At 38.0% G+C, this 144,179-nt stretch overlaps 2 protein-coding genes and 1 non-coding gene across 5 annotated transcripts; 1 reads left to right on the top strand and 2 right to left on the bottom strand.

Moving 5' to 3' along the window:
* Nucleotides 1-55,525: 55,525 nt before the first annotated feature.
* On the bottom strand, nt 55,526-55,963 carry LOC126249466 (uncharacterized). Its single transcript, XM_049951121.1, has one exon. The coding sequence runs from the start codon at nt 55,961-55,963 to the stop codon at nt 55,526-55,528; it is 438 nt and encodes a 145-aa protein (XP_049807078.1).
* Nucleotides 55,964-68,810: 12,847 nt separating this feature from the next.
* Nucleotides 68,811-140,920, bottom strand: LOC126248938 (dihydrolipoyl dehydrogenase, mitochondrial-like). 3 transcript variants are annotated; one of them, XM_049950451.1, is made up of 13 exons: nt 140,875-140,920; nt 140,665-140,740; nt 127,539-127,694; nt 117,644-117,782; nt 108,513-108,613; nt 108,256-108,399; nt 90,283-90,384; nt 89,982-90,206; nt 85,816-85,952; nt 85,420-85,609; nt 84,883-85,020; nt 84,668-84,757; nt 68,811-70,715 (listed from the first exon to the last, which is right to left on the bottom strand). In XM_049950451.1, the coding sequence occupies exons 2-13, from the start codon at nt 140,701-140,703 to the stop codon at nt 70,650-70,652; spliced, it is 1,527 nt and encodes a 508-aa protein (XP_049806408.1). In that variant the 5' UTR covers nt 140,704-140,740; nt 140,875-140,920; the 3' UTR covers nt 68,811-70,649. The 3 variants fall into 3 exon arrangements, with proteins under 3 accessions (XP_049806408.1, XP_049806407.1, XP_049806409.1); XM_049950450.1 differs by having other exon boundaries at nt 140,848-140,894; XM_049950452.1 differs by having other exon boundaries at nt 140,858-140,879.
* Trnas-uga (transfer RNA serine (anticodon UGA)) lies at nt 79,459-79,533 on the top strand. Its single transcript has one exon. It is a non-coding gene; the product is annotated as a tRNA-Ser (tRNA).
* Nucleotides 140,921-144,179: the final 3,259 nt, after the last annotated feature.

Genomic DNA, 144,179 nt, shown 5'->3' with positions numbered 1-144,179 from the left:
TCAGTCTCATTACTTTATTGTCGCATCTCGTATATTACTATCGGTAAGATAGATGCTGTCTACAGGAGAATTAAAGAGACCTTTGGAGTGAAACATCATAGATTAAGGGTCGACCTGCGACAGCAATCGCACAACTTGCGTATGGGCCGCTAGACGCCGCCGCGAGCGCTAAGAATGCATTGCGATCGCAGGCGCACGTGTTGCGTACAGGCCGCGAGGTGCTGGCACGAGCGCAACCGTATATAAGTGCAGACGGAGTTGGGCCAGCTCTCATTTTGTTGGCATCTTATTTTTGCCTATTCTCTTATTTGCTTAGCTCTTATTCGTTTATGGCTCATGTTATTGTGCTCTCTTTCAGCCATTCTGATTGTATTGATTTACTCCCAATTGAGAAGTGCTCATTTTGGCATTTCACTTTTGCATATTTCTCATTTTTCTAATAATATGCTCCTTACCTTTTTACAGTTGAATTGATTAACATAGTCTCATGTACTGTATGTTCATTTCAGCCTGTTCATATTTTGATGTTCTTTAAACACTGTAATAATTTTCGGAAGCATTTCTTCCCTTAAACTTGTGTTAAGTATTCTCGATGTAGGATTTGTTCTGTGACACAGGTGCAGGGTTTTGAATATAAATTATATACGAAACTGTGCATTAAAAGGAATTTTTTTTCATTTTGTACTACATCAGACGACAATTTTGTGATATGAGGGAGAAATTTGAGGGGCGAACCCATGGAAATAGTCTTAAGTGATCCCCTTTAAAAATAAAAATTTGTGTGACACTGAAAGACGTGACACTGTAGGCCTGAAAATTTATATATATAAAAGCATATGTCACAGGAGGAAAGAGAACAACCTGTGTGAATATCCAGAGCGTAGATGGAAAACCAGCAGCTCTAAGCAAATAAGGGAAAACAGAAAGGTGGAAGCAGTATATAGAGGGTCTATACAAGGGCTATGTACTTGAGGACAATATTATGGAAATAGAAGCTGACGTAGATCAAGACGAGATGGGAGATTTGATACTGCATAAAGAATTTGACAAACCACTGAAAGACCTAGTTTGTAACAAGGCCCCAGGAGCATACAATATTCCATTAGAACTACTGATAGCCTTGGGAGAGCTAGCAATGACATACTCTTCCATCTGGTGTGCAAGATGTATGAGATAGGCGAAATACACGCAGACTTCAAGAAGAATATATTAATTAGAATTCCAAAGAAAGCAGGTGCTGCCAGGTGTGAAAATTACCGAAATATCAGTTTAATAAGTCACGGTTGCAAAATACTAACACGAATTCTTTACTGGTGAATGGAAAAACTGGTAGAAACCGACCTTGGGGAAGATCAGTTTGGATTCCGTAAAAATGTAAGAACACGTGAAGCAATACTGACACTGCGACTTGTCTTACAAGATAGGTTAAGGAATGGCAAACCTACGTTTCTAGCAATTGTAGACTTACAGAAAGCTTTTCTCATTGGTGGTTCTCTGCCTGGAGGCTGGATGTTTGTGTTGTCCTCATCATTTCATCATCAAATGTTGTTCAAATGTGCGTGAAATCTTATGGGACTTAACTGCTAAGGTCATCAGTCCCTAAGCTTACACACTACTTACCCTAAATTATCCTGAGGACAAACACACACACACCCATGCCCGAGGGAAGACTCGAACCTCTGCCGGGACCAGCCGCATTTCATCAACAGTCGTGACAGTGGGTAGGTTGGACTGTGTACAAATTGGGACTTCGTACAGGCGCTGATGACCGCGCAGTTGAGTGCCCCACAAACCAAAACATCATCACGATCGGTGGTGATCAAATTCTAAAGGTGGTAGGGGTCAAATACAGGGAGCGAAAGGCAATTTACAATTTGTACAGAAACAAGATGGCTGTTATAAGAGTCGAGGGGCACGACATGGAAGCAGTGGTTGAGAATGGACTGAGAATCAGTTGTAGCCTATCCCTGACGTTGTTCATTCTGTATATTGAGCAAGCAGTAAAGGAAACAAAAGAAAGCTTTGGAGTAGAAATTAAATTTCAGGAAGAAGAAATAAAAACCTTGAGATTTGCCAATGATACTTTAATTCTGTCAGAGACAGCACGGGACTTGGAAGAGCAGTTGAACGGAATGGACAGTGTCTTGAAAGCAATATATAAGATGAACATCAACAAGAGCAAAACGATGATAATGGAATGTAGTCGAATTAAATCAGGTGATGCTGAGAGAATTACAGTAGGAAATAGAGACTTTTTAGAGAGGGTATGAAATGTAGAGTGGCGATGGCAAGGAAAGCGTTTCTGAAGAAGAGAAAATTGTTAACATCGACTGTAGATTTAAGAGTCAGGAAGTTCTTTCTGAAAGTATCTGTATGGAGTATAGCCATCAATGGAACTGAAACGTGGACGATAAACAGTTTAAACAAAAAGAGAATAGGAGCTTCTCAGATGTGGTGCTGCAGAAGAATGCTAAAGATTTGATGGGTAGATCACATATCTATCGAGAAGGTACTGAATAGAATTGGGGAGAAGAGGAAGTTGTGGTACTAGAAGAAGAGATCGGTTTGTAGGACACATTCTGATGCACCAAGGGATCACGAATTTAGTACTGGAGGGAAGTGTGGAGGGTAAAAATCAAAGAGGGAGAGCAAGAGATGAATACAGTAAGCAGATTCAGAAGGATGTAAGTTGCACTGTGGTTACTCAGAAATGAAGAGTCTTACACAGGATAGAGTAGCATGGAAAGCTGCATCAAACCAGGCTTTGGACTGAAGAGCATAAGAACAGTGTATGAAGTATATGTTGTATTAAACAACATTACTTTCACATCAGATGGATTTACCTCAATACATGAAAAAGCGAAAATGTGTTACTCATATAGTTTTTTACGGCCACATTCTACCCCAGTTATTATCACGAATATCTACATGAAGGCTGCATTGCTGGTACACGTTTTGAGATGTTAACCCTTTGAGAGCTCTTACTCGCCTGGGAGGACACTTTTTTCAGCCCATGCTAAAAAGTATCATTCGTAGCAATGTATGCCAATTTAAAACAGAAACAAAAATTCTGTGGTATTTGCTTTTGGGTATAAAGGAAGTCAGTTGATCGTTTGGTCATCACATATATTGTTGAAAATGAACAAAGTCATGAGACTTGATCCTAGACCTGATAAATGCAGAGCGACAGTTTTAATTGTTAATTTTAGTGGGGACAGCGAAAGTATACTTCAAGTTCTGAACACTCAAGTATCTGCCTGTACATTGAACATATCCATTAACTCACTGATAAAGGAGAATGGTGACTGCATGCGCGGGTGTTTTCAAGGGATCTACTAAGTCTAGACTTCCTGAGGGTTCTGTAACTAATAACTACTGGAGGTGCTGTGATTCTGCAGCTAGAGGTCTATTGATTCGATGTGAAGGAAGAGGAAGGTGTTGACGCCTACTTCTTGAATCTAAAAATGTGTGTAAAGTGCTTCTTGGAATTTATAGGAAACTTACAGAAATCTGTCAAAGTTTAAATACAATTGACTATTATTTGTTTCCTAAACGGCTGATACTATTATTATGTGACATTCCTTGCAGCTTTCAGTGACTACCTCAAGTGTTTCAGAATGATAAGCTTATTTCTAAGTGTCAACCTTGTTATAAAGATTATAATTTAAATCCACTATGTCAAATTAATTGACCTCATCCTATTAAAATGCATTGTGAGGGCTGTAAAAAGGAACAAATAAATTATATATACAGGGTGGAGAGAAATTGTGCCACGAAATTTTAACTCTGGATAGCTGATGCCAGTAGGAATCAAAATTACTAATGTTGTATAGGTCGACAACGCAAAATTTTCAAACTATGGAAACTTGGTGCCATGCGCTGCGATTGCCCGCAGAATTGCCCTGTTGCCACATGCTCTGCATAATATATGACCGAAAATGCTTTGTCTGTCAGAGATCGTGATCAAGGCGGCCTGCACACTCGGTGGTAGCGTGCCAAACCTCCACTCTGGAGGCCCAGGGGCGAATCGGCTAGGGTCCCGACACATCCATTGTAGTTTCATAATAAGACGTACTGGAAACAAACCCATTAACAGCTGTTAGTTAGTGTACAGAAAGTCTTTTACAAATTATGTCGGCCCTGTAAAGCGCCCCTTTTTGTAGCTATGACATTATTTATTTAAAGCAGGTGCTCAAACTGTCGACCTTCTGATGCTACACAAGCTTAGTAATGTCGAATGGTGTTTTGCCAAACTCTTTCAAAGATTTCTGGCATTGCCATGATGTGGTTGGTGGCATGTTGAATGCGATCCAGTAATCCCTCTTCGTTTCTAGGTGGTTCATGTCTGGGTGGGTGAACTAGAACCTTGGAGAATCCCCACAGGAAAAAATCTGGTGGCGTGAGGTCTGATGAATGTGGGGGCCATGTCCTAGGAGCACCTCTGCCAATTACCCATGTGTCGAAGAGTACATTTAAATATCTGCGCACAGCACGACTGTCATGTGCGGGTGCCCCATCATGCTGAACCACATGCGTAGCTGTATGTCCAGGGGAACATCTCCCAGTCGTCCAGGTAAAGTTTCTTGCAAAAAGTGAAGGTAATTTGCACTGCTAAGTCGAGGATGTAGATGGACCTGCCCAATCAGATGGTCACCCACAATGCCTGCCCAAAGGTTGAGCGAAAATCGTCCCTGGTGTCCGTGGACGTACATGACGTGAGGATCTCCTGTTGCCCAGTAATGAACGTTTTGAGTGTGGTAAAGGCCATCCCAATGGAAGGTGCACTCGCCGGTAAACAACACAATGGCGGGGGCGTCGGGATCTCGAGCAACATGTCGCAGAAACCACGGGAAAAACCCTAGCCTGCCTTCATAGTCCACCTCAGGATTTAGGTATTGGACAGGGTGGAAATTAAATGGATGCTGGCTGTCCCTTGAAACCTCCCAGACTAACTGATGAGTGATCCCCATGTCATGTCCAACCGCTTGAGTACTTGTCATAGGTGCTTCCTCGAAGTGCTTGAGAACAGTCTCTTCAAATGTAACATCCCGTCGTCTTCGAGGTCTTCCAGCATCACCATGATACCCTGCTAACGATCCTGTTTCGCCAAGTCACTGGTGAATTGCTGTAAACGTTTGTGGGCGTGGGTGGCATCTTGCTGGGTACCGTTCCTTACACAACCGTCGAGCTTCATGCACATTACCATCAGCTAGTCCATAAACAAAAACCATATCCCGTTCTTCAAACGAATACTGTGCCGCCATGCTTACTGTATGACTAAATCGCAGATGACATGTGAGTACTCCGAAGTGAAGCTTACGAGTGAATGCCTCTGACCTGAGGTGGAGGCAAACAGCAAGACCTATTCGACATGTGTGGGTATCGCGTTGGCGCAGTGATGGAGCGAGGTACGTTTGTATGTGTGAACCGACAACCACAGCACTGCACGTCAACTGCTGAATTGCCATTCGGAGCGTGTGGCGCCAAGTTTTCGTAGTTTGGAGATTGTGCGTTGTCGACCTACATAAAGTTAGTAATTTTGGTTCCTATTGCCATCAGCTATGCAGGGTTAGAATTTCATGACAAAGTTTTTCTCCATCCTGTGTGTGTGTGTGTATAAACTGCCTTAAAAGGATCAAAATTTACTCAGCCAATCTTGCCGTAGAAGTACTCAGATTAATAAAACTTAGCAATCAGTAAATGAACCCTATAATCTTTAGTAAAAGAACTGAGGCATAAGTGCCAACACTTTTTGAAACAAAAGTAAAATTCTTTATCAGGAAAATCCTAAGAAAGCTTTCTTTAAAACAGATCTTAAAATAATAAGTTTAAACAAATGTAAAAATTATGAGTTCTTATCCTCGGCTTATAATAATCAGCCGATCGAACCAATGAGAATTTACAGCCTAGCTAGAATCTTTTGCTAACACCTACTTCAAAATACAATCGTGAAGAAGCAATTTAATTCTCACTGTGCTGAGCGGCAGTTATAGAAAAATTATCGCTACTAGAATAAGTGAGCCAGCATTCGAACAGTTTAAAATAATACACTAAACAAACCACAGAATGATACACAAAGTAGTTTATCAGCCATTAAAAAAAACTGACAAAATTCCTAAGCACGCAGGTGCCTTCTACCTGCTGAATATACAAAACTTGAAGGCACAGTCACACACGGCAATATCAAGGAAAAAAGTGAGCCATTTCTCATAGCGTGAGCCAAAATGTTTACATGCGTCATAAAGCTCACCATTTCATGGACTGAAATATTACTCATTCACCACCAAAAAAATCTGTCAGTCTTGTATTGGGAAGCATCCACAATCTGCAACTAGTAGAGGCAGCGCCTGTCAGCTCTGTCTGATCTGCCTGATCGCGCAGAATAACATGTCTATTCTATTGAAGGGTCTTATTCACCAAGCATACACCACAGCTACTGTGCGCGATAACTTTCAAGGTGAACTGTGTCGACCATCAAGTAAAAACTATGTGTCCATCAGCTAGACCGATGCTGCACAGCCTGTATTAGTTCTTCCCTCAAACAGAGACAATAACAACTGACTAACGAGAGAAGGCACTGTCAGCTAAGACCCTCATAGGCAAAACACTCATGGATGGGGCACTCTGAGATTTCTCATTCAGCTGGGCCACATGCGATCCTTTATCCCAACTAATGTGAGTCAGCTGCCTACTAGCAAGGCACTGAGGTTGTCGAACCACAGATCTTTACCTATCGAGAGCAGACTAACTCAAATGCTGTACATCTCTTGATGAAGTAAAAGATGAGTCAGTGAACTATTTTTAATATCATGGTTTACAAACCCCATGATTAATAAATATTATTTTGTCACATTTTTAAAATTCTTTTTCCCATTCTTCTCATTCAAATGTGAGTTAAAAGTTCATAAAAATATACAGCCATTATAGCTCAGTGAGTAAGGTATCTGAATGGTTTTATATGAAAAATAGAATAGCCCCCTACCATCCCCCCACCAAACTGGCTAAGCTACAGAAAAAAGATGAATAAGTATTTTATTTGTTCCTTTTTACAGTTCTCACATTGCTTTGAGAATATATATATATATATATATGTATATATATATATATATATGTGTGTGTGTGTGTATATATTGTATTTGTAATTTATTGTTAAATAAATATGTGCAATTTATTTGTGTTTTCACTGGGTTTGTGTCCACAGTCCTTCCATGTCTGAACTGAGCATAGTTGGTAATTTAGTTCAAAGGTATTAAGGGGCTCCGGAACGCCCTATACTTGCAATGTTAAAATAACGCTTATAAATTACGTCTTTCCTCACAAAGTATTTGAGGTAGGAAGTTGAACTTTTTACAGATTATTTATTGGAATATGGGCTACAACTTAACACAGGGATTTTACAAAATTTTAGTTCAGTTATTAAAGATGATTTTTTTCAATTGTAATGAAAATTCACAACATTTTTTTGCAATTTTTTATTTATATATTCAAAAATGTACAGTTTTTTGGAAAAAGGCTATGTTAAATTATGCAAAAGGTACTGTGTAACATTTACTGAAAGTTTGAAACAAATATGTTTGGAAGATCCTTAAAAAACATGTAATTAGTATGAGAAAATAAAAGTTTTGGGAATCGAGCGACAAAGCTTGGATTAACTTTTTAGTGCATTCCAGGTCCATAGGATGGATTATCTTCATCCTCTGCAATCTCCTCCTCCAGCTTCCTCTTGTTCCTCCTCCTGTTTACTCTTGCTTGTATTTCTAGACTCTTTACAGCCCTGTCTGCAGCCCGAAGGCGTTCCTTGTCTAAAGCAAGCATCGCTCGTACCATGTTAGAACCTATCTTCATTCCCATATTTCTAAATACCTTACACCTTACAATGTTGCCATCATTGAAAGTCGCAACAGCATCATACACACCAAAGTGAAGTGTTTCTGTTCCAACAAATACAGCCTTGGGGATTCTCGACCATATAACACTATTTACACTTTCATTAGGGTTTTGAGTTTTTCCGTGAATACACTTTTTCAACAGTTCAGGTGCTGCTAAGTCTCTGAAAATAGGTTTTATCACCTCCATTATTGCATGAGGCAGACTATGCTTATGAGTGTACACTTCACCAGTTAGCAATCCTTTGTTATATTTACACCAACTGTCTTCTTCTTTGGAACACAAGCTATGTTGGGGATTTTCATCGTCTTTATTGTTTACAGTAATAACACATACCTTTGGCTTTGCAACATTTCTCCTTTTCTTAAAAGCCTTCAGAGGATTTCTAATAACTTTACTTTTACTCATTATTATACTTCAACAAAACAGAGACTCAAGAAACAGAATTAATTACGAATATTTTCGAGATAACGACAGAGTAAATAAACATGAAACAATCGACAATCACTCCAGCGATATATATTGAACCATCACAGGTTAGCCACAACACATACTTTATCTCACATCACTAAAATGTACCTGATGAACACGGACGTTAATAATAACACCATTTGAGAGCAGTTTAACAGCGCCACAGTGGGTCACGCCCATGTAGAACACATTTCAAAAAAAATTTAAAAATAGTTGTAGTCTTCGGAATTGAATAAATTATATATCTATTAAAAGGTAATAGTCTGCAGATTCAGAAAACGCAAAAAAGTAAAAATTGAACTTTTCATGATTTTGAGCCTTTCCGGAGCCCCTTAAATCAACAGCTCAGCATTTTTCAAATAATTGTATGGTCATGTTTGGCGTTCAGACACGTAAGAGCAACAGAAAAAATTTACATTCAATCTGAAAATTTGCCTTTTGTGGACTTGACACTTATGGAGGCGACAGAAGTTGACTTTGACAGTGTGAGGACATATGAACTCATACAGTATTGTAAATCATACACATGTAGAGTGTGCTCACACAGGTAACACACAACATCATTGAATACAGCTTTACATATGACTGCTAACAACTCATTCTGTGTAACACAATCCATAATGCTCTCCATAGGTCACGTTATTTGATAACACTTGAGTGATGTAAATAAATGGAAGAGCCTCCAAATGTCACCTTAAGTGCTGCATTCCCATGCAGCTGTATGATGGACAGCTTGAAACCAAAGAAGCCGATATCTCGATGAGAAAGTGATGGGTAATACTTCATAGTCATCTGATCATCGATGTATGGCATTGCAGGACATAGCTCGTACCTGTCCATCTCTGTAAATTAAACATTAACACCACATCTGACATTCTCGACTTCTGTTACTATGTAACAGTCATTGGCTGCTTGTATACATATATTTTTGTTACAACCCAGTACCATGGTCGCATCGTAATCAGGAAGTTGAGCGAAGTATGAGGTTCAGTCGTTCAGTGCACGCCAGAGACGTCAGTGTGACACAGTGTTCTCTGTAACACATTTATTATCAAGCAAAATTTACAAAAGATTTAGCTTCATCTGAGCCACAACTGCAGCCAGGAATGAACCACACATGCCATGAAGGAATGCTGATGCCTCGCCACCACAACATGACATTGCTGCCACAGACCAATCCCTTGAGCATATGTAGAGTGGGTATCAGCAGTGGATGCAGCTGGTGTAGCCCGCTGGACATGCAGTGGCGACCCTGTACAGCTCCCACCTCAGTGCTCTCGATAAACACCTTTCCAACATTCAGGTGTAATCTGCTGATGGTGGTCCAGGATGCTGCCTGCGCAGAAAGGCCTTGGTCATCCACCATGGATAGACCAAGACTTCAGCAGGTGTTCATGAGTTGCCCAGGAGGTTGTGTGGATACACCTTGACTGCTTGGTACTACAATGGCAGCTTGTAGATCACCTGCTATGACCCAGTGGAGGAAGAGAGCTGGCCGTTCATCAGTCTTTTCATCCATGATGACCCAGCAGGCAGCAGCAACAGTCAATGGATGTGGTATGCATTAGGTTTGACTGCCCCAACATTGAAGTTAGCAAGCAGGTAGTAGGCTGACCATCTTCGAACTGCATGTTGTGGTTTTGCTAAAACTTAGGCTGTCATTCTTTCTGGTTCTTCAACATGGACAGTATGGCAGCATGGCAGATTGTGCCTTGTGCTCCAAAAGCTGCGTTATTTATAAGTAATGATGATAATGTTTGGTTTGTGGGGCACTCAACTGCATGGTTATCAGCACCCGCACAAATTCCCAATCTTTGCTCAGTCCAGTCTCGCCACTTTCATGAATGATGATGAAATGATGAGGACAACACAAACATCGAGCCATCTCAAGGCAGTTTATAATTGATGATCCTTTACATATGATGCAATGGCTTAAAGTACATGACCGTATTTGTCCCCAATCATTGGCAGTAAACCATGTTGACACAAAAATCGACACATCAGTTCAGCTCAGCCTACTCTGTAACAAGTTCACCTGATGGAACTTTAATAAACAAATTAAGCCCATGCAATAAAGTTATTCTGCCGTTCAGCATTCCTCTGTCATTTCAAAAAATTCTTTCCAAATTTTGCATCTGCTGAACTTCTACACTGTGTCGTACATTTAATTAAATAAATGTGCCTGGTGGAAACTCTACTTCATTAGATGGCTAGGTACATAGATTGGTTCCTTATTCTACATCATCGTTCCAAAGTTTGAACCTTTTTCTACAGTTGTGCCTGATTACTGTTATTTACAATTCTGTTACTCTATGTTGCGGTTTGTGTTAGTTAACCAATTGTAGGTATCTAATGAGTTGGTAAGTCTGGCGGGTGTACAGTCTTATGCCTATGAGAAAAGTAAAGTATGCAAATTGCTATCAGTGACATGGCAAAGCTAGTGGTTGTAGCACTTATGGTTACTGTATTTTGTTGTCACTTCTGGCGGCATTGAATATATTCCAACATTTGTCCAATGGAAAGTTTGCCCTGGCGAAATGTTATCAGTGTGTCTACAGAATGTATGAGATTGGGATTCAGAGTGTTATTAAACTCTCTGCCCGAACAGGTCTCAGAAGATCCTAATGCTACCGACCGACCTTTATTACCTTTATTACCAATTCTATGTCATTCACCAGCCACAGCTGGACAGACAGCATCAAGATGCAACATTATCACAATACGTGAATGCAACTCTACTGCCGGCCGGAGTGGCCAAGTGGTTCTAGGCGCTTCAGACTGGAACCGCGCAACCGCTACGGTCGCAGGTTCGTATCCTGCCTCAGGCATGGATGTGTGTGATGTCCTTAGGTTAGTTAGGTTTAAGTAGTTCTAAGTTCTAGGCGACTGGTGACCACAGCAATTAAGTCCCATAGTGCTCAGAGCCATTTGAACCATTTTGAACAACTCTACTATGACAGTAATTTAATACTGTAAGACATATTTAAGTTATAAATTAGATTACAATATTATAACAACTATAAAATAGATAAAGTATATAATGAAATTAAATATAACGGTTGCTGTTGGAGTCATGGAACTGAGCTGCAGCTCAAGTAAACACTGTGCTATTACTAGAGAAGAATTCTTCAGTATTGTAGAAGGGTTGCTCTTTTAGCTTGCCCAAAATAGTAGTTTTAAACTGCTCCCATGATAAAGACTGCATGTGATCAGGAAGAGCATTAAACAATTTTAGGGTCACCATTGGGAAGCTGTTTTGTGTCTTTGCTAATCGGCACCTTGGCATGTCGATACTGTCTTTGTTGCGAGTGCTGTATTTGTGGACTTCATTTCTCTTTCTGTAAATATCATGGTTTCTCTTTATGTGGAAGAGGCAGTTCAATATATACTGGCTGTAAACAGTCAGAACTCCTAACCTGGTGAAAATTGGTTTACAATGGTCTGTTTTTTGCTTGAAGTAATGATCCTCATTGCTTTCTTTTGCAGTAAAAGCACATTCTTGCAGCCTGCAAAATTGCCTCACAACAACAGCCTATAACTGATGTGGCTGTGGACCATTGCATAGTACACAGTTAGAAGGTACTGTTCTGGTACTATACTTTTCAGTTTCCTCAAGAGGTACAGGACCCTTGAAAGTTTAGAACATACATGTTTGGTGTGCTGTTGCCAGCTTAATTTGGTATCAATGAGAAAGATCAGAAGTTTAACATCTGCTGCGTTACCCAGTGCTCCAGTATTGCTGAGGCTGCACATCATTCTCTGAGTTTTTTCTTTATTAGTTTTCATTTTGTTCATGATAAACCAGGCCTTAGCTTCGTTGAACAAGACTTCTGCTTGTTGGACTGCCTGTTCGACATTCTTTCCTTTTGAGAACAAGGTTGTATCATCCTCAAACTGCAAGGTATGCCCATTGGAGCCTATGTCATTTACGAAGATAAGGAACAGCAGGGACCCTATTACCAATCCCTGTGGCACACAACGCTGTAGCTTCTTCTCACCTGAATTAGCTCCTTGCACGGAGACAATCTGTCATCTGTTTCTCAGGTAGGATTCAAGAGTTTGCAGGACACATCCCCCTATGCCATATGTTTTTAGCTTTCTGAGCAGGGCCTTATGTGGGATGCAGTCCAAAGTCTAACTAAGGTCACAAGGTACTAGTGCTGTAGACCCTTTGTCCTCAAAACTATGACTTTATGTTTGTAACTAAGTCAAGTACAGCTGTTGTTGCTGACCTGCCCTTCTGAAAGGAAGAGACTATTTCCTTCAAAGTAACTTAATAGTTGTCCTTTCATTATCGATTCCATCACCTTCGCTAGTACTGGTATTATAGATATGGGCCTCTAGCTTGACACTTAATGTGGATTGCCTTTTTTGTAAACAGGCACTGTGTGTACTACTTTCAGGAAGTCTGGAAATTCCCCTGCATGGAGGCTTTCATTTATTACTACTGCTAATGGCTGTGCAATTTCACTGATTATAGTTTTTAACAAAGTACAGAACATGCCATAAATATCAGGGCTCCCTGAAGATTTGTAGCTTTTTACAATTTTTATTATTTCTTTTGGATACACTCTCTTCCACATAACCATGCTGCATTTATTCTCAGATTTCACAGCAGCTGCAGGATCTATTCCAAAGTCAGGAATTTCATCTACTGTGTTTTCAAATATTTTTATAAAATAGTCATTAAACTTCTATGGACTCCAAGGATTAGAGCAAGAGGTGGGCTTTTTCCTTTGCTCATTAACCAGATCCCATGCTGCTTTACAAGGATTGTGAGCTTCTTCAATAAATCTGGCACTGCTTTCCTTTTTTGATTTTTCTACTTCCTTTCTGTAGATCCTTATGGTCTGTAAATAACTAGAGTACAGTCTATCCTTAGTATCTATATCTTTAGCAGCTTTGACCCTGTCATTTAGTATTTGGACAACACATTTTATTTTTGCTAGTCTAGGAGTATACCACCTCTTTACTTTGTTTGTTTTTGTCTACATTTTGATTTAGAATTTGAATATCTCTTGGGTTTTAATGGGAAATGTTCATCAGATTTCACTTTAAGGGTCTGGAACATGTGATTGAATGCAGAATTTGGTTGCAATTCATCAATTATTTGGTGCCAATCTATAGAAGACACTGTAGTTTTGAAATCATCTAAGCTTTTCTTTGTAATAACTCTATTTCTGAATACATAATTTAAATGCCAGCTGGGAATTTTCTCTGTACTTACTTAGTTTGTCCATAACTTCATGATTACTGCATGGTGATCTGCTAGTATAGGGTCCACCACACTTACTTTGTAGTCTCAACTATTTAGGTTTGTCACAATTGTGTCAAGACAAATAGCGCCTCTTGTTGGTAGAGAGTTTCCTACAAATAGCCCATAGCTGCTTACTAAGTTCTTGAAAGCTCTTTCCTTATCATTACCTTCTCCAATATTAATCTTCAAGTCTCCACATAAAGCAATTTTTGTCCCTAAGTGCACTAGGTGACATAGACAGCTTTCCAACTGGTTGAGGAAATTTTCAAAATTTCCATCTGTGGAACAGTAGACAGAAACAACAATTCAGTTGGAATCTGACAGTCCCAAAGCATCTAATTCTAGGTCTAGATCTACACAAAATTTACTTAACTCAATTTTATTGGCACTGTGTTTACTATTTACATACACAGCCACACCACCATGTACAGTAGTGTCTCTACACCATACATTCACCATTTCTAAATATTCAATGTTTCTGTAGTATTCTGTTTGTGGTTGGGCTACCCAGTGCTCACATTTACAGAATACATTGGGTATCAATTGGTCAACAAACAGTGATAATGTATCAAGTTATGTTCTGAGGCACTGCACATTTACAATAGCTATATTTAAGACAGCATTTTCTTCAATGATATCATTTCCATTTTTACTGGAATGTTCTTGGTCTTGGGAGTTAAACACTGGGCATCCTGTGGAATAAAAAACGTTTTATCACAATGTTCTTTGGCCATATACTATTGTCAATTATTTTATCTTTTAGGTAGAAATTAGCACCAATTTTGAAGCTATTATTTATTCCCTTTGTTTCTGGTTTTGCAACTGTAAAATTGATGTGGTTTGGGAAAGTGTTCTGTAAGAAGTTAGTTACAGTTTCAGCTAGTTTGCTTGGGTGGAATCAGGCTGTTTTGTCACCATAGAATATTCCTTTTTCATCGTCAATACCTATTATGGGTTTATTTCTGTTTTTAGTACTGGCATTCACAAACGTTTGTATAGTGGGCCTTAAACACTGTTCACCAGATTTTCCATTTTGTAGCACACTCTTGTAAGATGTTTTGTTTTCTTTTCCAGTGTCTTCAGTGGTTTTGGCCAGTTAATTTTCTTGTTTCGCTACAGTCATATTTCTTCTACCTCCTCGATTGTTTTTCACTTCTTGCCAGTCTGTATTGATGCCTTCCAAAGAGTTTTCATCCATCATATTGTTTACGTCTGTATTTTGTTTGTTTTTAATGTGGGGTTGAGTTTCACTGACACACACATTGCTTACATTTGAACTAGATGCCACTCTAGCAATGTTTGGGTCTTCCACGTTATTTCTCATTGGAAAATTACCACGTGATGAATTTGCATGCTTTTTGCTGCTGTTCTGGTTGGTGATGTCATCCTCAGCCGACAGGTGTCATTGGATAGGGATATGGAAGGGTGTGTGGCTAGCACACCACTCTCCCAGTTGTTGTAATTTTTCGCGACTGAAGCCGCTACTTCTCAATCAAGTAGCTCCTCAATTTGATCACAAGGGCTGAGGGCACCTGACTTGCGAACGGTGCTTGGCAGTATGAACAGTCACTTATCCAAGAGCTAGCCAAACCTGACAGCGTTTAACCTCGGTGATCCGATGGGAACCGGTGTTAGCACTGGCCAAGGCTGTTGGCAGGGTGTTATTGAGTCAGATTCTGTACTGGCCGTTGTGGCCGAGCAGTCCTAGGCGCTTCGGTCTGGAACCATGCTGCTGCCATGGTTGCAGTTTCGAATCCTGCCACGTGCTTCGATGTGTGTGATGTCCTTAGGTTAGTAAAGTTTAAGTAGTTCTAAGTATAGGGGACTGATAAGCACAGATGTTAAATTCCGTAGTGATTAGAGCAATTTGAACCAATTGAACCAACTGATTTTGGGTTGGCAGTACCCTTGCATGGCCAATACAATGCAGAATGAGTGAACTAGAGTAGTGTCATACATGTGAGTGTAGCTGGGAGGTGGCAGTTAGTCCTGTTTATCTCACATGTCTTACTGTTCTCCAAGATACCACCATCAAATAACTCGAAGTTTACAATGCCCTGAGATTTCCCCACCTTGCAATAGCTCATAATTACACTTTCTGGCGCAAAAATTAAGTCAAAGCATTTCTTTCTTCTGGAAATTTGGTAGTGGGGCTGCTACTTCTTCATGGCAATCAATTGCCCTAGTACTCCCTCGTAACAGTTGATTCTCGCTTCTCTGTTCGTCAGACTGCACTTACGTGGTCCCTCACAGACTCTTGTAGGTCACTCAGTTTTGTGAGATTGTCAGCTTCTCCAAGCAACAAAACCATTAATACTTCCCACGTTTTTACCTGAACCCATTTCTGTATCACTCCCAATCTTACCAGAGAAAGGTGCACCATGTAACACCAACACTGTCCATTCATCTCTACCACTGGTAGTCAAACCAACATGTGATTCCCACCTCTCTTCAACCACACATCAAACACTTCCGTATGTCCTACACTATCTGCAAACTAGATTCCAATAACACCATTGTTTCTCCTCTTACCACCAACCCTGGTATGTTGCCACACCTTTATAAACAAATACCAACATCCATACAACTGCACACACTCCATATTAGTAGTATCCTTTTGTATGTTCTAGCTCACAAGCTTAATTTTATAAAAAATAAAAAAATTGTTTGTTAACACTCACAATTTTTTATTTTTCCATAAAATTGACCTAATTACCCAGATCATACAAAAGAATACCACTTTATTTACTAAGCACTTTACTAAGTAGAATCATTTTAGTAAGGTACTAAAAACTCATATTTCTATTGGTGAATGTAATGTAATTAAATATAATAAATATATAATAAATTAAACGTATAAAATTATTTACTTTCTGCTTTTAAAGAAAACAAAATTAATGAGAAAAATAATTTTACATTGTATATGTAAGTAAATTAATTAAAATGTATTTGTTAACAAAGTACATTATTTTAAAAAATTTCACATTGTGAAAGTAAGTATATTAATTAAAATGTATTAGATAACAAAGTACATTATTTAAAAAATTTCACTTTGTGAAAGTAAGTAAATTAATTAATATATAGTAATTAACAAAAGTAAAATATTTGTAAAATTTCACATTGTGACTCTATATCACGAAATTCATTATTTCTATCTTTACGTTTCTTCACTCCTTTGAATTTCAGTTTCATTTGTCCTTTTTTAATTGTTTCAAAATCAAAATCATCAATTAATTTAGGTAATTTATATGGTAAAGTAATCTTAAAATTATTATTGGGTTCTAGACAAAGTTGTTCTCCATATCTAGTATTTAAATATTCACAGTCCATAATATTATATAAAACATTTATCTGTAGCTCACTTATTTTTTCAATCTCTTTTGAGATGCTTACAATTTTGAGATTCTTGATTAAAGTAGTGTCCTTTTATATAAAAAAATTTTATACATAAAAAAATTTTATTACATTTTCAATAACCTATAATGACCATATGATAATGTATCTATTTTATTTTCCAAGACATACCTTTTACCGTCATGAAAATTCAAAGCTTTTTTGTTTACTTGAATTGTATAGATTTCATGGATTTCAATTTTAATTAAATAAATTTTTCTCTGTTGTTCTATATTGTCAACAAATAAACTTTGTGTTCTTCTAAACTTATTTTGTTTTTAACAGATTTTTTCTACAATGTCACCAACTTTGCTTTTAAACCACAAAATTCTTCAATTATTTTTCCATTACATTCATCTTTCTTTTTAGATACAACTTTCTTTTTTACTTGTGGAACAGAATATACACTATTTGTTGGAAAATCATTTGTATGAAAATAATCGATCATTGATTTCTTATCTTGATAGAAATCTTCATTCTGTGAACCCATAAATATAACTATCTGTACCTTGCTAACATAGTTCAATACTATCTCCGTATTTAGGGTTCATAACTCTGTAGTGAAAATCATACATCAATTCTTTAGACAGATCAAGTATACTACTTCCTATATAAATAGGTTTATCAAATGTAATATTAGTATTATACATATGGATAGCAGCAAGATTTTCATTAAATATAGTTCTGCATTTAAAGTTTAGTTTAAATTTATGTTTATCACATACTTTACTATTTGAAACTAATTTTATATCTTGTCTGTATCTTATATTTTCCATTGCTTTACCAAATACAGAATTATTCATTAATTTATAGAAATCTATTTTCAAAATCATTTGTAGCTTTACTTCATAACTGCATGTTTAGATCTATATACTTCTTTAACCAATTAGTTTGTTTAAATATTAGAATTTTATTTATATTTGTAAGCTGCATTCCTAGAGATAGATATTGTTCAAGATTTCAATAATGTATTACATAATTATGCTATTTATCTAAAGTAGTTATTAATTTATTTTCATTTGTCCTGGAACAAGATTTGCTTCAGGAGTTAATGAAAATCTATATGTCAATCATGTAATTCTTTTGGATTTCTTCAAATATATAACAATTTTCACAGTTGTTTCACATTTCACTTATTTTTGTACAATTAAAGTTATTTAGTTGATCCTATTGAAATCCACCATATGGTAAATATTGGCTCATAGCATAACCATATAAGTTATTTGCATCTAGATATGTTATACAATTTGATATTTCTTTATTATTAAAATCGTTTAAATATTTATTATTTGGTTTTACAACACTGTGCTATACCTCCTCTTATTCCTTTTTCAACGATTAGAAGCATATCATAATCATGTAATAATTCAAGTTGTTGTTCAGTCATCATCTACATTGAATGTCAAGATAAACCAGGTGCTGTAAAATACCAAGGATCTAGATCATATGCTTGTATACATGTTTTTCAAAAATTTTGAAATATATCAGCTAACAGAACTACATCAGTTTTAAGATACAAATCATGATATTCACCAAGATTTTTCACATTGAATTTTTCCCAAACTAATTTTGCGTGTTTGCAATCTTCATTACTTATGTTGCAATCATTCAATTTCTTGTAAAATTCTTTTTTTCATGGTAACTGTGTTTCTTCAAATTTTCCCAAGGATCCATATAATCATATGGGTAAATACCTTTTCTAATTACTAAATTAAATAACTTTGGAGAAAAATACTTTTCAACATTTTTTAATTGATTTTTCTTTAAATTTGTTGAAAGTTTGTCAAGTGAAGATGGCAAAATCTAAATGTATCAACAAATCTCATTTTTAATTTTTTTGTATATTTACTAAAACTAAGGTATTTATTTTCATTACATGGTATTTATTCTACTTCTTCTTTATCATAACCAAGTTCTTTTACAAAAAGATGTGAGTCATATCCAGATAACTTATGTAAATAAATAGGTACAAAATCTGGTTGTTGTAGTTTTAAATTACAATTATTGAACAATGGAGCAATGTATTTACCAGTTAGATGACAATGATGATGAACCTTTCTTATTACTTTTTGTAGAATGATATTTTTCCCTAATGTACAAACTTTTGAATTATTACATATTTGTTTTCTTCAAATGTAAGTGGTTTCATTTCTTCAATTTCAGAATAGATTCTTCCAATTTCTTCAACTTGTTGCTTTATACATTCAATAAATTTTTAATGACAATTTGGTCCTCTATAAACAACATTATCTCCATAATTTCCATATATGTATTTGATGCAGCAGCAAAATCCACTTGGTTCATGCTTCTGATATTTCATCATATACGAGCTTTCAGGATTTGGCTGATAGTAGTTCATCTATAAAAGTAAACTTTCAAAATCAGCATAAATTTCTGTGCATATTATTAATTTAAAAAAATGTACACATCTTTGTTCACCTGGCATTTTAACTTTTAGTGTATTTAGTTAAACAATTTGGTGTATGATTATCTAATTTGTCTTTACTATTGAAATGTAGTAAACATAAATCACAAATAAATTTTACTTCAGTATGTTTGGTCATTTGACTTGATAAAGTCTAGATAAATTTTTTATGTAACAAGAGTGTGAATTACCATCTTTCTTGAAATATAGTAGATTTACATGTTTTTCCTTCTTAATTTTGTAATTTTTAATGGATGCACTTGATATTCTTCATCATCACATGAATAAAAATTTATAGATACATTAATTAAAATCGTCTATTTTTGGAATATGATCAACTACTATAGTAAACTCAATATTTTCAAGTTTTTGATCAAGATGAAGACAACATCTGTATTACTCTTTCATCATTTTTATCTACATGAAACAAAGCTTCTTCTATAACCCCACAGAAAACACTTTTGATTATTATTTTTTACATTAATAGAACCTTTGTTGTTTTTTTTTTACTTCAGGTAATTCATTGTATGACGATCCTCTTAGTGGAACATATTTGTTAATTCCTAGTTGTAAAACAATAATTCTATTTAATCTCCAGCCTGATCCTATTGCTTGAAAATTACATATTTTTTAAAAAAATCTCACTTTCCTAGTTCAAATTTTTTACTAAAACCTTTACTATCAAAATAGCATAGTTTTGTGTTTGTTACCAAATTCTTGAACTTTATCATTTGTTTCATTTGTTTGTAGTTTATATTCACAAAACAAATGAAAATTTATCTTTAAACCAGGATGTACTTTCAAACAGTGTTTAACAATTTACAGAATTTTTTTTTAAATGCTGTTAAGAAATTATTAGGATCAAGTATATCAATAATATTTTCAAAAACTATAGTTTCTAATCTGTCTGCAAATGCTTTTTCAACTACGTAATCTATAACTGTATTTCTATCTCATGGTTTCTCAAATAAATCATTATAAAAAAGAAATAACATTTTTTTAATGGTTGTAGTTTTCGGTTTTTCAAATACATCTGTAGCAAATGGATATATTCTTTTTAATGGCTTATCTTCTTCTTTCAAAAACCCATCTTTAGAAAATGGTAATATTGTTTTTAATGGTTGTTCTTCATTAGTTAGGAAAAATGTTCATTTTCAATATTATAATAGGGTAAATGTTTCCAAAGATTGTCACTTAACTGTGCGACATCAGATTTATGTTCAGCAACAGCTGAAACAGTCTCAGACCTGTGATCAGCGGCAGCTGAAACAGTTTCAGAACTGCATTCAGGAGTGTAATTTCCTACAATAATTGGACGATTTCTTATAATAAATGTAATTAAATCAGGTTTATGTAACCTTGAATATGCTTGTAAATTAATTATTCTACAAAATTCACGAAGTGTAGCAACAGTGAATTGCTCTAGTACAGTAGCAATGTATCTTTCCATTTTGCTCTTTTATTACAAATAAAATTCATTATATTTGTAAAAAATATTTTTTAACAAAATGATAATTATTTAATAGACAGATAATTATTATTATTTAATAGGTAATAAATCAAAAAGAGAATTAGTTTATTATTAAGTTTAACAATTTGTTTTAAATATTAGTCAATCATAGTTAATTATATAAAGAATTAGCTTACTATTTCATTTAACAATTAATTAGTTTTTAAGGAACTAGTTTTAATGATTTATTTAATTGATCAAGTAATATGATTATTTAATAAATAATAAATCATAAGGTCATAGCTTTCTTATTCTTAATATATTCTAAAGTACACTTCTTACATTTATTATTATGTTTATCTTTATGTGAAGGATTTATGTAAAAACAATTTAAATCTTTGCTCTCTTGACAACTTTTAAATTTCTTTGTAAATGTGGATTTTTCTTCGTTGTTCATTATAGATGTAGATGTTTCTTCGCTCTGAAGAGCTGAGTGCAAAGCATGATCAGTTACAAGTTCTTCGTTATTCATTCTTAATAATATTTTCGAATGTTCTTCACTTGGATTTCGTCGTAAGTGTTCCTTGAAATACTATTTAAGAACACTTTTTCCACATACACACGGAATTCCATTTTATATTGTAATCTTTAAAATGATATTTATTTATACATGGACTACATATAGTTCTATAACCACCTTTTGTGTATTTCTGTAAAGTAATTGACTTCTCCATATTACAATATTTACAAAATTTAGATTTTACAGAAGACTTGCTCCACTTATAAATACAAAATTTATTACACTTGTGAAACAGTAAATTTTTAATTTTTTTTAAATTTAAATTATAAATTAAAAATAATCATCATAATCATCATAATCACGATAATATGCTGCTTCATAAAGAGCATTCATCAAAGCATATATGTCAATTATAACTGTTTCTGATACTTTATCTTTAATAATCGTTTTTCCAAATGCACAATTTTCTTTTTCCTTTATCCGTTAAACAATACATTCTTTATGAAAAATATACTTGCAGCATGTTTTGACAAATTGATTATTATTTTCATTACTTAAACAAATAGGACAATCAATGTCTTCAGTTTGCTCAGTTAGGTCATAAGAGTCTTTTGCTTTAGCTTGCACTTCATTTAGGTAATTCAGTTATAAGAAATAATTTTTATTAGATTTATAAAAATAATAAAGAACAATTTTTACAACATCATTTTGTTATAAGTTCAAAAGAATGTGTTGAATACAATATACAAATTTATTTTTGTAAAATAAAAACTTTTTCTTATTAACTTTTTAGAAAGAACAATTAAAACAAAGAGTGTTGGTTACAAAAAAGACAAACATTGAATGAAATAAACGATAAAAAAACTAAAATATAAGATGAAAGAAAAAGATGATCACATTCAATATTTGAGAGAAGTAGTTGATACTTTTTCAGAAGTAATAAAGAAAAATCTAATTGTTTAATAACCAATTGATTGTTAAACTAATTGATTGTTAAACTAAATAGTAAACTAATTCTCCATAAAATTACTTTAAGTTTATTTATCTATCTCTTGTGTGAATTATTAAAACCTAGCGATTTAACACAAACTTTATCTCCTATCTTTCTTAAACTAAGTATACATCGGGATATTTCGTTTTCTGTAGTTCTTGTTCACAAAAATTTCCTTTTATATTTTTTAATTTATATGTAATTGGATTAGAATGAATGACATCTTCAATTTCAAAGATTTCTGTTGACCAATTAGCTGTATATCTTTTACCAAAAAGACCTTAAAGTTTACTAATTTGTAGTTTATCACTTATTTAAATTTCGCTATTTCATTAGAAACAATGTTACTTATTTTTAAATATTTTTCAGTAACTTCTATTGGTTTCATTCTTATTGTAGAATGTTTTGTCTTATTGTATTTATCAATTAGATCTTTAACTAAATTTAACCATTTATAATTTCTTTGTAAAGCAAATTTCTCCAGGATTTTTTCTTTACGTGTTCTGTTAAGTCGTTCAACAACAGATGCTTTTAATTCTGAAAAAGTTGAATAATGATTAATGTTATATTTCTTCATTAATTCTTTAAATTCATTGTTATATAACTCTTTACCATTATCTGTTTGTAAATTTTTTGGCTTTCTAATTATAAATTTTTTTTGAAAAGCGTCAATTACATTCTTACTTGTTCTATTTTTAATAGTAACAGCAAATGCATATTTTGAAAAAACGTCAATTATTGTTAATAAATATTTATAACCTTTATTTATCTTAGAAATTCCTTCTAAATTACCTGTTTCCTTCTCTACTAGATCAGCTTCCGACAAATCATCTATGCCAAGAGAAACAACACGTCTTCTTTTAAAATTCTCTTCTAATTGGTTTATGTAATTCCTTAATTATATTTTCATAAGTATTATTTAACGACAGCAAAGCAGTCTTAGACCGCATCAAACCTTCAACATCGACTGCTGCAGCAATCTTAAAACTTTGAAAGGGTACAGTACCGCCCGACATTGAAAATAGGTACAACATACTTCATTATTCTTGTCAGAACAACACATTTTGTTTTGTAAAACTAACTCAATTTCAATTAATACAGCGAAGCCGGATACCAGTGTGGGAAAGAATGGCAATTTATTTATTTAATTGATCACATGTGCACTCCCACAAAATAAATCCCTACATCCAGTTTGGTGAGATCTGTGAAATGAATGAATGTATGGTCGTCTGGTAACTGCAGATAGTGAATGTGAATATATGATCATCTTTGAGTCGATCCTTTGGCCACCTTTGGTGGGACCAAAGAGATGAAATTTACCAGAGCTTTAAGCGCCTGAAATGTGGCTGACCAATACGATAGCAAGGTGCTTCCCCCACCTCCACAGAGATGGGAGATGACCTAGAGAACGGCCATATTTCAGCACTCTGCCGCTGGATCTTGTGCTGTTAAGACCTGTTTTAGTTGTGCTCCGTAATGACGAAAGAGTGGAGACATGAATTGCATGTGGAATATTTAAGAGTAGTTTGAAATAATAATTTCTCTATCTCAGGAACTTTTGTGGGGAGAATTAAATGTCAGGCAGGTAATATTAAGGGGATTGTAGTAATCTTCGGAAGTGACCAACGGTCACAATGAAACCACGTGTAGCTATAAGTTGAAATACTTCCGTGTGCTTAAGTTAAGCTGAACTACTAGCGTGTGTACAATAAGTTGAAATATTTAAGAAATAGCGTGTGTACCAAAAGTCGAAATATTTAAGAAATGGCGTGTGCAGGGCTTGAAATTAGAGACGAGTACTTCCACGTGGTGAGTAGTGTGTGAGTCTCAATCTGTGTATGAGACAAAGGATAAAGAGAAGTACTCGTCCATGGTATCAGTTGAGGACTCGCGTGTGTGATGATTATGTTCTTAATGTTAAACTGCGTGATATGATTCCGTGTGACGCTAGATTTAAACTCTGAGAGAGAATCAAGGTGAGTCGGCCGTCTATCCAGCAACGCCACTTGGCTCGCATTGCACAGGAAGACGTGCATATATCTCCAGAGTTCACAGTAGGAAAGTTGAATTACAAAATGGGGCAGTGTCGTGTGAAACTGGGATAAATATTAATTGAAGTGGGAAGGCTGAAAGTGATAACGTTGTAACCATTCTCTGTGTAGTATTTCTTACTGCAGTGTGATGTGTGTCATGTAATTTGGGTATGTGTGGTTTGCATGGGAGAGTAGCAAGATAGTTTCAAAAGATTTGTGGGTTATGCTTGTTCCTTCAGTATCGCTCGATCTGGAGGAAAGTTTCGTGATGATGATTGTGAGAGTCGAAGCGTGAGATATAATAAAAGATCCACCATCCTATCCAGAAAATGCACTGTAGAGTTAAATAATAACGAGACCATAATATAGAGATTCACCATTGTAAAGCCATGCCCACTGCGCGGAATTTCTCATGTGTTATTGTTGTAGGTTGTAGAATTTGTGTGTTTAGGTTAGAGAATTTATCAGAATAAATAAGATAGTGAAAAGAAAAAAATTGGTGGACTATTCCTTCGAATTGTATGTTGTTATAATGTCCCGAATTTATAATGTGTGCGCCATTCATATTCAGTGCGGTGGCCACGTGTTGACAAAAGCCGTTAAATAAAAGACAAATCCTAAATGTGGTATTACCAGTGCGTAGTGTACAGTCAGAGTTCTGTAAATTACTGATAGTCAGATGTGTGTTTCCGTTGTGTATTATTCATACAGGAGGATACTTTACAACTAAATAGTAAGATACGAGAGTTCATGTTACTCGATAAATTAAGAATGAATCCACTCGCTTGGCAGACCACTCATCTTGCACGCCTGACTGCTTGATGCCACAGTATGAGCAAGGCATGTGGGTGCCTCTCAACTTAAATTTTTTTGACCTTTCTCTTTTTAGATTTACAAATTGTACAAATAGCTTCAACTCTTTGTCTTCCATTTTTAGTTGTTATTCTATGTGGATTATGTGTTTCAGTAAACTTTTTACACTTTAAACAATAAATGTGATCGTCTTTAAGAACTAAATGTAAATTATGATTCCTCTGAAAAGCTGAGTGCAAAGCTCGATTTTCCATTTATATAGATATAAAATATATATAGATAAAAATTTATATAGTTACAGTATTTCACCAAATACAATTACTTTTACATCTACAGGAACAACTTTAACAGAATCTTTCAAAGTTACAGTTATAAGATTTAATTTGTGTATCTTTATTGATTCATTATTATTTATTTGATACAGCTTATCAGCTACAGTTACTGTTATACCAAAATCATCAAAGTATAAATCTCTATTTATATTTTTACCACCAACAATAATCCTTTTAAGTAGGAAACCATATTGAAAATTGTACATTTTTTGTCCACCACCTGTTATAAAAGTAAATTCAATTATTTGTTATCATATATTTTATCTTTAAGATTACTTAACTCATTTAAGTAATGAGTTAAATCTGTTTTTGAGAAATAATCTGAAAAAACATTGACTACTTCTTTTTTGGTAAAATAAATATTGAACTGCATTACAATGCTTGTTTATTCAGGTTTTGTAACATATTCATTTTCTAAGTATTGTTTGGTAACAGCATCCCTTGCATCAAGTGGATCATTCAGTTTAGCAAGTCTTTTTCCCTTAAAACTAATAATTAGTTATTTTAAAAACAGCATTAAATTCTTTATGAAATTGTTTAATTACATTGGTTGTCTTTGGATCTATTGATGATTGAAGCTGCTTAATATATTTTGAATTTTTTTAAATTGAATGAGTGTGTACTAAGTTCTTCAGAACTATGTTCAGTTTGTTTAGTTAGATGTATCTTATTTCCAAAAATGTCCATTTATTAAATCCAAATTATCATTAAAATTATAATTCTAGCGAAGCAATTTTAAAATAAATAAACATAAATGACCACATATTACTTCATCAAAATTTTGTGTTCTTTCTGTATTTTAGTATAGTTCACATTTTCGTAAATTGTTTACTAGTTGTTTTGGTAAATTTATAGGTGCAGTCTGAAGACTGCTTTAGTTGTCGCTCATTATTTTTATAGTAACAAATCCACTGATTACCAGGATTATTAGATGTATCTAAATTTACTATACCACATTCAATTTTAAATGGTATATTTGGCAACTCATCAATTATGTATACACCACGAAAGCATTTAATTTTTATTTGTTTAATAAGTTCTTCTATATCAAAATTACTTAAGGCATAAGGATATTTATCAATTACTTTTTGAAATATTTTTGCTTTCTGTAGTCCAGTTCCTGCTTTTTTCTCCATTGTTTGATTATGTCTTTTTTGTTTTTCGTGTTCATTATCAGCTTTCTTCTTAATATAACTGCATTTCCAAATGCTGCAGATCCTTCACCTAGTCATCCAATTGTTGCTAAATATGGTAATGGAGCTAATAATAATGGACGAAATCCACCTTCATGTTGTGTTAGTCCTTGACCTTCTTTCTCTTTTGTTAAATTTTCAATAATTTTTTTCCACCAGGAATACGTAACGCTGAAGTAAATTTCCACGAACTTCCTTTTCTTTATTTCTTTCTTCTTTGAGCATCTGTAACAAATGTTTCAATTGCATTTAATCGTCCATTATTCAACTTTAATTTAATTGATTTTGGTTAGTTTTGCCTCTAGGTAGCAAAGTATAATCAATTGTAAAGTTCTTCATTTGTATAGTTTAAATTTAATATAATTTTTATATAGTTAAACGTTTATAAAGATTTTTTATATAGATTAAAATTTATAAAGATTTTTATTTAGTTTAAACATTTAGAAAGTTTTTTATAGTCCCCATCCATTTTCATCAAGACCCATACCTAATTTTCGATTTCCATACATTATTCCTCTAACAGCTGGTGCTGTTACTTTTTAACAAATGAAGTATCACTTTCATATATTCTTTCATTTACAGTTAACTGAAGTTATTTATCTGCTTCATGTCTTTTTTATAAATCTTTGTTATCTCTGTACACAATATGACGTTGTTTACAAGCTTCATCTAACGGATTTTCACCTTGTTCTCCTCTAGCTAATCTTTCTTCTAATTTTGTCCCCGGACCACAAAATCTATAAGCTGGAAGATGTATTTCAAATGGTAATTTGTTAATTAAAGTGTTTACTAATCCTTTTCCATATTTATCACTTTTCCAGAATGTATGTGGAAGATTATTCAAAAATATAATTAAATACGGAATTCCTTTTGAATTGTCAATTATAAAATCACTAAGTTTTGTGCAATACTAACTTCTTCATTATGATAATTCTCATTTCCAGCTAGTTCTTCAACATGACTTACTGCTACTCTATCAATTAGTTATCAAACATCATTCCTCCTAACATTCTCAGTTGCTTTATCTGTATATTTTTAATTAAACCTTCACCTATTATTTGTGGTTCCAGAAAACTTAGTTCTGAATCATCTGTAATTGATCTTCTTAAGTTTGAAAAATACTCATCAACAATTGGTATTATTAAATATTTATACATTTTACCTTTACTTGATCTTATTTTATTTGGATTATTATCAGAATACAATGCTCATGAATTATATAATATATCTACATAATTTAATAAATCTTCACCGTCGAATTTTTCATTCATATCATCTATAGTAATTTGTTTTTCAGTTAAAAGTCTCATTAATTCATCTGTTCCTTCATATGTTTTTTTTACCAATTGTTAGTTTATCACCATTGAAATCAACAGATAAATTACAAACATATTTAAACATAGCAACAGGTTTTAAACCAAATACTTTATCTTCATTATGATTAATATTCTTTTAACATTCTTTCACAAACATTTATCTTTTTAGTTTCTTTTTGCCGACTACTTAATTCTTTTTCTTCTCATATTTATTCAGTGCATCTCGAACTTCTGATTCACTGAATGTAAAGTCATATTTACCAATCATGTAATTGTTTAATTGCTGATAAGTCTCCAAAATCTTCTATATGATGATGGTATGGAATCGTATGTTTTTCAACTTCTCTGTTTTCTTCAATTGCTTTTAAAACATTATCACATAAACCTTCAATACCTAGTTTTACTTTTTCAATAGCATGAGTAACAAGTTGATCTTCCTTTCTATATTTCTCATATTCTGTTCTTGGCTGCTTTTTCCAAAGCTTGAATTGTTCTTTTAATTCTTTAGTTTTTTTCTGTTTTGTTTAGCTTGTTTAACAACTATTTCATCATACTTTGCAAACATTTATTAATGAAGAAAAAACATTAAATTATGTTTATGTAAAATGTTTAATGTTTTTGTTTAATGTTTATGTTTTTGTTTTAAAGTTTAATGTGTATGTCTAATGTTTATGTTTATCTGAATGTTTATGTTTAATGTTTAATATTTATGTTTATGTTTATCTTTATGATTATGCTGTTAAGAAATGTTGTATATTATTTCTAAGCTTACCTTCATTTAGTTTTCTAGGCATATCTATTGTGAAAAATCCAAAGTCATCATTCCAACATTTACTACACATTTCTTTAAACTTATGAAACTTTAAATCTCCACCAACAAACTCATGGTAAATATGATTTAGATTTGTAACATCTTATCAAAAAATATTTAAAAAATTTTAATTGTCTCTAACTTATTGTTTTGGTATTTTTGAATAAGTTTGAGCTAAGTAAACCTTTGTGTCTTGCTCTAGTAAAATAATCTCTAACAATATCTTGATTTTCTAGAATGAAGTCATCAAATACAACTGAATTTTCTTTACGTTCATCTAATGTAATAATTTCTTCGTTATTTTCAATAAAATTAACCTTATTTTTATTAATTTCATGTTCAATTTTCTTACATTGTGAACTGTGGATTTACTTTCAAATACTTTTCTTAAGAATTTACTTTATTTACTGGCGATTTATCAAGAACATTAACACATTTAATCACACTATGTGAACGTGGAAGTAGATGCCAATGAGTAACTGATGAAAACAAATCAATTTTCTTTCAACAAATCAAAATTTGATTTCTAAAAGCATTCTTTTTTAATTTGCATTAGAAACAGATTTAAAATTATAATCAGAAAGCACCCTCTAAATATTAAGTTACAATTTATTCAGAGGCAGAAAGAACAAATTTTTGACGGTATGAGCTTTCGGATGGAGAACCTTGCTGCTCCCTTTTGACACGGCCGTAGTCACGACCACTCACAACAACCTCTGAAAGACTACACTGGTGCAAATCTGCAACACACCAGATTACTTTAAACTAAAGATTTTAACAACTCACACAAGCACATAAACTATTCACCCTGTAGGAGGGATGGAAATGGTACCAGAAACTAACATTAAAAGATTAACTTGCCACCGAAGGTGCAACTGATTAAAACAAAAACTCTTATGGTGGCAGGGTGGCAACCTTATATACTAAAATTACCATTTAAATAAAAACTCATGAAATGCAGTCTTACATAAAATATACAAGGTTGGCCCAAACATGCTCTACATTACACATATACCGCCTCTCAAGGTGACAGGCAAGATAAAATCATATTTCAGGAATTTGGCCATTACACTTCGAGCAATAAATTCATTAACATTGAATCCGACAAAAATGACAGAGGCAGCTATTAATGTACGACAGACTGACAGACAGACACTAACTGCCTAACAAATGCAACGAGGGACAGACGAGCAAGCTGGGAATGAGAGACTGACCAAGAAAACAAGTAGAATTTAACAAGTAAATGAAACAACATATCTCGAATCACTTAACCTCTAATAAACTGCGATGGCTGGTGAAGACCTGGGTTAGCAGCCCCAAAACGCTCTCCCAAATGGTCCACTGCCAGCTGCTACAACGGTCACAGGAATGTGCTCCGATCCTCCGTCTCTCGCCATCGCAGCTCTCACCAGCCAGACCAATGTTGTGGGTTGGCTCCTGTTGCTCTCGTGTCGGCCGCGAAACCACTAGCCCTCGCTATACGGCGCGGCCCACTGGACTAACGTGGCGACCTCACATGCACCAACACTCAAGATGGAAAGGTCATCTTGTGTCCCAGTGTGCGACCGACCAAGCAATCCATCCAACCGCAAATAACCCATGGCCTGAACAAACTCGAGCTGACTGGCTACCTAGCACATACTAGCACTCTGGACAAGAGGCAGACACTGACTGCCCCACACTAGCCCAGCTGACCAACTGACCAGACTCGCCCTAGTGAGCTCATAACGCCCCTTAAATGCACGTCAAAAGGGTAGCTTTCCCCTTTCACACCAGACAGAGACACCAAAGCTACGTTTGCCACAGCGGCGCCACCACCAGAAACGAAAGGCGACTGCTTTACACTACGTGCTGCGGCATGCTCTTCAAAACAGCAGATTTTACCACAGCTCACACTGTTTTATAAGTTCTTGATATTTTGGTTGATATAAACTTTTCGAATAAATATGCAAATCTTCACTTAAAACTTCCGGGCTGATAGGCCGTGGTCGAAGTATAAAACTGTCTCCTAACGTTTCGTCTCCGACTGCGGGAGACATCATCGGAGGTAAAGCGGCGAACTGCGAAGAGGACTCGAGGAGGCGTTGATTATATAGGCACTACAGAGGGCGCCACTGTCGATCACGTGGCGTCGGCTATGAGATTGTCTCTGGTAATGCCAACATTCACGATTGAAAGTAATCGATCGTCACGCTTGCGGTGCAACGCTGACATCCAAATTTTATCCAGTTTAACACCTTCGTCTTTCCTGTTAAAATTATTACGATGTTTAACAATCTCGATAGCCTCTCTATACAAGCTTGTATAGAGAGGCTATCGAGATTGTTAAACATCGTAATAATTTTAACAGGAAAGACGAAGGTGTTAAACTGGATAAAATTTGGATGTCAGCGTTGCACCGCAAGCGTGACGATCGATTACTTTCAATCGTGAATGTTGGCATTACCAGAGACAATCTCATAGCCGACGCCACGTGATCGACAGTGGCGCCCTCTGTAGTGCCTATATAATCAACGCCTCCTCGAGTCCTCTTCGCAGTTCGCCGCTTTAGCTCCGATGATGTCTCCCGCAGTCGGAGACGAAACGTTAGGAGACAGTTTTATACTTCGACCACGGCCTATCAGCCCGGAAGTTTTAAGTGAAGTCAATACCGGCCGTGAAAGTTTACATTGTATGATCAAATATGCAAATGTTTAATTTTATTCCAATTCAATCATACTTGAGCTAAAATACAATTATCAATCATTAATGTTGTTTTACCCCAGCCACTTGGTCCCATTATTGCACATCATAAAATTTTGTAGAAGTTTATCACTTTCGTTTTTTAACGTTTTTCTGGAATTCTTACTTTAGATTCCCAATCTGTTTTGGTCATTTATTAATAATTTTCTTCATTTATTAATAATTTGTTCAGTAGTAAATGAGCTGCCTGATGCTGTCGAAAGACAGCTTTGACTTTCGCCTATTTCCACTTAGTGATAAATCATCTTTACTTAGAAAACGTTTAACTGTTCCAATACATGATAGTTATACTAATTTTTCATTAGTTAGTTTTTATTCAACATTCCTAACACCAAATATTACAGCAAAAAATAATAAACTTTATTGTGATGAAGAAACAATAGAAATTCCTGTAGGTCAATATGGTTTGAAACATTTAAAACATTTATACATTTGAGGAAAACCAATAAACACATTAAAGCAGATGAAATTTTAATCAGAGTAACTATTGAAAGTGATGTAAAATTGTACATGGAAATAGCAGATAGTATTGGAAGTTTACTTGGTTTTAGTAATCAAGTTGTTCAGGCTAATGAAAAAGCTGTACCTAAAGATGTTCCTAAAATAATTCCTTTTGAATTAATCTATATAAATTTCAATCTTGCTGATAGAATGTATGTAAAACATAATGATAATTTTCATAAAGAAACTAATATTACTGCTTCATTCAAAAATAATGCAGAGTTTGTTGGACCAATAATTTATGAACCAAATTATCCTGTAAATGTTCCTATTTTTAATGCAATTCAAGATTTAGAAGTTACTACAACTGATTAAAATGATAATTTAATTGACTTCAATGGTGCTAGTGTAACAGTTATTATAGAAATATGGGAATAGATTTCTTCCATAATAAATAAACAATAGCTTTAGCAATCTTAGACTGCATTATGAATAAAATTGAAAGTTATCAGTTTTGCTCATTCCCTGTTAATGAAAGAACTAAAAATAATTTAAGTGTTCCTAACAAAGATACAGAAATTGAAATAAATTTTGGTGATGCTTGGCTTGATCCAAATCATGCACAATTGTACATGAATTTTAGTATTATTGGAAATGATGGTACAGATTATCCAACTTATGATGGAAAATCCAATAAAAATTAATTGATAATTATGTAGCAAAACTGTTTGACTTTGTAACGATAAAGAAAGGAAATAATATATTATCTACAATTGAACATCCTTTTATTTCATCAACAGTTTTACTACAACTACCTTCATGTGTTACTGACAAAATAATTTTAGAAGGATGTATTCCTAATACTGCAAACATAAATAGTAAGAGAAATGAAGTACTTTATCCATTGTCAATGCTTGGTGGATTTTTTAAAGATTATAAAGAAATTATGTTTGAAGGAGACTTAACGGTAGGTTTTACACGTAGTTCATCTTCTGGAGATGTAATTCTTCGTTGGTCTGATACAAATGATGCTGGTGTTGAAATAAAAGATACACTTCGTAAAGATGGTAAAATAGTTATAGAATCTACAGAAATACATGTACCAGTTGTTAAATATGAACGAAATTACGAACGTGAACATCGTGAAAATATTTTTAAAAAATCCTAATATTCCCATTTCTTTCTATGAACTCCAAATAGAAGAAGTTGCTGAATTATACGGTAAAATAGGTTTTGAACTAGTTATAAGAAATTACTATAACTCTACAGAATTTGATATGCCATATTTTGTTTTTGTTGCATTTCATACAAATCGTAAAGATAATCAATTAGTTGAGTCAGCATTATTTGATAATGATAAACTACAAAGTCTACATTCGAAAAATGGAAGAAATGAGATTTTTCCTCAAGAAATGTGGAATATTAATCCACCAAACAATTTTCTTAAAGCATATGATGCATTTATAACTTTTAAAAGAATTACTTTACTAAAATCAGATATTGATATTAGTCCATTTAGTTTTATAACTAATTATCCAATTTATGTAATCAATATGCCATGTAGAATGAATCTTGTAATTACACAAAAAACAACAATGAGACTTTGTGCAACTTTTAATGATAAAATTCCAAATAATACACTTATTTATGTAATTATGTATGGTAAAAAGAATCTTACATATGATGAGGAACAGAGTATTTACCGAAAATTTTTAATTATTAATATTTGCTTCTATATAAATGAATGAAAAACTTAGAAATTTTATAAAAGTGTTAACTTCATGCTTATATACATTTCTGAAACATTTTAAGATAGAAAAAATAAAAACTGAAAATTTTAATATAATTTACTTTTGTTACCTAATACATTTTAATTAATTTACTTACATTCACAATGTAAAATTATTTTTTCTCATTAATTTCATTTTCTTTAAATGGACAACACTAAGCCACAGTTACAACAGTGTAGTGGATGTATGATTGAAAAAAATATTGAAGAATTTCATAAAGATAAATATCGAACAGGTGGACATAATATATGTGTAAAGAATGCTGCAAAGAACGTCAGAAAATTAAAGTTACTTGTGAATGTGGTAGAACTGTAAATAAGTCTTATCTCAAAAAACATTTACAAACAAGAAATCATAATAATCGTATGGCTGCTAAAGCAGAAAGTAGATAAATTTATATATTTAAGTTATTATATATTTATTATATTTAATTACATTACATTCACCAATGGAAAATGTATTTAAAATAAGTGATTTTTTTACCACTTTACTAAAATGATTCTACTTAGTAAAGTAGTTAGTAAATAAAGTAGTATCCTTTTGTATGTTCTGGGTAATGAGGTCAATTTTATGGAAAATAAAAAAATTGTGAGTGTTAACAAGCAATTTTTTTATTTTTTTATAAAATTGAGCTAGTGAGCCAGGACATACAAAAGGATACTACTATCCCAGTGCGACTTCAACCAACTCCCTCTCCCAAACAACGAAATATTCTCCAATATTCATACAGCCTACCAGCTATAGCTTTTTCCACCTATTTCCCTTCCACAGCAGGGCTTCTCCATCTCCCCTCCCTCTCGATTTTGTCCCTCCCTTCCTCTCCTAACATCATGGCCCCACCCTCATCCCAAACTCATCCTTCCTTTCCATCTTTCGCAATGCAATGCACACATTATTATCTATACTCTATCTACAGGTATGACCCAACAGCTTATGAATTTATGTTCAAAACATCCAAACGTTTAATATCCCCACAAGTTCTTCGCCCAGCACCGGCGCTTCAGCTTGTTATTGAAAGTGCAGTATTTCTATTTAACAAACATTATCATGGCACCACTCTAAATGCAACCATTTGTGTTGCAATGTTAATGGCAGCCTACACACAGGATGGTAATCTCCTAGTGTCATTACTTCTAGTTAAACATCACTGATCAGTGGTGCAGAATGATACAGAATTTTGCAGGGAGCCCATTACTTGTTCTTGAATGGCAGGTGCAAATGAAGGGGTTGCATGTCTTAGGTGCACAATATAGCGACCCTCAAGTTGCCATGGTACCCAGCAGTGGGACACTCTCACATCTGAATGCTCCACAAATCCGAATACTCCACAATTTGACCAGCCAGTCAAATGGAGACTCACAATGAGGCCCTTTTCAAACTCTGTCAGGAGCTTATAACGCTGTCTCACATGATTATGCAGCATCTCCATGTCGTTCACAGTGATCATTCAATATCTGTTGCTGTTAACACCCCTACATACCCTACCACATCTGTTAACAATACTAAACACGTAGAGCACTAATGCATTCTAGTGCATATTCTATCTGTCACAGACAACTGCAGATGTAACCATTTTCATATCTGCTGATGGTTTGTACATGTACGAAGTTACATTGATATCTGACCACGTCTTAGAAGTGCTTCACCTCTTTTTTTTGTGGACAGAGCAGGTAATGCCAAATTTAGGTGACATTGCTGGTATAATGAGACACGATCAAGGGAGTCTTGTACATACACGAAAAGGGCATAAGTAAGTATTTTCTGTGCATCCAGAGGAAATCAAAGGTTTCAGCATTTCAGGGAAAAGTTGCAGGTGAAACCATATATTAGCTTTTCATACAAAACCCTTTCCCACATCACTGGATAAGCACAATGCTGTAGAAAGGGAAGTTACCAAAAAGAAAGGACAATGTGCCTACGACTGGATACCAGGAAAATGGACAAATTGGTTTGATCTAACAGATATGTTGTTCCAGCAGCTTAGTGGTGTTAAAACTATAGCGATTTTAGATATTGTAGCTGAGCACTGTTGCCAATTCACTGCCTTCCTGTGCACCAGAAGAGATACCAATTCAATTGGTTGCTCTTTGGCCTAAATGTCTCAACCTCAATTTTAGTGCAAGACCTGGGTCATGTGCTGGGTCAAGGCTTTGTAAAGCAGGTCACAATTTACGTACATTGATCATTTGCTTCTGGGCAGAACGTTCTCAAATGAGCACAATGAAACATAAACCAAACTGTTAAAAGCGTTTTCAGTGATTGTTATCTTGAGATAGTTGGTGTTTGGCCGAGCATTAGGTTTCCACGGCATGTAATCAGCTGTGATGGGATTTAGCCTGGTCCAGGAAACTCAAGGTGATACAAGATGCACAGAACTATAGACTGTCAGGTAAGTATATGGGTTCATAGAAATAGCTGGGTTCGGTTGTAAATTTTCAAGGAATCAAGAATTGAATGCCTGGCACTTATTAGCATTTGCAAGAAGTAACTCCTTCTGGCAATGGGATTAGTAGCAAAATTACTGACTATCAGATTTCATTTGACACTGAGTTGAATGAGTTGCAACTACAGTGGTTGGATAAAAATATGGAAACACCTTGAGGACTGAATGCTTGATCATAAATGTATATGACAGTCAGGCTTTCAGGTTGCATTGATATGTTTGACAGTGAATGGCACTTGTGCAATGTCCTCAGTATGTTGCAACTGTCAGTCATGGTCAGAACAGTGTTCTGTGTAGTCATGAGTGCATTATGTGGGAGCTAAGTGAATTATAATGTGGGGAAATTTTGATACTGGACAGTTATACCACATTTAGTGAATGTGACAGATGTCAACAAAGAGAACTGTGAGAATGATAACTGCAAGAGTCACTGAAGGACTGAATGTCACATTCACGAACCTTGTCAGCGCCATAACATGAGGAAGTTCCACAAGCAGAGAACTGTAGGATGAGCTGGAATTCCAGAATCACTCTTCACTGACGCAAATGCCCTTCACAGGGGAAAACGTGGTGCTGAAGCCATAAAGCCTTGGCTATGGAAGAAAGCCATTTAGCTGGATGAGTGTTGTTGCACAATTTTTCAAACTTCTGGCCAAGTTCATGCCCCAAGCGCGAAACATGCCATAGGTTTCGAGATGATTTGGTAAGCCATATCATGGTATTCCTTGGGCACCAAAGATAACTCTGTGAGGTCACATTACTAACAAGGATTATGTGGCCATTGTGCCATGGTACAATGCTTGTTCCCCAATGGTGATGCTGTGCTCCCAATCGACGGGGTCAATGTTCTCACAACTCGCATCATCCAGGATTGGTTTTGTGAGCACAAAAGTAAATTTTAGCACCTCCCCTGGCCACCACAATCACCACACCTCAGCATTATTAGGCCTTTGTGGTCTGCTTTGGCGAGAAGGGTGTCTGATAATGAGGAGAGTATGTATCAAAACACAATAAATGCAACAGATACAGTTTTTCATAAATCGAGTTTTTCTATGTTCACCTAAATACATAAGAGAGCACTGAAATTTTTACATGATTACCAGACCTCACTAACATAAATAAAATGTTGTAGTGAAATATATGAAGTTTAAACTTTTTTGACAGTATATTAATGTGTTTTTGCAGTATTTTTCAAAATTCGATAAATGCTTATAATTATTGCTGGTATCAGTTATGTTCCCTTCTTTAATTCCACATATTTTTTCCACAACTAATTTCTTATGTGCTGTAGCATTTATTATATACCTGCATTGTTGTAAAATTCATACTTTCGCATATGTTATTTCATATACCATTTTTAATGTATAGTTTGTGACTTGAGAAGACAGACAATAATAATATAAATACAGTAGCATACTACAACAATGACACTGATAATTGTTTTAACATAATTGTTTGTCTTCTATCATTATTATCAATACTACATGAAGCGTAAAACGAATAACACGAAATGTATTGTATTTTACAGTCATATTGTTATTGTCAGGTTATCCCTCTTACATCTATATATTCGTTTGGGACTTCTTTGTAACTCCTTTGCCTCATCAGGAATTTCAAAATACTTCAGCAAGGCAGACACATCTTTCAAAAAAATGGTTCAAATGGCACTGAGCACTATGGGACTTAACGTCTGAGGTCATCAGTCCCCTAGAACTTAGAACTACTTGAACCTAACTAACCTAAGGACATCACACACATCCATGCCTGAGGCAGGATTCGAACCTGCGACCATAGCGGTCGCACGGTTCCAGACTGAAGCGCCTAGAACTGATCAGCCACAATGGCCAGCAGACACATCTTTCTTCTCTTCTTTGCTTACCATATTTTCTTTTGGAAAAAGGGTGGATGTTATTACTATTGGATGGCATGGTTCCTTTCGTCTCAGGACGTCAACTTGTACTGGATCTCCAGAGTATGTATCACTTACTGACACATTAAAAAGTTTCTTTGCTTTCTTGTATGAGGTGATACAATGGTTGTTCATTTTGAATGGTAACTTGGATTTTAGCACTTTCAGTGCACTACCTTTTAGATTTCTAACAGTCCAGTCAGTGATTAGCTTTGAAAGTACCATGCTCTTCTAAAATATCATACCATTCTTTAGGAGACAAGATGCTTTCCTTTTTCCTGTAAAACTTCTCAGTTCACCAAACACTCAGGCTGAAGGCATGTATCTATGGCCATGAACGGGAGAGAAGTGACAAATATTATTGAATTTTGCGCTCTTTTCCAAGAACGCTGTAAGCATTGCTGTCATGCAACTGTTTTTATTTTGGCTGTTGCAAGAATCTGAGAATATATGTGTAGTATTGGTGCCATTATTTGGTTGTTTTTTTACCGAAGTCAGAAAGAAAGTCCAGCAAAGCTGAAGCAACTTGACTGCATCCTTTCGAAGATTCTGTCTACAACCAGGTTTAGAAAATACTTTCTTTTTTTTGGTCCTTAGTATACATCATGATGCAACGATTGTGTAACTGTACTAGTCTAGATAGAAAATCTCACTGGCTGATGGCTTTGGAATAGGCTGGTTTTGATGCCTGTCAAAGTAAATCTTAATGACAGTTGGATTATCTTCCTCCAGTCTATAATAAAACTGCTTTGCACAAATGTTTTGTAATCCATGTGTATTTTGTAGTTCATTCTTCTTCTGCAGACACATTTCTGCTTTTATTTACATTGAATCAGTACTTGAAGGTGCAATGGATGGGCATCACTGTTGTGTCCTGGCCATGCGAATCCGACGAACGTCCAGCACGTCTAGTCTGATGATCGGCCCACACCAGTGACCAGTCCAGTTACTGCTCACACTGAGGTTGACCACTCACCTGTGGTCGAGTAGGAGGTTGCCTCGGGGTGTGGTAGGAAGACTTCCCAAGAGGCCACACTTAAGGTTAGGGTGACAAAAAGCCCGCATCTCGTGGTCGTGCGGTAGCGTTCTCGCTTCCCACGCCCGGGTTCCCGGGTTCGATTCCCGGCGGGGTCAGGGATTTTCTCTGCCTCGTGATGGCTGGGTGTTCTGTGATGTCCTTAGGTTAGTTAGGTTTAAGTAGTTCTAAGTTCTAGGGGACTGATGACCATAGATGTTAAGTCCCATAGTGCTCAGAGCCATTTGAACCATTTTTTGTGACAAAAAGAGTCCAGCTGCTGTATGTGGCTGACACTGACCCTTAGCCAGATGCCGTTACTTGTTCTGTTTCAGAGGCAACCTCTCAGCCTGCACCATCTGGGCAGTTACAGAGGGTGGGATTATTGGTATTGATAACTCCAATCTTAGACGCATTATGGGGCCCTATAAGGACGTGGCTGCCAAGGAGAGGAAGAAAGGCAATGTGCACTTCATGTGCACACCGGGTGGACGCATTTCAGACGTGAAAAGTAGCCTTCCGGATGCCAAGAACAGCACAGGGTGCAGCCAACTGTGGTGGTGGCTCATGTCGGTGCTAGTGATATGTGTCACTTTGGATCAGGAGACATTTTCTTTGGTTTCAACTGGCTAAGAGAAATGGTAAAGGCTGCCAGTCTTGCTTATGAGATGAACGCAGAGCTCACCATTTGCAGCGTAGTCAATAGGACCGATTGTGGACCTTTGGTAAAGAGCTGAGTGGAGGATCTGAATCAGAGGCTCAGACGGTTTGTAACAATGTAGGCTGCGGATTCCTCGACTTGCGCCACAGGATGGTTGGGTCTTGGGTTCTGCTGAATAGGTCAGGAGGCCACTACACACAGCAGGCAGCTACATGTGTCACAGGGGCTGTGTGGCACGTACTGGGCGGTTTTTTGGGTTAGAAGGTCTCAGATAAATACAAAAAGGGCTTCGGTCTCAAAGGGTGCAGGTCGAACATAGGAAGATTGTATATACAGTTGTAAATTGCAATAGTTGTGTTGGGAAAGTCCCAGAACTCCAAACGCTAATAGAAATCACTGAAGCTCAAATCATTATACTCACTGAAAGCTGACTGAAGCCAGAGATAAGTTCAGCCGAAACTATTTCGAAGAACCTAACGGTGGTCCGAGAGGATACTCTACGCCAACCACAGTTGGTGGTGGCGTGTTTTTTGCTGTTGGAAGTAGTTGATCCTGTAGCGAAATTGAAGTAGATAGTTCCTGTGAGTTAGTATGGATAAAGATCATTCTCAGCACCTGGAATAAAATAATAATTGGATCCTTTTACCGACCTTGCAACACACATGACAAGATTACTGAAAGGTTCAAAGAAAACGTGAGTTTAATTTCAAACACATACCGGTCTCATACAATTATACACTCATGCTCATAAATTAAGGATAATGCTGATACATGCTGAAACAAAGCTTTGGTGGGCGGTTTGCGGGTTTAAATCACCTCGGGGTATGACCATGTGGTGCATTTGACCTGCAGTCGTCGCACGGTGGCGCTGGCAGCAGTCTACATACGCAGAAGTGTGTTGGTGCATGTCAGAGTATGGTGCAACGATGTGTGCAGACGTTTTCAGACGTGCTAATGGTGACTGTGTGTTAAAAATGGCTCCAAGTACACATATTGATGACGTTATGAGCGGTAGAAGAATACTAGGGCGACTGGAAGCTGGTCAAACACAGCAGGTCGTAGCACGGGCCCTCCGTGTGCCAAGAAGTGTGATATCACGATTGTGGCAACGATTCCAGAAGAGAAGAAACGTGTCCAGGCGCTACAGTACGGGACGTCCACAGTGCACAACACCACAAGAAGACCGATATCTCACCATCAGTGCTCACAGACGGCCACGGAGTACTGCAGGTAGCCTTGCTCGGGACCTTACCGCAGCCGCTGGTGCATGTACACCCCTGCATGTCTTTGACAGAGGAACTGTAACAGGTAAGGTGTATCGGGACAGACACACAGTCTACAGACGACTGAACAGACATGGTTTATTCGCCCGGAGACCTGCAAGGTCCATTCCACTGACCCCTGGTCACAGGAGAGCCCATAAAGCCTGGTGCTAAGAACACAGCACATGGTCACTGGAACAGTGGTCCCAGGTTATGTTCACGGACGAGTCCAGGTATAGTCTGAACAGTGATTCTCATCGGGTTTTCATCTGGCGTGAACCAGAATCAGACACCAACTCCTTAATGTCCTTGAAAGGGACCTGTGTGGAGGTCGTGGTTTGATGGTGTGGGGTGGAATTATGATTGGTGCATGTACACCCATGCATGTCTTTGACAGAGGAACTGTAACAGGTAAGGTGTATCGGGACATCATTTTGCACCAGTATGTCGGCCTTTTCAGGGGTGCAGTGGGTCCCACCTTCCGCCTGATGGATCATAGCACACGATCCCACCAAGCTGCCATTGTGGAGGAGTACCACGAAACAGAAGATATCAGGCGAATGGAGTGACCTGCCTGTTCTCCAGACTGTAACCCCATCGAGCACGTCTGGGATGCTCTCGATTGACGTATCGCTGCACGTCTTCAAACCCCTACGACATTTCAGGAGCTCCGACAGGCACTTGTGCAAGAATGGGAGGCTATACCACAGCAGCTGCTCGACCACCTGATCCAGAGTATGCCAACCCGTTGTGCGGCCTGTGTACATGTGCTTGGTGATCATATCCCATATTGATGTCAGGGTACATACGCAGCAAACAGTAGCGTTTTGTAGCACATGTGTTTCGGGACGGTTTGCTCAACTTATCACCTATACCGTGGACTTACAGATCTGTGTCGTGTGTGTTCCCTATGTGCCTATGCTACTAGCGCCAGTTTTGTGTAGTGCCACGTTGTGTGGCACCACATTCTGCAATTATCCTTAATTTATGAGCATGAGTGTAGTTGGTGGTGACTTTAATTTAACTTCAATATGTTGGCGAAAATACATGTTTACACGGAGGTACACAAAAAACACCATCCGAAATTGTAGTAAACGCATTCTCTGATAATTATTTCGAGTAGTTAGTTCATGAGCCCACGCGAATAGTAAACGGTTGTAAACACACACTTGACCTCTTAGCAACAAATAATCCTAAGCTAATAACGAGCATCGAAACGAATACGGGGGCCAGTGAACACAGGATTGTCGTAGCGAGACTGAATATTTTAACCCCCAAATCCTCCAAAAATAAACGAAAAATATACCTATTCAAAAATGCAGATAAAAATTCACTTGACGCCTTTCTGAGAGACAATCTCCACTCCTTCGAAATTTACAATGTAAGTGTAGACCAGATGTGGCTTGAATTCAGAGAAATAGTATCGACAGCAATTCAGAGATTTATACCAAATAAATTAACAAGCGACGGAGCTGATCCCCCTTGGTACACAAAGGGGATCAGAACACTGTTGCATAAACAAAGAAAAAAGCATGCCAAATTTAAAAGCGCGCAAAATTTCCAAGGTTGCCGATCTTTTACAGAAGCTCGAAATTTAGCGCAGACATCAATGCGAGATGCTTATAACAGATTCCACAACGAAAATTTATCTCGAAACCTGGCAGAGAATCGAAAGAGTGCCTGGTCGTATGTAAACTATGCTATCGGCAAGACACAATTAATGTCTTCTCTGCGCGATAGCAATGGAAATACTATCTATGATACTGCTGCCACTGCCAAAGCAGAGTTGCCAAACACAGCCTTTCGAAATTCCTTCACCAAAGAAGACGAAGTAAGTATTCCAGAATTCGTACCAAGAACAGCTGCCCACATCAGTAACTTAGAAGTAGATATCCTCGGAATAGTGAAGCAACTTAAATGACTTAATAAAAGCAAGTCTTCTGGTCCCGACTGTATACCAATTACGTTCCTTTCAGAGTATAACACATATATTGTGTTCGAACATTATGAATTACCTCGAAGAAAACGGTCTATTGACACACAGTCAACACGGATATAGAAAACATCGTTCTTGTGAGACACAACTAGATCTTTACACACATGAAGTGTTGAATGCCATTGACAAGGGATTTCAAATTGATTCCTTATCGCTAGGTTTCCAAAAGGCTTTTGACACTGTACCACACTTGCAGCTTATAGTGAAATTGCGAGCTTATGGAATATCGTCTCAGTTATGTGACTGGATTCATGATTTCCTGTCAGAGAGGTCACAGTTCGTAGTAAAAGTCATCGAGTAAAACAGAAGTGATTTCTGGCGTTCCCTGAGGTAGTTCCTTATCTATCTACACGATTTAGGAGACAATCTGAGCAGCTGTCTTAGGTTGTTTGCAGATGTTGCTGTTGCTTATTGTCTAGTAAAGTCATCAGAAGATCAAAACAAATTGCAAAACGATTTAGAAAGGATATCTGAATGGTGCGAAAATTGGCAGTTGACCCTAACTAATGGAAAGTGTGAGGTCACCCACACAAGTGCTAGAAGGAATCCGTTTAACTTCGGTTACACGGTAAATCAGTCAGATCTAAAGGTTATAAATTCAGCTACGTATCTAGGAATTACAATTACGAGCAATTTAAATTGGGAAGAACACACAGAAAATGTTGTAAGGAAGGCAAATCAAACACTGCGGCTTAGTGGCGGAATACTTAGAAAATGTAGCAGATCTACTAGAGAGACCTGCCTACACTATGCTTGTCCGTCCCCTTATGGAATACTGCTGCGTGGAGTGGGATCAGATAGGTTTGACAAAGTACATTGATTGAGTTCAAAGAAGAACAGCACGTTTTGTATTATCGCGAAATTGGGAAGAGAGAGCGTCACAGACATTATACGCGATTTGGGATGGACACCATTAATACAAAGGCGTTTTGCCTTGCGCCGGGATCTTCTCACAAAATTTCAATCATCAACTTTCTTCTATGAAGGCGAAAATATTTTGCTGACGACGACCTCCATAGGGAGAAACGATCATTATAATAAAATAAAGGAAATCAAATCTTGCACAGAAAGATATACGTGTTCATCTTTTCCGTATGCTAATACAGAATTATTGTACAGATGCTAATACAGAATTATTGTGAAGGTGGTTCGCTGAACCCTCTGCCAGGCACGGAAGGGTGATTTGCAGAGTAATCATGTAGCTGTAGATATAGAGGGAGGTGTGTGTGTGTGTGTGTGTTTATCCTAAGGGACCAAACTGCTGTGGTCATCGGTCCCTATACTTACACACTACTTAAACTGACTTAAACTAACTTATGCTGAGAACACCACACACACCTGAGGAAGGACTCGAATCTCCGGCGGGAGAGGCCGCGCAGTGCGTGACATGGCGCCTCAAATCACGCGGCCACTCCGGGCGGCAATATAGATGGAGGAGCATTGTTACAGCCCTAAAGTTTTACTTTCTTCACAGAATCTCTTGAACATTTTATTTACTGTGAGATCTGTAGGCAAATAACCTCTCGTAGACTTTCCGCTTCCGTGGTGGCTCTATCTGCATTTATATTTTTCTTATATCATTCCTAGTGGCAGTAGTTAGCGCCTCATGATCCTTTCCTGTTCCATCGCGTCCTTTCATTTGGCAACCTTCCGCCTTCATGAAGCCTGCTTGCTATATAGGATAACTTATCCTTTATCCGCAGCTCGTGGTCGTGCGGTAGCGTTCTCGCTTCCCGCGCCCGGGTTCGATTACCGGTGGGGGGGGGGGGGGGTCAGGGATTTGCTCTGCCTCGTGATGACTGGGTGTTGTATGACATCCTTAGGTTAGTTATGTTTAAGTAGTTCTAAGTTCTAGGTGACTGATGACCATAGCCGTTAAGTCCCATAGTGCTCAGAGCCATTTGAACCATTTTTTTTAACTTATCCTTTGACATGCCAGACACTCCTTGGGAAGTAGAAGCACGAACAGGCACAACTTCACTGTTCCTGTTTCTAATGGTATCCATCACTGTCACTGGTTTCTTCCTTTTTGCATGCTCGGTCCATTACTCTACGCCAGTGGTCGTCAAACTGCGGCCCGCGGGCCGCATGCGGCCCAGATAATGTTTTCGTGCAGCCCGCGACCCTCCTCGGCTTCGCACGGGTAGCATTAGTTATCTACTTGTCTGGCGTAGCGACATTTTGTTTACGGAAACTGCGTAGAATTGTGATTAAAGTCGGGGAAGTAATTAGGTAACTAAAAACCATCCACCACATTCATTTAACGCGCCACTTGCCGGTGTTCGGCAGCGCTAAAGGCGTGAGCGGCCTGCTAACCAACAATGTACCGCAGCCAACAATGTACCGCAGCTTTGTCGTGTCAGTGTGTCAGTGGTAAACTAAGTTTTGGTGCCCCTGATGTCCTTAGGTTAGTTAGGTTTAAGTAGTTCTAACAAGGGAACCTCCCCATCGCACCCCCCTCAGATTTAGTTATAAATTGGCACAGTGGATAGGCCTTGAAAAACTGAACAAAGATCACTCGAGAAAACAAGAAGAAGTTGTATGGAACTATGAAAAAAATAAGCAAAATATACAAACTGAGTAGTCCATGTGGATGATAGGCAACATCAAGGATAGTGTCAGCTCAAGAGCGCCGTGGTCTCGTGGTTGGCGTGAGCAGCTGCGGAACGAGAGGTCCTTGGTCCTAGTCTTCCCTCGAGTAAAATATTTTATTTTCAGACAATTATTTTGCGAAGCTGCACAGGTACACAGAGCAGTATTGTTTACGTGATCGTGTGTCAATTACCAAAGTTCAGGCACTCGCACATAATCAACTTCGCTCTCCAAAATTCCAGGACATGTTCAGATTTGCTTGGACATATGCAGAATTTGACGGTCTACACAGGGAAAAATTTGAAAAAGTTAAAAACATATCTTTTGGCTGAGCACAGGGAAAACTGTGCGACTGTGAAACTGTTGCATTCAGTTGTTGCAGTTTATGTGACAAACTCTTATGTTTTTATCACTTTTTTGGGAGTGATTATCACATACACAACAAAACCTAAATCGGGTAAGGTAGATGAATCTTTTTACCCATTCGCCAAGTGTACAAGTTAGGTGGGTCGAAAACATATTCCTGTCATGTGACGCACATGCCGTCACCAGTGTCGTATAGAATATACACTCCTGGAAATTGAAATAAGAAACCGTGAATTCATTGTCCCAGGAAGGGGAAACTTTATTGACACATTCCTGGGGTCAGATACATCACATGATCACACTGACAGAACCACAGGCACATAGACACAGGCAACAGAGCATGCACAATGTCGGCACTAGTACAGTGTATATCCACCTTTCGCAGCAATGCAGGCTGCTATCCTCCCATGGAGACGATCGTAGAGATGCTGGATGTAGTCCTGTGGAACGGCTTGCCATGCCATTTCCACCTGGCGCCTCAGTTGGACCAGCGTTCGTGCTGGACGTGCAGACCGCGTGAGACGACGCTTCATCCAGTCCCAAACATGCTCAATGGGGGACAGATCCGGAGATCTTGCTGGCCAGGGTAGTTGACTTACACCTTCTAGAGCACGTTGGGTGGCACGGGATACATGCGGACGTGCATTGTCCTGTTGGAACAGCAAGTTCCCTTGCCGGTCTAGGAATGGTAGAACGATGGGTTCGATGACGGTTTGGATGTACCGTGCACTATTCAGTGTCCCCTCGACGATCACCAGTGGTGTACGGCCAGTGTAGGAGATCGCTCCCCACACCATGATGCCGGGTGTTGGCCCTGTGTGCCTCGGTCGTATGCAGTCCTGATTGTGGCGCTCACCTGCATGGCGCCAAACACGCATACGACCATCATTGGCACCAAGGCAGAAGCGACTCTCATCGCTGAAGACGACACGTCTCCATTCGTCCCTCCATTCACGCCTGTCGCGACACCACTGGAGGCGGGCTGCACGATGTTGGGGCGTGAGCGGAAGATGGCCTAACGGTGTGCGGGACCGTAGCCCAGCTTCATGGAGACGGTTGCGAATGGTCCTCGCCGATACCCCAGGAGCAACAGTGTCCCTAATTTGCTGGGAAGTGGCGGTGCGGTCCCCTACGGCACTGCGTAGGATCCTACGGTCTTGGCGTGCATCCGTGCGTCGCTGCGGTCCGGTCCCAGGTCGACGGGCACGTGCACCTTCCGCCGACCACTGGCGACAACATCGATGTACTGTGGAGACCTCACGCCCCACGTGTTGAGCAATTCGGCGGTACGTCCACCCGGCCTCCCGCATGCCCACTATACGCCCTCGCTCAAAGTCCGTCAACTGCACATACGGTTCACGTCCAAGCTGTCGTGGCATGCTACCAGTGTTAAAGACTGCGATGGAGCTCCGTATGCCACGGCAAACTGGCTGACACTGACGGCGGCGGTGCACAAATGCTGCGCAGCTAGCGCCATTCGACGACCAACACCACGGTTCCTGGTGTGTCCGCTGTGTCGTGCGTGTGATCATTGCTTGTACAGCCCTCTCGCAGTGTCCGGAGCAAGTATGGTGGGTCTGACACACCGGTGTCAATGTGTTCTTTTTTCCATTTCCAGGAGTGTATCAGACACTGAGCGAGGTGGCGCAGTGGTTAGCACACTGGACTCGCATTCGGGAGGACGACGGTTCAATCCCGTCTCCAGCCATCCTGATTTAGGTTTTCCGTGATTTCCCTAAATCGTTTCAGGCAAATGCCGGGATGGTTCCTTGGAAAGGGCACGACGGTTTCCTTCCGCATCCTTCCCTAACCCGAGCTTGCGCTCCGTCTCTAATGACCTCGTTGTCGACGGGACGTTGAGTCCCATAGTGCTCAGAGCCATTTGTCGACGGGACGTTAAACAACACTAACCTAACCTAACCCTATATCAGACGTGTTTTCCTGTCTATAAATCGCACGGTTTTGCGGTGCGGTCGCAGAACACAGACACTAAACTTATTACAGTGAACAGAGACGTCAATGAACGAACGGACAGATCATAACTTTGCGAAAATAAAGAAGATAAACTTTTCACTCGAGGGAAGAATTGAACCAAGGACCTCTCGTTTCACAGTTGCTCACGCTAACCACGGGACCACGGCGCTCCTGAGCTCACATTACCCTTAATGTTGCATATCCTGTGCATGGACTACTCAGTTTGCATATTTTGCTTATTTTTTCATAGTTCCACAAAACTTCTTCCTGTTTTCTCGATTGATCTGTCTTCAGTTTTTCAAGGCCTATCCACTGTGCCAACTTATAACTAAATCTGAGGGGGGTGCGATGGGGAGGTTCCCTTGTAAGTTCTAGGGGACTGATGACCTCAGATGTTAAGTCCCATAGTGCCCAGAGCATTTGAGCCATTTCTCCAGCAGTAAACAAATATCAGCTGAAATAAATAAGCTCCCTCTTTAGGGATCTATCTGTCGACGTCGTATAGAAGATATTTCAAAATATATGTTTGAGGCAGTAATTAATTAAGTCAAACTATGCAAATACTTCAGTCTTGCACGTGATTCCAGTACAGATTTAGCTTCGATGGCTCAGTTTTCATTATTTGTGCGTTACTGCACAAATGATTGGGTAATAGAGGAAGATTTTTTAGCAATTATAACCATGAAAGGTCAGACAAATGGATGTGATTTTGTGGATGTAATTAAAGAATTTGTAAAAAATTACGTATCTATGAGCAAATTAATATCAATGTGTACAGATGGTTGTCCGTCAATGACAGGCGTCAACAATGGTTTGATAGCACTGATTAAGAAGGAATGGAATTTGCCCAATTTACTCCCATTCACGGCTTACTGCATCAAAAAAGTATGGCATGTCAAATTTCAAATACGAAATTGAAGAATGTTATGCAAACGGTTATAAGCGTTATAAATTTCGTTCGTGCCCGAGAACTTAATCACCGAAAATTAAAAGAACTTCTGCAGGAATTACAAGCTTGTTACAGTGATGTTCTCCTACATACTGCCGTCAGATGGCTAAGCAAAGGAAAAGTGCTGGAACGGTTTGTCAATTTAAAATCTCAAATTATTTTATTCTTACAACAAAGTGGCAAAAATTATCCTGAACTTGATGGTGATGAATGGTGGATACTTACACCTTTTTTTCTTTTTTTTTTTACAGATATTACACAAAAATTCAACACACTGAACTTGGAATTACAAGGACCAAACAAGATAATTGGGCAAATGACTAACAAAATATTTGCATTTGAAGCCACACTGCAATTATATATGTAAATGAACTCGAAGTAAAAGATCTGTTTAATTTTCCAACTGTTGCTATGCTCCGATCAAGCTTAAATATCGCCAAAACTATTTACCAAAACATGAAAGAATATTTGGAAGCCTATTGCGAAGAAAGAAAAAAACATATTTGCAGATGTTAGAAATATTCGAAGCTGCTTCATTCTCGTAGAGAACCCTTGGCATGTTGATCTCAAATTTTTCTGCCAATTTGGATTTCCTAAAACTAATTTGCTAAATGAAATAATCGAACTTCAGCATGATACACAACTTAAGGCTCTGTTTATAGAACATTGTGAAACACAACAGTACACTGAATTTTGGAAATGTGTGCCTAACAATTATAAAAATATACGAGACTATGTACAGTTCATTTTAACACTATTTCCTTCAACTTACCTTTGCGAAGCTTCATTTTCAAAACTGAAGTATCTGAAAAATAAATACCGTAATCGGTTGTCCAGTCATTTAGAAGACGCAATGAGGATTGCACGCAGCCCAGACGACACAGATATATACGACACAGCCACAAAAAGTTCAACACCACAAGACACATTAATGAAAAATTATATTTTGTATTTACGTTTGTTTTGCAATTATTATGAATAAAAACCAGGGTTAGTAAGAGACCTGTAGCTTTCTTATATAGCCTGTTGCATGTGCAGTGCACCTGTCCTTTTCTTATTTTTTAAATTTCTTATTTATTTCTACATTTTTGGAAAATTTGAGATTAATGCGATTATAATAAAGTTTTGTGGTCATTTGAATAATGTAATATTTTAATAATACATCTAATCTTGCATGAAAGAACTTTAAAATAAATTTCAAGAACAAGATACACTATTCCCAGGATTGTTTTTGGTGGTGGCTCAAAATTACTAATAATTCCCTTCCTTCCCTTCGCCCTTCATATGCTCCTGCCTAGCTACATGAATATTGTAAGATTGTGAAAGTCATGTGAATTTTATTTTCACACAGATAATTAAACTGAATGCATTAGATGCACTGTATGCTTTTTTCCAGTTTATTGAAGTTTGATCAGCAGCATTTTATGCAGTTTTCAACACTCGTAAACACTGTGAAAGTCTGTGAATGGCACATGTCATCATTGACTCGTGCTACCAAAACGATTATTCCAGTCAGTCTCAACACTCGACTCCTGTGAAGACTGACTAAAAATGTAATTGTTGTCAATGTGACAACTACTCGTATGTCTCCTACGAATATATCTCTCATAATATAATAGTCGTCGAACCGGTGGACGGGTACTTAAGAATATAGTTTTCCTGTATTGCAGAATTTCAGTGTTATAAACATGGCTTATTGTTGTCAGCAACTGCACAGCAGTGTTGTTTGGCGAAGGAGTTACATACATCCAACAGCTGCAAGTGGTTTGTTTCCTAAAGTACTATTTCAACATGTGCTCATGTTTACATTTCTCAAGAACGATACTACGGTCGCAGGTTCGAATCCTGCCTCGGGCATGGGTGTGTGTGATGTCCTTAGGTTAGTTAGGTTTAAGTAGTTCTAAGTTCTAGGGGACTTATGACCTAAGATGTTGAGTCCCATAGTGCTCAGAGCCGTTTGAACCATTTTTGAACCAAGAACGATAAATGATATACCGGTATATCCAAATCCGGTAAAGAATAAATGGTTTGCAGCTGTCAGCTGTACCTGCCTCTTTCGTCAAATGAAAAATATACTGGAAGGATTGTAAGTAGGAGCGCGTAAAGTTGTTCTATCACCTTTACGGGTGCCACCTGGTACAGGGGCAGATAGATTTGTCGTTGCGGTGGGAGGGGACGAAATAATGGAAATATTTTGTTTGTTTCTCAGTGCTGACAACAAATGGGTACGTGTGCCTCGTACCAATTACTAGCTATTGTATCAATATTAAATGAAAGTGCACTAGATTCATGAATACGCATTATTGAAACGGTCATATGAGGTACATATTTGTTAAAAGAAATAGTCATTAGCTCTTAATAATAAGTGTGTGTGTGTGTGTGTGTGTTTGTTTTTTTATCCTCCACTTCTCCTCCTAAACCCTCGGATCGATTTCAACCACACTGATAACACACATTATTTTCAATCTGTAAAGAAATATTTTGGGGTAAGCAAAGGCAACGTCTTATTGGGGCGGGAGATGGTAATGTGGAGGGAGAAGGGGGGAGGAGGACATGGGCACATACAGGGGGGGTGCAAAATGGACAGGTAAAGGGGTGAAGAGATAGTGAGTGAGGAGTAAAGTCGAGATGCACGACAGAGGGTGAGGAAAGGAAGAGACAGAATAACGTAAGATTGGAATAAATACATATCTATCCAATGCCAGGTACCTCATCTAGTATGAAATAAAATTAAGGCTGTTGTAGCTCATTCGAGTTAGTTGAAGAAAAATGACTTTCAAAACATGTAGAAAACAGTTGTGATCGTGTCTCGTATAAGTCCATATGCTGTTATTAAACATCTGTTCACAAAGACAACGCAGAAACATTTCGTCGGGCAATTACAGTGTCACAATTTACAGGTCATTGAGGGTGGCAGCAATCTGAAACAGAGAACATTCTACACGTAGTGGTCCGAGTGGTATCGACTTTAACGATTTTAAGTGCTAGAAAGTCAGTGGTAAACCTCTAGCTAATCTATTGGAGGTTCATAATCTACCATTTACGTGGTTTGCCAGTTAATAAAAAGACCTGGAAATCTGCAGCCCAAGGTGCCACATCAGATTGATAGTTTTGGACCTTGAGCAAAAAAGTTTGACGACCACTGCTCTATGCTGAGGTGAAAAAAAAACATTAAGAAATTTTAATAGAAACTTATCTTGATGCATTTCATACAATGCCACGTGGTGATGAAAGTGGGCAATATGTTCATAGCAGAATTCAGCAGCTAACCATTCTTTTATTCCTTTAGCTTTCGAAGGCTAAACCGGAAGTCCACGATTGTATTTACAGGACGATGTAAGCCCTGCTTGGAGCTGGATTTTCTCCCATCGGAAAATTCTTTGACCTGTATGCCGTGTTCAGAATCACATGAATCATCATCGAGTCTCATTCCCACTTCAGTACTTCTTTGTAGGCATACACGTGAGCATCTAGTGAATACTTGACTAAAAGTAAGCTGCAGGTGTTCTGACAACAATGCAGTCTGGTCGCAACACTATTCCCACCAGTAAATATTGTTACAACAATGAGTAACATCGATTAAAGCAACCATTACACTCAGTTATTGTTAAGTACTTTTTTCCATGTTTTTGTCCACTCCCCTTAGATGTACGGTATAGCAAAGAGATTGGAACTCCAGAGTGACTGGCATATTCATGAACTGCTGCACACTGTGAGGAAAAGGTTCACACTGTGTGTCTGCGAGCAGCCACAGCCCAGCCTCACGGTGTGGCAAAACATTTATCACTGTGTGTACTGATGTCAATGTGTTAAAAGAATTAGCAAGTGGCATACAGACACATGCGCAAAGGGACTTCAAAAAGGAAATTACACATGTAAGTGGGAGGCCAAGTAACATATTGGATGCAAAACTACACTTCAAAGTGACACTATTTTTCAAGTCACTAATTCTCTATAAGCGATCACTGAAACGTTCTTCCAACTGTTTAATTTCTCAATGGCAGAAATTCACTTCTTGACAAAGGGACATCTGAGAACTTTCGTGCAACGTTAGAAAATCTGCAGTTGCCGTGAATCAATTTCTTGGTTGCCTGTGGTTGTTGATTATGATTATGGCCTTCCTACCTGGTCAGCATCAGCCATGTCTGTGCAGCCTTGGTCAAATACTTGGCACTATTGCATCATTGCCAGATGTGAAACTGCATTTGGTCCATATACCGACAAAATTTCATGGAAAATCTGTGTGCAGATTAGACGTTTAGCGTACTTCAACTTTGCAGTAAATTTCTATTTGCCATGCCATTACAATTGCACTCTGTGGTGCACCTGGCAACTGTACTGCAGTGGAAGTGTGTCTACAGGCAACTCAGAATGTGTGTTCTCTTTTGACAGTGCACCACTCTTGTTGTTGCTATTGTCTTTGCTTGTGACAAGATGTAGAATTTACTTTTTGAAGTCGCCTCTTAACTGTGGTCAAAATGTAAGTAATACACTGCAACATATACACATTTTAGAAACGAAAACTGAGAGGAGTGAGAGCAGGGGGGGGGAAGGAGGGGGAGGGAGAGAGGGAGGGAGAGAGGGAGGGAGGGGGGGGGGAGAGAGAGAGAGAGAGAGAGAGAGAGAGAGAGAGAGAGAGAGAGAGAGAGAGAGAGAGAGAGAGAGGGGGGGGGGGGAGAGAGAGAAGGGGGGAGTGTCAGGGGGGTGTAGGGGGAGAGACGGGGTGTAGAAGGGAAAAGGGGTAGAGAGGGGGAAAGGGGGGAAAAGGGGAAGAGAGGGGGGAAGGGGAAGAGAGGGGGGAAGGGGAAGAGAGGGGGGAAGGGGAAGGGGAAGAGAGGGGGGAAGGGGAAGAGAGGGGGGAAGGGGAAGAGAGGGGGAGATAGGGGGATATTTGGAAAGGGAGAAAGAGGGGTAGGGACAGGGAGAGGGGTAGGGATAGGGAGATGGTTAGGGACAGGGAGAGAGAGGGACAGGGACAGGTACGGATGGGCTTTGATCACGCTCGAGAAACACGCGACGCTAAGGCAATTTCTCGAGAATGTCTCGGGTACGCTCGAGAAGTTGACCGTGCTGCGCTCTGAGAAATTGCACAAACCTTCAGTACACAAAGCACTGAGCCACAGCGGTCGTACTTGTCGTACGTACGTGCACGGAAAACTTTGAAATTCTATGATTGATATCAACTGTACTACCGTTATTAATGTCTACTGAAGTATTAATATATGTCTCATAAGACAAAAATCATAGAATTGTTGTTTAAAACAAAGCACAGAATTCGCATGGAACAGAAGCTTTATTCTTACAAAATAAATTACCCTGTACATTCTGCATGTATGCACGCATGCTTAAACGTAAAAGAGAAGTGCTATAGCCTTTTATGTACAGAAACTGTGTACATGCGTTTACTTATTGAAGAAAGAAAGGAAACAAAAGTTGTTCAGCAGAAGGCATTTTTACATCCCATTGCTGCACTGTCGTCGATTTTTGTTTAGAAATATGATTTTATTAACCTATTGACCTTTTAGTCTGCTTATTTGTTTGTTTATAAGTAGTCCTGTTTTCGAAAGATATTTTTTTGCCACGACAGCTAGACCTGGGTAACTGTTTACATTATTTTTTTTTTCCAGTAGTGTAAGGGATTATCCGTGCGTTTTAGGTATGGTTCTTCCAAATATCATTGTACCTCCAGGTCTATGCTATCACAACCAATTTTCATTAGATTTTTATTGGAAACCTCTTCATCGAAAGAAGCCCATAAGGAACTACTGGTGTTTTGTACGAAGTGGTACTCGTGGCTAGTGTCGTTAGCAGCCGAATGAGTAGATCGTACGGTCTCTACCACGTTTGTGCACTCTCCAGTTAGGCTTGCAACGGCATGTTTTGAATGAATGGGATTCGTAAATGGTAAGGTTTTGAATCTTGGGTCGAGAACTGTGGCAACGGCATGTACTTTGTTTCTATTAATTCTAGCTGGGCTATTAGTGAGTTGTGCAGATGTTGCTGTAGCTCTTGCGCTGTCTTGGTAGCCCACTTCCCATTGCATACGGTTAGGATTAGCTGTCTGATTATTGGAATAGCTTTCGAAAGAGAGGTATAGTTTTCAGTTGAGATTTCACTTGTTACCACTTCAAACAGCTCCAGTACACATAAACATTCGCTCAAAATTCGCCACTCGTCAGCTGTGAGGTTCTCTACACCTGAATACAAAGATGATAAACAGGCTGCAATGCATTCCTTTCGCTCCACTAGACGTTGTAGCATATGAAACGTACTGTTCCATCGGGTTTCGGTTTCCTGAATCAATTTATGAACAGGTTCTTTTCATTAGATCCTGGATCTCATGGAGTTTTTCGGTTAGCATTGCAACTTGTTTTAAAATAGCTAACAATTTTTCTGGTCTTTTCCCGCATTATGCAGAGCTCACTGTTGCTGTTCAAAGAACTTTTCACAACTAAATTGATGGTGTGTGGTAAACAAGGCACATCTTGCATATCTATGTTGCCATTGTGAATAAGTTGTACAGCTGCCTCATGTTACTGGTGTTGTCAGTTGCGATGCTTACAACTTTGTTTTCAATGTTCCATTTTGAAATCACGTTATCTAACGCCTCACTAATATTTAGCGCTGTATGCTTTTCCGGGAAACGGAATGTCTCGAGAGCTAACGCTGTGTTAGTGTTAGTGAAATGACCAGTTACAGCCATATATGCCTCACTATTGAGTGAGGTCCAAATATCGGTCGTTAAAGAAACACAAGTAGAGTCTTCCATGGCCAAGTTTACAGCCTCTTTGTGTTTATGGTAATCATCCTCGATCATGAGGCTCAACTTTTTTCGATTTGGTATCGAGTATTGTGGGTACAGCAGTGAAACAAAACGTCGAAAACTCGTGTCCTCAACGGTTGAAAGCAGTTGAAATTCGTCTGTTATCATGGCCACTAGTGCTTCATCTAGCTGTTGTTGCCGTTTACTTCCGTCTATGAAGAGAAACGTAAGATTTAGATCAGTGCTCCTGCAAGGGGATACGTTATGCTCGACAACTAGTCCAATAAAATTAAATCACAGGGGGAGAGGGGCAGGGGGGAGAAAGAGGGGCAGGGGGGAGAAAGAGGGGCAGGGGGGAGAAAGAGGGGCAGGGGGGAGAAAGAGGGGCAGGGGGGAGAAAGAGGGGCAGGGGGGAGAAAGAGGGGCAGGGGGAGAAAGAGGGGCAGGGGGGAGAAAGAGGGGCAGGGGGGAGAAAGAGGGGCAGGGGGGAGAAAGAGGGGCAGGGGGGAGAAAGAGGGGCAGGGGGGAGAAAGAGGGGCAGGGGGGAGAAAGAGGGGCAGGGGGGAGAAAGAGGGGCAGGGGGGAGAAAGAGGGGCAGGGGGGAGAAAGAGGGGCAGGGGGGATAGGGGCAGTGGGGATAGAGAGGGGTGGGGGGATAGGGGCAGTGGGGATAGAGAGGGGTGGGGGGATAGGGGCAGTGGGGATAGAGAGGGGTGGGGGGATAGGGGCAGTGGGGATAGAGAGGGGTGGGGGGATAGGGGCAGTGGGGAGAGAGAGGGGTGGGGGACGGGGTTGTGTTGGGGGGGAGTGAGTCTGTTTGGCCATGAGTGATGTACAGATGAAATTGAAAATGTGAAAGTTGCAACTGTGCCAGAGGAAATTGGAGAAACAAATAATGCCAAAGACATGAATTTGAAAGGAATGCCCGCAGGTAGCACGAGCTTCAATGATACCATTGACGGCATTCATCAAAAATGACAGGGCTGCAGCAGGAACACCAGACCAACATCCCATTAATGAAGCCTTAATTGCGACAAATACCAGACAATGTCGTCATCTGTGCGTGTATTTTCGGGACAGGACTCGTGCCACTCAGATGAGAGCCTTCTATTTTCTCAAGTTAACATACTTTGAGAGCAATGGGCACTTCTGCCTCTATGGCTTGCAAACTCCCACAATCTCATCAGGGAAGCATACAGGGAAATTCGAGTACCAACCTTTTACATCCACCTGTAATATGTAATGCCTTATCATGTGCTATGTTTCTGAAGGTACTTAGCACTACACTTTGTATAGATGTCAGGGACTGATGTAGATTTCAATGCCACGCAGCACGGTCAAAATTATGGTGGTGGTTAACCAATAACTAAGAATGGCAGTATTCAGTCACTGCTGATGTACGGCATTATCTTTTGGGGGAACTCCGTAGGTACAAACAAAACATTTAGGCTACAGAAAAAGATTGTTAGAATAATAAACCATGCTAAGTACAGAGACTCCTGTAGACCAATATTTAAAAATCTCAATATACTGCCTCTTTCTTGCTTATATATGTATGAAGTATTAAATTTCACAAAGGGAAGTATTTTAAAAGATGGAAATATCTTCAAGTATAACTGTGATTACCACCCTCATGATACTAGGCAGAAGCATTACTTGCATGTCAATACAGTAAGTACAAACATTTGTAAGAGAGGAGTGTATCATACTGGCATAATGCTGTACAATCACATGCCATCTTATTTGAAACAGATGCAAAATTTACAAAAGTTTAAAGTGAAACTCAAAGAGTACTTGCTTGACCACTGCTTCTATTCTGTTTCTGAGTGTTTAGAGTACCAGAAAAGTGTAGTGTAACTGCTCAAATAGTCTTAGTAACTCTATCATTTTATTTCATTATATTAAATTTGTCATCAATATTCAACATGTATTGAATAATTTTTAATTATTATCCTTTCAAAATAATAATGTGTATGATGATGTATATACTGTACCAACCTGACTAGTCCTACATCTTTTGTGCAAAATATGTACCTAAACACAGTTTACAGGACCAATAAAGCAATACAAATTCTTTAAATCCCCCCCCCCCCCCACTACTCATCTTCCATTTTGTTATTATATACCTATGTAAACTAACTCATACATAATTTGGAATATGAGAACACAATTATTACTTATTCTGTATATACTTGTGTTGTCCTGATACGTCCAGTCTAGCATTTTAGCACCATATTTATTGTGTTTACATATTATCAAACTTTGATCAGTACCAGTAGCTGAATTTTTTCCCCTCGCACAAATTTTTGTATCACATGCAAGAGTTTTCACCCTCTTTTTTTCTGCCAATTTGAGCAGATGTTTGTGCTTGATTAGTTGCAGCTAATCGTCTTACATCAGTTTGTGATGTTGATATGATTAATGCAGTACAACTGGGATGCTGCAAAGCGAGTTCCATGTTCAGCATTCTGCTACTGTGATTTTGCATTTCTTGTGTAGTTTTGTTAATGAACAGCAGTATTTCTATGTAGGTTCTTGGCTAAACACCAGATGGTTAACACGCTTAATTCAGTTGTTACGAATGAGTAACAATCTTTTATGCAACTAAAACTGCGGCCAACACATTAGAATATTTAGTAGCTGTAGAACTGTATTCATTTTAAAGTAAGATTTAATAATCATTCCTACATACTATCACAACAAATAAGTGCTTGGGCACACATTTTTGTACTATTAACAGGTTCAAACGTTCTGCATTATGCCTTGAAGCAAATTCCAGTGTGCTCATTAATGGCATCATGCAAAAATGTCATGCGATTCATTTCTGTGGCAGATCTGTGCTCTATCCTGCTCCAAAACGTTCTGTATCTCACTTATTAGTTGCAAAAAAATGCTCTTTACCACAAGACATGATTACATATAGGCATATGCATTCTCAGTGCAATTCATTTGAGCACGTTGTGGCTCCAGTCATGAACAGGACAATGCTGCTTGCATAGTCTGCCCAGTCTCTTGACATGTCTCGAAGGGTCAATTAGACCACAAGTGAGTTGCCACTTTACATTAAGATCACTTGTCAGGACAAAATTACCCACCGAATTTATGCACACTGCATTATCACTCAAACATTCAACTGTTACCCTGAGGCACAAACCGCAGATGATCTGCTTCACAGTGGTCACCTGCACACAACCAATACACTGGCTGTTGACAGTTATCTATAAATACTAGCTTGTAAGTACCCATGTAGACTAACAGAACTGTACACTGTCTTAGTAGGTAAGCTGGAGGGCTATGTCAGCCTAGACAGTACACAACTATCTCCAGCTGGCCAATATAGCCTCTATAGATCCATTAAAAGCACTAAGTAGTTGGGTATGGGGATACCTGGAAAGGCACTCTGATCAAATGCATCTGGCTGTCTTCACCAATAAGTCTGTCTGATGGCTGTGATTGTCATAGTGTGGGGCCACCATGTAGCAAAGCCCATCAAGTGTGTAGCCCTACAGGTCGAGCATCGAGATGGACCACATTTTTGGCTGGTACCACATATAGATACCAATCATCATCACTATCATAATAAAATCCTCCAACCTACTGTCCAGACTTACAGTAAACATTTTGATGAATTCCTCTTTCAAGTCAATAACTAATGATTATTCCACACCGGACTAGTTTACGCCATCCTCCTGATGGCAAGACTCAACGAAATGAATTTGCCTGTGGTATCTGCTGCCACAAATCCAAAAAGCATGTCTGGGACTAGTTGAAACTTGCTGGATTTCATCTCAGACACTGGATGACATCTGGAGGGCTGCTGTCAAAGAGTGGGTCAGGAATGAGCAGCAATGTCTTAAGCGCCTTATGGGCAGCAAGTCGAGGAGGATCTAAGCACATTGCAATGCATGGAATGGAGAAGCAAAAATTATTTAATGTTAAAAGGCAGATGATAATTTTTGCTTCTCCATGCCATGCATTGCAATGTGCTTAGATCCTCCTCGACTTGCTGCCCATAAGGTGCTTAAGACATTGCTGCTCATTCCTGACCCACTCTTTGACAGCAGCCCTCCAGATGTCATCCAGTGTCTGAGATGAAATCCAGCAAGTTTCAACATATATATATAAAGATGATGTGACTTACCAAATGAAAGTGCTGGCAGGTCGACAGACACACAAACGAACACAAACATACACACAAAATTCAAGCTTTCGCAACAAACTGTTGCCTCATCAGGAAAGAGGGAAGGAGAGGGAAAGACGAAAGGATGTGGGTTTTAAGGGAGAGGGTAAGGAGTCATTCCAATCCCGGGAGCGGAAGGTATACACTCGCACACACACACATATCCATCCACACATATACAGACACAAGCAGATATATATATATTATATATATGCTCTTTTATTAAACAGACTGCCTTTTTGTTGTTATTGTTTTGCTTCTATTTCAGTGTTTTCTTTTAGGTTCATAAAGCTTATTCTTTCTTTTTCTGCTCACTTGAATCTATGCCTATACACACCCACACAAATATGCACATGGCGCAAAGCTGTTTTTGCGCAATTTACTTGTGCACTTCTTACTTGAACATTTAAGTTAAATGACTGACAACTGCAAGGCAAACTACAAAGTACAGAGTATGGAAACAATTTGTATATAACCAAACACAGAAAACAAATGTCTAAATTTAGTTTTCAGACTGAGACAATCTCTCTCATGACAGCCACCATATGTTACTGTTAGAGTTTTCGAACAGTTTGGTATGTCATTAAAGGTTTTGTGTGAGCATCAATTTGGTGAAGTCTTTGTCCACAAGGATGATCAATTTTGTGGAGTGGTTATACCCCTTTTGCATTCAATGAGTATTGTGCCAGGAAATAAATACTAACAGCTGTTGTGATATTCAAGGTACTATTAGAATTCAGCACCAGGTCTGTGTAGGAAGTAGGTAGTGAGGTTAGAACCCGTACTTTCACGGAGCTGGTACCTCCATACTGTAGCTGCCAATACTGCTTATGAGCTAGTGAGGCTTCGTAGAACTGTTTGTCATACATTTAGTATGAGGTCTCAAAATTAACGCCATAGTACAAGATATGTTTTTCCAATAATAAATCTACACCAAAACAGTACAGTCAATTATGTTGCAAATTTCACATCTTTACTATTATTTTACTTCTGTCAGATTTCATGTGGCCTGACTTAAACATGAAATTCCTGAACCAACAAGTCTCCTGTATTTACATTGTAACCAAATACTAATCAGTTATACATCTGTGATTTATGACTTCTCTTTATGGTAATACAATATTACTTCCCTTTTACGCTTTCCAGGGGATCGGAGGATTGGTGGTGTAAACAGGGGGAAATCACTTTCAAAGGTAGAAATGTTCTGCAAAAACAGGCAAATGTTTTACAGTGCATACTGATATATAATAGTGTGCATAGGTCTTATTCCCAGTGTTGTTGTTGTCTTCATTCCTGAGACTGGTTTGATGCAGCTCTCCACGCTACTCTATCCTGTGCAAGCTTTTTCATCTCCCAGTCCCTACTGCAACCTACATCCTTCTGAATCTGCTTAGTGTATTCATCTCTTGATCTCACTCTACGATTTTTACCCTCCACGCTGCCCTTCAATGCTAAATTTGTGATCCCCTCATGCCTCAGAACATGTCCTACCAACCGGTCCCTTCTTCTTGTCACATTGTGCCACAAACTCCTCTTCTCCCCAATTCTATTCAATACCTCCTCATTAGTTATGTGATCTACCCATCTAATCTTCAGCATTCTTCTGTAGCACCACATTTCGAAAGCTTCTATTCTCTTCTTGTCAAAACTATTAATTGTCCATGTTTCACTTCCATACATGGCTACACTCCATACAAATACTTTCAGAAACGACTTCCTGACACTTAAATCTATACTCGATGTTAACAAATTTCTCTTCTTCAGAAATGCTTTCCTTGCCATTGCCAGTCTACATTTTATATCCTCTCTACTTTGACGATCATCAGTTACTTTGCTGCCCAAATAGCAAAACTCCTTTACTACTTTAAGTGTCTCATTTCCTAATCTAATTCCCTCAGCATCATCCGACTTAATTCGACTACATTATCCTCGTTTTGCTTTTGTTGATGTTCATCTTATATCCTCCTTTCAAGACACTGTCCATTCCGTTCAACTGCTCTTTCAAGTCCTTTGCTGTCCCTGACAGAATTACAATGTCATTGGCGAACCTCAACATTTTTATTTCTTCTCCATGGATTTTAATACCTACTTCGAATTTTTCTTTGTTTCCTTTACTGCTTGCTCAATATACAGATTGAATAACATTGGGGACAGGCTACAACCCTGTCTAACTCCCTCCCCAACCGCTGCTCCCCTTTCAGTCTCCTCGACTCTTATAACTGCTATCTGGTTTCTGTACAAATTGCAAATAGTCTTTCGCTCCTTGTATTTTACCCCTGCCATCTTTAGAATTTGAAAGAGAGTATTCCAGTCAACACTGTCGAAAGCTTTCTCTAAGTCTACAAATGCTAGAAACGTAGGTTTGCCTTTCCTTAATCTATTTTCTAAGATAAGTCGTAGGGTCAGTATTGCCTCACGTGTTCCAACATTTCCATGGAATCCAAACTGATCTTCCCCGAGGGCGGCTTCTACCAATTTTTCCATTCGTCTGTAAAGAATTCGCGTTAGTATTTTGCAGCAGTGACTTATTAAACTGATAGTTCGGTAATTTTCACATCTGTCAACACCTGCTTCCTTTGGGATTGGAATTATTATATTCTTCTTGAAGTCTGAGGGTATTTCACCTGTCTCATACATCTTGCTCATCAGATGGTAGAGTTTTGTCAGGACTGGCTCTTCCAAGGCAGTCAGTAGTTCCAATGGAATGTTGTCTACTCCAAGAGCCTCGTTTCGACTCAGGTCATCCAGTGCTCTGTCAAACTCTTCACGCAGAATCGTGTCTCTCATTTCATCTTCATCTACATCCTCTTCAATTTCCATAATATTGTCCTCAAGTACATCACCCTTGTATAGACCCTCTATGTACTCCTTCCACCTTTCTGCTTTCCCTTCTTTGTTTAGAACTTGGTTTCCATCTGAGCTCTTGATATTCATACAAGTGGCTCTCTTCTCTCCAAAGGTCTCTTTAATTTTCCTGTAGGCAGTATCTATCTTTACCCTAGTGAGATAAGCCTCTAAATCTTTACATTTGTCCTCTAGCCACGCCTGCTTAGCCATTTTGCACTTCCTGTCAATCTCATTTTTTGAGACTTTTGTATTCCTTTTTGCCTGCTTCATTTACTGCGTTTTTATATTTTCTCCTTTCATCAATTAAATTCAATGTTTCTTCTGTTACCCAAGGATTTCTACTAGCCCTTGTCTTTTTACCTACTTGATCCTCTGCTGCCTTCACTACTTCATCCCTCAGAGCTACCCATTCTTCTTCTACTGTATTTATTTCCCCCATTCCTGTCAATTGATCCCTTATGCTCTTCCTGAAACTCTGTACAACCTCTGGTTTAGTCAGTTTATCCAGGTCCCATCTCAAATTCCCACCTTATTCCCAGTACTTACCTTAAACATCCAGTGAAAAAGGAACTGCTGACATTGCCCTGTTTTCTAATTCTGCTGGCAACTACATTTTGAGATAGCCTTCCTGTGGTCTGATTCTTGTGTTTTATTATATTTTACAATAAGGAAAATGGAGCTATCCATACCAGAAATGTTATATCTTTTTGACAAACATTCAAATTTTAATAACGACTGAATATTTACAATTAAAAAATCACAGTTGTAACGATTATTATTTTCTACAAAAGAAGTCCATAACAGACTTTTATTTGATATGTATTCAATCTGCTTCTCCATTTCATAAAGAGTCTCAAGCATACTTTGACACTTCAACAGAAGAAAAATATCGTAGTAGTACTTCCACTGCTGCACTTGCCTGAGCGCTGGTACACTCACTTCTCCTTCATCTTCTTCTTTCCCATCACAGAGAGGAATTAGCTGACAATTTTTCTGCAGCTAATTCCTCTACAGTTTGTTCCTCTGCAGTTATAACATTGTCGTTTAACTGTAGAAATTCATTAAAAGAGCACTTTGGCTGCAGTGTTTCCCATACAGCAGGAAGCAAGCCGCCGCTGCCTCCTCCTCCTCCGTTTGGCAGCTGACACATATCTTTAAAGAATCTTGCTTTTTAAAAAGCAGTTCTTTGTTGTATTCTCCTTCACAGCCTACCATGACTTAATGATGTAATGCTGTGCTTCCAGCACTGAAATCCTGCTAGATGTGAGCTCCATCCTTTACTTCATCATGGACGGAATTCTTTGAACAAGGTTCTTCCTATAAAATGACTTTAAGGGGTGTTTAATTCCCAAATCCACACACTGCAGTTTGCTTGTGCAGCTAGCTGGGAAAAATTTTAACTGCACATTTCATAAGTTCATATCGATAGGATGTGCAGGACTAACCAACAAAAAGAAGTGTTTTTTTCTATTTTGAGCTCCCATTGTCACATCAAATGCAGCTAACTGTTTTCTAAAAAAGAAGTGGGGTCACGCTAGCTGTTTGGTTGACATCACATGAAGTTGGAAGTGAACCTAGACTTTTAAAAACAATTAAGCTTTTTTTTTTTTATTACCCTATCACAAAGGGCTGGAGCTGCTCAGCCACCAGCATTAGGCTCCTAACATGTTGGCCTCAGTTTACTGTGTTTGCCACCATGGCAGTCAACACCTTTGAATGCCAAATGTTTGTTTTGGTAACACATTAAAAAAGTTCAATTTTGTAAATGTTAACTGGTTTTTGCTTCATATTTTGCAATTTAAATCTGTAATTTTTCTTTTATCCTCTGCTGGACACCATCACTGTCTGCATCATTTCATTTGCTAGGGACAGTTCTACAAGAGATTTCTTCTTCTAAACCTGTCAATCCATCCATTGGAGGCACTGCAAATCTCAATGCCAACAATGTTAGCTATTTTAAGTGCTTTCTCCCTTAAAAGCACACCATCAATTGGAATACCTGCTGTCTGTGACATCTCAAATCAACATTTCGTTACTTCCTCCAAATCATCATACTTTAAGCAGTCATGTACTTTCACTTTTTTGGCATTTGGCCCACTTCCTGTAACACTAGATATGACATTTCCTTTTTTTCCCCAACTGAATTCAGCATTGATACTAAAAGTTTCAGTTTGTGTGCAACTGCTACTTGTGTTCCACGAAATCCACTTTCTCCAAAATCTGGACATTTTCCATAGTAAAAGATTCTCTTTCTTTTCTCTCCACTGGTCAGAAAGAGCTGATAACAAAACAACAAAAATACTGTAACACATGAAGATTAACAAGAAAACGATCCAAGAAACAAAGGAGATTGTGGCAAATGAAATAAACTAATAAACCACCAATAACTTTAATGCTTCAACAGCAAAAATAATAATCACCAAATGAGAAACTTCACCGACAAAAACGCTACAGATTCACTCTGCTATCTGCTTGCGCTATGACATCACTTACAAATAGTGCTTGGGATGCAGCATATTTATGATACCTTCAAACCATACACCCAGCTTTAGTTGTAATATATGGCACCTGAGCTTCATTTTTAATACCTACAGAAAGTTTATATACTAAGAAGAAAGTTGTGTTTTGGTAAAATAGGCCCAAAAACGAGTTTAGTTACCTAACAATGATTTACAGTATAGGTAGCATTTTTTCAGAAATGTTGAAGTTGATAACAGTACACAAAAATAACATTTGATTAAGTTCACTTAAGTATTTGTTCAATATTTCAGCTCGGGGGCTTAGATTTGCCCAATCTTCATCAATTATATGCAGTTTGAACTACACGTTTAAAGAGAGCACTCTTACAGAGCCTGCACGAAATCTGAAAAATTACTTTTACTCAACATTTTCAAATTGAATTCCCAGGCGTGGTGTAAACAGTGAGAAATACAAAATTTCAGAAATGTAAAACCCAGGTTATCAGTGCCATTGTGAAAATTTAAAGGGATCAGGAAAAATAAATTAATTGCATAAATGGAGGGAAAACATGAAAGTGGGTAATACTGTATTACATCTGAATGACAGCTCACTGAATTTGATGGCAATAAAGATACAATACAGAGAAAAATATAAATATGCAGCTCTCCTTCCGGTAAATGTGCGCCGTAGATAATAACCCATTGTTCAGAGGGAGAGACTGTAAATGCAAACATTTGTTGCATTTTGTAACTAACAACAAAGGACAGAATAAGTAATATCAGGATATAGCAGAATGGCAGTGTTCACTGCATGCATCCTTGGCTACTTGCCTATTTTCCCCAAGTTACCACTGGCTATGTAACCTTGGAGAATAACAGGTTTTCCTGCTGTTGAAGTATAAGTGTGTGTCATACCTTTTGTGTTACTCTCTCCAGTGGGTATATTTGCTGTAACACTTGTACGGCACTTGTGGAATTTAAGCAAATGACAAACTTTTTGTCTCTGATGACACCTGATCAGTGGTTGCAGTCATGCACTTCAAATTGTTAGTGCATACTACATTAAAATCTTTGTGTTTAGCTATGATTTTACGAAATAAGAACTTGACATTCCTGTATATAAAGTTTGTCAAATCTGAAATAATTATGTGCCTCTTAAGAAGCCAAGGCAAATATCTGCTCCAATATTTGAAATAAGACATACCTATCTCTCTAAAATGCTGTCTTTTGCCTAGATCCCACTAGAGTAAAAAAATTGTCAGCAAGAGAAGTCTTAAAAGTGGTGTGGGAAACTTAAGGATGATAGTAACTCTTGCCTGTGTCGCTGCAAAGTAACATAGTCCATTGAACCTTTGACTATACACAGAAAGAACTGCTTCAGTGTAATACAAAATGTAACAAAGAAATATGCAATAGATGAACAGAAATGACACTTGTGTATACAAAGACAATAATGCCACTGATATCACAGCAATTCATGTTGGTCCCCTGGACATTAACAAAGATGGGATACAGTTCTTTAATTGGCTTGGACACCAACGCATGCTCTGCAATGTGCCCCCATGCTGGGAGTTCTTGCAGTAGGATATTATATTTCTCCACCAGCATGGCTGAAAATTGCCGGATGGTCATTGGTGCATGTGAATGTGCTTTTAATACACCTCCCCAATGCACCCCTCACATGCTCAAACCAATTTAAGTCAGAGAAAGGGGCAGGCAAGTCCATCTCATTCCAAGAGCTCTTCCACCTTTGTTGTTTGATGCAGTTGTGCATTGTCACTCATAAAAATGGAGTCACGGTTGAATACACCTCTGAAAAGACACACATGAGGATGGAGTACAGTGCCATAACACCACTTACAGGTGAGTGTACTATGTTCAAAGATTTGGAGGTCAGTGCACCCGTGCATAATTATTTCTCCCCACACCATAACACCTGGACCACCGAGATGATCACGTTCGACAATACTGGACATACTGTCATATGGAGAGGGTTGGAACATGTCATGCACCCAGAAAAATTGTTGACTATGATCATCATTTCATATTTCTTTCAGTTACCTTCTGTATTATACAGTAGGAGCTCTTCCTACATATGGTCCAAGTTTCATCAAGCTACTTGGCAGTGACATGTCATGCGAAAGTCACTTTCATCCTCAAGTTTTGTACAGCAATGTACAAGATATTTGAGAAAGGAATATAAAGAATCACAGGAAAGCTGTTATTCAGCATTCTTTCTTGGGTACCTCCAATGCATAAAAGGAGGGAGAAACCTAGCTACTCGGCCTAAGTGATGAAACAACAAAATGGAGGTGCATACTGGTTTTAAAAATCATTACAATTGGAAAAAGATTGCAACACCCAATACTGCACAAAGTTTACATACATTTCACAACTGGAGACTGTTTGTGGACAGAAATGCAGTTTTTTTTTTTAAGTCTCTGTCCGATATTTCAACATTACTACATTTGGTTTGGGTATTCCCATACTGAGTCCAAAGATCTAAACTAATTTAGAAGTTATCCAGTTTCAGTTACAGTACTAAAAATAATGAGAAACATGTGCAAAAACAGAAGGTAATAAAAAGGAAAAGTGACAAAAAACAGCCTGAGAAATTCATCCTTCCACTACAAATTTGAGCGAAAAGTTAATAGTGCTTCTGGCTCACATGAACACAAAATTAATTGCTAATCGATAACATAATTTCATTATTGAACCTCTGTCACACAGGTTTGGATAACAGCAATTGCCACATCTGCATTACAGACCACTATGGAAAGCATTACATTCCTTTTCTTGTGGACACTAGGGAATTCTACAGTGCAAAAAGTGAGCATCACCGTGTGGAAGATAACACTTGACATAATCAGTGATCACAGCCTACCAGACTTTTCTAAAGGAATAGCCACAGTCCTCCCCAGACTCCTTTCCCCAGTTGCATCATTCCCATACACCACGTGGAACAATCTCTGACAAGACTATTTGGAAATCATAGGTGGAAACATCAGCAAAAATGCGAGTGATGCCTGGAAATGAGCTCAAACATCTAATAGTTAAAGCAATTGCTCGATATGTGCAGAACATTTAGATTTGAAATGCGTGCAGCCACAAACTTTCAGTTATTACTGTGTTATTTACTTTGCAGGTTCTGAATATCTGAACAGGATGTGACCATATTTCATGTCACTACATCTTCATTCATTTCATCCTCTCTGATCCATTTGTTTCATTTCAGTGCATTTAACTCATATTTTTGTGGTAGTTTACAGTGGTATTGCATATAGCTGCACAAATTTCATTTCAATGCTTTCCTTTTAATTAAACAGTAGATGCAATATATCACACAACTGATATGAAAATACGACATGTGAAACTGCAAATAACGTAATTCTCACAGAACATCATACTCACAAGATGTCTTCTAGAAACAAATGCAGATACAGGTAGGGAAAAAAGAAATCCTCAAAATGTACATATTAACATGTACGAGGGAGACACTGGAGAAGTATTTCATAAAAGCAACACAATATCTACTAAAAATTATTTTCAATTTATTTTCGTAATAGTAATTGGAAAATGTGTTCCAAATTTGACAACACAAAGGAACACAAATCCAGTTCTTAGAGATTAGTGGTGCTTGTACTCACATTTGCATAATAAAGTTTCATTCCAGCTTTTGCTTTAACAATCAACCTGTAACAGTTCCAGCAGTAGTTGCAAATAGCATATCTATCAAAAATTTGCACCATGTTAACTTTCCTTGCTACTTCCTATTCAGTCTATAACAAACAGGATCAGCATCCTTTCACAACTGCATATAAAATCAACTATTTACATAAAAAAATGCAAGGTTCAGTTGAACTTTAAGTGGGAGGACAAATAGTGGAAAGAAGGAAGGAAGATAATGTTTCAGCATCATGTCAACCTCAAGGTCAAAGAGATAGGACAAGCTCACATTCAACTAGGATAAGGAAGGAAATCAACTTTGTCTTTTTAAAAAAACAGATGTCTTGGCATTTGTGTTAAGCAATTTAGAGAAACCACAGAAAAACAATCTGTGTTGCTGGATGAAGTTTTGAACAATTTCTTTGGAGTACAAGTCAGGTGACACCCTTTCTTGGCTTCAATGTCCTAATCTGATATAGGTGGTAATGCTTAAATTTACTGCACTGTGCCACCTCACTTAGTATATGTATACAATTGATTGTGCAGGGGGAGGGGGGGGGGGGCACCCCCTCTCCCCTTCCACACAAAATAAAATGGGAAAAAGAGGAGTGCATAGCCACTCGGAAGCTACAAACATTCAATCCAAACACAGCTCTTCAAAGTAACGTCTTCTGTGACTTTCTTAAATTACTCTAAGTAAATACTAACAATTTGTTGCATAAGGGTATGACTGATTCCTTGAGAACATTGTGTAAAAGAAGTTTCTTACGATTCTACACTTAGCAGTAATTTCATACCCTTATCCCTTTTACATGGACATTATGCAATCTCAGCACAAATACAAGAAGCATTACTTCCTAACCTCAGAGAAAAAACAACACTGGGCTGCGAACATCCACAGTAAAACATGCACATGCTTCTTAGTGTCAGTCTTCAGTTTTGAACACCAAACTGAGTTCAGCAAGAAATTGCAATGCTTGTTTAAAAGAGAAGTTCAAGGAGCCAAAATGATGTTTTGCAAGTGAATCTTTACCTTGACAGAAGGAAGATTAGAGTTCAAAACATCCCATCCATCATTACAGACAGAGCACAAGCTTGAATAGGTGAAGGAAATCAGCTACCTCCTTTTAAAGGCTTTTGCCTGAAGTAATCTTGGGAAACTACAGGAGACATACATCTATCTGTACAGCTGATCAAAGATTTGAACAGCCGTCCAATGTCTCATCACAATGATACATTGTTCCATTGGAATGGTAAGTGTGTGGTTTCCATCAAGAGTCTGCTTCATACCATAATGCACATAGGTAGCCTTTTTCTTTTATGTACAAAATATTGTAGTGTCATTAAACTACTAAATTTCAGCAAGCAGTGCATCTTTTGCTTACATTTTAATTCATAAATTATCCAAAATGCAACAAGAATTTGTGAAGATTTCATTTCTTACACTAGATGTGCACGATCTTTTACAGTAATGAGATATGTTGTAAACATAACATGATAAATAATTTAACAAGATTCTTTTAAATCATTGATGTGAAAATGCTGCTTGTATCATTTTAGTTCTATACACAAGACAGAAAAGTATTTAAAATCACTGATTTCCTTAACAAAATGCATAAAAAAGTGAAAATACTTTAGTTTTCATTCTTTAACATTTTCTCCTTACAGATACAGATCTGTGATTTTTTAATATCACAACAGTCTAAAAATTGATTGGCTTTCCAAAGTAGGCAGCCAGACATCCTTCTCTGAGAGCCTCTGAGCATGTCTGGAAATTGAGAACACACAAGTGTTAATAATAATAATAATAATAAAATAATAATAACAGCAGAACTACCACCTGATTACTGAACATATGACAAAATAAAAGTGCAAAAATTAGTGCAAACAATATCATTTTCAAAACACTATGAACGTCGATTTTACCATTTTCTATGAAAATCTTTTTCAGTGGCTTTCTAAAATAACGTTCATAGTTAAAGCTAAATTTTCTCATACTTCATGTATGATTTACTATTCCTCCACACTGTTTTAGTGTTGACAAATGGCACAGCTGACAGTTTACACAGTATTGTCCATGGTGGACTTTCACCGAATATGAGATTTTTAATTAAAATTTTAAAACCTTAATGAATATTTAAAAGGTGCAACGAAGTGTTCTGAAAGTTGGCCACAGCTTTACTCATTATCTACAACATAGTTTATTACCAGTATAAAAATCAGCAGTGTGTGCAACAGATGTTTCATCAATAACACACACCAGCGGGGGCTGTACCGTATTTACTCGAATGTAAGCCGCACCTGAAAAATGAGATTCGAAATGAAGGAAAAAAATTTTTCCCTAATCTAAGCCGCACCTGAAATTTGCGACTCAAAATTCAAGGGGAGAGAAAAGTTTTAGACCGCACCTCCAAATCTAAACAGAGTTGGTCCATTGTAACATGAGACACAATTTAGGTCGAATGGATAAAGATACAGCTACAGTAGTTTCGTTCGACTTGTAAGCTTAGCAGTTAAGCTTTACCAGGTAGCCATTGCTATGCGTCAGGCGCTCCGTCCGTATTTATAGGGATACCCTTCCTTTTTCACGTGCTTCATCTGGTTTGAATTGATTGCTTATTTTGCTTTGATCTTATAAGTGCCGTTCTCTTTGTTATAGGCATTTACATCACTCTATGCTAAAAATGCATTATTGTGCTGTGTCATGCATTGTTTGTCGCATTCTGATAATGAGTGTCAACGACCTGTCGCCGCTCGCGGCATGGCTTCCTTTTGTGAGTGCTACCGCCGCTTACAATTAAAAAAACAAAAGAGAGGAATTGTCTCATTAGCGAAACAATGGCAAGAGAATGCTATTTGTTGTTACTTATTCTGCTGCTTTCTTTGATAATGATCAACAAGAACCAAATAATATACTGCGTATGATAGAAGATGTTCTGAACGAGAGTTTAGCGAAAATTTTTCTCCGTTTGAAAATCTTTGCAGACGCCTCTTTAGTACATTACATTCTGCATAGAAATTAGTCATCTTAGATTTAAAAATCTAGTCAGTTGGCGTGCTTCATTTCTGACTATCACTATTCAGCACAAGAATAATACAAATATAAACATGACATGATATGTATATTCTTCTGCGTTTGCCGTTGTCTCTCTCTAATTTTGTAGTTCATTAGGCAGACAGGATTTAAATGAGATAGCAGCAAACACGAAACAATACATGGCATAATGTTTACATTTGTATTATCCTTATGATGAAGAGAATACTGCATGTGATTCATGATTCATAAAAGTTCCTATCAGCAACCATCTCGTCACAGGTAGGAAAAAATTCAGAACGTAGAGTTGGCCATATTGACAAACATCCCAAACAGTCTGGTCAGTCGGATTTTTGTAGTAGATTTTTAGTGATGACTTCAAATGCAGAGTGTGTTGTTATCTTCAGTCCGTAGACTGGTTTGATGTAGCTCTCCACGCTTCTCTATACTGTGCAATGCAGAGTAGCAACACTTATAAAATAAGAATGAAAATAACTTAGAAATTAAACTCTGAAATTTAAAACAAAATTTCAATTGGTTTGTAATACATCTTATATGAAATGTTTAAAATATCATTATGATTCTGAATCACTATCACTCGATTTGTTGTTGCTCATTTCTTCATACGGAGCATCGTCCTTCATACCATCCAGTGCATTGGATATTTTTTAAATGCTTGTTGCACAGTCTGATTTGGAACACACTTCCATGTATCATAATTCCACTGGCACACTTGCGACAAACTTGCGCGTTTTACACGTCCTGTTGGTGTCAGTTGTCTGTTGCTTTTAGAGAGCCAGTCTGTGTACATGCGTTTAAGCTTGTCCTTAAATGGTTTCGTCAGACGTCAAGTGGTTGCAGAATTTATGTCATTCTGCCAAGTCCGTTTTGCTTTCCTCTAATTTTCGTTTTACTGCAGTTGTTGTATGGCCTGCGTACGCATCTTATACCAACAGTCTGTGTAAACCAAGCATTGCGCCAGGACGATTTCACACACGCCTAATCCATTCCAGCACCATGTCCTCCGAAAACAACCCAGTTTCATTTGCTCGTACAGTTACAGTTTTTGGAACTACTTCCAATTTCGGTAAAGTCTTTCACTAGAAAACTATGAACGGGAGTAATTTATGTCCATCTGTTGTACAACCAAGCATGATAGACATCCGCTGTTTCTAACCCCCTGAGGTAAGAACACTTATGTCTTTCTTTCTTTGGCATCAACCGTATAATTTGACGGCATGTCAAAATATATGGGACTTTGGTCAGCATTTCCTATCTGACCAAGAAGGTATTGCTTTTCTGTGCGTCGCCTAATTACGAAGCGCTGAAATTCCACTAGCTTTTCTTCATAATTTTTCGGCAGCTTCTATAAAACTGAAGTTCGCCTCCTAAGTGAAAAACCCTAGCACTTCATAAACTGATCAATCCAGCTGCAACTAGCCTTAAAATTTTCGATTTTTTGCTCTCTAGCAAATTCATGTGCCTTAATTTTTAAAATTTCGGCATTCACAGGCAGGAATTTCTGACAGTGTTCCTAAACAAATTCATTTAAAATCACTTCTAGTGCATGATATCGGCCACACTTTGGCCCACTAAATGCTTTCCTGCTCCTTGAACATTCAAATAATTTGTCTCTCTGCAGTCGCCATCGCCTGACGTTGCTCTCATCAATCGCGTATTGCAGACCTGCAGCACGATTAGAACTTTGTTCTGCAAAAGAAATAACTACCTCTTGAATTTGGCACTATAATGAAAGTGCTTCATTAGGATTCACTAACACCAACAAGCACTTCACAAAGCTCCACGAAGCAATAGGTGCTGCTACGTGAAATCATACTGAGTCCCAGCGTATCAACTCGTACAACAATCCTAAAGCCTTGGGTTGGTATTTTTGTGTAAAGAAATGTATTTCTATTGCTACAAATATTTTAAAGGCTGCTACATTCGAAGATGAACAATATGGAATTTCTATTTACTTCATTGGATAAGGTATGAAAATGCAGTGGTCGAAACTCAGGGTGGAGAAAAATGCTCGTCATCTACCTTTTTTTTCTGTAATTTATTTACTGACGCAGAGGTTTTGGCGCAAGCATTTATCTTTGTGCCTGCACAGCATGCCTGTGTAGTGCTACATACATCTGATGGCAGAATTAGTTGTGGCGGCACCTACCAACATTTTTCAGAACTTCCGCTTACTTTGCACTCGATTCTAAGCCATAGGCGGTTTTTTGGATTACAAAAACCGGAAAAAAAGTGTGGTTTAGATTTGAGTAAATACGGTATTTGGTATAGGTTTTTCAGCTGTAAACACAGAGACCACAGAACACTGCAGGTTTGAAGTGCAGTGGTATGCAACAGGGATACAGAAGACAGGAGGCCTAAATCACAGTGTGTAAGGCACTGTCAATTAGAAAACAGTAACACACATCTGCATGTCCTTTCAGCACACTGTACAACCAATGCTGTGCTGCACATCTATCATTGTAATTTAATTTGATAGATAAGAAAACTACTCACTGAGCGGCAGCAGAAAACACACATAAAAGAAGGTTGTAATTAGGCAAAGCTTTTGAAGCCAGTGGCTCCTCCTTTAGGCAGAAGGGTTGAAGGGGAAGGAAGAGTGGTGAAGAGAAAGGACTGGAGAGGTTTAGGAAAAGGGGTAGATTTCAGGAAAGTCACCCAGAACTGTGGGTCAGGGGAGATTTACCACAAGGGATGAGAAGGAAAGAATGATTCCTGAAGACTGCACTGGACGAGATATGAAAACCTGTGAGCTTAAAGGTGGAAGACTAGGTAATATGCATGACAGAGATTACTGATTAAACATAATGCATGATTTAATAAGATTGAAAAGCTAAGTGCATTGTACGTAACAGAGGTGAGGGGAGACAGTGAAACACAGACCGGGGAGACAATGAAAGATGTAGAAAACTAAAACAGAGTGAAGAAAAGTGTAGTTATTGTGAAGAAAAGCTGAGACGGAAGAAATTAACGTAAATTGAAAGGCTAGGTGGGTGGCGAGAACCAAGGACATGTTGCAGCACTAGTTCCCACTGTGGAGTTCTGAGAAAATAGTGTTTGGGGGAAGAATCCAGATGGCGTGGGTGGTGAAACTGGTGTCCAGGCCACGATTGTCAAGTTGTAGAGCATGCTCTGCAACAGGATATTGCAGGTTGCCAGAACACATCCTCTGCCTGTGCCCACTCATCCTAATTGATAATTTGGTAGTACTTATGCCGATGTAAAATGCTGAACAGCGTTTACGTAACAGCTGGTACGCGACGTGTCATTTCACAGGTGGCTCTCCCATTGATAGTATGTGTTTTGCTAGTTACAGGGCTGCTATTGGTGGTGGTAGGAGCCAAAGGGTAGGGAGACGTGTGCAGGAGGCGCATAGGATGAGATAAGAATGTTGCAGACATTGGGAGGGTGACAAAAAGCTGTCCTGGGTGTGATGGGCAAAATCTCAGACAGAATGGATCTCATTTCAGGGCATGGTTTTAGGAAGTCATGGTCCTGTCAAAGTAGCTGATCAATACATTCCAGACCAGGATAATAATGAGTCACCAGTGGTGCGCTCCGAAATAGTTGTTTGGAGCGATTAGCAGTACCAGGATTGGATGTGATGGTCTGGGAAAACTGCTTTTGAAATAGTCTGGTGGGGTTATTACACGCAGTGGTGGAGGTGAGAATGGCAGTTCATTGTTGTAAAGAGTCTGCGCAAAAACAAATACATTTGCCTTGGATACCAATGTTGTATGGGAGGGAACGTTTGAAATGGAAAGGATGGTGACTGTCAAAATGTAAGCACTCTTGTTTATTGGTAGGTTTAATGTTGATGGAAGTGTGTAGCAGGCCTTTGGTGAGGGCAAGATCAACATCAAGGAAAGTGGCATGGGATTCGGAATAGGGCCATGTGAAATTTAATAGGGAGAAGGTATTCAGAGATTCCAGGAATTTCAACAGGTTAGCCTCACCATGAGTCCATGTGGTAAAGATGTCATTAATGTATCTAAACAAAACCAGGGGCTGAAGACTTGTGGATCCCATGAAAGCCCCCTCCAAGCGACCCACAGAAAGGGTGGCATAGGAAGGAGCCATTCTGGTTCCCATGGCCATACCCCTGATCTGTTTGTATGTCTGTCACTCAAAGGTGAAGTACTTGTTGGTAAGTATAAAGTTGACTAAGGTGAGTACGAAGGATGTCATAGGTTTGGAATCAGGTGGGTGCTGACTGAGGAAATGTTCAACAGCTCACAGACCATGTAATGTGGGGAATATTGGTATATAGTGAGGTGGCATCAAGAGTGACAGCCAAAGTGTGTGGTGGGAGTGGGGCGGGCATGGATTACAGACGATCTAGAAAATGGTTGGTAGCTTTGATACAGGACTATGGGCTGCAGGCAGATATACATTTGGTGGGTGCTTTGAAGCCAGCAGCTATAGGACGGCCAGGATGATTGGGTTTGTGGATCTTAGGAAGAAGGTAAAAGGTTAGGTAGTGTGAGAAGTTCTATGTTAGTCCTTGTTAGTGGGCTGAGGTTTTAAAGAGAGACTGCAGGTCAGTTTGAATCATAGGGATAGAATCTTTAAGGCAGATGCTGTAGGTAGAGGTGCAGATCTTCACTAACATACTCCTTTCGGTCAAGTACCACAGTGGGAGGATAACGGAGTCTCCAGCCTTTAGGGAATGTAGAACCTGGAGTTCTGCAGAGGTCATGTTGTAGGGACCTGAGGAAGGGTTGTGAAGCAATGCGGGATGTGACGAATTCTTGGAAGGCTTGTAAGGGATGATTCTGAGGTAGTGGTGGTGGATCAAGTTGGGATCGTGGTCTGAACTGTTAGGGTTCGATGTCAGATTTGTTGTTCGAAAGGTTTATGGGACTGGGTTACAACTGATATTAGTGTGAAGGAAGGTAGGTACTTCACCAAAGCAGCATGATCAAATGCAGGTTTAGGGCTGAAAGTGAGATCCTTAGATAATACAGATAATTCAGGAGGGAAGACTGCTTTAGATGAGAGGTTAAGGACACTGTACTGTTGTAACTGGTTCTTGTGATTATGGGCTATTCTTGGTCGGGGAGGCAGTGGTGAAGGCTGTCAGATGTTAAGGAGGTTGGCCAAGCTTGGTTTGTGGGAGAGGAGTGGTGGTTGGCAGTGCGACTGTTTAGGGAGCTGCAGAGAGACAGGAAGAGAAACACCACTGTTCAGGTAGTTTAGGAGAAGGTGGGATAGCTTTTTGATGTGAAGTCTGGCATGTTGTTGCAGTTTGAAGTTGGCTTGGCAAATGATACCATCCAAGGCAACATGAGGGGCACGTAACTACAGGATTTTGTAGGAGGAGACAAGTCTGGTGGGGTGGAAATTGGCTGATGAGGCATATAGGTCACAGTTTAGCCAAGTAAGAGCAAGAGATAGCTGTATTTGAAACTGTATTTATCTGTATCACCAAGACTAATCAACACTTTGCTCCTACATCTTTCCTAGTACCGATTTCCATGCGCACACACAGTTCCATTTTTATTTGCATGTAACAATTCTGTGGTTATTTACGAATTTACACAACAATTTCTAGTTCATTGCAGTGGCGATTTATCTCAAATTTGACAGCTGTTTTCTTTACCACCCTCCACTTATCTTGTTTATATGCAATTATTGTTTTTCGACAAACCACTCTGATCGACTTTTATTGCCGTCTCTTACGCCACTTTAATTGACAAGATAAGAAGTTTACATTTTCTCCTATGACTTTCACTTCCTGTTCAACCAGTTATCAAAATGTTGTCTGTTTTCATGACTTTCCCAATCTATATTTTTTCCTTTATTCTTTTCCAATTATTTTTTTCATATCACTAAGTTCTTTTACAGTTTCAAAGACAGTAATCTGTTGCTCTTACCTGGCTAACCAGTGATCTATATCAACCACCACCACTCCTCTCCTACAAATCAAGCTTGGCCAACCTCCTTAACATCTCACAGCCTTCACTACTGCCTCCCAGACCAAGAGTAACCCATAATCACAAGAACCAGTCACAACAATACATTGTCCTTAACCTCTCATATAAAGCACTCTTCCCGACTGAATTATCTAAGGATCTCACTTTCAGCCCTAAATTTGCATTTGCCCATGCTGCTTTGGTGAAGACAGGCTCTCCTTCAGATGTGATATCAATTGCAACCCAATCCCAAAACCTTTCCAACAACAAACCTGACACTGAACCCTGCCTTCAACAGCTCACACCACGATCCCAACCTCATCCACCACCACTACCTCAAAATCATCCCTTACAAGCCTTGAAGGAATTCCTCACATCCAGCAATGCTTCACAACACTTCCTCAGGTCCCTACAACATGACCGTAACCTGTGCTCTGCAGAGCTCCAGGATCTACATTCCCTAAAAGCTGACGACTTCATCATTATCCTCTCCGCAGACAAGGGATCTACCACTGTGGTACATAGGCAAAAGGAGTATGTTAGTGAAGGTCTACACCAGCTGTCTGACTACCTACAGCATCTGCATTATGATCCCATCTCTATGATTCAAACTGACCTACAGAACCTCTCTAAAATGTCAGGCCCGTCTCAAGGACTAACACCTCAATCCATAGAACTTCTCACCCCATCCAAACCATGCATCCCCACCTCTTACCTCTTTCTTAAGATCCACAAACCCAATCACCCCGGCCGTCCTATAGTTGCTGGCTTCAAAGCACCCACCAAATGTATATCTGTCTTAGTTGATCAGCACCTTCAACCCATAGTACAAAGACTCCCCTCCTATGTCAAAGCTACCAACAATTTTCTACATAGTCTGTAATTTGCACCACTCCTGCTACACACCTTGCTTGTCACCACTGATGCCACCTCCCTCTATACTAATATCCCCCACATACATGGTCTGTCTGCTGCTGAACATTTCCTCAGTCAGTGTCTACCTGATTCCAAACCTATGATGTCCTTCCTTCTCACCTTCATCAACTTTACACTTACTAACAACTACTTCACCTTTGAGTGACAGACATACAAACAGAGCAAGGATATAGCCATGGGAACCAGGATGGCTCCTTCCTACGCCAACCTTTTCATGAGTCACTTTGAGGGGTCTTTCCTGGGATCTAAAAGTCTTCAGCACCTGGTTTTGTTTAGATACACTGATAACATCTTTACCATAGAGACTCATGGTGAGGCTCACCTATTAAAATTCCTGGAATCTTTGAATACCTTCTCCCTATTAAATTTCACATAGCCCTATTCCGAATCCCATGCCACTTTCCTTGATGTTGATCTCGTCCTCACCAAAGGCCAGCTACACACTTCCATCCAAGTTAAACCTACCAACAAACAAGAGTGCTTACATTTTGACAGTCACCATCCTTTCCATGTTAAATGTTCCAACCCATACAGCCGTGGCAAGTTTGGAAAGTAGGAGACAAGATACTGGCAGAAGTAAAGCTGTGAGTACCAGGCGTGAGTCATGCTTCGGTAGCTCAGTTGGTAGAGCACTTGCCCGTGAAAGGCAAAGGTCCCGAGTTCGAGTCTCGGTCGGGCACACAGTTTTAATCTGCCAGGAAGTTTCAAATGTATTTGTTCAGATGCAGAATATTTACAACACACTACCATTCTCACCTCAGCCTTCACTGTACATAAGCCTATTTCAAAAGCAGATTTCCCAGGCCATCACATCTAATCCTGGTACTGCCCGACCATCCAAAAAACAACTTTGGAGCACACCACTGGTGACTCAGTAGTATCCTGGTCCGGAATGTATTAATCAGCTACTTTGACAGGACCATGACTTCCTAAAACCATGCCCTGAAATGAGATCCATTTAGTCTGAAATCTTGCCCAGCACTTTTGTTACCCTCCCAATGTCTGCAATATTCTTATCACACCCTATGCACCTCCTGTACACATCACCCTACCCTATGGCTCCTACCCCAGTGACCCTCCCCGCTGCAAGTACTGCCGTATGCACCCTCCTATCACCACCTATAACAGCCCTGAAACTGCAGAACACATACTGTCAGAGGGAGAGCCACCTTGAAACACCACACATCATATATCAGCTGTTATATAAAATCTGTTCGTCCTTTTACATCGGCATGACTACCACCAAATTATCAATTAGGATGAGTAGGCACAGGCAAGGAGTGTAAACTGGCACCAAGCAATATCCTGTTGCAGAGCATGCTCTAGAACATGACAATCGTGACCTCGGCACCTGTTTCACCACACGTGCCATCTGGATTCTTCTTACAACTCCGCAAGTGGAAACTAGTGCTGCAAGATGTCCTCGGTTCTTGCCACCCACGAGGCCTTTTAATTTCTTCCGTCTCAACATTTCTTCAAAGTAAGTATTCTTTTCTTCACTCTGTTTTAATTTTTTACATCTTTCATTGTCTTACCTGTCCAGTTTTCACAATTCCCCCTCTCACCTCTGTTACGTACAATACACTTAGCTTTTCACTCTTATAAACTCATGCATGATGTTTAATCAGTAATCTCTGTCTTGCATATTACCCAGTCTTCCACCTTTAAGCTCTCACGTTTTCAAATCTCATCCGATGCAGTCCCATAGCTGGCCTAATTACAAATTTCTTTTATGTGTGTGTCCTACTGCCGCTTGGTGAGTAGATATTTTATCGATTCAATTATTTTGTCAAAAATTGATTGTTTACATTGTTAGATCTATCATTGTGTTTAACTAAATTGTGTTCCTTGTTTTTGGACACTATTTTCCTGCCACAATTAATATGAGAATACTCATGACTCTATGATGACTTCATCAATATACATTTGGTTTACTATTTTAGTATCCCCACCAGCAAACATACAAATGGCCACAGATAAGATGGTGTGGGCCTCGCAGCGCAGTAGTGCAAATAGCTATCGTGGACAGTGAGTGGGTTGTACAACAACATGCAAAATTTGAGGTCCTCTATTGTGTCCAAGAAACATGACTGACTTGTCAATCGTTCACACTGTTTCTGGACATCAAACACGTGATAGCAGCACAACAAACACCCCGGTGAGCAAACTGGATCGCTGACCTGCAAGGTCTCTCACGCAAGTGTCCGAGTGTCACCAGTGTGCTACCTTGTATGTGGACTCGCTAATTACGGATGTGATCATCCAATTAGCAACCGACCCCAAGGACCAAACTAGGACATTGGCCTTGTCTGACCCTTCTTTAGCCAAAGTTGCCCAGGCTGCTGAATCATATTAACTTACAGCATTGGCAAGGAATGAGCTTTCTGACAAGTAGTGGGTGACAAAGGTAGATAATCATGGTAAACAGCAGCTGGCACTTCAAGGGGTCTGGCAGGCTTTCCTTCTGCAGAGCCACTGTATGATGACACCATTGATGATGCTAGTGAGGTGATGTCAGGACAGTGCCTGTCATAGGCTGCATCTACTTCTGTGAATCGTATTGGCAGTTGTCATTGGGTGCCACTTCTCAGTTTTTTTGGCTATATGATTTTAATTCCTTGCCCTTTGGAATTCTGTCTGCCCCACAAATTTGTCAAAGACATTTGGAGAATTTGATTAAGAATATTCCCTGTTGAGTCAATTATCTCATGACATCCAGGTCACTGACTCCACGTGAGAGGAGCATTTATGGAATCTGTATGCAGTTTTCCAACGCCTTCTGGAGAATGGCCTTTCTTGCAAATTTGAAAAACTTTTTTTGCCCCAGAAGTGTAGTTTTTGAGGCGTACTTAACAAAGACGGCCTTGTCTCTATGGACAAGCACATCAAAACCATTGTTAAACTGCTGGTGCCAGAGAGCCTGAAGAGTTCCTGTATTTTTAGGCAAGATTTCTTACTACATCAAGTTTATTTCCCAGACCACATTCATCTGCTATCCTCTTAACTGGCTTCACCAAAAGTGTGTCAAATTCATGGGGTTTGCCAACAGTCAACTGAGTTTTCAGTCCTTCAAGTTGTGTGTGCTCTGCTCCGTGTATGGCTTCTTTTACGTCAGATAAGAAGTTAAACCAGGCCACCAGCACAACCCATTACAGAATTGGTATGTTCCTGTGTCAATGGAACACACATGGTATCAAGCAGCTCATTGCCTATGCATCAAAGACGTTTTCAGTTGTGCATAGTAACTATTCACAGTTGGAAAAGGAGGCACTGGCTGTAATTTTAGGTATTACAAAGGTTTCAAGGTTTTTTCGTGTGGAGCGAAGTTCCTATTCATCACTGACCACAAGCCGTTGACTGAACTATGTTGTCCTCATTCTAAGCTACTGGATACTACTGCCCCCTAGTTGCAGAGATGGGCACTCTTTCTCAGTAATTATTCTTATGACATTCATTACAAGTCCACAGCCCAACATGCTAATGCAGATTCACACTGTGGTTGCCTGAAGAACCCAATCCATAGCACGCTCTTGTTTTTTAATTGGACACTGCTGCATTTTCCTATGATGGTGTGTGAGGTCTGGAAATCATCTCCACAGTCCAGATGGGGGCCAAGCAAGCTCCTTCAGGAGCTGATTCAGCATGGCATTTGTTTTTCCTACTATGAGATCGACTAAATGTTTTCCAGGGAGGAACCCATGCTTGCCACAGAGGTGCAAAGCTCTTGAACAATCATCCCTCCTGCATTGTTTCCTCACATTCTCCAGATGCTGCACGCATAGCAATGGAGCACACCTCATATTAAGACTTGGGCACGGCGATATGTCCACTGGCTGGTGATTGATTGTGACACCCAACATCTTGTGCAGGTTTACGTGGCCTGTGAACAGAATCTGGCTGCACCACCGTGTCAGCTTTGCCCTAGGCCAGTTCTAGAGTACCCTCGGGACATAGTACATTTGACTTCGCGGGCACTTTTTTGGGAAGTATGTGGTGGTTGGTGGTGGATGCTTTGTCTAATTTCCTATATGTAGCCAAATGCTCTCCAGGTCATTGACAGCAACTACCTGGATGTTATCAGTCAATTTTTCTAGTGAAGGCTGCCCTGGACACTCATATCTGATAATAGTTGGTAATTTGTGTCACGGAAGTTTGAAGATTTTTGCATTTGCAATGATATCCAGCATCTTGACTGCAGTCACATTTCAGTTGTCTTAACATCTAGCTTTCTGGCTACACACGGGGTGACACGAGTTAACGGGTGCAGTCTGGTGGAATGTTTGCATCGGTGCTGGCCATGCAACCTTAGATTTGTTACATTCCGAGCTGCGTGCCCTGTAACATCGTGGGCCACTGCATTTGCCTCACGGGGTGCCTTTAGGCCCTGTCTTTTGACCGGCCTGATGGGTAGCTGCTGGAAGTAGTGGTGGGTCCTAAACACTGACATTTGTTTGTGCAGCTGATTCATCATTAAAATTAGTTGCATTGATGATCCACTGGACCCATGATGATGCCGTCTCCGCACCATCTGGGCAACCGAGTTGGTCACAGTGTTTTCCTGGTAGGAGGATACCAACTGTGGCAGTGTGCACATCTGCTTCTGCCACCACTCTGCCCTCCACCATACTATGTTTGCCCACAGAATAGAGCACAGGTGGCAAACATTCCCATGACTCCAGACTCTGAGCCCACAGATTCTGAACCTGTATCCTCCTTTTTCCACTCACCCATGGACGAGTCCTCGCCCCCGCTGATGCAAGTGCACCAGCCTCCACAAACTTCCACCTTTCCAGCAGACTCAGTTGAGTTGTCTGGGCCTATTTTGAAGGTAGAAATGCTGCCCGACAGTCTTGCACCCTCTCCGGTTTTGCAATGGAGATTATAGTAGAAACCATGCCACTTTCAGCCCTAAGTGGTGGCTTTTTTTTTAGGGAGATGGGATTTAGTGTACCTGCCAGAGGACATAGGTGAACACAGATGAGCTAGTTTTGGTGTAATACCAGAGTAGTGCAGAAAGGTATCACAGACAGTGTGAGCAGAACCAGTCATCCAGATGTTTGTTTGCCAGCGGCAACAAGCCAGGCCATTCAATTCTTACAGTGAGATCGATTAACATAGACCTGGTTTTCACAATGGGCTACGCTCTTGGCTCTGCACACCATTTGATTCAGTCATTCGCACTGGTTGCATTTTGTGCTTTTTCTCCAGAATGACCTGCACATGACATTTATTTTTCTCTTCCAGGGTCCAGCACACTGGATTCTGTGTTGAGCACCCACTGTCAACTACAGTAGTAATATTTGTGTCAACAGCATGGTTTCACGGCATTGTCATGCTTGTGCAGATACAAAAATTTTCCCCAGTGCCAATCCTCTTGTTTTTCAGTTTTGTCTTCATATTTCCCTCATTTGTAGCATTTTCATGTAATGACTTCCATATAAGTGGAGCTATGCCTTTGAAGACTATCTTACAAGCCCAATGGATTTTAATATTTAACGCAAGTTCTAGCAGTACAGATGGAAACTGACTTTTTCCATAGTTTTATTTCAGTCAACATCGTTTTCATCAATCTTCTATAGTGCTTATAACAGAATCTGAACTGACTGGGTAATACAACAGTTTCATAATAAAATGAAATTTACACATCAATTATAATAGTATAAAATATAAGCGTTTCACTCTTGTAGGTTTAAGCTGTTATGACGTAATGGAAACTGTGTTATGTTTGCAAAAAATAACTGGACAGCAATCCTACATTCAAACTTAAAAGATTATTATATGATTGAGTTGTTACACGCAATCACTCGAACTTACTGGATGAGCATGACATGCCCTTGCAACATCCTCACAAGATGCTCCATATTCCATTGCTAATACTCCTTCATTGATTAACTCTCCAGCGCCCTGCAACAAACAAATCCGGTTACATGATGTGTGTATGGACAGCTTAAATCATTGTCAGAATGTAGTTCCATGCAACAGCTTAAGTACCAGAGAAAATTAATTCTAGTGGATTACAAGTAACTTACTGGTCCTATGATATGAATACCCAATATTCTGTCTGTCGCTTTGTCTCCCAAGATCTTCACAAAGCCCTCAGTATCATTATTTGTCTTTGCTCTGCTGTTTGCAGCGAATGGAAATTTTCCAATTTTGTATTCTCTACCCTAGAACAAATAAATTTGTAATGCACATCATACAAATAATCAAATTGTAATACACTGGTTATCTTTTATGAGGAACTAGGGTTGGAATCTTTTGAAATAAAGAAAAATAGGTATAAAGGTTGTTTATGTTGTCTTGGGCATACATTACATTTAAATAGGATGTAGATATTGGTGATTGTTGTGAGTAACAAAAGAACATTAATCGAGCCATCACCTGCTTACATAGTTGGGAACAATTCTGTAAGATGAACACTAGTGTCAAGATAATACAGTGTGGGTAAACTTAGAAGTAAGAAATAACAGTCGCAATGGTAATCTAAATTTGATAATTACATTATTTATAAAAATATGGCATATCAGATAAACATTTTTACTACTCCCCACCAAGTAGGTACTCACATCACTTCTCAGATCCTCTTCAGTGTGACCAACCCAACCAACTTCTGGATGAGTGTAGATCACAGAAGGAATGCAGTTATAATCAATATGCACTGGGCCTCCAGCAATGCCTTCTACACACACAATGCCCTCATCTTCAGCTTTGTGAGCCAACATTGGACCATGTATAGTGTCACCAATAGCATAAATACTGAAATACAATAATAGTTTATATTTTGCAACCATATCAAAAAATCCACTTTTGAACATAAGTATAACAATGCAGATAGTAACATATCCTTTTAATTCTAAAACTGAGAACAATTAATAAATCTGGAGTAGTAATTGAGATTGCCTCATTTTAGTGGACTCAGAAACTATTAATCACAGTGAAAACTTAATAGTAAGGTTACGTACTTTGGTATTACAGTCTGAAATCTAGAATTGACAGGAATTCTCCCCTTCTCATCCCGTTCGATGCCAATTTCTTCAAGACCCAAATTAGAAGTGTACGGTCTCCTTCCGACACACACAAGCAGAACATCACATTCCAGCTGTAAAGGAAAAGAAGAATCTAAATGGAAGAACTGAGACTCAGTAGGGACAGAAAGTTCTGTGGGAGCAGTGGAAATCACATTTTACTCAAACTTGGGGAGGGAAAAAATCTAAAACAGAACAATTTCTATGCAGTACACAATGAGTACATCTGTTCACTTGATGTAACACATATTATTTTTAACAGTACTGGCAACTTTAGACTAAGATAAGCTATCACCTTATCCAACAAGAGCACTTTTTTCCAGAAATACCAACAAATAATCAGTATTTGTACGTTACTAACAATTAGAAGAAGAAAAAAAATCACCAGTGTAAGTCAGCAAGGTTATAACATCTAGACAGCATGAATGTACTTTATCCATAAATTCTTTAACAGAATGGCAATAAAATGCTTTAATCAAGATTTCAAGTTTGAAATTAAAAATTTCCCTGTAGCAATTTCTACTTTACTACTGCTTGTGGAAACAATTGAAATGTTTTGAGTTTCCATGTAACTTACTACGCTGCAGACAGAAACAGAGAGAACTCAACAACATATTTTGTGAGTGCATAAATGGAGGATATGGTGACTTTTTATCATTAACTAAAGAAACTATGTACTGTTTTATCAACAATTCTGCAAGTCATCAACTATCTTTTCTGTCACCCTGTAGGAAAGCCCAATGGCCCTGTTGTGTGTCACCATTTAGTGTCAAGTCACATCACGTCGGTGTGACAACATCAAGCCTACAAAGAATAACTGCGCACACGCGCGCACACACACACACACACACACACACACACACACACACACACACACACACTGTCCGCTGTCTAGTTTAAGCATGAAGCAGTCAGAGAATTAAAAACAAACTAAACACTTAATGCTGTACAAAAATTCAGAAATGCAAAATGGACTTGTAAGTACGAGAAATGAAGGGCAGTAATATTGACTTCAATGATTAGCGAGCCTGCTAGAGGTGCTCAAAACCAAGCAACAAACCGTATAGAATTCAGTACATTGCTTCAGCTTCCTTTGTATGATGTCTCCACACTGTTGTTTTCCAAAGTGTAATTAAGTAGTAAGCTGCCTCAATTCGTCTGTTTTAGTCAATGAAAATATGAAATCCTCACAGATTCTTATAGAAGTCCCCAAAATTAAAAAATTCTCAGATATACTGCCACCATATTAAACAACACACATGGGTTACAAATCCTTCATTAATTCACATGACAGCATAAAATTATTTGAATCCCATATTATTTACATCCAGTGAACAATGTGTGTTTTGATCATGAGGCAGGGAAACTGCAATGAATAATTATTGATATAATTACATTTTTGCAAGATATTCTTCAAAAGTAATCACCTTCTGTACCACTGTGTTTCAGGTAGTATTTCTGGTTCTTTGAACACACAATGTCACACGTTATATTATGTGATCTTCAGAAATGTCTAGCAATTTTTCAGCATTGCTTCAGATTCCACAAATTAAATGTCTAAGAGTTTCACTTTCTGTTACTGGAACTGTAGTCAAATAACACAAGAGTGTGCCAATAAAGTGGACACGATACAGAGATCATGTTTAATTTTGCCAAACATCTTATGATTTGATTCATGGCACAAGGTTACAGACTGACTTGATGAAGCTGTGGTTCATTCATTAAAAACGCCAAGTAATACTTCCCATCCCTGCAGAATACGGCATGTTTCACATTGTTCTTACTCATTTTCCTTCAATATTATAATAATGCATCACTGACAATAGCAGAGTCCAGAAAACCAAGCCCTTTCATTAGCAGGAAGATGCAACATGTCAGTGTATCTCACTGACACAACTAAAGGTATATGGAAGTGTATTCATGTGCAGACTGAAGTTGCTGAACAGTACTACTTCGATGGTACAATAACTGCTCGCAATGGAAACCCTGTCACTACTACACTGAGGAGACAAAAGTCATGGGATAGCAATATGCACATATACAGATGGTGGAAGTATCATGTACATAAGGTATAAAAGGGCAGTGCATTGGCAGAATTGTCATTTGTACTCCGGTGATTCATGTGAAAAGGTTCCCGATGTGATTAAAGCTGTACGACTGAACTAACAAACTCTGAACATGGAATGATAGTTGGAGCTAGACACAGGGAACATTCCATTTTGGAAATTGCTACAGAATTCAAATACTGAGATCCAAAGTGTCAATAGTGTGCTGAGAATACCACATTTCAGGCATTACCTCTCACAATGGACAACACAGTGGCCAACGGCCTTCACTTAATGACTGAGAATAGCAGTGCCTGTGTAGAGTTGTCAGTGTTAACACGCAAGCAACGCTACATAAAATAACTGCAGAAATCAATATGGGATGTATGACAAATGTATTCATTACGACAGAGTGGTGAAATTTGGCATTAAGGGGCTATGGCAGCAGATGACCGATGCAGTGCCTTTGCTAACAGCACGACATTACCAGCAGCACCTCTCTTAGGCTCATGACCATATCGGTTGGATGCTAGAGGATTAGAAAACTACGGCCTAGTCAAATGAGTCCCAATTTCAGTTGGTAAGAGCCGATGGTAGGGTTTGAGTGTGGTTCAGACCCCACAACGCCACAGACCCAAGTTGACAACAAGTCACTATGCAAGCTGGTGGTGGCATCTTAACAGTGGAGGGCTGTGTTTACATGGAATGGGCTGTGTCCTCTGGTCCAACTGAACTGATCATGGACTGGAAATGGTTTTGCTCGGCTACTTGTTCCCAAACGATGATGGAACTTTATGGATGACAATGGGCCATGTCAACAGGCCACAATTGTTTGCGATTGATTGAAGAACATTCAAGACAATTTGAGTGAATGATTTGGCCACCCAGATTACAAGACATGAATCCCATCAAACACTTATAAAATGTAATAGAGAGGTCAGGTCATGCAGAAAATCATGCACCTGCAACAGTTTAATAATTATGGATGGCTATAAAGACAGCATGGTTCAATATTTCTGCAGGGGACTTTCAACAACCTACTGAGTCCATGCAACAGCAAGTTGCTGTGCTACACCAGGCAAAAGGAGATCCAACATGATATTAGGCACTATCCCATGACTTTTGTCACCTCAATGTATTGTCCTCTCCCATGTCCAGTCATTTTTGTAAATGCTCGTCATGTTACACTAGTGTCATTGGACAAGTTGTCTCATTGATATGACCCTGATTCTACAAAAATGAAACCCTTCCCAATAAATACATCAGAGAACTCCAATCTCTATGCACATAGGAGAAACATTAACATACATCTGCATAACTCCAAATATTTTTACAGCTGCTCACATCTGCTAAGTTCTAATCACAATTTTAAAAAGTCAAACTTTGTTTATGGTTACTTTGAAACACATGCCCAACCTTTGTGACACAAGTATTAGCTTTTAATTGCTGTTATGATGGAAAGAAAGTAGCTGAATTGAAAATAATTGTGCAGGTTAACCCTAAAGGAGACACAGAAGAGGAGAGGGTAACTGAAAACTGGTGTGACAAGAGAAACTGCTGGAGGAACGCAGAGACACAAATTAACTAATTATATCTAAACCTCACAAATTAAAAGTGATTTTTTATCTTCCAATCAGGAGCTATCTTTGTAATTCTCAATGAGAGAGATTTGATACATTTTCACCCTTTATGCACTCGATAATTTTTTAGAGTGTGGTCTTTTCTCAGTAATTTTTAACTAACCACATCTTGTCACTCTCGCATACTGGCAACAAAACTTGCAAAACAAGCTGGAGGGTGCTCCCACAATTTACCCTCGTGCAATTCATTTGAATACAGGAAGAAGTCACTCCTATCTTAAAAAAACCTACTTTCCGCAAAGGGAGAAGCCTTTCTTCTTTTCTTATATGACACTGAATATTCAAAATTAAAAAAGATTGTGGCTGTTATAAATTTCAATATTACATACAAAATACAACTTTTAACAAGTAATGGGCTTTCTGTGGTGGAACAGCTGTATACAGAAATCATAACTTTCTCTTTCATTTAAACACTTACCTCCTCCTTTTTAGAAGAGTCTTTCACATTTTCAACACTGACTTTAATTACATTTCCCTGGACAGCAGCACCAGTAACTTTTGTTCCCAGCTTGAATTTTAGACCTTGCTTTGTCAATATCCTCTGGAACATTTTAGAAACTTCTCCATCTATTCCTGCACCGCCAACAGAAGGAAGAAATTCCACAGCAGTTACCTCTGCACCCAACCTTGACCAAACAGATCCCTGAAAATAAATCGGTAATTAATGTAGGCTCTGAGGTAGTGTTCAGAACATTTTACTGAATAGCTTGAATACTTACCAACTCTAAACCAATTACACCAGCACCAATCAAGACTAATCTCTGTGGGACTTCCTTCAGAGACAATGCCCCTGTAGATGAGACAATTCTTTCTTCATCTATCTGAAAATTAAAATAGCTGTTGAACAAAATACAAAAACATCATGATAACATTTTTAAATGTGTATGTGTAACAGAGGATTATGTGAAATGAAGAAAGAAGATATAAAAACCTCTACCTACACAAATGAAATTTGAGAGTGCACGAAGTTCTGCTAAAGTGTGAAGCTGACATCCGAGTCAAAATGTCATCACAGTTGTATGGAAGTCCAATGTAAAAGATCACAGTATTTGATTTTTAACACTTATCACTAGTATGAGCTAATAGAAAAAACAATGTAGATTACAACCTGGACAATGTGAACAGACAAAATATAAAGGAAAGACAAGTAAGTGTTGAGTGGAACAGCTTGCAGTGTATTACATAAGGGATATTGCTATACTAGTCATGGAAAACTGCATTTGGTTTTTGCAGTAATTAGATGCAATAACATGAATCTGCAAAAAAGTACTTGCAGTACTGCATCTGATGTTAACTTAAAAGTTGCTGTTTGGCATAATGACACTAGCTGCTACCATTTCAGAGCTTTAATGTGCAAGAATGTGCACCTTCTCATTTGAAATGTGGACTGTAGGAACAATATTTTGCAATACCATACGCCCTGCACAGCACATATTGTTTAATCATCATCAAAGGCTTCAAAGGCATATGCTTGTACAAGTAGCAGATTTTCGAATGGTTTAATGCCATGTAGAAATTTGTGCCAGTACAAGGAACGTACAACAAAATTCATCAACAGGTGACAGACCACATTTAAATGAAGCAGATTTTAACTATTCATTAATCCAGTTTTGGAGACAGCCTATTATAGGCACCTTGATTTCCATACAAAATACAAATTCCTTATATTTTATTTGTGCTATGGATTCACATTCTTTCATATGTATCTTGGGATACATTCGGCTTGTCTTCCCTTACTTATCCAAGACACTGTTCCTATTCCCAATCACGTAACACACATTCTCCTATCAGGCTATTTCATAGTATAGTACGAATATCCCTTTTTAAGAACAAAGTGAGGTATTTAAGTAGGCAGTGGTAACACAATTAATACAAGCTATAACTCAGTGAAGTGAGCTTTCATTTACAAGCTACTTTGAAAAAAGTTTAAAAATTTATAATAAATGAAATATACAATATATTGTAGAACAAAAGCAAACTGGTGCTTTTCATTTATTATAATGTTGTTCTACCAGGAACCGACGACAGATTCTGTTAATATATTTAAAAATTTAATAACAGTGGAAAAGTATTGCCAGAACAGATCCACTTTCAGAACAAAATAAAAGTTTTGGCATAACTAAACAAAACAAAATCTCAAGCTTCTGGATAACATTTCTTCCTGTTAAGCACCATGGAAAAACTTGAGTATACGAGGGGAGGAACTGGCAAACCACTCAGAAATCTGGCCACCATGACTCATGTAAGAGAACAACAGGAATTTGGGGACAGCGAAGTGACAATTGGATACACTATATCACACACTGACATTGAGGTCACTCACTTAAACAGGACTGATCCAGAACCACAGCAAAACTATGACAAGAGTGGAAATAAAAGGTATAATACACCAAAAAAAGTAACAGGCAAGTAGATGGAAAACCATGATTGAAAAGTGAAATATGAGGAATTCCAGAAATAATAGTGCAATAATCCGCAGTTTTGTGCTTTAACCACAATTATTTTTGACTAGCAATCATGCCTTGTGTTGCATTCAAGAATAGTGCCAATCCGAATACATTTCTCCTGCAATCATGCCTTCTGCTACATTCAAGAATAGTGCAAATCTGAACCTAATTCTCCTAGGCACTCTGAGACAGGCAAACTTCTGATTCAAGTAGCAAGTCACACATCACAAGTATGAAATTATGTAGCATGTTGAAAAGCTTTCCTAACTACATACTTTCTCTCTCGCAAAACCCCCATGACTGTTTTGCATTTACAAGTATTAGAACAGATAGCGATAAGATTTAACTTCTAAAAGGCAAAGCCACAAATCACAGATTCAAAAATACTTAACCTGCCCATGTGTAAACACAATGAAAACTTGTCAAGCATTATACTCGAGGTGTCATGATAAAAGTAGAATGAGGCATTCAGACGAAATCTCAGCATAGTTTTATGCCCATCAATAACCAAAACAGATGATACCAAATGATAGATACTCTTCATGAAACACAAAATCCTACAGCACTGCACAATACTGGCTATCATTCTTGATATGACTCATGTTTTGTATTATTTATTTCAGATGTTGATGAGTACCAGACTGCTCTCTTTTCTTTATGCCAATGGCAAATTTTATTTTGCTACTGACATGGTTGTTAAAAGTTGAATGCACATGGACCATGACAGAATGCCCTCACTATAGTGTTTGGGTTACGTTTTTCTATTAACTTGAAAATGGTTTACAGCAGACATCAACTGACTGTACATAAATGTCCATTTCTCAATAAATACCACCAAGCTGTGAAAAATGCAACCTAAAATGCAAAAACTGTGAAATTTTAAAGAGTTAATGCTGAACAATGAACGAGAGTGTCAAGAATTTCTGAATATCAATTTCAATGCAAATTAATATTGCGATTAACTTCATAAGAGTCCTTTGAGCGTCCAGTAATATTATAAAGGAAAGTTTTAAAGATACTGTCAAGTCACAGCAACGTAACTATGATACCTTTCAGAAGAAAGACAAAATAAACTAAAATCATTGCAGAAGTATCTTCTTGTGCTATTTGATGGTGAATTTCAGGAGCTTATTGTTGTGACGTTGTTTGTTACAATAAGCAAGCCTCTGGATCCCCATACATTCCCCCTGACAAAGACTGTCCTTCTGGTAGACAACAGGACTTTTCTACTTTAATTTTTTAAAAACTTTCCTTTCCTAAACTCACTCATCATCACAATTACATTCCTTGACTCAGTACGTCAAATTCCCTTTATCTGCACCACTATCCTTCCTATTCGTTTTAGGTGTCTCATTAGTCACACTTTAGTTTCTGATTTACTCCAAGCTGTCTGTAAATCTCAATGATGGTCCTTATACCACCATTACTTTTAATGCTTTTTACTGTGCTAATTATTCTTTTTCCAGATACAACACCAGTATATTGGGATTTTACAGTTTTTTACCTTTTATCTTGATTGAAAGCTTCGATCTTTGCTTTTCACCTGTCTGCCAGTTATTATTTTTATAACAGTCATTCTTCTAACTTCCCTATTTATATCTTATACACACTAGCTTGCTTTTAATCACTGGACAACCACCTGAAAGAGTAATAGATACGACACACATCACTCTAGCATATTTCACAGTAATGAAAAAGCTACAGTGGTTGAAAAAGATGAATGAAACTGAGTGCAGATGAAAGTGGTACGATTATTGATACTCACCGAATACATCAATCCAGCATATATATTTCTCATTGTATGTTCTGTAGTGATCAATGAAGCTATGAAATGAAAGGATTAGCATGTTATAAAGATCGTTTTTCAATGGAAAAAGATTGACAAAATGAACTGCTTATGCTTTTGCCGAGTATTATATGGAATCAGGTGAAGTTTTTCACTAACCAAGGCTATACACTTTTGACAGAAATACATCAGTAATGACAGCACACACATTTGTCAGGTAATGTCCGTAACAGACTTCACAGGTGATCTGCAGCACATAAACCATGGACCACACAACTGAACAAATGATATTAAAAACAGAGCACCTTGAAGAAACACGTCATGTTACACACTGCTGGAATCTCATTTATGTATACGGGCACAAGGAGATTATGTTATTATTCTCTCTCTCTCTCTCTCTCTCTCTCTCTCTCTCTCTCCCTCTCTCTCTCTCCCTCTCTCTCTGTTTTGAAATCTTCTGGATGCAATGTATGATTCTCTACATAAAAATGCTGTGACAAGGGTTGTAAACCTATGCCTTTAAAATGACACTGTTCTCAGTCATTAAAATAGGAATGACACAGTGGCCAGATTTTGTAAGAATACTGAATGAAAGTGACCCATAGACCTTATAAGGCCAATTAGGCATTGTTTGAATGAATTACAATGTTGAATGATAAGATAGATCAAACAGTATAAAAATGGCTGGGAAACTACTACTCATATTACAGGGGGATTATCAACAACTTACAGACAATTACAAAAACATATTTGGAAGTCCTCCCATGAATCATGGAATTTGCCAAGGTTGCTTGTGCCCCTTAGCAACACAGATAACCATAGCATAGGAGCAACCACAGCAGAGGGATGTCTGGAGAGGCCACACTAACCTGTGGTTCCAGAAGAGAGGCAGCAGTGTTTCAGTAGTTGTAGGGGCAACAGTGTCAATGATTGACAGAGCTGGCCTTGAAACATTAACCAGCATGTCACTGTTGACTGTCTGAAACCAATGGCAAATTACAACAGCTATTATTACTGAGGGACACAGCTCTACCGTATGGTTTACTGACAATAGCATCCTCTTTGCTAAAATATTCAGAGCTCTGGGGGCAGGGCAGGGGCACTACTCAAAAGGTTGTTGCCAACACGAAAAACAAGATTGGGATTCTATGGGTTGGAGCATGCTATGATATATCTCTTAATCGGATAAGTAGGCGTTTGTGGTGGCAGGAAGTACAGGGCTTTTGGTCCGGTCAGTGCAGAGTTATCACTGGAAAATCAAGGAGTGATGTAGAAGCATGTATAATAAGGAATAAGAAAATATGAATGTAGAGAAGCTAATATGAACAACATAATGATAGTGAACACATTATTGTAACGAAGACGGATATGAAGACAACACCCCCATAGTACTGCATGTTTGTGTGTCAATTAAAGCCGCATATGATGAAGAGATTGAAATAATGTATGATGAGGTAAAAGTAATTATTCAGTTAGTTATGGAAGAGAAAAATTTAGTTGTGAGATGGGGGGACTGGAATTTGATAATTGGAAAAGGAAGAGAAAGGAAAATAGAATACGGACTGGTACAATTCTGCACAGAGCATAATTTAATGATCACTAACAGTTGGTTTAAGAATCATGAAAGAAGACTATATAAGTGAAAAAGACCAGAACACACTAAAAGGTTTTGGACTGATTATATACAGTTAACACAATTTCTTAACCTGATTTTAACGTTTCCTGGGGCAGATGTGGACTCTTTACTGTAAAATATTGGCTATAAACCGTAGATTAAAACTAAGGACAATACATAAAATAGATAATAAGACAAGGTGTAGTAGAAATCCTTGGCTATCACAAGACAAATTGAATTTAATTGATGAAAGAAAATATCAAAATGAAGCAGGCAATAGGTAATACAGATGTCAAAGTGCAAAATGGCTGGAGAACACATGCAAAGCCATTGAGGTACATATAACTAGGGGAAAAACAGGTTCCACCTATAGGAAAATTAACGAGACCTTTGGAGAAAAGAAAAGCAGCTGCATGAATATCAAAAGCTCATATGGAAAACCAGTATGAAGCACAGAAGGCAAAGCTGAAAGAAATATATATAGAGGGATTATACAAGGAAAATGAATGTGAAGGCAATATTAAGGAAAGAGAAGAGCATGTAAGATGAAGATAAGATGGTAAATATGATAATACAAGAAGAATTTGAGAGAGTGCTAAAATACTTAAGTTGAAAAAGGGTGGCTGCAGCAGATGACACTACCTCAGAACTTGGGAGAGCCAGGCATGACAAAACTATTCCACCTGGTGTGCAAGATGTACAGGACAGGGTAAATAACCTCGGACTTAAAATATGTAATAATTACAATTACAAAGAAATCAGACGCAGGCAGGTGTGAATATTGTGGAACAAGCAGTTTAATATGTCATGGCTTCAAAATACTGATGCCTGATACTTTTGCCTATTTACAGAAGAATGGAAAAACTGGTAAAAGCTGACCCCAGCAAAGATTAGTTTGGACTCCAAAGAAATGTAGCAATGTCTGAGGCAATGTTTACTATTAGAAGATAAGTTAAAGAAAGGCAAACTTGTGTTAATAGCATTTGTAGACTTAGAGAAATCTTCTGACAAAGTTGCCTGGACCTGAAGGTAGCAGGGGGTAAAATACAGGGTGTGAAAGCATACACAGAGAATCTCCTCAGTATGTCACTCATTACCCCATTTTCTCACACAGTACATCCATTTTTGGATGTCCCAGTCCCAACTGAATTACATAAATGTTAAACCAACTCATTTGTGTGTCATTCCTACCCGCTTAATGCATTCAAATACAGTGTTACCAGTACTGTTTGGCTGATGCCTTTTTTGCCACCAAGAGTTGCGAGAGTGGTTAGTGTGCTACCGAGCGCCACAGGTTTCGAATCTGCACCAGACAGCATGGACTTCAATTACCACTACAGGTCTCTCCAGCCGTCGTGCCATAAGCTGTGGTTGCGTGCACGCTCCTGGCCTGTGTATAACGTGGGGGTGCCACGGTGGAGCACGTGGTCCCAGTGGCCAATAGCAACATATTCTATCAGGTATTTAAGCGCCTGCCTCTCGCTCAGCAGGCAGTCTGATATTCGCGTTAGTCTATCGACATCTCGCCTACAAACAGCATGTTTACTTAGTTTCCGTGTCCGAGTGGATGTTGTGGATTCATGAGGTTTCGCTTGTGACCCTGTTGCTATTAGCGTATTGTTGTACGTCAGGTCTTGCTCGATCGTCCGTCGTCGTTCGTGTCCGTCCTCCCCCGTTCGTTTTGTTTGTTCACGGGCCGCTCCCATTTGGTCCCACCGCACTTTCGTTCTCGGCAACCCCAGTTGCGATTACAACAGTTAGAGTAGGATATTCGCGGATGTGTGGTGAGGAAATTTGCAGGGAGACAGTGCTATTCAGTGCTGGTAACTTTGCAAGCATACAGAGCATCTGATATGGCAGAAACAGTAAGTTGAAGTAGTTTACATAGATCTGCAGTAGCTCCAACAGCATCTAGCGGCCAAACAAACTGAACAGCATGTAATTCAGTCACTGGTCTCCTTTGTTCGTGTTTAGCATTTGACTGACTCAGTCTGTTTTTTTTTTTTTTTTTTTTTTTTTTTTTTTTTTTTTTTTTTTTTTTTTTTTTTTTTGCGTTGAACTATGCAGCGGTACATCATGGATAGAGAGATAGCGAGACAGTTAATACACAAAGAAAAGTGAAACATTACTCAGGAGGTGGACAAAAATCCACACATTATGCGAGCTGATATTGTACAAGAACTGAACATTGCTCCATCAGCAATAAATACAACAGATAGCAAATAACAAAAATAATTGAAGGAGCATGTTTGGAAGGAGGAAACTGCAATCGGAAATGAGTGAGTGATGGTCAGTTTCCAGAATTGGAAAACTTGCACCTGAATTGGACAAAACAATGTAGTGGTTCACATATTCCACCTGATGGTACAGTGGTTTGTAGTGAAGCAATATATTTAGCACAAAATTTTGGACTCACAGATTTCAAGGCATCCAATGGTTGGATTAAAAGGTTCATAAGAGACACAATCTACCTTATAAATATGTTCAGGGTGTGCCAGAAAAGGTGAACACTGACACTGTTCAGTCATGGAAAAATACTCTTCCCTCAATCATAGGAAAGTACAGTCCCAATGATATTTTTAATGCAAATGAAACGGGCTTATTTTTTCACCTTCTCTCTGATAAACCTCAGGAGTTCAGAAGAGAAATATGGCACAGCAGAAAATTTCATAAAAGGAGGCTTAACTGTTTCATTATATTGTAAAGAAAATAGAACAGAAAAGTTGATGCTGCCAATAACTGCAAATGTGAAGAGGCCACAATGTTTAAAAAGTTTCAATGTCAATATGTCTAATGTGAAAACACAAGGGTAACAACAAATATACTGAAAACAATTTGTGTGCCTGGGATGCAAGGCTGAGCATTATAAATATGAAAATAATCCCATTTACTGGCCAGTGTGCACCACATCCCCAAAATACATTATATCTAGTAACGTAAACATAGTATTTTTCCTCCCAGTTGCGCAAGCCAATTTCAGCCACTTGACCAAAGCATTATAAAATGCCTGAAACAAAAATACAGGAAGACTCCTGTACAAAAGAGGTTGGCTTGTTTTCATTCTACAATCAGGAAGGTTATGATCTTGGAAGGTATGCATTTTGTAAGAAGTATCTGGGATTCCTTGGACAAATGCATAATCTCTCACTGCTCCAAGAAGGCTAGCTTTCATCGGATACTTACAGAAGACACCAAGCCAGAAAATAAAGTAACTGCAGCTGGACAACAGCAGCAAATAATACAGCAAGGAGAAAATATTGACTACCACAATAACAATATTTGAGCAACCAGCAATAAAGCCAAAGAAAAATTTGGGAGACAGGATTAGGGAGAAGACAAAAAACTCTGAGGTTTGTCAATGAGATAATTCTATTATGAGATAGAAATGGACTTCGAACATCAATTGAATGGAATGGGCAGTATCTTGAAAGGAGAATATAACAATACAAGCAAAACAGGGGTAATAGAATGCAGTCAAATTAAATCAGGTATTGCTGAAGAAACTAGATGAAGTAACACACTAAAAACAGCAGATGAATTTTGATATTTGGGCATTAAAATAAATGATGAGGGCCAAAGTAGAAAGGATGTAAAATCCAGACTGGTACACCAAGGAAAGCAGTTCTTAAAGAGAAAGAGAAAGAGAGAGAGAGAGAGAGAGAGAGAGAGAGAGAGAGAGGAATTTGTTAACACATAAACTGTTTGGTAGTCTTTTCTGGAGTGTGACCTCATACGAAGTGGAAGCCTGGATAAAAAGCAGTTCTGACAAGAAGAAGATAGCTTCAGAAATGTGGTGCTACAGAAGAATGCTGCTGATTAGGCAGGTAGAATGCATAACTAATGAGGAAGTACTGAACAGAATTGGGGATTCTACTTAATTTGTGGCACAACTTGACAAAGATGGAATCGGTTGATACAATATTCTGAGATAACAAGAATCATCAATTAAGTATTGGGAGGAAGTGTGAGGGGTAAAAATTGTAGAGTGCCACCAAGGAACAAATACAGTAAGCATGTTTCAATGGAGGTAGGTTGCAATAGTTATGCTTACAAGGGAACCTCCTCATCGCAACCCCCTCAGATTTAGTTATAAGTTGGCACAGTGGATGGACCTTGAAAAACTGAACACAGATCAATCGAGAAAACAGGAAGAAGTTGTGTGGAACTATGAAAAAAATTAGTAAAATATACGAACTGAGTAGTCCATGCGAAGATAGGCAACATCAAGGACACTGGGAGTCTAGGTGCGCCGTGGTCCCGTGGTTAGCGAGAGCAGCTACGGAACGAGTCTTCCTTCGAGTGAAAAGTTTAATTTTTTATTTTCAGTTTATGTGACAAACTCTTATGTTTTCATCACTATTTTGGGAGTGATTATCACATCTACAAGATAACCTAAATCGGGCAGGGTAGAAGAATCTTTTTACCCATTCGCTAAGTGTACAAGTTAGGTGGGTCGACAACATATTTCTGTCATGCGACGCACATGCAGTCACCAGTGTCGTATAGAATATATCAGACGTGTTTTCCCGTGGAGGAATCGGTTGACCTATGACCTTGCGATCAAATGTTTTCGGTTCCCATTGGAGAGGCACGTCCTTTCGTCCACTAATCGCACAGTTTTGCGGTGCGGTCGCAAAACACAGACACTAAACTTATTGCAGTGAGCAGAAACGTCAATGAACGAACGGACAGATCATAACTTTGCGAAAATAAAGAAAGTAAAATTTTCAGTCGAGGGAAGACTTGAACCAAGGACCTCTCGTCCCGCAGCTACTCACGCTAACCACGGGACCACGGCGCTGCTGAGCTTACATTCTCCTTGATGTTGCCTATCTTCCATATGGTCTACTCAGTTTGTATATTTTACTAATTTTTTTCACGGTCCCACACAACATCTTCCTGTTTTCTCGATTGATCTGTGTTCAGTTTTTCAAGGCCTATCCACTGTGCCAACTTATAACTAAATCTGAGGGGGGTGCGATGGGGAGGTTCCCTTGTTAGATGAAGAGGCTTGCGAAAACTACACTAGTGCTGAAAGCTGCATCAAACCAGTCTTTGGACTGAAGACAACTGTCACCGCAAAAGCAACAACAACAACAACAACAAAAGGGAAGTTTTGCTAGAGGCTATGACAATCGTAAAGAATGAATATGCTGCCATGAGCTGTGCTGCATTCAGTGTGGCCTAGCAGTTAGTGTTGCTGGCTGTGGGTCACCAGTTCAAACCCAACCACCAGCAATTATTTGTTGTTTATTATTTCTCATTTCTGAAAGATCCTAAAAAATTCTGCTGTCTGTATACATTAGAATATTCAGTGTCTGTAAGAACAACAGCACACAATGTCTGAGAGTTCACTTCTGTTCTGTCTGTATGTTGGTGTTCCCAAGAAAAGTGCTTTCAGTGCGAGGTCTGACAGCCATGCTTTCTGATTTGGACTTTATGGTTACAACCTGATACTGTGGTGGAGATGCTGGGTACTTCAAAACATCTACATCACCACAGTTTCATTTACGCAATGTAAATGCAGTTACCTAGACCGACAGGAGGTAGAATACAAGCAGCAAATTATTCCCAAGGTCCGTATATTCAGGAAACCAAAGAATTTCAAAAAACAACATGTCAGCTGCACATAAGGCAGCCATCAGTTGTTTCCCGATATTCTTGTCAAGACCTGACATAATAGCTGAATAGGATTCTGCCTAGTCTCCAAATACAACAGGTGGAATGACATCATGTATTTGGCAAATGTGTAAACTTTTACTTGGCTTTATCTCAGCAGTGGTTCAAGAACAATGAAGAGAAACTCTATAGTTGGAACAAATTCCAGACTAAACTGAAGAAAACCTTTGTCTTACATCTACATATACATGACCCTCTGAAATTAACACTAAGCACCTGGCAGAGGGTTCATCTTCAGATTATTTCCCTACGGAGTCATTCTTGAACAGCACATGGGAGAAACGAATGCTCAAATCTTTCCATGTGAGCCTCTGAGTTATTTTATTACAATGATTATTTCTCCACATGTAATTGGGCACCATCATAATAGTTTGACACAGGAGGAGAAGGCTGGAAACTGAAATTTTGAGAAATGATCCACAGCAAAAAAATGTATATTTTAACGACTGCAGCCTGAACTCGTGTAACATATCTATGACACACACTCCATTACTTCATAACAATACAAAATGAGCCAACCTTCTTTTAACTTTTTTGATGCCTTTGTGAGGAAGAGATGAAAAACAGCCAAATCAGTTGCAACAGTAAAAAGGTTTATTAAAATTCATTGACCTAGGTTTCCACCACATCTTTCAAAATGTCGTCTTCGAAGTAATAATGATTGACACTGGTTACATAATGTTGAGGTGGTACATTAAAAAATGTAGCCATAAGGCACAAAAGAAGATAAAATAATAATAAAATCACAACATATGGTGCCGACTGTTCTCAGAAAGTGCTTCACTACTTCATATAGTGAACTGACACTTCACTAGGTTATAATATTTTGTCTAGCTACAAAAACGCTGTGGTCACTAATCCCCGTATCCACCATGACACTTCCTTTATGGTCAGGATTATTTGTTGCTAAGAGGTGAAGTATGTTTTCAGAACCATTTACACTTTAAGTGGGCTCCAGAACTAGTTGTTCCAAATAATTTTTTGAGAAGCCACTCTAGTAAGATTTTGAACAATGTTTTAAGGCTATTGTCAACTTTAAACATCTATTTTTGCCAACATATGAAGGACAGACTGAATCCACCACCAACTATAATTTTATGAGTGGGGTACCTATTTGAAATGAGACAAGTTTTCTTTCAACTGTTCAGCAACTGTATTCTCTGAGACAAGGGTCAGTAAAAGAAACCAATTATTAATTTATTCCACTTGTCAAGTATCAATTTCTTACAAGAATTATCTACTTCTATTTCACTACAAGGTAAACAGTCCACTATCAGTGGTATTTAATCTATCCTCTCTGAACATGGTTAGATCCTTTGTAAAAATTTCAGCTGAACTCATTTCTGGCTTTAGTCAGCTTTCTGTACTCTTTAACGATTTGAGGTTCAATGCTTCCTTTTAGTGCTTGGGGAGCTCTGGTATTTTTCCAACACAGCTATGACAGTCTACAATATTGACTGTTCCTATGTCTACCCTCTTCCTGTGTTTGTCCTGCACCATTTGAAACTAAAGCCTTTTCTGCACTTTCCCAAGACCCTCGAAACTATAAAAAAATGCCCAATCGCCGCCAAACAGCCCCACTACCCATGTAGCCACTTCCTGCATGTAGTGGACTCCAGCGGAACCTGGAACTCGCCACTATCGCGCAAATTATCTAGTATTGATCATTTTTGGGAGGTTCTTGGAATTTCTGATGTTTGTATACTGTGGAATATTTATTGTTTGCATTCTATTCTGTTCTGCATTCTCTTCCGTACATTACTGTTCTTAATAAACATGCAAAGTGTCTTACTTCAGTGCTGATCCCAATTTCAGATTCTGATTTGATTGTGTCCAAGAGGATACGTTATTTCATGATGCCAATATCAGCTCCACATAAATACTTTGTTCTTTTTGCTGTGGAGCTGGGGTACTGTAGCCAACACAAACTGCGCTAATCAGAACCTTCACTTCTCTTTTCATGTTCAACACTAAGTTACATAAAATTAACATTTAGTCTCATTTAAAGGGGTTGGCTGTCACTTATCTGAGTCAGTAAATATGGTTTTCTAATGTTAGTCATATTAATAAAATTTGAAATCTATAACCTGTTTTGACTTTGCAGTCATTACAATATCTAATAATGAGAAAATTGGGAAAAAAAACATGGATTTATAAAGTAAAAAAATAAATAAGTTACCTAAAAATCAAAGCAGTGAGATGTGGACACACAATCAATACCTAAAATGACAAAAGCAGGGAGTGCATGTATACAGATTAAATAAAATTTATAAAGATTGTTACTAGTAAAATATTAGTTACAGACAGTTGAAAATGTATGTGTATATAAATATATTGTACATTAGTATAAGTAGAACTTAATATCTATTATATGTTTCTAAAATGTGGCATAATCTGTACATTTAAACAAAGATATTAAATTTAATATATGAACAGCTGTTGATCAGCTTATTTCATGCGTGACAAGAGAATTTAATATGTTATGTAAGGTACACTAAAACCATAAAAACAACTCAAAATTCACTTTTAAGACTGTATAGATACAGTTGGATCATCAATGCATTACATGAAACATGGTACATTGCATCATAGCTGCCACATTACCTTGTATGTGCTACCATATGATTTAGAATGCCACATTAAAAGTAAGAGAGATTTAAAATAAGACTGAAGGGTAACTTGAACAAACATGTAAAAAGTAAACAGTGTATAAGGATGGAATTAAAAATCAGCTACTCTGAATGTAGGAGTAGGTGGTGAAGTACATGTAACACCAACAGTCAGATGAGCTCAGGCTGACCATCAAAGACTGTAATTCTAGATCATGTGGTGGCACTGGCAGTCCCTTGGCTTGTGTTGACACTGGTGGGGCATGAGGTTGCTACTGGAGTAAAGCATTGTTCTTATAACAAAGGTGGACACAATTACAACTAGTTACTGTGCACCCAGATAGCATCCACAAGTGCTCTTTCACAGTAAATCTCTAGTGGTCAAAATAGGTGCTGAGGTGGAGCTCTCATTGTTTATTTACAGTTCATGTGGTTGGTTTTTGGCTGGCACATAAATCAACTTCATTCACAAAACTGGGGAGAGCACGTTTTTGTTCTCAATGCAGACCTTTCAAATCAGATTGGATGCCATTCATTCATAATGTGGCCATTATCATTTATGTGTTTGCCATATGCTGTTTTGTTATTGTGTTTATAACTGTGTTTTTAATCAATTTTAGTAACTTAGCATGTGACAAACATTGAACTTTGAAATCTAATCTGATACAGCCTTCACTTGTACCCAGAGCAGGTCCGAATGCTCTCATTTTGCAAACTTGTGCAGAGTCAGCCTTTAGGAGATTTATACAGTTCCTTTAAGATTAAAAGTTAAATCATAAAAACGAATTTGATAAACTGCTTCTTACTCCATGATATACTTGTGTATCAATTAAAAACCACTCATTTGTCACACGTATAGCTAAGCAGAAATATGAGGAAACATGGGTGAAAGCTGAAACCAAACAAGGTTATAAAAAGAAAGCAACTAAGCTGTGTCTCTCATTGCACATTCTTAATGCACAAAACTCAGGTAACTGTAATGCAGTTTGTTTCCATTGTCAAAGAAACAACAAAATGATGACAAAACAAGATACAATTCACTACACACAAATTAAAAAACCAAGTTACGCAGAGAAGCCAAACGTGAAAGGTGCTCTTTATAGTTACATACAACATCCACGAAAGAGTGTTCAACTTATGAAACAATGACACAATCATTACTTAATATGAAAAGATTTAAAATATGCCACGCCTGCTACTCCATACAGTAGTAACATTAGGAAAATCACTGCTGAAATTATAACAGTTATCCCAGTGGCCAAGCTAGACGTTATTGCATGAAACAATGTAGCTATAAACCTATAAAATGCACTCACAAACCAAAAATCAAATTAACCAATAAATCCAGAGGCAAATGACACTCATGACATTTCCAAATTAGAACAGTTTTCAGTTGGTAAGCACTGACAAAAGGGTTTAAGTGTGGCTCAGATTCCACAAAGCCGTGGACCCAAGTCATCAACAATGCACTGCGCAAGCTGGTGGTGGCTCCATAATGGTGTGGGCTGTGTTTGCATGGAGTGGACTGTGTCCTCTTGTCCAACTGAACTGATCACTGATTGGAAATGGTTGTTATCGGCTACTTGTTCCCAAACAATGATACAGTTAGCCCAAGTTCATCCACGTGCTGATGTTAAATTGACAGCTTCACATACTCTTACAGTTAGAGTCAACGACTTAATTCCATATCACAATTTACTTTCTCATGTTTATATTGAAGTCACCTTACATTCATATCTCAATTTCAAGCAAATTTTAAGTAATCTTTACTTTCTATGTAATGTCTTCTACTACATGGTACTACACAAACTTGTGTGGCAGCTTTAATGCTTTGTACCACCTTGTGATCCAATTGTACAGATGCAGCCTTCAAGCATTTTCTTTTATTATTTTAACTTTTATCTTATTCAATACATTATCTTCTTTTATCTTATGTGGAAATATAACTGAAAATAAAGTCATTTTTTTTTATAAAAAGGCCCTTACTTAAAAAACTTCTCTCTTATCTAGTTTTAAATATACAGATTATCTCACAGTTTAGAAATATACAGAACATATTCAGTTCGATGTATTCTAATATAAACAATTTTTTTTTCTTTTGTATGTTTTTATACACACATACAGTACTTTCAACTGTCTGCAACCATTTCACTAGTGCTGATCATTGTAAACTTTATTTAGTCTATAAATATGCACTCCCTGCTCTTGCTTTTTATGTACTGACTATGTGCTGGCTTCTCGCTTCTGTAATTTTAGGTAACTTTTTCATTTCATCGCACATTTAATATCCTTTTTCTTGTTTTACAAATCTACTGTTATATTGATGTGTTTTTGTTTCTGTTTTCTCATTTTTAGAGCCGATGATGGCTGCAAAGCCAAAACCTGTTATAAATTTTAATGAAGTAGCAAGTGACTAAGGCACTGACTTTTTATAATTTAATCTGGCACATATGTCATCAGCCTTCTCAGCTGGTCCAAACAGCCTCATTCTGCCAGCAAACTTTTCATTTCACATGGGTTGAAAGTCAGTCTAACACAGACAAGAAAAAGATACAGAAATAAAGAAGCTTGTGGATTCTTCAAGGTGTTAGGTAATGCACTTTCACAAATATTGGTTGTAGCATCCTCATGACTTACCGATTTAAAAAAAATCAGAAACCAATTTCTCAATACTCCCTTTACCACAGAAATTTATTACATGCAGCCACCCATGTAATGGAGGCAAAATTAAATACACAGTCTCAATGCACTTCAGCAATCTACAATCACTAATGAAACACTGCAGCTCACGTACAATGTTCACTCTGTCAACATGTCTGAAACTGACTTTTTTATACTTATGACTATTATCACTTTATGGCAAGAGGAGTTAACACGGGAAGTTGCCTGCCAAACTGGTGTAAATCACAGAGATGCCATTCAAACATTCTATTGCTAATGTGACAAACTACATGCATTGATCTGCCTTGCAGAGGTCATCTGTGGTCAACCACCCAGCTGACGACTGGTAATTACGAATCCCCAGTACCATGCTGCATGAGGAAGGTGGGCAAATGAACATCTGGACTGGAACCTTATCAATGATTCGTGTCATTTTTACTAATTAATACAGGATTTTTTCAATGGCTGATTATTTCTGTTGGGTGTGGAAGTGGCCGGATAACAATACATACCTGGGGCATGCAGTCCCATGGCTTCACCGGGTGGTGAATTTTGTCGCTGCTCTTGTGTATTGGTAGCAGATGCCTGCCATTGCTATTGAGGGTAATTTCAGGACTATGCAATAATGGGACAGAATCCTCTAACCTAATGTTGAGTTGTACTGTAACACTTCAGAGATGGATTCATCTTTCCAGATACCACATGGAGCATATTGAGTTCATCCTGTGAACACTTCCAGGAGGCTGGAGGTAATATGTTACAGGAATCACCCTTACAGGCTGAATAAGTTTAGGGGTCACCTCCTGAGTGAGACAGACTTTAGCAGCAGTGTCTATTCCACCTTGTTGTCAGCACACCAAGGAGGAACTAAACACATTACCGTGCACAGTGTGACAACACAGGATTACATGTTACCTAGCAGGAGATTTGGATTTCAGAGATATGCATTTTCAAACAAATCACAAAAATAGTGACATTCTCAGCTACAAAACTATAATATTACCTCCGTTACTAATCACTCTGTGATTCATTGCCAAATAACACAATGTCTGACAGGTAGCAAAGCAAATTTTAAATCTAATCTGATATCAGTTCTCCAGGACAACTTCTCCTATTCCATAACAAGTATTTCAATAAATATTGTTGGGCGTGTAGTACAGTAGAAATAACATTTGGGCAAAATGTAAGCTTTCTTTAAATTTAATTGAAGATTCCACATAGAATTGATCTTTGATGCTGTTTGGTCATTATTTTCACTGAAAAGCATGGTGGTGTTTGAAGGTACAACAGAGCACTCAGCTTCTTGGTAAATTTATAATGCTGTTATTACAGCATGTGTATCTGATTTCTCTTTCTATGCTGTAGGGCACACACATTGCAATATGATTTTTATAATATATTGGAATTTAAGAAGTTTTTTTTTCACATAGATATCCCAAAACTGAATATTTTCTACGTGCAAGTTTTTACTTCTCATCTTAAGTTTTGTCTGGAGCCTCTCAACCAATGTCACCACACAACCTGAAGGAGACATATTCCCTCCCTATAGCTAATAATATTGACACACATGGAACAGTTTGTTGCCCATCATACAGTTAAGAGTTGTTCAGATAATGGTACATGCCAGATGAAACACCGGGACCCTGGTATTTTTCCTCTATGAAATGTCAGGTTTACCATTACAGCTGAACAGCTTTTAGTTTGTAGTGATGTAGTGGTGCACTGCCTTTAGTAGAGCAGCAGCAACGGCAGCATATCATCATCATCATCATCATCATCATCATATCAACAACAACAACCTACAAAACTTTACGATATTGTTGCCTAAATGACAGGCGCATGCTTTACAGTATGTATCAATTACAATTACTTATATTGTTCTCAAAAATACTTACATTTATTCCAGGAAATGGAGTCACTTCTGATCCTGTAGCAATAATTATATTTTTGGCTTTCACAATTTCTGTAGAGTTGTCCGCTTTTATCACAGTAACTTCATTTTGCCCAGTTATTTTCCCATGACCACTCAGTAACTGAACCTGGAAAGCCAAGCTTTCACAAGTCAGTTAAGACACTGGGTACATTAAAATTTTAAGAGAGAACATTTCTGCAAATTTTGAATTATATTATACTATAAATATGACCTACATACCTTGTTTTGCTTGAACAAGTGAGCAATACCTCCTGTTAGAGCTTTCACAGCAGTACTCTTAGCTTCCATCATTTTTGGTAAATTCAGTTTCAAGTTAGATACTGGAAGTAAAAGATGTAAAACATAAGATAAGCATGAAATATAATACAAAATTGTTATGCAGCCTAACTGATATTCTGCAGTAACTTGTACAATAATCCCATACGCTTGACTATATGGAAGAATACTGTAGTGATAAAAAGTAATTACTTGTACTCTCACGATATTTTTTTAGCAGATTCTTTCCATTCAAAAATTTAAAAATATTGGTTTCATAAAATTATGAGAAATGAGGAGACTATTAAAAAAAATAAACACCTCTAAAACAAAGGAGGTACAAAACAACTTTTACATGGGAAAACTGACAAAAAGACAGTAAAACTAAATGATTCAGTGTTCCAGCACAGACGAGGAACCATGTACGAAGTACAAAAATGCTGATACTACAAATTTACACTGAAGAACCAAAGAAACTGGTACACCTGCCTAATATTGTGTAGGACCCCCACGAGCATGCAGAAGTGCCAAACACCATGTGGCATGGACTTGATTAATGTCTGAAATAGTGCTGGAGGGAACTGACACCATGAATCCTGCAGAGTTGACCATAAATCTGTAAGAGTGCAAGGCATCCCAGATGTGCTCAATAATGTTCATGTCTGGGGAGTTTGGCGGCCAGCGGAAGTTTTTAAACTCAGAAGAGTGTGGAGTGTTGCATTGTCCTGCTGAAATTGTCCAAATCTGTCGGAATGCACAATGGACATGAATGTATGCGGGTGATCAGACAGGATGGTTCAAATGGCTTTAAGCACTATGGGACTTAACATCTGAGGTCATCAGTTCCCTAGACTTAGAACTACTTAAACCTAACCAACCTAAGGACATCACACACATCCATGCCCGAGGCAGGATTCGAATCTGCGACCGCAGCAGCAGCAGTGCTGTTCCGGACTGAAGGGCCTAGAACCGCTCGGCCACAGCGGCCAGCTCAGACAGGATGCTTACGTGTCATCTATCGGAGTCGTATCTAAACATACCAGGGGACCCATATCACTCCAACTGCACACGCCTCACACAATTACATAGTCTCCACCAGCCAGAAGAGTCCCCTGCTGACATGAGATTGTCTCCATACCTGTACACGTCCATGTGCTCCACACAATTTGAAACGAGACTAGTCTGCCCGGGCAACATGTTTCCAGTCATCAACAATCCAATGTCGGTGTTGACGGGCCTAGGCGAGGCGTAAAGCTTTGTGTCTTGTAGTTATCGAGGGTACACGAGTGAGCCTTTGGCTACAAAACCCCATATCAATGATGTTTCATTGAATGGTTCACACGCTGACACTTGCTGATGGCCCAGCATTGAAATCTGCAGCAAACTTGCAGAAGCGTTGCACTTCTGTCACGTTGAATGATCCTCTTCAGTCGTCATTGGTCCCGTTCTTGCAGGATCTTTTTTGGCTGCAGTGACGTCGGAAATTTGATGTTTTACTGGATTCCTGATAGCCATGATACACTCGTGAAATGGTCATACGGGAAAATCCCCACTGCATTACTACCTCGGAGGTGCTGAGTCCCATCGCTCATGCGCCAGCTAGAACACCACCTTCAAACTCACTTAAATCTTGATAAACTGTCATTGTAGCAGCAGTAATCGATCTAACCAACAGTGCCAGACACTTTTTGTCTTATATAGGTGTTGCCAACCACAGAACCGTATTCTGCCTGTTTACATATCTCCGTATTTGAATATGCATGTATTTGGCACTTCAGAGAACATGACCTGCTGAAACAGTGATCTGCTGTTTAGAGAATCATACTGGGTTAGGAAACACTGTAACATCTCGGTAACCTTTCCAGACAGTCGGCTTCAGTGTGGTCATAATGTGAGCCTCCTGGAGGACTTTTCCAGGGAATGAGATGCTGGCAGTATCAGAGCTGATCTCAATGGATCAATGAAGGATGCACATTCACATTTCTATTGTTGCACCATACAGTAGCCACTTATCACATGGTGAATAGAGCACAGAAGAACAAATTTCTCATCCAGTGTCAGCTGGAACCATCCTAAACTATTTGCTGGATTCTATACTATGCATGTGGGAGCCACTAACTTTGCTTTCTCTTACACTTTCTAACCATGTAGCCTGCCTCTTATGCTGTAGTGAAAGACAGGAAGGAAAAAACTCTTAAGTTTTCTGTTTAGTAATGAGAACAGACCCTGCATTGGCCTCTGACTTTTCATTTAAGTATGTAGCATGGATACAGACTACAGAAACCATCATACTGCATGTGACAACTTTGGGCATCAACCAACACCTCTCCAATATATTTACTGACACCAATGGTCACAAGATCTATCACTAACTTACCACCTGTAATGCATTATGGGGTGGCATTTGGTACAGTCTAGTCTGCATTCTCGACCAATTGTGACAACAAGTGGCAGTAGGGTGGAAAACTATCTCCAAACACACACAATTACGAATACACACAGTATGTGAACCAAACTTCATGCAGGGCCTTTGCGTCAGTGTATGCATTTTTCCACTGTCATATACACTCCTTTCTCCCTTAGAGACAGATTATTGGAGAATAAAAGTATACCTATACATTGATGATGATGGGATTACAAAACAGTATCATGTCATTCACCTTAAGTGATCATGGGAAAAAATGAACAGCCTAATCATGAAAACAAGCAAGGTATTTTAATATTTCTCCTGTCACATATGAGGCCAGTGTAGTGTTGCAACATCACATCACATCACTGTTAAATACCTACAAACAATGACTGTATCCATGCAATCTTTTTTTCTCTTTTTGCTAAACAACATGTGGAAGCTTCTGTCAGTGTACCACACATCACAAAAGAACTTTTTTTTTTTGTCAGACAGACGCTCACTGTAGTCACTGGTGTAATTGTGCCTTTTTTTTTAAGTTGTACCATAATTTATTATATTGTGCAGAAGGAAAAAAGGGAAGATTAGGGTTTAACATCTTGTTGACAGTGGAGTTATTAGAGGTCAAGCCCAAGTTAAGACAGGGCGAGAATGGAAAACAGTCATGTCCTAAAGGAACCATTCCAGCATTCAACTTAATCTCATTAACAGAAAAACAGAAAATCAAAGTCCAGATGATCAAATAGGAATTTGAGCCCCTCTATACTAAAATACAAGTCCAGTGCCTTAATCTCTGTACTGCCTCCCTTCATGCACACAGATGAAAACTGTTTTTGGGTCACTGTAGTGATATTACAGCCATCCATAGTAATGAAACTACTCTGTCATACAAGATAAATACAGTAGAACCTTACTAATCCATTCGCTATGGGACCTGGAGCATGGTCGGAATGCAAAAAAGGTCAGATTATCAGAGGAACATTTTTGTTGTTCCATAACATCAGACTGCAGTACAGCACAGCACAACTTTAATGTTCAACTGGAAATACTATCTGAAGTATTGTTTCATGTTAAAACAGTAACAAAATTAAAAGAAAAAATTCACATGCTAAAATCTAACACGAAAGTGTAATGTACAGTAGTGTACTGATACTGTGAGTGGACGTTTAACATCCCTACATACCTTATTGCAGTACTGCAAGTGATTTGCATGTCACTGTTTAAAACATGAGAAGATCAAATGGAAAAAAAGCTCTCATCTTAAGCAGGGTGAAAAAAATTGTAATGTCCTTATGCTCAGCAGACAACAGCTTTGATTTTGCCTCAAAATCCTGCCTACCTAATCAACAAAACGTTTATTGTGGCAAACCTAGAACTTTGTTCGATGTATTGAAGGGCTATATCAAATGTGTTTCTAGCATCTGTACGTGATACTCTTGTCTTTGGTGTCATCACCCTTTCTTTCATTCTCATTGGTTGGTTGAGTTGGTTGTCAGTTAATTCTGCTTTCGTTGTGCAGTCAGCATCAGCTGTAATGATCCATTCACTCAGTGTCTGCTTGTGAAGGCAGCATCACAAGTTAACTGGTGCCATAATTTAGTTTTACATACTTTAATATGTATGAAGAACACTGTCACTAATTTATAAAAGAATGTGTACACAATAAGACCTATTGATCGACTTAGAAACAAGCTATTTCATACTAAATGTGATCAAACTATCACACCTAGCAATGGTCAACTGTCTACTGATCCATATCACGAACAATGAGCCATCTAAAAGTCCTGTCCTGACTGTAGCAGCGGCCTGTGTAGTTAAACACACCGGAAATGGAATAGCCGGACTCAGTGGGCAGTTAGACCATCTCAGGTCAGATTAGCAAAATTCTACTGTATGTGAGGATTTTGTGCCACCACAAGACGATGTAACTTACGAGAGAACTCAACTTGTGTTTCTGTTCTGTCAGCTCTTTATCATTTAAATTTTGTGTAATTTAATTTGTGAAATTAATAACTGCATGTTCTGTGGAGATATTCTTATGAAATCCAAATTGAGTGTGATTAAGTATTTTATTTTGAGAGGTATGTGTGTGTTTCTCGCATGCACAAGCTTTTCCAGTACGTACAATGTGGCGGTAAGTATTAAGACAGGTTGGTAATTATTAATATGTCTCACTACTTTGCTTCTAAAGGAGTCTGACAATAGGATATTTCATTCAGTCCATCTGGATGTAGCCCCTATGATAAGTTATGTATTGCACACGTGACTGAATGTGTTGCAGACGTGTGGACCTTGCTGCTAGCATGTATTGTACTGCTTTATCCCTTGAACAGTCTATGACAATTTACCGAGCTTCTTCACAGAAGTTGTTTTTAATTTTAGTATCTCAATTATTCATGTCTGAAATTTTTAATGTCATCCCCTTATATTTTCAGCCAGTTGCTGCTATCGAGAGATGGGGATACAGAAGACGTGGCTTAGAACTAACAAGGAGTGGAAGACAAATCATTTCAAGCTAATCTTTCTCCCTCCTGTTATGGCGGAGACCATGTCTTCTGTATGCTTCATCTCCCAATAACAGCAACTAGCATGGAACCAAAGTGAGTCCCACCCTAAGTCAGCAGGAATCCTGTCAGTTGTTTTACAATGAAACTTTTTGGCAGATCAAAACTGTGTGCTGTACAGAGACTTGAACTTGTGATCTCCACCTTTCTCTGCAAGTTTCATATCAGTGTACACACTGCTGCACAGTGAAATTTTCATTCTGGATCTTTCACAATACTTATGATCTGGTACCCATATCCTAGTTTTTCTTGGAATTGTTGGCCTACATCCCTCCCATGAGTGCTCTACCTACCTTTCCTTCTTTGCACTGATCAACCCAATTTCCTTTTTATACTACATTAAGTTTTCATCCTTTCTCTCTTATTCTTACTGTCTGCTGCACTTTTACTTTCTTCTACAGCTGAATGATGCTCCTCCCCTTCAACATGTCTGTACTTTACTAATGGTAACAGAGCTATCTGAATTAACCCCTTTTTTTTCCCCTTCCCATTACATTTTTCAATACATCCCTTCCTCACTCAACTCCTCTAATTCAGTTTTTGCAGCCTCAATGTCTGCCTAAAGGGTACAAATCACCACCTCTTGAATCATGAAGATGAACAAGCCTGTATCTTGGGTTACTTTTGTGTATGCCTCAAAATATGATTTAATAATAATAATAATAATAATAATAATAATAATAATATTTATTCAACATCAAATAATCAAATACAACCCCTAGAAATAATACAGTTTCAGGACATCATCATACAGATTATTATTCTGAATACGTCAGTTTATAAATTACAAACTAAAGATTTGTTTGTATTAATAAATTTTACATTTTGATGGATTTTACATTTGGTAGTATACAATCACAATATTACAAATATTGTTTTTATCAACATTATATTAGTTGTAGGTTACTTAATACTATGAGCTTGACATACTTATGAAGCACTTTTCATACAGATATAATACTCATCTAGGGAATAAAAAGGGTTTTCAATTAGAATTCTTTTTAGCTGATCTTTTAATTTGTTAGTAGGAAGGGTTGTGAGACTTTTTGGTAGGGCATTGGCTAGCTTCAGACCAGCACGAAGTGCATTTTTTTCATATAAAGCTGTTCTGTGGCTATTTACATGGAATCTGAACTTTTGTCTTGTATCGTACTGGTGCAGGTCACAGTTGAAATTTGGATTTATTGTTTTCATAGGCAATATAACTTTCAATATGTATACACCTATAATGGTAAGCACATCTAATTTTGGGAACAGATTCCGACATGATTCTCGAGGTTTGGCACCACAAATAATTCTGATAACTTTTTTCTGTAGTATTAATAATGTACTTAGGTTGACTTGAGTTGTTGCACCCCATATTTCTACAGCATAGTTTAAGTTTGATGAGAATAGTGCATGATAAGCAGTTTTAGTACACACATGTCCTTACAATATTTGCTAATCATATTTATAGCAAACACATTCTTCGACAGCTTACATGCTAAGGAATCAATATGCATGTCCCATTTGAGGCTGTCCTGGATTGTAATTCCCAAAAACTTTGTCCATTTTTCCTTTTCTACAATGTCATTTCCTATGGATAATTTCATGTCAAATTCTATTTGTTTCCTTGTGTTAAATTCCATCATTGCAGTCTTTGAAGCACTTACATTTAGATGGCTTTCATTAAAATACTTGACTATTTCATTAGTTACACTGTTGCACAGTACCTCCAGACACTCATAATCTGTGTGTTTACACACTATTGATGTGTCATCTGCATACAATATTTTTGTACAGTTCGGAGAACAATACTGTATATCATTAACATAAATCAAGAAAAGAAGGGGTCCCAAGACAGAACATTGAGGCACTCCATATTTGTAATTTTAGATTTGTAAGACCCACTGTTTGTTTTAAGCAATACAAATTGTTTTCTATTGCTCATATACGATTTTATTAGCTCATAGCCAGTTCCTCTGATACCCAGGTTCCACAGCTTGTCAAGTAATATGGTGATCTTGACACAATCAAAAGCTTTTTCTAGATCAAGGAACACTCCAGTTACACACTCTTTGTTCTCTATGGCCATTATTATTTTGTCTATTAATTGTGCTGCTGCTACTGATGTTGACTTGTTTTTCATAAAGCCATTCTGATTTTCAAATATTAAATTGTGTTGACTCAGGAATGTCATTAGTCTAGTATAAATAACTTTCTCAACTACCTTAGAAAATGCATGTAAGATTGAGATGGGGCGCAATAGTTTTCAATTTTAGATTTATCACCTTTCTTGTAAATCGGGGTTACCTGTGCTGTCTTTAGACTATCTGGGAAACAACCTGATGCAATTACGTCATTTACTGCAGTGGCCATGGCATCAGATATGTTGTCTATGCATCTTTTCAGCGTACTGGTAGACACTCCATCATAGCCTGCTGATTTTATATTTTTTAATGTCATTACTATGTTTTTGACTTCCTTGTTATTGGTTGGGACCAAGTATATGCTTTGTTTGATTGGAATGCCCCTATATCTATACTGAAGATTCTTAAAATGGTCATTGACAGATTTTCCAACAGAAGAAAAGTACTCATTAAAAACATTTGAAATCTGACATTGACGTTTCATGATATGTCTCTTATGGTTTATAGTAAAATCACTTGTTGATCTGTGCTTACAATCCCTAAAGCTATTTATTACTTTCCAAACAGCTAAACCTGTGTTAGTAGAGTTTCTTAACATTGTGGCTACATATATACTTTTAGTTTCTAGCAGAAGATCTTTATAGTAATCCTGATAGTTCTTCAATTCTTTTGTATCTTTTTGCAGTCATTTACTGTAAAGGTCATTTCTGGACATGAGACATTGAAACAATAATAAAAATCTGATGAAAAATCACTGAAAGTAATGCTGTTTTTTTCACCCCATTGTAAGCTTTTCAGCAAACTGTTGAAATCTTTAACATTGTCGTCATTGGCGATTCTTTTTGTCACATATTGTTTCTCTTTTCTATTGACATGAAGATTTTCAGCTACTATCAATATCTGTACTGCGTGGTGGTCAGAAATGGCAAGCTTCAGAACTGATACACTGCATGTAAAGTGGGACATGTTAGTTGTAATGTTGTCAATGCATGAATTTACACTACTGACCTCTCTAGTGGGCTCGTTTATCAGAAATGTTAAGTTAAATTGAGCTAGTATTAGCATTAGTTTTTTAGATACAGAGTCATTGGACAGCAAGTCAATGTTTATACCTCCAGTTAGTATTATCTTAACCCAGCCATTTTTATTGCTGTGTTTACTGTCAATGTCAACAAGCAGGTCATTAAGAACATCAAAGAAACTACCTAGGCTACCAGATGGAGGTCTGTATAGGCCTATAATAATTAAGTTCTCTTTCAACACTTATAATTAATTGCTGCTAGTTCTATTACACCCTCAATCCTGAAAGTACTTACATCTATTACACTATAATTACTACCACTGGCTGCAAAGATAGCTACCCCACCACCGCATTTCTCTTTTCTACTGAAGGCAGAGCAAAAGACCATGGAAAGTGGCTTACATACACTAACTAGCTCATCTGTGTACCAGGGTTATCAATTGCTGCAATGGTATCCAACTCGTTGTATTTATTTAAATAAGTGTATGCATCATAGGGAGATTTAAATAAGTTTTCATTGTTTGTGAAATCTGTATATAAATATAAAGGAAATAATGTATGTTTTCACTACATCCATACAATGGAAATTATCTACAGATGAGTGACTCAATAAATGTATTCAAAAGAAGTTCCACATGAATCAACTACCATGACATACCATGTTTAGGAAAAGTTTCCACCAGTCAGTGATTAGTTCAATAGAATGTGACTGTCTAGTAACTGGTTTCATGAAATACTTCTCACCATACACTTTTCAATAGCAACATGCACAAAATATTCTCTAATTTTTTCACTTAAGTGTGTACATTATATTCTAAAACTTTTGTAATTCAAATGAATCCATAATGCTAGTTATGGACAAAACTTGTCTTAGAAAATGACAGATTTTTTACATACACACACTTGCTGCTGTTGGTGAAGTTCTTTTTAATTACATTTACAAACAATGAAATAAAAAAAATTAAAAAAATTACCTTCTACTCCTCTCTTCGCTAAGTCGCCTGAATGAGCCATATGATAGTAGTGTGAATTGTTTAACAAAGCTTTGGAAGGAATACAACCAACATTCAGGCATGTTCCTCCTAATGTATCATTCTTCTCTACACATACGGTCTGAAACAAAGGAATAAGTGAAACTTCAAACATGTATATGAAAGACATAGCTGTAGGTATGTAATATGAAAGATCTACAGTGAGAAATAGAAGCTTTCAAAACCATAAGTTTCCTTTGTCTACAGATCGTGAATGGTGACATGACAAGATTTTACAGACCTTTCAAAGGAGTATACAAAAAAAGCCACCAGGAAAGAAAAAAGAAAGAGAAAAAAAGGATTTACAATGAAGTACAACATGAATGAATATAAAGCCTGACAAATTAGGGTAAATGTAATGAAGGACAGTTGATGAATAATTCACAATAACTAACTGCATATTGTGCTCTTTATTTCAGCCTGTTTCACCATATACATGGTCTGTATCTTTCTTCTCACTAGAAGCAGTCATGGCTTTGCAATTGATGATTTCTCTACAGTACAATTAGTTAGTACCCACAATTTTCTCTTATGTTTCCACTAAATTCGTGGGTTTTGCCACATATTTTGGTTTTTCATATTCCCTTTCTATTAATTCTTTCTTTTTGTTTTTCACCAACACTTTTATTCTCTCTCTCTCTCTCTCTCCCCCCCCCCCCCCCCCGCCCCCTACCAGTAAGTTTTCCACTTTTTACTTGTTTTCTAATGTGCCATTTTATTTGGGCTATCCTACATTTTTCCTTTTCTTTTGACACTTCTTCATTTAGGTACCTTTTATAACATTTATGTCTCAAATGTCTTCTTCCTTTTACTAATTTGTCTGCCATAGCAAAGGCTCAATTTTAGGATTTTTAATCTCTGCTTCAGCAAGCACTGGTTCCAAAACCTTACACTCTTAGACCAGCACAGACACAACTGTTTCATCCTTAAAAGTAATTTCCGTGCAAGATGTGATCACAAGCACAAAATACACAAAAAGAAAAAAAAAGAAAATGTTGCGAAGAAGTTTTGAAGAGAAGAGCACAAGACTTAATGCAAAATGGCTCTAATCATTAGTGCTGAATAGTGCAATACATATAAAAAAATTATGTAGTGTATCATCCTCTTGTTTACACGGGATGTATAACTGTCACTGATATTCATTCGAACATTGTTTTCAAATGGTGAGACACTCATTCACTAATAAGTTTTTGAACACCTTGCAACCGTTTCAGAGATTCATAACTATTTTTGTCAACAGTTAAAATATTCTGGATTACACATACATTTTTTCCACCATCACTACAAAAACAACAGAAAACATTTAACAATGTTGTAGAGAAGGAAAGTACATAACGACATCAGAGCTATTTTGCTTAACTGTCATTCCATGTTCCACTTGCCTCTAGACCAGGGCCGGCTACGGCATGCCAAACTTCACGTGTGCAGCATGTGTGGGCCAAAACGTAACCTGTCACTTGGCTTTGCACGATTCTTCTTTGAAGTACCCAGAACAGCGCAACATTTCATTTAGCATTGCAGTACAGCATTTTGCGATTGGCACAAAACTCTGAGTTCAGCAGAATCATGGTGTCAGTGTTGTTCATCCTTTTTTATTTGTCCTTGACATGAAGGACGTTCACAGGTCCAGTGACTGTTTGCACAGAAAACGGCAGTCTACTTACAGTCTTTACTCGAATCTAAGCCGCACCTAAAAAATGAGACTCGAAATCAAGGAAAAAAAAATTTCCCGAATCTAAGCCGCATCTGAAATTTGAGACTCGAAATTCAAGTGGAGAGAAAAGTTTTAGGCCGCACCTCCAAATCGAAACAAAGTTGGTCCATTGTAATATGAGAGACAATTTAAGTCGAATGAATGACGATACAGCTACAGTAGTTTGGTTCGAGTCGTAAGCATCAGGCGCTCCGTCCGTATTTATACGGGTACCCTTCCTTTTTCACGTGCTTCGTCTGGTTTGAATTGATTGCTTATTTTTCTTTGATCTAATAAGTGCCGTTCTCTTTGTTATAGGTCTTTACGTCACTCTAAGCTGAATATTCTTCATTGTACTGTGTCATGCATTGTTTGTCGCATTCTGATAATGAGTGTTTACGGCCTGTCACTGCTCGCAGAATGGCTTGCTTTTGAGCGCGCTACCACTGCTTACAATTTTCAAATAAAAAAAAAGAGAGAGGAATCGTCTCATTAGCGAAACAATGTCAAGAGACTGCTATTTGTTGTTACTTACACTGCTGCTTTCTTTGATAATGATCAACAAGAACCAAATAATAGACTGCGTATGATAGATGTTCTGAACGAGAGTTTAGCGAAAAATTTTCTCCGTTTGAAAATCTTTGCAGATGCCTCTTTAGTACTTTACATTCTGCACAGAAATTAGAGTCATCTTAGATTTAAAAATCTAGTCAGTTGCCGTGCTTCATTTCTGACTATCACTATTAGGCATAAGAATAATACGAATATAAACATGACATGATATGTATATTCTTCCGTGTTTGCTGTTGTCTCACTCTTGTTTCGTAGTTTATTAGGCAGACAGGATTTAAATGAGATAGCAGCAAACACGAAACAATACATGGCAAAATGTTTATATTTGTATTATTCTTATGGTGAAGAGAATACTGCATGTGATTCACAATTCATAAAAGTTCCTATCAGCAACCATCTCGTCACAGGTAGGAAAAAATTCAGAACGTAGAGTTGGCCATATTGACAAACATCCCAAACAGTCTGGTCAGTCGGATGTTCGTAGTACATTGAAATGCTGCTACATTCAAAGATGAACGATACGGAATTTGTATTTACTTCGTTGGATAATGTATGAAAACGCAGTGGTCGAAACTCGGGGCGGAGAAAAAAAGCTTGTCTTCCACCTTTCATTTTATTTACTGACGCAGAGGTTTTGGCGCCAGTATTTATCTTCGTGCCTGCAAAGCATGCCTGTGTAGTGCTACATATATTCGATAGCAGAAGTTAGTTGTGGCGGCACCTACCAACATTTTTCAGAACTTCCACCTACTTTGCACTCAATTCTAAGCCACAGGCAGTTTTTTGGATTACAAAAACCGGAAAAAAGTGCGGCTTAGATTCGAGTAAATACAGTATCTATTATCCCAAGCCTTTAAAATAAATGCAAACAACAGAGATGAGAATTCTCAACTTGCACAAGTGACGGGTACTGCTTATTTGTTGCAAAACGACATTATAGTACCATGCAGAAAGAATTTAAACTTTTAGATGACTAAGCAAGAGCAAAAAATTACAATGAACGACAGACTGGATTTACTGTTCTGTGGACCAAGAAATACTTTGTGCTAAAAGAAAGCATGGTGCACTTGAAGAAATTGGTGGTACGAATAGTAAAATTTCTGAAGTCACTCCCGTTATCCCTTTTTCAGTTGCAACAGTTTTCAAAGGAAATGAATGAAGAGTACAGAGCCTTCATACATTACTGCAAAGTACATTGGTTAAGTCAAGGTGGCAAGCCTGAAATGATTTTTTGACTTAAATCTTGCCATTGTTGAATTTATGAATGAAAAAGAAGTGCAAGAATGAAAATTAGAATATCTGGAATGGATTGCAGACTTCCTACTTTAAGTGGACTTTACTGCGCACTGCCCACAGTAAGACATTGCAAGGTAACTTCTTTTTGATTTGATGAGGATGCATTTAGGGAGAAAATTGTGTTGTAGAAGGAACACAGTCTGACAAAGACAATCCAGTTCCCTAATCTCACTGGCATTAAAGAAATCGCAAGGGGTGAAGATTTCATTGTGGCCTTGCAAGAATGATGATGATAGTCTGATGAAGGCTTTGAGGACACTGTCAATCTTACAACTGTTGTTGCTGTAGTTTTTATTGGTCGTGTTGTCTACAAAGCAGCTTATGCACAAGACATTGAACAAGTCAAGTTATAAATATACAGCTGAAAGTCATTTATAGGCATATGTATTTAAGGTTACAATACTACACTTTATACATGATGACGATGATTATGATGATGAGGTCCCATACTCCAAGGAGCGTAGGGGTCAATGCAAGAAACCCGCACCGCTGTACTAGGCAAGGTCCTAGCGGAGATGGTTTGCCATTGCCTTCCTCCGACCGTAATGAGGATGAATGATGATGATGAAGACGACAACAACAACACCCAGTCATCTCGAGGCAGGGAAAATCCCTGACCCTGCCAGGAATCGAACCCAGGACTCCGTTTGCAAGACGTGAGAATGCTACCACAAGACCACAAGCTGCAGACATAAGTATTTATATAATGCACACTTCATAAATTTAAATATTCAATGAATAAAAGCAGTGATGCTGTAAATGACTTTAGAGATTTTCCAAATGTATTGACCTCAGTAATAGTTTTTATGTTTTCAAGGAGTTTGTTATAAACCTTAACTGCCATGTGAAAAGTACCTTTTTAGCACAGAGCTGTGGTGATTTGGGTCATATGTTAAGTTTCTATTTTGTCTGGTAAAGTGATCGTGTATACCGCAGTTATTTTGCAGTCTGCAGTGCTTACCTATTACATTTACTTTAAAGAATAAAAGGGTTTCCATAATGTATACACATAGTAATGGAGGAATACCTGATTTCTTAAACAGAGGTTTACAAGTGTCTTTAGGCTTGCACCCAAGGAAGAGTCTAATGGCCATTTTTTTCTTTAAATTGCTGTTAGCCGTTTTAGAGTTTCCCCAGAAGGAGACCCCATATCTAAGACGAGAATGAAAGCAGGCATAATATTCATTCATTACTGTTTTTCTCACTACAGCATGATTTTAGTGAGCAAAGAAGGTAACATGTGTTGTTCAGTTCTGCATTGAGATATTCAATATGCTTATTCCGTTTGATGTTGCCCAGCAGTCAAAGCCCTAAGAATTTGGTTTCAGTACTGTTACCAACTTGTTTGTCATTGATAGAGACCTGTAGTGGTTCCATCTGCTTTTATTTCTTCATTTGTTGTCCTTGGTGTCGATGTACTGTGTTGCTACACTGGCTGAAAAATGGGTTGCTGATTCCAACACTGACTACTGTAAATAATGTAGCCAACTGGTGCACAGTTGTGTTTCACAGTACTTTTATTTCACTTTTCACAACCGTCTAATAATATAGAGGTATATGTGGCCAGTGCACTACTGTTCTAAGTTCCAATAAGCCTCATTAATAGTTAGCAGGCGAACCATCCACACACTGCTACAGTAGTTTACTGCTGAAAGTCTACGAGCAGTAAAAGCCTAACCTCAAGTTTCACAGTTCTTGAAGAATAATCAGGTACATACGGAGAAGACACTGTCACTGTTTTTACACATGGCCTAATTGTTTAACACTTATTCCACAGTTAATTAGAAGCATTATTATTGTTCTAACCAACACAGGTTACTTGTCTGAAACTCTGCCATGGACTGACTGTCTCGTGACCAAAAATCGGGCCCTTATATATCCTCACAATAATAGGTTCTGAAACAACACATTATTCGATGTTTAATTACAGCAATTACAATTAAAATTTAACTCATTAAATTAAATGAATACATCAAAAAATTTGTTCCTTTTAACAGTTTCTACAAGAGTTAGGCCGAATTACTTGTTTATACCATGAAATTAACAACTATCACTAGACAAACAATATTTTTGACAAAATTTAATTACTTTGGCATTAATTAAGGGCTGGCTTTTGCTAACATGTTTTCGAATAGAGCCAAATATATACTTTAGGATTACTAGCATTTCGCCTTCCAAATGTTTATAACTATTACAGAATTTATATTTCTTTGTACGTCAACAATAGAATTTAATGGATAAACTCGTCTTTGTTAAGGGCATTGTGGAATTTTAGAGCAATGGTTTTTTTACTGTTTATTACAAGCTGATTATTCTGCACCCGGAAGCTAAGTTGCATCATAACAACATTTTCTGACTGCTGTAAATGTTCGTTGCTGTCTCCTTTTAGTAGAATTGTGGTGTCATCTGCAAATATGATTGTTTTTGAGACCGTTAGCCATTTCAGTTGAAACTCCCCCTGTGCATGCGCAGATAGAACTGACTGACCGGCAAGGTAATCCAAGCTTTAATTACAAATCTTTTTATACTGAAACTATTCATGACATCTACGTTGCTTTTCTCAGGTAGTTTTTCCACGTCTCCATAATGAGGTTACAAAAGTATTTGTGTGAAAGACTTTTTTTCGATTATGAAACTAAATAAGTTACAATTGCATTACAACCTGAATGTGAAACTCTCAGAAATTGTCTGAATCTGTCTGTATACCAACAGTCTGCACCAGATAAAAATTATATTATGTCTTCAGTGCAACAAAATAATTAGTTATTACTGAAAACTTGATTTGTTTACAATCTATGTTGTTGAGAGAAATATAACACCAAGCTCTATGCAGTACGACTTCAGTACCATTTAAATGTGGCGTGTTCACCATTTTCCTCTCTTCACCCTTCTCGCGCTTAGACAGCACTGTGTGGCGGTCGGGGAAATGTGAAGAGAGGCTGAGCACTTTGGCACTCAGACCTGGGCATGACCCACGAGCCGAAATCTTGACCACACCCGCTTTAGACACTTTACCAGTCAAAATCACAACAATTCACTCTTCTTTGAGCATGATATAACTACAGTTACCACAATTTTACAGGAGAGCAGAAACAAAGTTGAAATGATACCCAACTAAATTTGAGTGGCAGATTTTTCTACTTCTTCAGTTCTGTTGTGGTTTCATTAATAATCTCCTTCACATTGCTTAGCACATCATATGCCTTTTTCAAAGTATAACAACAAAAACTTGTTGAACTATAAGGTCACATTTCTTCACTTCTAACTTGTACCTTTTGGATTGAATCTGCACCAACTTATACCCTTTTGTCCGAGATCGGACAGGTGTAACATTTTACACTTTGGTAAGTTTTGTGGGAAGGAGTGGAAGATCTTTGCACTACTGCTAGTCTTTAAGAATCACAATATCTAGCACTTACTTAAATTTTATTGCAAGACTAGGAAGAAACACATTTTTACATTGTGTTTTGTAGTACTTTGTTCTGAGAAGTCTAGTAACAACATGAACAGCAATTCAAAAACTAAAAGTTAAGGATACTTTAAATTCAACTGATACATAGGTTTTCACATAGGTTAAGTTCATAACAGCATTCCCAAGAGGTTATTCGAACTTTCGTTCTGGGACACAACACATGCTCTTATCTTCTTCAGAGTAGTCTGTCTGGGAGAGCATTCCTGACACTAGCTGTTAACACCAGAGTATGGTAATATGAGTGGAAAACATTGGAATTAAAGGCAGCTAATCAACAAGATCTTTTTTCCTCTTTTGGCTGATGGGGACAGGGCCCGATAACTTGAGAAGGACTTCAGTGTATCAAAATCGTATCCTCTTCGTAACATGTCCATCCGCTGTCACTTCTTTTTAAAGAAGATTCTCCATATTTTCTTTTGTGACTTATCCATTTCACATTTTTCCAAGAACCTTTCCCCTTGGTCATAATATTTACACATTCGTAATGGACACTTGAGAAGTCCCGACAAAGCAAAAAATCTTCCTGTTTCATTTCAAGGGCTTTCCCCCCTTTTGCCTTACAAGTTGGACCCAATTATGTGGGTGGAAAATGGGAACTTTTGACTTCTCTTCAAGTTTCCAATTAGTGAGTCATCTGTGTTGCACTCCATGTGCATGCAACAAGACACTAAAAATCTGTGGTCAATAATTTCGAATGATGAGGGATCTTTAATAACAGATAATAGCATGGTGACTATCTGGTATCTCAGTCCGACAGTTTTGACAGCCAGCCAGAAGGCATGGAAGTAGACAACAGCTGCTAGGTGGCGCCCCTATAATCTTTGAGCACTTCTGTCCCTGCCACAGCACCACATGTGGGCAATGCGTGCCATGCTGCCCTATCGGCGCTCACTGAGGTTCTATAAAGCCGGTAGCACAGGGGCTCAGACCAAAGTCATGTCCTGACAGTGCTCGTGATAGTCTCTATTCATCGTTGCTCTGGTTGCTCATAGTTGTTACATTTTGGTATCTGATTTAGTTTTACTTTTTAGTCATGGTATTTCACTATGTGGTCTGTGTTGTCAGTCGTCTCTGTTGTTTGTTTGTGCATTGTACAGGCAATCCCCCATTAACGCCGTCGGTCGGTGCAATCTAGTCTCGATGAATTCAGGTTACTAGTGACTATGTGCGAAATCCCCCCCCCCGACTGCCTCATGTGGCAGGAAACTTGATGCACTGCTTGATATTTGAAGGCAAACCATTTAGATACTTCACCAAGCACTATGCAATCTGATCAGCTACTAATCCAGCCTTGTCTGCACTCAACTCTTAACAGTACGTGTGTTCTTCCTTGAGGTCACAGATAGATTAAAAAGTCCTAAGGAGATATTTGTTGAAGGCCAAAAAACTTTAGAACTGAGGGGGTAGGCAGACACTGATGCTTGTCAAAAATGGCAACTAATGTACTCTTTATTACTTAAAGCACTTTCCTTGTCCATTGCTTTTGTCTCTTATGCCGTCTGCCAGTTCTTTGTGAACAGTGAGTTCAGTCTGAAGCACCAATTTTTGTTGTTCTGGAGCATGAGAAGCATATCACATGTATGACAGCTTTTTTTGGTTTCTTGGTACAAATATTTAACAGACGAAAAAATCTTCTGGTTGATCGTTAAACATACAAGGCTGCTCTGACTTGCCACACATGCCGATGTACTCCTCATACATTCTTGAATACATGTAGTGAGCTGAGAAGTACCTTTTTGTTGAAGTTTTTCTTGTGCTGTAGCTTTTGTATGATAGTATTGAGAGAGTACATGCCCTCTGGCTCGGTTGGTTCTTGAATCGACAAGTTTGTTTTTAGTCGGATGTTTCCCTCTGTTATCTCTATCAATAACACCAGAGTACGAAGCCTGCATTTTTGGAAAAAACACAATGGCTATGAATTTGTTACTGATATCAAGAGTTTTCATGAAACATACTTTACAAATAGGAAGCATTTGTCCACTGATCCACAAGTGATACTTGTTGGTTACCAATCTTATTTTCTGCTTGTTAATATCTTCACCATTCTTTCTTTCTGTCTGCTTTTCTGTAGTTTTTATAGGATTAGTAACATTACAAGCATGTATGGTGTAATCACCCATATTCTAAAATTCTCAAAAAATTCTTTCCCTTTCATTGTCCACAAAATGCTCTACATATATATTTACATTCACTAAGTTATTAGCATTGTTTGGCTTGCACTTGTTTTCCACAAAGTGTAGTGTATCCCTTCCCTCTATTTCCACTCAGTTTTCCGTTAATTTTTATCTCTCACATTTTTCACTTGATATTTAACCATTTCTTTCTTTGTATCACTAATATAGTTACTTCTTCATTTCCTACATCATGTACTGCAGATGTAGATGTTCCCTAAGCATCAGCTTTGCTGTTTCTGCACTTCTCTTCCTTGGAGTTCGTGCTACAGTATCACTATCTGTTTAACTATCAGAATTGCAATTTTGCTCATATGTGAGATCTGCACAGAGTCATCAGCACTGAACAAAATATTCAAGAAGTCATCAGGCAACAATGAAGCTGTGCTTGAATCTAATAAAACTAAGAATGTCTATGTTCATTAAGACAGTCAAAATTTATGGGGAGCCATTTGAGAATATTGTTTCAGAGGGAAAAACATCTGTGACATACTGATCCCACTGTGTAAGAAGAAGAATGAATTATCATGCACCACTACTTTGAATTATGGAAGCTACTTTCCTCACAAACCATATAATTCAATGTTACATGACCACAAAAGAGTAAACTTAATATTTTACACTAAATTTTACCTTCATGCCCAGCTGAGCTGATTTTATGGCTGCCACATAGCCACCTGGCCCTGACCCAATAACTGCAACATCTGCTTCATGGGATGCTGCATATTGTCGCTGTTGTATGCAAGTTAACAGGGGGCTGATGTTTGGAGCACGTTGTACATTTGAAGGCTGAAAAAAATACATTTTCAAAATTTACACTGCAGATCTTCAGTAATACAAGGATATAAATAAATAAATAAATTTTATTATAACTGGTGATTTAGAAATATCAATCAATACAAAAGTATGAAAAAATGGGGTTAGTAAGCAATGTGATACATCACTGATGACACCATTAACACTGTAGAGATTCAAGTCTGAAGGAATGACCAATGGATGACATCACAAAAAACATGAGAACATTAGCAAAAACACAACCTGACAAATTACGAACTTACTGGAATAAGGTGTTATGGGAAGGAATGTTCTTATTAATGCCTTCAAACATGTGAAAATTTGAAATCATCAGATCACTATGGGTATACTTTTCAACAGTAAGCTTGGAGTGTGAAGTATGTAATTATGTAAAGAAAAAGACTTTCATGGGATAACCAAAACTTGTGATTCCACCCATCTACTTTGACCAATGGCATCATCAAGATGGCAGACACCCCTATTTGATGCACATACAATATGGCGAACATGATGCCACTCATTACACCCGCAAACAAACTTAAACAACAGGCAAAATATTAAACTCCACCAATAAAATGAAAGTAACGGGACAACCATGGGAAGTAGGAGACAAGGGTGGGGACAAACTAAATACATGACAATAACATCACCAACAGTGATATTAACCATAAACTCAAACACATGAAACTCAACATTCAAAAAACACTGGGAAACATTGATATAATAAATTTTGCTTGACCTCTATAGTTCAAATGAAGTCTGTGGGGTGCTCATGTTATAGTTACCATTGATGCAAGAACAATTGCTGCATTAAGGAGTGGAACCTCAATACCAGGAACCCACACACAACTCCAAAACCCGATACCACAAATTTCATTTGACCTATATGGCAGCTACCTGATGCTTGCAGGGAAAAAAAGAACAATGCATGCAAATTGTCACATCTCTTATCCAAACCTTCACTCACCCTATCTATCAAAAATGAAGCCCACAGGACAATACAGCAAAGCTCACACATCTAATACAAAAACATAGCCCAACCAATAATGGTAAACTAATATCAATGATACCTACCAACTACAGACAACCAATTATCAAACACAAATATGAAACCTCAAAATTAATGAGATCTTCCATCACTACCAATTCCGACAAAAGACAAAACAAAATTGTCTGCAAAGAGCCCAAATAACTTTAGGAACTTTATCATAGACACCATATCTTTACCCATTGCAACAAGCAATTACCAGATATAGAGGAATGTTCAATACGAGTCAGCAACATACAAAACGTGACAAATGCAGTAAACAATACCTCACAATTAAGTGCCTGGAAGAGGGTTCACTGAACCACCTTCAAGTTATTTCTCTACCATTCGATTCTCAAACAGCGCGTGGGAAAAACTAATGCTTAAATCTTTCTGTGCAAGCTTCGATTTCTTCTTCACTATGTAGGTGGCTGCCAACGAAATATTTTCACACTATGAGGAAAAAACTGGTGACTGAAATTTCATGAAAACATGCTGCCGCACCGAAAAATGCCTTTGTTTCAATGATTGCCACCCCAACTCATGTATATCTGTGGTGCTCTCTCCCCTATTTCACAATAGCATAAAACAAGTTGCCCTTTTCTGAACTTTTTGAACATCCTCCATTGATCCTATGTGATGCAGGTCCCACACAGCACAGCAATACTCCAGAAGAGGACGTACAAGCATAGTGTAGACAGTCTCTCTAGTAGACCTGTTGCATTTTCTCAATGTTCTGCCAGTAAATTGTAGTCTCTGGTTTACTTCACCCACAACATTATCTATGTGATTGTTCCAATTTAAGTTATTCATTACCATAATACCTAAGTATTCAGTTGAATTTACAGTCTTTAGATTTGCGTGATTTATCATTTAGTTGAAATTTAATGGCTTCCTTTTAGTTCTCATGAGGGCGACTTCACACTTTTCTTTATTTAGAGTCAATTGCCACTTTCCGCATCATACAGGTATCTTGTCAAAATCATTTTGTAATTTGTTTTGATCATCTGATGATTTTATAGGACAGTAAATGACAGCATCATCAGCAAACAATCTAAGAGGGCTACTCATATCGTCTCAATCATTTATATAGGTGATGAACAGCGGAGCACCTATGACACTTCCTTTGGGAACGCCAGATATTACTTCTGTTTTACTTGATTACTTTCTGTCAATTACTATGAACTGTGTGACCTTTCTGATAGGAAATCATAATACCAGTTGACAACTGAGATGACAGTCCATATGTATGCAATTTGATTAGAAATCACTTGAGGTACAATGTCAAAAGCCTTCTCGAAGTCTAAAAATTTGGAATCAATTTGACATCCCCCGTCAACACTCATTACTTTGTGAGAATAAAGAGCTACTTGTGTTTCACAAGAACTATATTTTCTGAATCCTTGTTAGCTGTTTGTCAATGAATCTTTTTCTTCAAGATAACCCAATGTTATACACAGTATACATTCCAAAACCTTACTGCAAATCGACATGAGTGATATGGGTCTGTAATTTAGTGGACTATTCCCATTTCCCTTCTCAACTACTTGTGTTGACTTATGCAACTTTCCAGTCTTTGGGTGCAAATCTTTAAATGAGTGATTGGTTGTATATGATTGCTAAATATGAAGTTATTTTATTGGCACACTCCGAGAGGAATGTGACTGGTATACAATCAGGACTGGAGGCCTTTTCTTTCTCAAGTGATTTAAGCAGCTTTGCTACATCAAGGATATCTATTTCTGAGTTGCTCATGTCAGCAGTTGTTGGTTAAAATACTGGAACATTTACTCAGTCTTTTTTTGGTAAAGGAATTTCAGAAAACTGTATTTAGTAACTCTGCTTAGTGCACTATCAATAACATCACCATTGTTATCAAGCACTGAAAGTACTGATTGTGTGTTTCTGCTGGTGTATTCTGCATACAACCCAAATCTCTTTGGATTTTCTGCCAGATTTTGAGGCAGAGTTTCATTGCGGAAAGTATAAGAAGCATCTCACACTTAAGTTTTCACTACGTTTTGAGTTTCTGTAAAATGTCATCAATCTTGGGGGTTTTTCAATCTTTTACAACTGGCATGCTTTTTGCGTTGCTTTTACAACAGTGTTCTGAACTGTTTAGGGCACCTTTGGGGATTAGTACCATCTCTCATTAGTTTATTTGGTATACACTGATCACCCAGAACATTATGAGCAATGACCTACTATCGATATAAATCCATCCAGGTGATAACAGAGTCACCTGGCAAGGAATGACTGCTTGCCAGACACATGCATGGTGCATGCAGTGTCAGTAAGCATGCTGTCCCTGGGTAGAATGGGGAAGGCACGTGACCTGAGTTTGACCAAAGGCACACTGAGATGGCCCGGAGACTTGGCATGAGCATTTCGAAAACAGCACGACTTTTGTTGGGTGTTCGAGGAGCGCCATGGTGTCTTCAACATGTGGCAAAACCAAGGTGAAACCATGTCCAGGTATTGTGGGATTGCATGGCCACTCATTACAGATGTATGACATCATCGGCTGGGGAGACTAGTAATACAAGACAAGTGATAAACTGTGGCAGAACTAACATCGGACTTTAATTCTGGGCAGAGTACAAGTGTGTGTGAACGCTCAGTGCACCGAACACTCCCAATGATAAGCCTCTGCAGCCAATGACCCATGTACGTGCCAATGTTAACACCACGAAATTGGCAACTATGACTGAATCGGGCATGTGACTATCAGCACTGGATGTTGGCACAGTAGCAGAGCATTGGGTGGTCTGATGAAATCCAATACATCCTTCATCATGCTGATGGGAGGGTGTAAATCTGACTTCTTCCAGGGGAACAGCTCACATTGGCATCCTTGGGTCCAGTGGAGCTTGTGCAAGACAACATTACAGCCAAAGAGTATTGTACACTGGTTGCAGACCACATACACCCCTTCACGACTATCACATTTTCCGAAGGCAGTAGCATTTTTCAACAAGATAATGCGCCATGTCACAAGGTCATGGGTGTGATGGAGTGGTTCGAGGGGCACAGTAGCAGTTTCAGTTGATGTGCTGGCCCCCAAAATTGCCAGATCTGAACCTGATCAAACGTAACTCAGATATAATTGAACGTGGCATCAGAGCTCGTCACCTCCTCCCCGGAATTTACGGGCATTAGGTGATTGTGTGTGCAGATGTGATGCCTACTCCCCCCCCCAATGACCTCCAAAGCCTCATTGCTTCGATGCCATGCTGCTGTTATCTGTGCCGAAGGTGGACATACCGCCTATTAGGTAGGTATTCGACTCAACAGCTGTTGATACTACTACTTTAAATTTAAACCACATCTGGTCTATCCTTAGATATTCAGATTGGAAGGAATGGAGGCTGTTTCTTAGGAAGACCTCAAGCGGATTTTTATCTGCCCCCCCCCTTTTTTTTAAAACAGATGTATTTTGTGTTTTTTTGATGGGTTTGAACGTTATGGTATTCAGTCTCGCTACAACTACCTTGCGTACACCAATCCCTGTATTCATCATGATGCTCCCTATAGAGTCAAGATTATTTGTTGCTTAGAGGTCACCCATGTTTTCACAAACACTCACACTTCGAGCAGTCTGAACCAACGTTCAAAATAATTTTCTGAGTGCATTTAGAACAATTCTGGATGACATTTTATGTCTACATCAGACCTTAATCATGTATTTTTCACCAACATATCAAGGGAAGATTGAAGACACCACCAACAACTATAATTGTATGATTAGGGTGCCTATCAGAAATGAGATTCAAGTTTTCCTTGCACTGTTCAGCAACTATCATGTAACTCGAATGGGGGGGGGGGTGTAGTCAGTAAAATTAATCAATTATTAATTTATTCCAGTTGTCAACTATATCGTTTGCTCATAGTAATTCATACATGGCTCCTGGCAACTAGGGTCATGATATTGACAATTTTTTTCACACGTGCTAATGTACAGACCAGTCTGTCACCATAACCAGCTTTTGTACTATCACATTCTGTCGTTTTGCCAGCTCACAGACTGTTACAGCTTCCAACCTAACCTACACCTCAGGCTAACCCACAGATCAGTGTGTCACCACAGCCAGTTTTATTTTGTTATTGCTTTCAAATGTGTTAGCTTCACCAGCCCACAACATAACTGTGAATATGTGCACCAAAAGGTGACATGACAGTAGCCGTTCACACTGCATCACTGACCAAAGCCAACAAACCTTATCTAACATTCTTCTTGACCTGGAATGACCTGCTCTTAAATTTCTCTGTCGTATCCATTACTGGCAAAAGAAGAGAAACACTGTTAAATTCCTGAACATAAGAAACACAGCACTAATAATATCAAACATACGTACAAATCCATCACCTGCTATAGGCGAAATCAAAGTAACTAACCAGGTCAGCAACACTCTTATAATGACCTCCTCACACACTACCATAAAATGACTCACTAAGATAACTAACAACTTTTAAAGAAACGTTCAACAGAAGAGAATGCCAACAAATACCACAAAATAATATCTGCAAACATGTCCTGACTAACACTGTGCACGAAGACGTGACAACACAGTAGTTACAAAAAAATGGCTCTGAGCACAGTAGTTACACCACGAGTCAAATCAGAGGGGCTGAATCACACATTCATTGACTTAAGCCACCACCCACAAAAACTGAACAATATATTGTAAACGGAACACATCAGCACAATCTACAACTGAAACATATGAATATAAACATTGAAGACATCTATGCAACACGTATCATCACACTTCAATCAATATATCATTGGCCAATTTAGTTGGCTAGAACCACTAAATGCACATTTTACCCAGCATTTACTTCATATAATTTTACAGTAATGTAAGAGGCTCACATTTGTATGAGAAATGTATAACAACTCTGCCAGAGTGGGTTTTACAGCACTACCCCTTTATCTGTCCAAACACAGTAACAAATGTTTCTTTCCTTATACACAAAATAAGAAACTGCTTATGTTACAGCAAATGGTACTTTGTAACACTCTAAGTCACATCTGTGTCCCCTTTACTTTAGCACTTGTGTACCACACTTTCATAATGAATGAGAGCCTTATGGAAAGTGGAATGAGTTAAATTACACATTAACTAGCAGTAGCAGCCTTAGGTTCACATTAGGCAACACTGCGCCGACGCGGACTCTTCGAGTATTTGCTGCAATAGATAATTATAAAAAACATTGTTATTAAGCTATTTTTAAACGTGTACAGGTGTTATAAATATAATATAAGTGTTGTTGAATTAGTGGAAGTGTTAGTGAAGTATAAAATACGATTAAACGGAGTAAGAAGCGTATTTTTTCTCCTCGCTCCTGTAGCACGAATCCTAGGCCTAATTTCACGCGCGCAAATCGTAAGTAAGCAGTGAATTAAACTTATAGATAAACGTTTCCAGTTGGTATAAATATAATATAAGTGTTGTTACATTAGTGGAAGTGTTAGTGAAGTGTTAAAGAAGATTAAACGGGGTAAGAAGTTTATTTTCCTTCTCGCACCTATAGCACGGATTTTAGGCTTAATTTCACACGCGCGTATCATAAGTAAACAGTGAGTTATATGTAATCACCAGTTTTTTTATTCAGTACTCTTTCAATTTATTTATATCTGCCTGAATAGTTTCTAGGGTCCTTTGTTTACGTTTTAGTCACTACTTAAATCAGCTTATATGATTTCTGTTTTTACCATGAGTGAGAAGTGTGTGACATGCCGTAGGATCGTTAGTTCTGGGGTATGGTGTGATGGGTGCTGTAGTTTCTTTCATTGGGGCGATTGTAGTGGTGTGGGAAATGGGGACATAAATGAGGCTCACCAGTGGTATTGTAGGATCTGCAGTAGAGATAGGAAAATACTGGAACAGGAAGGGAAAATTGCAGCTCTTCAAGCTAAACTAGACAAGGCAAGGGAGGATCTGGACAGGTTAAAGAGGGACAAGGGTGAACAGAGGTGGGAAGTGGCAACAGGTAATAGTGGGAACAGGCAAAGGAGAGCATCAGGCAGCTTTGTCATAAATCTTGAAAATAGATTTGACCTGTTGCCTCAGTCAGAATCGGATGAGCCTCATGCAGCTGAAGCTGTAGAAAGGGCACAACAAGCTTTCAAGGACTTGAAAAGGGTAGGGAAATTTGTAAAGAGAAAGAAAGTTCTGTTGTTAGGTAGTTCCCATGGTAGAGGTGTTGGCCAACTACTGCAGGAAAATCTAGGTCCAGAGCACCAGGTCACAAACTTTTTCAAGCCTAGTGCAGATCTGGGTCAGGTAACAGAGGATGTAGGTGCTTTATGCAAGGATTTCACAAAGGAGGATGCCGTGGTTATAGTGGGTGGTCCGGGAAATAGCATTGGCAGAGAGACTGAATATTCCATAGAGAGTGACCTGGTGAAGATAGCATCATCAACGAAGCATACGAATGTGGGATTTGTGTCTGTGTTGAGACGCCATGATCGGCCTCATTTGAATTCTTCCGTAGGGAGGGTGAACTTGGAGTTGGAGTGGCTGCTTAGGACAGATATAGGGTCCCATATTGGTTTGATTCCTGTAGATGCTATCGATAGGTGGGACTACACTAGGCATGGCCTTCACCTCAATAGGAAAGGGAAGGGAAAACTGTCTGGGTTGATTGCAGAAAACTTAAGGGGGGACACTGGCACAAGTGGTAAAATACCAGTGGTCACAGGTGTCAGAGGGATGCCTTTTTTAGGATAGGGAAGGGGGAAAGGAAACGAGTTTTAAGAGAGATTGGCAGACACACTCAGTTTGAGAAAACAGATGAACAGGAGTCAGATTTTATCATACAGCTTCCATTTAAACAGTGTTTAACAGAAAGTAATCAGAAACTGCCAGTTCATCTTCGCCAAAGCAGTTACAATCCCATTAGCATGCAGTATCAGTTATCTTTATTACAACAGAACATTCCGGGACTTAGAAATAAAGTTGATGAACTACTCATTTGTATCGATGAAATGAATTCATCTAACCAAATTGACATAATCTGCCTCTCTGAACATCAAGTGACCACTGATATAGATATGTTAGACATTTCAGGATTTAAGCTAGCTTCCTACTTCTGCAGAGTAGATATGGATGGAGGAGGAGTTGCCACATTTATCAAAAACTGCCATAAATTCAAGAACATTGACATTAATAAATTCTGTTTACAGCAGCATCTAGAAGCATGTGCAACAGAAGTAGAGTTCCATAACAGATCGTATATAATAATAACTATTTACCAAGCACCTGTAGGAAATTATAATCTATTCTTAGATCATCTAGAAGCTCTTTTGCGTTATTTAACAGGAAGAAACAAAGAAATTTTGATTGCTGGTGACTTTAATACAGATTTTCTAATGCAATATTCCAATAAACATTCACTGCAGTTAGTAATGTTGTCTTTCAATCTATAACATTTTTATAGACAAATCAAAGGAACAAAATCATATCATAAAACCTGTTATAAATGGACTATCAGATCATGACATGCAGCTCCTTGTTTTAGATGTAAATTCTAAGCAGATTACCAAGACTGCTAAATCTGAGTACAGGAGAGTAGTCAATCAACCAAAAATTGAGTGTTTTAGAAAACTGCTCAAAGATATGAACTGGAAAGATGTTTATAGTGCTCATGACATGAATGAAAAATATAACACATTCATGAACAATGTCAGTACCATGTTTGAAAACAGTTTTCCTCTAAAAGTTACTCAAATTAAACAGAAGTCTATAATAAAACCATGGATTACACAAGGAATAAAGATTTCCTGTAAGACAAAAAGGAAAATGTATCTGTCGACCAAGAATAGCTCTAATGCTGATGATTTAGCTAAATATAAGGAATACTGTAAAACATTAAAAAAAGTAATTCAGACGTCTAAACAAATGCACTACGAGAAGAAGATAGCAATGTCAGGGAACAAAATAAACACAATATGGGATATAGTGAAAGAGCAGACTGGCAGAACCAGAAAGGAACAGTAGCAAATAGCACTAAGGGTAGATGACACATTAGTAACTGATGGGCATAGTGTGGCAAATCTAATTAACAAGTACTTTATATCTGTTACTGATAGAATGGGACTTTCAGGATCAGTAAATAATGCCCTTGAATATATGAAACTAGCCTTCACAAATAGCTTCAAGTACATGAATATATCACTCACTTCACAAAAAACTAAGTTACTTGTGTAACCAGTCAATTATAACTGGGACATTTCCTGACTGGCTAAAATATGCAGATGTTAAGCCTCTATTCAAGAAAGGGGATAAAGAGAGACCATCAAACTACAGACCGATTTCACTTTTACCAGCATTCTCAAAAATTTTAGAAAAAGTAATGTACAGGCAGCTGCTCAACCATCTGACCACAAATAACATATTATCAAGAACACAGTTTGGATTTCTGAAGGGTTCTGATATCGAGAAGGCTATTTACACTTACAGTGAAAATGTACTTAATTCATTAAATAACAAATTACAAGCAGCAGGTATTTTCTGTGATTTGTCAAAGGCATTTGATTGTTTGAACCCCAACATCCTTTTAAGTAAATTAGAATTCTATGGTGTCACGGGCAGTGCTGCAAAATGGTTCAAGTCATACCTCACTAACAGGAAACAAAGGGTGTCAGTGCAAGGGACTAGTGAATTAAGTCATCAGTCATCATCAGAATGGGAAGAAATTACATGTGGTGTCCCACAAGGATCCATCTTAGGGCCATTGCTTTTTCTTGTGTACATTAATGATCTCTCATCAGTTACACTGCCAGAAGCAGAGTTCGTTTTGTTTGCAGATGACACAAGTATTGCAATAAATAGTATGTCAAGTGTAGTTCTAGAAAGATCTGCTAATGATATTTTCATGGATATTAATAAATGGTTTAAAGCCAACTCACTGACATTAAACTTCGAAAAGACTCACTATATGCAATTCAGAACCTGTAAGAGGTTTCCACCCAGCATATGCATAAAGTATGAAGAAGAGCAGATAGAAGAGGTTGACAGTCTTAAATTCCTGGGATTACAACTCGATAATAAATTCAGTTGGGAGGAGCACACCACAGAACTGCAGAAACGCCTTAACAAATCTGTATTTGCAATTCGAGTGTTAGCAGACATAGGCGACATAAAAATGAAAAAGCTTGCATACTTTGCCTACTTTCATTCCATAATGTCATATGGTATAATATTTTGGGGTAACTCTTCAAGTCAAACAAAAGTTTTCAGAGTCCAAAAGCGTGTAATACGTATTATTTGGGGAGCAAATTCACGGACGTCCTGTAGAAACCTCTTCAAAGAACTGGGTATACTAACTACTGCCTCTCAGTATATTTACTCATTAATGAAATTTGTCCTAAATAATATATCTTTTTTCCAACAAACTGCTCAGTTCATACATACAATACCAGGAACAAAAATGATGTGCACAAGGACTTAAAAGCACTTACTTTAGTTCAAAAAGGGGTCCACTACTCAGGAACACTCATCTTCAATAATTTGCCAGTAAACATAAAAAAATTAGTTACAAATAAAGATCAGTTTAAAAGGAGCCTGAAAGACTTACTAGTGGCCAACTCCTTCTACTCCATTGACGAATTTTTTAATAGAAACAAATGATGTATTGTATATATTCATGCTATTAGTATTGTTATTTCAGCTTTTTTTAAAAAAAAAAAAAATTGACTTGTTCCACATCCACAAGGATCTCCTCAGCACGGATCTATGGAACAAAAACTAATCTAATCCAATCTAATGGGGAGCCGGACCAGTTTCGCAATGCTGACATTCATGAAGTGCAGTGAACTACCATATACGTATTTTTTTCCAACTCCATATACTACTACAGTTGTCTACATACTGAAGAAGTAAAGAAATCTGTCACAGACTTAAGCAACAGAATACAGAACATATTTATAAACCCTAGACAGCAACAGAGGTTAAACAGAAGTTTTTTTTTTTTTTTTTTTACTTCTAGTATTGTGGTTGCAAATTTCAATGTTAATCCTGAAGTTGTTGACACGTTCTTAAGAATCTCAGGGACCCTTACATGGATTCTGCAATGTAGCACTCGCCTTTTTCATTACCATTACTGTTAATTTTAGCACTAATCCCCCCCCCTCCCGAACAATTTCACCCTTTCTTTTAATACTGTGCGTAAGACTTCAAGTGTGGAAACATTACTGTGATGGTTGAAGAAACCCTGGGTGCTGTCTTTCACAATAATGAGACCAAATTCTAAACAGGACCACAGGGGGGAGGTGGGGGGGACACTCGACATCTTTCATTGTATTTATATACAATGACAAAAAATTTAACAATTCCACTGATACTGACATGTTATTACACTTCTGCATTTATTTCTCTATAATAAAACAAGAGCCGCATAACAACAATGATCCTCTCACTTGCCTTCTAAGATAACACAGTATATTCACATTTAGCATTAAATTCATTTCACTTTAAAAAAAACTTGAAGCTATCCTCAAACATTGACCAGCAATAACTGCTGATTTTGCTGCAGCTACCAATGTAAATAAAACATGGCTACACATTTACTTCTTTATCTAATTTGATCACTTAATGTCAGTCCAGCACTAATTCTACTCTGACATATGTAAAACATGATCAAATCAGTCTGGTTACAATTTCTGCAATACACAGTCCATTTGTACACACGTAACTTAACCAGGTTTTTTTTGTTGTTGCATTAACCAACCACTGTGAGTATTTTCCTTGGCATTATAATGAGCAATGCCAAAGGCTATAAAATTTATCATTGCTCTTATGAAATTCAGAAATCAGTATGCATCTCTAATAGTGGACTGTGCCAAAGGGAGGTCGTGTCATCAATAAAATGACAGCTAATATGTGTTGCTCATGGATAATAAGATTCATGTTAAGCATTTCTGTCCTTGCAAACGAAACATGGCATAAACATACCATGTTCACCAAAAGCAGGTGTCCATCCTGCACATGGTGAAAGGGTGAGGACGTAACATCAGACTTTCCAGACATTTGAATATAAATTCAATTCAAACAAGCCAAACCTTTAATAATAATAATAAAAAAAAACTGAAGCTTATTATGTACATAGTTTCTCTTCAATAGCAGACAGCATCCGCAAAAATCATTATTACAAGACAGACAAAAAAGGCTCGAGTTATGAAATGAGGCAGTACCATTATAGAACATCACAACAAGGTCAGATGTAGCCTCATAATGCCTCTTTAACTGACAACCAGACAATTTATTTCTATGCAATAATGACACTTTTTCAGGTTCTGCAACAGCAACATACAAATAACATTAGAACTGCCATGAGCTTGAAAGTAATAATCTTTCTCAAGTGCATTTGTGATCTAATTCTTATACGGAAATTATCTGTTTAACAAAAGTACAGTCTTCTACAGGTTAAAAAATGTACGATCTGACAAACAGTAAAGTCCCGCAAGTACTACCCGACTAATTAGTCACTAGTCGCTATTAAATGTAGGGGGAACCATGTTAAGAGAATACTATCTTTTACAGGAGGTTCAATCGTATGGAAACCATCAGTCACTATATTTTTTCAAGAATACTATCGGATGTTACTGGGTTCTTCAACCTGAAGTAATCTGTTATGCTACTTCAGAGGGGGCTACTTAGGTTCTGTGGCATCCCATATATTGGCTGAACGGCTAATACCTAAAACGTCTCTTATCCATTCAGCTGAACACATGTAAGTTTGTTCTGTATATATCTCAAATGTATACACACTGTACGAAATTGCTGCTGTAGGAGCTGTATAGTGAACATTTAAGATTTTCTGCTACGGTGGCACAGTGTCGTTAAATCGATTTCACTCGGCATTTAGGAACATACTGAATATTTCTTCGCAGTTCTGAGATGTTGTCAGTAACGTGAAATAACACAAACAAACCTTTAACGAAGTCAATCTATACAGGGCACCTAAACTCATTATTTCTGCTGTCTCCTTCAAAGGTGTTCTCAGGGCCCTGAAAACGGAAATGAAACTCTTTATTAAATTTTTATTCTTGGCAGTTACACATCCGAAAGCAAGAAATTTTAAAATCCTTCAACAAAAATAAAACTATACACATACTCAATACCACCTCTCTAACCTTCTCACCTTGTTCCACCCGGTCAGAGATTTCACAACCAAGCAAGACGCATATCGATGGTCTCATTTTAATTTCATGGATCGACGCTTTCCTTAGTTTCGAGATATTAACATTATTTATAAAACGCACATATTTCTAATCACAGATAACATTAGCTAATTTTTTATTCACCCGTAGATTATTTACAAGAATGTCATTGGTCGGGAACTGTTTTCGAATAGAACAATGACTTTAATCGTATATCTTGCTGATACTGTTACCCATTTCTATGTATTTGGACTTATTTATTTAATAACATAATACTGTATGTTTTGCTGCTGAACTCCATCACGGATTGTTGTGCTTTTCTTGTTTTAATACGGTTTTGTGTCCAAAGTGTTTTGAAGCTTTTCATTTTGTATATTAATTATCTTGCAGACATTATTAGTAATAACCTTAACCTATCTGCTGACTCATACAAAAAGATCTACACGTAGATGTAGAGCCTTTGATAATTCACGTCGTCGTTCGTTATATACGTTCAATATCCTCTTCTTCCAGGATTGGTCACATGACTGATGTGTAAAGACCCGTCCACATGCAACAATCTGTCTGTGCAAATATTTGCTCATACCACATCTGCGCAGACACATCGTTGCGAACAGGAGATTTGTGCAGATATGAGATGTGCGCATACGTGGACGAAATCGCTCAAATCTGTGGGTTAGATTAGATTAGTAACTGTTCCATAGATCATGAATACGACACTTCGTGATGATGTGGAACGTGTCAGGTTAATAAAATGTGTCTATACAAGATATTACGTTACACAAAATATTACATGACACTCAATATTTTTAATTTTTTTATTTTTTATTTTTTTTGGGGGGGGGGGGGTTGGGAAATTACCCACTTACTATATCCAAAAATTCATCTAATGAGTAGACGGAGTTGCAATTAAGAAATTCTTTTAATTTCTTTTTAAATGCTATATGGCTATCTGTCAGACTTTTGATGCTATTAGGTAAGTGACCAAAGACTATTGTGGCAGCATAATTTACCCCATTCTGAGCCAAAGTTAGACTTAATCTTGAAGAGTGAAGATCATCCTTTCTCCTAGTGTTGTAGCCATGTACACTGCTATTACTTTTGAATTCGTTCGGATTTTTAATAACAAATTTCGTAAGTGAGTGTATATATTGTGAGGCTACAGTGAAGATTTCTAGCTCTTTAAGTAAGTGTCTGCAGGATGATCTTGGATGAGCTCCAGCAATTGTTCTGATTACACGCTTTTGTGCAATGAACACTCTTTTACTCAATGATGAGTTACCCCAGAATATGATGCCATACGAAAGCAGAGAATGAAAAGCTAATTTACTCAGATGGGTCCAAATCACATCTGCAGACACACGCTGGAGCGTATGAACAGAAGAGCGTTACAGATCTGGCGGTAAAACGTGTCTGAGTCAGCTGACTGTTAATTCAGGTGTTACTCGACAATGTGCAGAGTGAATTTTAGAATCGCAGATACACGTCAATGCTGAATTTATCGAAATAAATAGGAGTCATACATGTTTGTGGAAAACTAAAAACAAGGAATACAAGAATAGGGATAAGAAGGCAGCTGATTCTAATTCTTCAGGTAGTTATGGATAAAAATAAGGAACTATATGAAAAAAACTAGTCAGTGGTGTAAAGCCACCCAGCTATGTACAAATAAAACAAAGACAGAGGAAACGTAGTTTAATCTAAATGCACAAAAAGAAGAGAATCAAAGCTTCAAACAGTTGGGCCACATAACAGATTAAAGACTATGATGGCTTGAATATATAAAATATATGACTGGTTGGCTTAAATATGTGATTTCTAAGATATTCAAACAACAAAAAATGTTTTGTTCTCTGCTATTATGTATTCTTTCAGTCAAAGCTACAGTATGGGGTAATGTTATGGTGAAATTCAGCGGGTACAAACTGTATTTTCATATGGCAGAAAAAAGTGGTCAAATAAATTCAGGGATATGGTCCTAGAATATCTTGTAAGAAACACTTCAGTCATTTAAGTATAACGACTCTCCCAAGTCTTTATATGTACAACTGCTTAATAAATGTGAAAGAAAATACACGTAAATTTATGCCAAGAGTGAATGTACATAGGCTCAGTAGCACAAACAGCTGCATACCAGACATACCACTCAAGGCTGTCTCTACATCTGCATCTACATCAATACTCTGCAAATCACCGTGAGGTGCATGGCAGAGGGTATGTCAGATTGTTCCAGTTATTTGGCGTTCTTGCTGTTCCAGTCAGATATGGACTGCGGAAAAAAAATTGTTTGAATGCCTGTGTGCATTCAGTAATTATTCTAATTTTATCTTCATGATCCCTATGTGATTGATACATAGGGGATGTAGTATATCCCTAGAGTAAACATTTAAACCAGTTCTTGAAACTTTGTTAATAGACTTTCTTGGGATAGTTCAGTCTGTTTTCAAGAGTCTGCCAGAGCAGTTCCTTCAGTATCTCTGTGACACTCTCCCGCAGATTAAACAAACCTGTGACCATTCGTGCTGTCCTTCTATGTACACATTCAATATCTCCCATTCGTCCTATTTGGCATGGGTCCCACACACTTGGGCAATATTCTAGGATGGGTTGCACAAGTGATTTGTAATCAACCACTTTTGTACTCTGATTGCACTTCCCAGTATTCTATCAATAAACCGAAGTCTACCAGCTACTTTGCCCACAACTGAACATATGTGATCATTCCATTTCGTATCCCTACAAAGTGTTACACCTAGGTTTTTGTATGAGTTGGCCGACTGGCTGATACATAATGTCCACAAACACGTAAGTCTGAAGATGTATAATAAACAGCTATAATCAATAAAAATTCTCACTTTAAATAAATTAAAGGTAGTATTAAAGATATGGTTTAAAATATGGCATATTATTCAATGAAGAGTACCTTCAAATTAACATGAAGGACATGTCTAATGAGAGAGAAAACCCTTATTACTAGTAAATAGGAGTATCACAGGTGTGTAACCATTGTGTACACACTTTCTCATTCATATAAAATATACAGGGTAGTCCATTGATAATGACCACGCGAAATATCTCACAAAATAAGCGCCAAACGTAAAAACTACAAAGAACGAAACTCGTCTAGCTTAAAGGGGGAAACCAGATAGCGCTATGGTTGGCCTGCTAGATGGCGCTGTGATAGGGCTAACGGATATCAACTGCGTATTTTTTAAAATAGGAACTCCCATTTTTTATTACATATTCGTATAGCAAGTAAAGAAATATGAATGTTTTAATTGGACCA

The sequence above is a fragment of the Schistocerca nitens genome, chromosome 3 (assembly GCF_023898315.1).
Source record: "Schistocerca nitens isolate TAMUIC-IGC-003100 chromosome 3, iqSchNite1.1, whole genome shotgun sequence".
Taxonomy (NCBI): domain Eukaryota; kingdom Metazoa; phylum Arthropoda; class Insecta; order Orthoptera; family Acrididae; genus Schistocerca; species Schistocerca nitens.
The sequence above is the reverse complement of the archived record's forward strand: the minus strand, read 5'-3'. Positions and strand labels throughout refer to the sequence as shown.

Coding starts and splice junctions, on each gene's coding strand:
- LOC126249466 (XM_049951121.1), bottom strand. CDS start 55,963: ATGATAACAGACGAATTTCAACTGCTTTCAACCGTTGAGGACACGAGT.
- LOC126248938 (XM_049950451.1), bottom strand. CDS start 140,703: ATGAGTTTAGGTGCCCTGTATAGATTGACTTCGTTAAAG. Junction 85,610..85,815: donor TTTCAGACTGTAATACCAAA/GTACGTAACCTT, acceptor ATTGTATTTCAG/TATTTATGCTATTGGTGACA. Junction 70,716..84,667: donor GGGCATGTCATGCTCATCCA/GTAAGTTCGAGT, acceptor CTCAATTTCCAG/ACATGCTCAGAGGCTCTCAG.